Raw genomic sequence first — 144,179 nt, forward strand, 5'->3', positions numbered from 1 at the left:
ATTTTAATTGCAGCCATTAACTGTGACTGTCCTGTGTTGTCCCTCATAAGCAGCATTTGGGGCTTTGCTGGGCTGTGTGTTCCAGCCTGTGGTGCCGTGCGTGGTGGCTTCTGCAGTAGCTGTCCTGCTGCACAGGGATCTTCACACTTGCTGCTTTTATTGTAGTTGAAGGCTGCTTTGTACATCCGTCAACTTCAACCAGGTCTGTGTTTGATCTGTCGATCAATGCCTGATGTGAGGTCTGCCTTCACAAAATAAAAAAAAAGGCAGAGAGGAGAATCTGGAGAAAGACCAGATGGTCAGACTCAACCCAGTGCCTGGGAAAATTATGAAACAAGTCCTGAGGGACTCTATGTCTACCTCAGGAAGGACAGGAGAGTGATTAGGAATAGCCAGCATGGGTTCTCCAAGGGTAAAGTGTGCCTGACCAGCCTGCCTGGGCTCCTGGTGGAATATGTGACCTGCTCTGCAGGGGGGAGGAGGGCAGTGGATGTCACTTTCCTTGGTTTTAGTAAGGCTTTCACCAGGGTATCCCACAGCATCCTTGTAGCCGCACTAAGGTGATATGAGCTGCATGGATGGATTGGAAAGTAGGTGAAAAACTGTGTGGATGCTTAGGCTCTGGAAGGAGTGGTCACAGATTCAGAATCCTTCAGGCAGCCCATGGTGGGTAGTGAATTTTGGGGTCAATACTGAGGCCAGAATTGGTTTACACCAATATCACCCACAACCTGGACAATGGGAGATAATTCCTCAGCAAGTTCAGAGACAACGTCTGAGCAGGAGGAGGACAACGTCCTAGAGAGCAGGGCTGCTCTTCAGAGGGACTCGGACAAACTAGAGAAATGGGGCAACAGGGACCTCATGAAGTTCAGCATGGACAAATGTGAAGTCCCATACCTCATCTGGAAAAACTCCCTGCATCAGTGGGGACCCATTGCCTGGGCAGCATCTCTGCCAAAAAGGACCTGAGGGTCCCTGTGAGCAACAGGCTGAACATGAGCCAGCAGCATGAAGGCTAATTCCAGACTGGGTTGTATCAGCAAGTACAGAACCAGCAGGTGAAAGGCAGTGATCCTTTTCTTGTTTTCAGCAGCAGTGAGACTGCACTTGTGCTACTGTGTCCAGATTGGGCTTCCAGGTGCAAGAAAGACATGAATATAATGAAGCGAGTGCAGCAGAGGGGCACTGGGATGGTTAGAGGGCTGGAGCACAGTGTGTGAAGAAAAGCTAAGAGAACTGGGTTTATTTAGCCTGAGAAGACTGAAAGGACAAGAGCCGCAGCCATGGGTTGCAGCAAGAAAAATCCTACCTGGATGCAAGGAGAAACCTTTGTTGTGACAGGTGGGTCACACAAGGGAGCAGGGGCCCCCAGAATCTGAGGAACCTCCATCCCTGAAGATTTTCAAAACCACCCTAGTAGCATCTTCTGTGCCTGCTACCAAAGCAACAGCCACTCTCATATGAACTACAAGAAATAAACAGTTTTACCTGGCTCATTCTTACATGCCTAGCAGGAGCCAGAGCAACAAGAAGTACCATTTACTGAGCGAAGATTTGAACACCTCTTAGGAACAGAGACACTGTGACTGGTTCATGGGCAGCATAAGGGCAGGAAGGTGAGTGCCTGGGGCTGTGGCAACACTTGGTCTCATCACCTTGGTATGGGACTCCATGAAATGATTGAGAAAGCTGCTGTGGCCACAGTTTAGTTGGAATTTGGCCTGGAGTGAAGTCAACAAGGGAGAAAAAAATCCTCTAACATCAAAGCTTTCCTTTCAGGGTCAATTTACACCTTCAAATTGTCTGTTGTCTGAGTCAATCTAACAGGTCACTGCTGAACAGAGAGGGTTTGCTTACCTCCAAGGACCCTGACCCTCTCCTGCTCATCCAGCTCCCTGGTCCCATCACCTCCTCTATTTGAGCACTCATCAGCCCCTGCTGTCAGCTGGTTGGAGTGTCCACAGATGAGCAGCAAAGAGCAGGAGCTGGAGGGAAAGAGCGGGACTTGCCCCTTTCTGAAGTGTTGAGCTGTTGGATTGGCTCAGCTGCCTCCTGTCACCTCCAGCCAAAGGGCTGTGTGGGAGGGAGAAGGAGCTGATGGAGCTCCCTTGTCTCAAAAGAAAATGCTACTGTTGGAAATGCACAAACCCAAATTTCCCTAACCTAGTGCTGGTAAGGTCACTCGGACAGGCTCAGCGTGGAACCTGGTGTGTTGTGGCAGCAGATAGAGCACTGGTCCTCCTAAAATGCCCACCCTCCCACGCCACTGACAATGCCAGGACAGGCTCTGGATGCTCTGTTTGGTCTCTGCACGGGGGGGTTGCAGGGTGCATTTACCACCCACAGAGGGGAGGGCAATCACAATTGACCCCTCAATTGCCCACAAGGCCAAGATCACAGGTGGATGTTTTTCCTTCATCTACCAAAGGCAAAGAAGCTGGATATGCAGCGATCTAATGTTGCCTGACATAGGGACTGGTGAGGGGAAATTACTGACTAACCACTTAGTTTTACATAAAAGAAGCTAGCAACATGCGTGGGCCAGATTGTCTTCCTGCTTCATGCATCACAACCTAGAGGACTGCTCCCCTACCACTGCCAAAAATCAATCCTTCAAAAGTTTCCTGGCTTGGTCTCCAAATCACTTGTCTTTGACTATTTCTAGTTCCATCATGTCTTGAGGCCACGGGACAAAAGCCAGGAGTCCTACAGTGCAACTGCTCACTTAATTCCTTGGGTGTCTTCCCTGCTGATACATAGCAGAGATTGGCAACTAATCTATATATAGTACAGCACTGCAGCCGAGACACAATGGCTGCATTCAGCGTGCATACATGATGATGTCAGCAATGGCTGTTTAATTGCATCATGGGAAGCGAAGGGAGAAAAGAATTGGAAGCAAAAAAAAAAAAAAAAAAAAAGGGGGGGCCCCTGGCCCCTCCACTTTACATAATTTCCTTCACTGCCAGATGGGAACGCATGGGAATGCCGGCCCTGCATCTCAAGAGCTCCCTCCCCAAAGCCTGGCATCGCCACATCTGTTTCCCCGGTTTCCTATGCTTCTGATCTTCTTCACCTGCCCTGCACCCCACCACCTTGGGTGAGCTTCCTGAGATGCTGTTACCGCCATTTGATTTGGCTTCCTGAGGCTCGCTCCCTCCTTCCTATTTTTACTTCTCTAGGTTGCAGTAGCATCCAAAAGCCTGTAGTTGTGAAACACCCTGGAAGGGTTGAGTCTGCATGTGGAGACCACACAAGCCTTTTGGCTGCTTTTATTCAAATAAATGAGCATCTGTACTGCTAGGCAGTGGTTCACGAAAGGGGCTGTCAGGCTCAATGAAACTCCACTGCTCTGCAGCAAGCAAACAGAAGCTACACAAACTTCTCTTCCCAGCAGCCATCTACCATCGTAAATGTACACAGGTTTTATTTGAAAGGAGAGACAACACCCTCCTTGCTTTAGTGAAGCAAAAAAGGGAAGAGATCCTCAGAATGACAGTGTTCCCTGCTCCAAGACCCACAGCATCAGCTTTAAAACTTCCCTGAACACTTGTCTAACGTTTAGAGTTCTCATTCCTGCAAACAGGATGACCTGTGGTATCCTCCATTTTAAGAAAGTTTCCCTTTGTCTTATCCCCTAGCCTATTTATAGCTCCTGTGGCAGAGGTATACTGGGAAGGCTTTACACCGGCAGGCGCAGTGCCCGTCTGCGCACAGGGAAGAGGTACGTCGCAAAGGGACATTTAATAGCCTCCAAGAAAGATGTGGCTCCTTGGGGCTCATTTTCTGTAAGAAAACCCAAAGGGTTTCAGCTGCCTGTATTCCCAGTCACATGCAACAGGGGCTTTGGGCTGTGATGTGAGTCATAGGCTGTTCTTGTAGGTCCACTTTTATGAAGGACTGTAGGGATGCCATTGGGGTCTCATGTAGGAGAGGAGGCAGCTGCTTGCTCCTACTGCCAGGGAGAGCTGCCCAGGCAAGGGCTTCTCCCTTTTTGGCTCCCTGGTGAAGCAGCAAGGAGGTGAAAGGCTGCTTCACTTGTCTGTCACTCCTCGTTCCCAGAGACTTTGCAGAGAAGCCAAGACAGGAGACTCCAACCTCTTGCACACCCTGTGAGTACACAACAGCCTCTACCTGTAACCTGAGCCTGGAGGAACGGCATCCTACAAGGCAGCAAAAGCTTTCTCTGAGCCCTCTTACAGCTTTCCCTACAGGAAACACAATTATAATCACAATAAATTCTCACATGAGCCAGAAACTTTGATTATCACCCTGTATGGCTGCTTTCATGTTCATTCGCTCTCATAAGGGAGTATGGTACTTTTGTATGTACTGTCCCTGACCAGTGTTGGTTTCACCCTAAACATTTCAGGTCCAGATTAGCTCCAAGCATATTTCCTGCTAAGGACAATGCAGAAATAGCTCCACTTTTCTCTCTCAGCATTCAGTTTATACCTCTGAAATTGATCTGTCTTGATCAGAACAGCTGTGGGAGAGAGCAGCACCTGAAGGTGGGTCAGGATTAGCGCTGCATGTAACACAAAATCACCTGGGAAAATGTGCCACTTGTCAAGGGTTACAGTTTTGCTAGTGCTCAGGGAATTACACTGCATGGCCCTGTGGGAGAAATGATCAGTCCAGGCTCCCCAGGGAATGATGAGGAGGAGGCAGAAGGAGACAGGTGGCACTTGGATGCAGACAACCTTAAGATGTAGAAGATGTAGATGATCTTTGCAACCATCCTAAGAGACAGGAGATACTAGTGTCTCTCTGAATGCACTGCACAAGCACTTCACCCTTCCCAGCACAAGGTCAGCCATGGTGGTAGTGCAGCCTGTTAGGGGACACTCACATGTCCCGGTTTGGGGGCTGCACTGGGGGCTGGTAATGAATAGCTGAGGGTGCCAGGCTTCCCAGCTCCTGCCGCCAGATCTGGAGGGGAACAGCTGCCCGTGCCCAGAGTTTACACAGCTGTGGGGACGCATTAGCAGCTGACAAGCCATTCTCCCTCTTGCTGTTAAAAGCACTCCCCCAGCTGAGTAAAAGGATCTTGCGGATGTGAGCAAGAAGGAAGGTAAGGCGAACTTTTGAGTTTGAGCCGAGTTAACTGTGCGGAGAGGATAAATGCAGAGTGAGGTACCAGAGCAGCAGCAGTGTCAGGAAACAGGAGGATAATAACAAAACATTTGCAATTATTAGCCCATAATGTTGGCACCTGCTTTCTACTTCCAGCTGCCCAGAAGAGCTTGTATTTCTTGACCTGCGGAGCATGTTTACAAGACATGTCGATTCTGCCAAGGTTTTCCTGAAAGAGAAAAGTGATCTGATGGGACATTTCATTGAAGGTGAGTTTGAGAGCCTTTAATATGACTCCAGCATCAGTTTTCACATAAGTTCAACACCCAGTCAGTGAAGTCACTTCTTGTGATTTAGACCTGGATTTAGACCACTCTTAATGGTAGGCATTGCATTTGAAAGCTGTTTAGAGTGAAATCAGGGTGAGAAGAACAGACATTGGCATCTTCTGGCCTTGAGCCCATCCTTGGGGGGCAATAGTTGAGCTGTCATCATCAAAGATTAAAGCCAACACAGGTACTTAGTCTAACAAGAAATCTGATTGAACAGATGGTGAATAGAGAGAGATTTGAGAAGTCTGGAAAAGGAAACTGGTTTTAGAGATGCAGCCATTGGGAGATAAAGTTGCTAAAAGTCCTTGTGATGCTAAATCCCGCTATGTGGTTAGAAATGGATGATTATCATCCAGAATTTCTGAGAAGAAGGAATGAATCAGAATGCACAGGGGGAAAAAAATAGGAAAAGAAAGGTCATTTGGTTTCCTCTCAGATGCATACCAAGCAGTAGGAGAGCCTGAGTAAGGCTTAAGCATAAAGGTGCTCTGGGAGACTCTATCAGTAGAAGTGGGAAAAAAACCAACTTCCTTTAACACATCAAAAAATTACATCTTTGCATCAGTTGCCTGTAGAGCTCAGTGCTGTAAGGCAAGACAGTAGGGGTTTTCTTCTTTCTGGGAATAGAGGATTGATGCCCAAACTTGGTAATGTCTCTGGTGTTAAAAGTAATGTCAGCTGCTTGAGTGCAAGGTCCTTGCTTACCAAAGCCAGACCTTGAAGACTGTAGAGACAAAAAGATGCACCAACAAAATCCATAGATTTCACTTGCACATGTGTATAGAGGAGGCTCTCTCTGTTCCTCTCTGGATCCCATCACATCCCAACAAGCACATCTTTAAACTCAAGGTGACCCTGCTGTAGGGGAGATGGATGGGTGGAGGAGGGGGTGTCAAAAGCTTGAATTAATATGCTGAGCAAGCCAGTTCCCAATGATTTATACCATGGGGACAACACATACTGCTTCTTTGCTCCCCAACCCTCCACCCTGCTCAAGATCCAGCATACCATACAGGAAGCTCAGCAACACATGCAGAAAGTTGAGCTTACTACTGTACTTACTAATGGATCCAATGACAGATATATGGTTGAGCGAGAGTCAGTGTGCAAGAGCAGGCATGGCAAATTTGGAATCTGAGGCAAATTTAGAAGTTTGTGCTCGCAAGAGTAAAAATGAGAATAGGAGAAAAAACCAGCACAAATCAGGGCTAAAGTGGCTGAACTTAAGTGGCACAGTTGTCCATGGAGTACAGTTGCAGTGAAAGCCAAAAAAAAAACGATGGATATTCCTCTGAGTGTAATGAATAAGTTCCTAACAGCAAGCTAAGAACCATCAGCAAAACCTTTCTCTTTCATTTATCTGGCACTATTTGACTGATGCAAAATCTCCAAAGGCTACACCAAGGTCTTGCTGAAGCCTTTCCTTGTGAGTAGACCTGTTGGAAGTGCTCCTTTCATACACTGATTTACTAGTTGAATTCTTAAGCATGGGAAGTAAAGATCCAAGCAGGTTGCAGTGCTGTGTGTCTTGTCTCTTTTTTTAACAGATAAGGAAGGGGATTCAGAGAGAGTTTTAGTCTTGGTAATCCCTAGAAAAGACTGTGCAGAACTTGAAGTGATGAACTACTCTCTTGGCTTTTTATGTCTGCAGTATTGCAATACTGGAGTTGGAAATGTTTTCTGGGTCCTCAGGTGTAAAACAGCAGCAATGAAAACAGAAGTTCAGACCTCTATTTTTATTATCACCTGCGCACATTCAGGACTGGCACCAGCTCCTCAGCAACTCCTGTTCAGAAGCCCTGCTGAGCTCTGAGCTTGCACAGTGTCTTTGTGCTCAACACATAGCAGGGGAAACCACATCAGGATGCTGGACCACTTCACGCAGGTGGTATGGGGGAGAGCTCTTTAAGTGAATATTTGCCTCTAAAATTACAGTAAAATATCCCCGAACGCACAATTATTGTACCTGGTTCTATTTAACAAAGCTTTTAACCTACAGACCCCTGGCTTTTCCAGCTGTATTGCTTTTGGCAGGAACACTGTTCTGTTTGTCCCATAGTACTGCTGGTGGAAATCAGATGCTTTCCTTCAAGAAGGAAATCTTCTAAAGTATGGTCAGTGGAAAGCACATCCCAACATTGGAAGCAGATACTAGAGAATGACTCAGGTGTAGTCTTCTGCCCTAATGTCCTATTTTCCACTGAAATATAAGGGGGAAATAAAAAAAAACAAAAGCAGTTTTAATGCATCCTTTAGCTGCAGTGGCTGGGCAGTTAGTCAAGGACAGATAAATGTTGCCAAATAGAGATTTTTCAACTAGGTAAAAGCTGGCCCGTATCTTCAGAGCTATTTCAATTCTTGTTAGGTGTCTCTGAAGGTTTGGCCAGTCATGCCCAGATTTTAGCATTGTTAGAATGTTTTAATGGTTAATGTTTTAACACAGTTCTGATGTGATCATGCCACAGTTATGATTTCAACACAGTTTATAAGATGGGCTTGCCTTTAGTACAACCACACTGTTTTAGATTCAGACTAGCAACAGCATATGAATGGAGGACAAAAGAAAGATGACAGAAATGGGTGTGAAAAAGACTGGAGAGAAGGGAATAAATGAGAGAAACCTCAGCAGAGCGACACAAAGGAGAATGAGCAGAATGCAGAGAAATGCCTCAGACGCTCACGTAAGCACGGGAGATTTCATTTATTTGGCACAGAGGGACAATAGCCCTGCTAACCAGGATAGCTATTGTTCTTTTGTTTTTAAGAAACAAAAAGGGTAAATGCGAAGCACTAGCTTCCCAGGGAAAAATCATAAAAATAAGTTCTCATCCTGCTGTCTAATGAGGAACCAGAAGCCTCCCGCACTTCACCTATCGCCCTCACGCTGTTATTCACCCACGTGTTTGTCGGCTTAGAAAACAAATGAAATAAATTGAGGCCTCGCTCCGAGGAGAGCTCAGGGGTTTTTTTATAGCAGAACAAGTTAATTGAATCAAAAATCATCGAGTCAATGTACTAAGCAGAAAAATGCACAGTGCTATCTGCTGTGTACTTGAGCACACAAGTGCTCCAGCAGCTAGTGTTTCAAAACAGAGTGTAATACTGGTGTATTCCCTTTAGCTTTATTTCAGTGTTTTTCATTGTGAAGACAGAAAGCCTTCCATAATTGGAGGAAACCTCAAAACGTAGCGTTCCTTCGGCAGTGGTGGAGGGAGAAGAAAAGGCGGACTTTGATTTGGCAAGACAGAGGTGCTCCAATATGAGGGTGACAGCTGGAGAATAAGGACCCACTGTTCAGGGACAGTGAATTGCTTATAGCCTTTTACAAGCTCAGGGAGGGTGTAAGCTGTAAACGAGCTTTGGGAGCTTTGGCACAAATACAGTGGATCCTGTCAGCAAAAAGACCTTCTGCGGCACATAGGTAGCATCGTGAGCGCGTTAGGAACCATTTGAACCACTGACGCGCAGAATTGCCCTCTTCAGCCGCTTTGCTGGAAAGCAAACAGCTGTCACCGAGGAAGGCAGGGGTGTCAGATATGCCTGGAGACACGCATCTGGGAATTTCTGCCCAATTAAAATATTTCTGAACACAAAAGATGATGGTTTCTACCGAGGGAGCTGGTGCAGAGCACTAACTGGGAAACCCAAACGGATCTACCTTACGTTTGTTTTTTGGGGAGTTACCGTTCTTCACAACTGACTTTGCCTGGAAAAGGACAAGCTCTGCAGCATCACAACTCTCTGCAGCAACCACTAGACAAATAAACAGAGCTGAGGCAAGGCTCAATGATTTTTTAACCTATGATAGTCAAGGCTGTGGTAGATTTCACCTGCATGCTCAAATGGGAATATATGGATTTGTAATATAGACAGCACAGCCCCCGAGCCAAATCCTTTGGTGATGCATAAGGCAGGTTCTCAGCAGAATATACTACTGAGGGGCATAATAAATATTCATTCTTGTTTACAACTTAATGCATGTTGGTTGCCCCATGGACTTCATCAGCAATTCCCATTTTGTGGTCTTGCTTATGGACGTCTTTATGCACGTTAGTGCTCCTGAGTTTCTCAGTTCTCTAAAAGGCTTTTGGTGAGAGATCCTCACAGGCATGGCTTGAGTTTTGTTTAGTACCTGTCAGCAGAAGACAAAAGACATTTTAAAGTATACAAGTTAGTGTTATTTGTGTGTCTAAGGCCTAAATAGCATTAGTTATTTGTCCATCTAAGGGCTAAACAAAGGAGGAACATAACTGAATATATTTTAACAAACAGTTTTCCTGTTCTGTGGTAGTTTTGAAAATTTATTATCATTAGTGAACACTAATTTGTTTTGTGTTTTATTTGTGTATTTATAGATGCTTTCATTCACTAATCTGTATATTTTCCAATTTTTATTCTTTTTCCTGGTGTTTTGTGGGTTTTTGTTTTTTGGGTTTTTTTTGGCTTTCCAATCCCTAAGCCAGTTCCACATTTTAAAAATTCTCAATGTTTCCACTTTCCTTGTTAAGGGTGCAATGCCATGCGTCCTCTCTCACTACCACAAGCCATACTAAACAAGAGGGTGGCCACTCGGTCGTGCTGCAGCCGTAACTTTCCTCCATGCCGTTGCTGGTGGTGGGACGTTTCATTGAAAGCAAAATAATTGCTGCGGGTTTTTTGCTTAGTTTACGTCTCGCAGCAGCGCAAATGGCATCGCCGCTAATTTCTGCCTAACTCCATCGCGTCAGTTTGAAGGAGAGGAAGCGCCTGCCCCTGGCCAGCAGCAAACCCCCCTCGGGCTCCCCAAACCCTCCCGGGCACGCCGGACCCGGCGGCAACCGCAACACCGCGGAGAGGAGCCAGTCGCCCCTAGATTGGGCGTCAGAAAACAATTAATCGAGAGACTTAATGTTTAAAGCTGAATTAACGCCCCGTTTCTTTCAAAGAAGGGCCCCGAAGCCCCGCTCCTTCCCCGCTCGCATCCCAACGCCAAAAAGGGCGCGAGGGTCTGGCGACCGCCCGAGCCCCGGCGCGTCAGACCCACGGTGGGAGGGGGGGGTCCTCGGCGCCGAAAGCGGCGGTATTAAAAAACGGGGGGTGGGCGGCGGGGCTGCATGCGGGCGGATGGGGGCAGGTCGGGCCGGAGGAGGGCGAATGTTTCCTGCCCGCCGCCGCCGCCCCCCGGCCGCCCCCCGCAGCCGGGCGGAAGTCAGCCCGCGCCGTCGGAGCTTAAAAGGCTCCCGCACGCCGCGCCGCCCCAGTGCCGGCGGCCGCAGCGGGGCCGGAGCCAGCGCCGCCGCCAGCCCCGCGCCCCCCGCCCCCCCGGGGCCGCCCTCCGCACCCCGCCAGGCGGGGAAGGCGCCCGGCGCGATGGCTCTCCCCGGATCCCACGCCGCCCGGGACGGTGCTGCCGCATCAGTGAGTAATTCCTGCTAATTCACCCCCCGGGGCCGGTGGGCTCCGGCTCGGCAGATCGCGGGGGAGGCGGGCGTTTTGGTTTTCGCAGCTTTTTGCCACCCCCCCCGCCCCTCCTTTCTCCTCCTCTTCGGGTTTTATATTATTTTTGTTTTCTCAATAAAACACCACGCGAAGAGGCGAGATGACAAAGGAAATGTGATCCTAGGCGCTGCAGGGGCTCAGAGCGAGCGAGAACCGGAGAGGAGGAGGAGGGGGCGATCGTAGCGCTCTCGGATAGCATTGCACAGCGGCTCCAATTTGTGCGAGCGAATATAATACACCCCCCATGAATAATTCAGGGCGGCCGGCGGGGACCTGCCGCTGCTCCTCTGCCCGGCTGCGGCCGCCGCAGCCTGTGCGAGCCGCGCCGAGCCCGCGGCACTGACCGGCCGGGAGAGCCGCCCGAGCCGCCGGGCACCGCGTGTGGCGGGGGGGCTGCGGGCTCGGCGCTGCCCTCCGAGGAGAGCCCCGCGTAAAGGAAGGCGTCCGGCGAGAGCCGAGACTCAAAGAGGCGAGTGAGGGGACTGCTCTTCTTGGCCGCCCTCGGAGCCCTTTTCTTCCCATCTCCTCCTTCTCCTCCACGTCCCGCCAGCGTGAGTCTCTGCCGGTGGGGTGGGCATCAACGCCGCCCTCCATCCCCACCCCCCAGTCATGCGGTGGTGGAGCAGGCGTCGGCGGGGGAGGACTGGAGCCGGAGAAGTCTGCCTGGCCACTGTGTTTCAGTGCCTCTCTCTCTCCTAGAGCTGCTCTGGATTGCAAAAGTGGAGGGGGGAACTGAAACGAAATTTCCCCTTCCCCCCCGACAAGCACAGGTTTAAAGGAAAAGAGGAAAAAACCCAACGCCCCAAGAAGAAAGAGCGAAACTTGAGTTAAGCCCTTGCTGCCCCCCCATCCGCCTCCTCCCCGCCCGGCCGAGAGGGACTTGCACTGCCACCCCGACCCGGTTCTGCGGCCGTGGGAACCGGAGCCGAGCCCCGGCGGACAGAGGTCTGGTCCCCGCTGGATGCGGCGGGGATCGGGCGATCGGCGCCCATGCACTTTCCGTTTAGGAAGAAGACAAGTAACCAAACCACGTTGTCAAACTGCTGACCCGAGGGGGAGATGAGAAGACTGTGTGAGGTATTGACCGATCCGGGAATCGATACAATTTGTCTAATGCAACGGGGGATCGGGGGTTAAGTACATGTGAGGGAAGACAGGATCCATTTTTCTGAGGGAGAACGGGACAGCTACTACACCTTGATACCAAAAATACCCCCGCCCCCCCACCCCCCCGCAGCAGCCAGCCCGGCAGCAGCGAGCTACGAGGCGAGGACCCAGCTCCCTGCAGACCGCCGAATCGATGACACAGTATTTGCAAAACCGGCCAATCGATCCCACTTGGCAAAACGACTGATCGATGCCAGCTTGCTCGTAAGCTGCTTGCAGAACTACCTTCTCCCCGCGCCTCTGTTATTTTCCGCCCACGCTGCCTTTTTTTTTTTTTTTTTTTTTTTTTGAGTAAGGAGAGACACGTTTTTGCCCCCCATCGGGGAGTCAGGCCTGCCGCAAATGGCTTCGTTTCCCGAGTCCGACTTCCAGATCTGCCCGCTGTGCAAGGAGATGTGCGGGTCGCCGGCTCCCCTCTCCTCCAACTCCTCCACCTCCTCGTCCTCCTCGCAGACGTCCAGCTCCTCCGGGGGCGGCGGCGGCTCCTCCTGCGGAGGCCCGCCGAGGCGGCTCCACGTCCTGCCCTGCCTGCACGCCTTCTGCCGCCAGTGCCTGGAGGCGCAGCGGCACCCCGGCGCGGGGGACGCGCTCAAGCTGCGCTGCCCCATTTGCGACCAGAAGGTGGTGATCTCGGAGCCCTCGGGCATGGACGCGCTGCCCTCCTCCAACTTCCTTCTCAGCAACCTGCTGGACGTCGTCGTCGTGGCCGCGGCCGCCGACGAGCAGAAGAACGGCCGCGCCGCCGGGGCCGGCCCGACCGGGGGCTCTGGCGCTGGAGGGGGCGGCGGCGGCGGCAACAACCGGCACCACGGCCGCCCGCCGCCGGGGCCACCCCGCGCCGCCGGCTCCTCTCCCGCCGCCGCCGCCTCGGCCGCGCCCTCCTCGACGTCTTCGTCCTCCTCCTCCTCGGGCGGCGGCGGCGGCTCGGCGGCGCTCCTGCTGCGGCGGCCCCACAGCCGGCAGGGCGAGCCCCGCTGCAGCTCCTGCGATGAGGGCAACGCCGCCAGTTCCCGCTGCCTCGACTGCCAGGAGCACCTGTGCGACAACTGCGTGCGGGCGCACCAGCGCGTCCGCCTCACCAAGGACCACTTCATCGAGCGCTTCGCCGCCGGCCCTGCCGCCGCCGGCCCCGCCGCGCCGCTCGCTCTCAGCCCGCCCTACCCTGCCTCGCCATACAACATCCTCTCCGTCTTCCCCGACCGGGCCAGCTACTGCCAGCACCACGACGACGAGGTGAGCCGGTGCGCGGCGCGGGAGGGAGGGAGGAAAGAAGAGAGGGGGTGGCCGCGCTCCTGCCCCTGGCCGGCGCCAGAGGGCCCCCGCCCGCATCGCTGCCTCCCGGGGGGCAGGCGGCGGTGGGAACCGGCCGCGGCGCTCCCGCAGCCCGCGGAGGCGCTGGGCTCCTACCGCGGGGCTCGGGGGCCGGGGATGGGCTTGGGTTTGGGAGCACCGGTGCGGGGGACGGGAGCCCCTGAGACACCGGGGGAGGGCGTGCGGCGTCCCGGCCGCGCCCTGCTCCCACCGGGCGTCGCTCCGCACCGCCGCCCGGGAGGAGAAGGAGGTGGTAAAGGTGAGCCGGGGGGGCTCTCTGCGAGATGCGGGAGACGCTGTCTCCAGAGGCGGTCACCGGAGCCCCGGGCTGCCTGTGCGCGGTTTGCGGAGGGGGCATCGGGCTGCTGCGGTCGCTGCCCCTCAGAGGGAGCTCGTCGGGCGCGTACCGAGGGGTGGTGGGGCCGTGGAGATGCAAGAGAGAAGTTTAGAACCCCCCTCCACCCCCCCACCCGAGCCCCTAATGCTTCTAATGCTAAGTGGAGTCTGCTTTGTTCCACTGCGTTTGGCGTGTGACCCATCGGAAAGAGAAAAAACGAATAAATAGGGAAGGAAGATAACTTTATCAAGGAAAGGACTCCTTTTTGCTTATTTATTTATAAATAAATAAAAAGTAGTCAAAAACTTAGCAGAGGTACTCACCGTTGTGAATACCAGCTGCATCTAGTGATGCAAAAACGGGAACTTGCTTTACGTGGTCGTAACTTCCAAAACCAAAGCGGTTTAAATTTTGTTTCTGGTGACCCTGAGTATTGTTTCATAGACCTTAAAAGAGACAGCGGCTTCTTCAAAATGTACTGAAAGTGTCTTAAGTTTCATTGGGACAGTTTCTTGCTGTGACAGTTTTAAACTTGATTTTTCATTTGAAGCTGGAAAATGGCGATCTGCTGTCTTGCCCCTTCTGCTCTGGGCGTCAACGAGGGGGATTTTGCTGGAACTTTCCGGTAAATTCAGTATTGGATGTAGTTTTCTCCCAGTATGAAATCAGACAGCACAAGGGGCTACAGGAGAAAATCTGCCTGAGGACCGCTAGTACAAGAGTTTGCTGTGGGATGCTTGCTTAACTGATAGATGAAGGTGTTTAGCCTAGGGAGATGTGGCGATGCCTTTGTCTTCGGTTTGCAGGAGCACTTTTTTTTAATCTTCTCTAATATTGCTGTGCTTCAGAAATAATTTTTCTAGGAAGGTCTGGAAGAGCATTTTTTTTGTTTCTTAAAGTTGCTAGTGTAAGAGGACAAAGTATGGATTTTGTGGAAAAAGAAAAACCTTAATGACATTTGGAGAATGTGGAGCGTACTTGATGGACAGTGAAGTTTAAAAAAAAAATGCAACCCAGCAATGTTATTGCAGTTGGGCTGCCTACAGTTTTTTTGTGGTATCTAAGTATCTTCCTGCTAGTGGGCTTCCTAGAACACACGTAATATTGAAAAGCAGAATGAGATGAGGCATGATGTTCTTAAGATAGTAAAAAAGCTACCTTTTTGCATTCATTTTGGAGTATAACTCTGGATTAGTGGTATAGGCTGAAAAGCTTCTAGTTTTTATGTTCTCAGTAGTATGAAAGTTCTTGTCGAAGTGTGTAAAATGAAATAATGGAAGGGCTTTTGGCCATAGCATAAAATATCCATCTTCTAAAGGGATGTGTTCTCCATTACTTAGTGAAGAATATTTGGGACAGGAACTCCAAGGTATTTTGTAAACTTAAACTCTTAAATTGCAAAGGGAACAAGGATACTCTAGCCTTGCTTAAACCCTACAGCTTTTCTAGAAGCTGTAACTTCTAAAGAAGTTTAATTTATTTTACCTAGCTAATTTTATTTTCAACTGTGTGCTTTGAAAAGAGTCCATGTCTCACAGAATTGGTTTTGGGTGTTCTTGTGTCCTGTAGATCTAGAAACTGTGTTAAAATAAGTAAGCATTTTCAAGCCTTCAGCTCCTGTTGAGAAAGGCTTTTATTCTGCAAATTAATGATCTACTACTGTTCTTGATTAGGGGGTTTTGGTGGTTCCTTAATGCGGGTGTGCCTGATGAGTATTTGCAAGTCTTTATTATTCACTCAAGGGGAATTGTTTGGGAGAGACTGACTGTTGGGTACCGTTTATACTGAAAAACTTTCTCACTTCGGCTAAAAATATGGGCGATGTGAACAACTTTTTTTTGAGAAAGGGTGGCTGCAAAGCTGCGAGGGTTATTGCTTGTTTAATTCTAAGAATGCTATTTATAGCCTCATAAAAGCAACGATAATAGAAAGGCAGCCTTTCAGAAGAGTACTTAGTGCATCACTTAAGTACTTTGTTTGGCTAATAGTGTAAAAACAAACCTAAAATGCAAGACAGGAATGGTAGCCTGAAGGCTTAGTAGTGGTTAGATACTCTGGTTCTGCTCAGTAAGTAAGTGAGAAAAGCTGGTGAGCAGGCTATTCCCTCAGACCAATGTCATGCAGGTAAGGTTTGAGCACAGGCAGATCTCATATGTGAGCTGCTGAAAGAGTAGTTTTCTTGGATGCGGTTTCTCCTTCCCCTGTTTGAATCAGTTATAAGGAGTTTGACCCTGTCCCTGAGGGTTTTTTATCAACAAAAATTGCTGGCTCCCTAATTCTTTTTGGCTAGAACATGATACTCCTGTCTGAACATCGCTACTCATTTGTTACCTTTGGTTCTGTTTCTCTCTGGTCTTTCCACCTCTCCACCTGGGAGTCACTGTCCATTCCTCATTATTTTTCCTCATTCAACTCCTGTTTTGAGACTCCCTCAAGTGAGAAGGGAAATAACACTGTGGGTGGTTACTTACTGGGTGTTCCAAGTCTCAAAACAAGACTGCACATACGCATTTGCCAGACTAGATCAGCATAGCTGGTCATCCTTTAAATGCTGAGAAATGCAGACTTCAGCTCTTAACTGGGATAGTCTGGAGTTCTCTTTTTAGTCGAGTTGGTTCTGGTCTCAGTTGAGCTGTTGACTCGTGTATTATGAGTACATACAGTCTCTAAAACAGAGTATATTGACTGTTGCAGTAGTGGCAAACATTAAAGAAAGTGGAACCCTGAACACTGCTTTCAGGGTGGCAGTGGTTGCAAACACTACAGTGATGCATGAAAGTAAGTGAATAAACTATTCCTGTGGGGGGGGGGGGAAGGAAGCAAAAAGGCAATTTTTTGTCGTAGACCTGCTGGTTGCTTACCACTTGAAACCTCACTGTCTGAGGTAAAATCCTACCACGGCAGCAGGGGAAATGCTTCAGCTCTGTTTCAGAGCATTCTACGAAAGTAACAATGTTGCAACTCTGAAAATTTTCCTTTGTCTGGTCATGTTTGTTGTATGGACATAACTATCAATGCTATAGTAGTAGCTAGATGTTACTGTAATAAACCCAAGTAGAATAGGACTTGAAACTAGAAAAAGATTTGTGTGTAGTCTTACTCATATTTAAATAGAATATGCTGATATGTCAAAATGCAAAACGTACTTGATTGTTTCGTCGGGCAGACTGAAAGAGCACCTCTGTTTTTCTTTTCTTAGAAATACCAATAGCCTACAAACTAAATCATAATCTCAGAAAATATTGGAACAACTGTAGGACACTTGTCTTGTGTAGATAAACTACCTGGATTCAAGTGAGTTTGCAGACAGTGGAAAATGCCACAAGTTGCAGGTTAAGTAATGCCTGCATTATGGCAAGGCTCAGCTGATGTGTGCTGTAGTATCATTTGGTGATAACAGTGGTGGATGGTCAAAACACTTCAATAGCAGACTTCTAACACTTTGTAGGGAAAGCGTGGAGTTGCCAAATTCAGTCAGCTTAATGGTGTGTGACCCTCTACTTCTCATATTGCTCTACAGAGGCATAACCCTGTAGCACCATGGCTCCCTCCACTGCAAGAAAGGATTTTAAAGGTCTTTCTCTGCTTGCCCTGAGCCACTCTGTTCCTTCCTTTTGCTTGCATCAGTTCTGTCTTTGGTTAGGTTCTGAACTGATCAGATTAATTCACAAACTCCTAAGTTTCTTGCCAGATCCGCATGTGTCAGTGGTTCATAGGGCTATCAGTGCATGTAGACGAGACTTGCTAAAATTAGGATTGCTTGATTGAATTCTGGATTTGCATATATTCTTGTATTTCTTGTCATTTTAAGTCACAAATAAAGTGCATTCCTTCTTAATTGTCCTATTCAGCTGTAAAAGATGCAGCTTTCAGGGGAATGCGCATAAATAGGGGAAGGTGTTCAAATGAATAACTGTCAGCTGAACTGAAAGCTGCTTATCTGGTACTTTGCATAAAGTTGCTGATTAAATTTATGTCTAAGATGCTTCAATGTGGGGTGAAGTTCTGGTTTCACACTAGGAGGGAGCAAGCTCTCTTAACATCTCATGGCTACTCAGAGGATAGGGGATCTCACTTCGTCCTCTCACAGGCTTGGCTGTGTGCACTCAGGAGATGCTTCTCTGAGCCAGTTTAACTCGTTAACGTGACAGAAACCAGAAAACTTTTCTCCCTTCTTCTAGTATTGGTATAAGTTTATTTTAATTGCGGAGGAATCTGGCCCAAGCTAAACTGGTACGAGAGGAAAAGAAGGAATAGTGTGGTTAGGCAGGAATGGTAGGTTAAATGGGGTTGTTTTTGTGTAATGTCTTGCAGTCACTGCCAAATGCTGAGCTTTACTCCATGATGCTCTTAATGCCAGTCACCCACGTCTCGTCTCACCAAAACAATTGGCTAATGCAATGGGAATATGCCTGTGTTCCCAGTTATGTGTGTCTTGCTCGAGGGCTATTTATATGAAGCTGCAGCATGTGATACAAATGTGATGCAGGCTCTTGCTATTCCTTTTTCTAACGATTTTAGGGTTTGCCTCCTAACTCCTAAAATATTTAATCATTTTAGGAGTGTATCTTGGTCTTAAAATGCAATACTTTACTGTGTTGCTGGTGCTGTGACTGCTAGAGCTTCAGTCTTAAAGGAGAATGTGCATGAACTAGAGGAATTCATACTTCTAGTATATGTGAGAAATCCTGTATTCTTCTTTGTACTGATGCACCTGTCATTTATCATACTTGTTGTGTCTTTACTTCTGATATCAAATGCACACACAGGTACCCATCTGAAGACAATGCTTCAGATTAAGTTACTGAGACTTGTATTTTCCTTTTAATTTTTTTTCCTGGTGAAGAAAGCAGGGCAGTAAGTTATTTTATTCATATGTGATCTACATAAGGTGAATTTAACACCTTCAGAATGATAAGGGGCTTTAATAATCTCTAATTTCACACTATTAACTTAAAAATAATGTTCAGGTATTTGGTGCTAAACAGTTACCTCTTGGATTACTCTGCCTTACCTTCCTTTTAGCTGAGTCACCTCTTCAGCTCCTGGCTCTTCCCTGCATGCAGAAGTCTTTTTTTATTTAACTGATTCTCTTTAGTAAGAGAATGAAAACTTTTGGCTTTAGTCAAAGCAGAGCAGGTGAGGTTTTGATTCTGTCCAGTGTGGTATTAATGTTGAAATACACTCAAAATTTTAGGGTAAACACAGTAAAGTTGTCAGGTTTTGCTGCTGGTGATAATCTGATATGTTACACTACTGGCTTAATTAAACATGACTTCAGACAGTTTCCAGTGAATAAAAACTGGAAGAAGCAGAAATGTCATGGCTGTTCAGGCAACTGTTGTAGACTGGTTTTACTTAGAGCATGTCTCTGGAAAACCAAGAATATTACTGCATGGAAGGGTGTTGCAGGCTGCAGCATAGACCTCTGAGGTTACAGTAACTTTCTGGAGAAAGTATGACTGGAGATGTGCGTACAATAAATAGGCATGAAACTATTCAACTATACCCATAATTTAGGGTTTTTTAACTATAGTTCTGTTAAAACCAAAGTCTTGAAGTGTATCTCATGGCTGGGAGAGAAGATCTGGCTGAATTTTGGCCTCAATTTAGTGAAGTCTTGCATCATGTGTAGCAGTTTCTCCTTTCAGCTAAATCTTCAGAGCATGTAAACATGCTTGCTAGACCATGCTTCCTTAGAGGAAAACTACCTAGTTCCTCTGTTTTCAAGTTAAGGAGGTATCATTCCTCTTTCAATACTGTCTTGACCCCATCTCTTCCTAGTTTTCCTCCCATACTCCCTTCCTTCCTGCAAAGTTGTTGATGTCTTTCCATCAGACAAAGAATCACGATGTGTTGAGAGCGCAGATCTTAGGCTGCATGAACAATGCACTGAATGCAAGACTAATGTTACCAAAGAAAAGATTTCACAGAAGGGGTTTATTGTCTTCAGCTGTAATCCAATTTCAATAGAGCAGTTACATACATAATCTTGGATCCTAATTATGTAGTACATAATTTTTACTAATGCTTTTACCCTATAATTCTAAGTCTTAATTAAAGTGTAGAAATACTGGATGGGAATGGGACTACTGCTTGGCAATGCAAGTATTGGTTAATGTAATGAATGGATGTCCCTGTTCCTAAAATATGTTAAGCATATGTCCTTGTTTTAGCTGTTCTCATGGGCTCAGCTGCAGCTCCTTCCATGGGTTTTCTACTTTCCCTGACTGTGCTTGAAGAAGGGCTGTGTGGGTGAGATGGGTTTGGTCCTCCTAACAAATTCGGCTTGTGCATCCAAATCAATTTTGAAAGTCACGGGAATGGATCTAAAATGTGCTAAGGAATTGGAACTATACTATCTGCGAACTGTTTTCTAATTTGAGTTCAAAAACTTTTTTACTATGCAGTGTCACCTTGGACAACTTTTTCTTTCTCTTTCACCTTTGCCTTCCCATCTGGAAGAAAAGAAAGTGTATGTAGCTAAGACAGGAGTAGTACTTCTTTCCTTAAGTTCTTTTGGTGCTAAGCCACTTCTTTTTTCCTCTCTTTCTGTCAATCCTCAACATTATTATAGCTAATAATCTTATTTAGCAACTAAAGATGTTGGCCAGCTTTGAATGCTCCAGCTTTATAGTATAATATGAAAAAAGGAATAAGACTTGGTACCCATGTGTGCAATACTGACATTTATTAACAAGAATAAATTAATACTTTTATGTTCAGCTCTAAGAAACAAGAACTCCATTACTGTTATTTCATTTGTGTGCATAACATGCGTTTTTAAAACCTCAGATGGTGAATTTGTTGGATAGGATGATACCTAGTCAGCAGTTTTCCTATGTATGTAGTTGAAATATTTTTGAAGTGACTAAGACTTGAACTGGGAACTTCAAATACTTACTGGTTTATAGTTCTGCATGCTTTGTGCTGTATGCCTCTGCACCGGTGCTGAGTTTGAGAAAACGGGTTACCTCCCAGCACTAGGGAAACAACTTGAGGCAATTTCTAAACTTATTGAACTAACAAGGGATGCAGGTCACTTTTCAGGGTTGAATACTTTAAATTTTGGGGACTGTGAAGCAAGTCTTGAACGCTGTAGTGGAAATGAACTCTACTGAACAAAAAAACGTGGAATGTCTTAAACTCACTTCTGAAATAGAGAGATTAATCCAACCAGAGGGTGCTGTTGTCACCTCCTATGTTTTACTCCTGTTTGTTACTATACTGTAATCACTGCTAAGATCACACAAGCAAACCTAGGCTGCTCTCATACCACTGCTTTCCAGAGTTGTCAGAATAGCAACTGCTTGTGTTTGAATCTCAGTGCTGGGAGGGGAGAAGGGTCCTTTAGTGAGCTAAAGGTAATAGCTGAACTCATGTGGCATCATTTTCCCTTTAATGTTGGTTGGTCTCCATGCGTTACCAAAATATTTAAAGGTGTTTTGTCAAGTTTGCTAAATCTTTTCTTTGTTTGCTTGTATTACGTGCCCATCCCATGTATTTTTGTGCATAGCCCAATGTTGTTATAAACTACCATCTATCTTTTTGTTATAAGCTACTTTTCCCTAATTAAGGTATTGTAAATGTACAGAACTACCAAATGCTGTGTTTGGCTGGATTAAAAGGCTGGCAGGGACCTGAAATTCAGGAATCAAACCTCAATGGGATTCTCAATGGTAATGTTGGAGCTTCTTGCTGTATCTTCACCGTGTCCCACGTTGTCTTGGGTTTTGTGGGTTCAGTCTGAATGTCTATATACTTGCTGTCCAGAGGGGCAGGCATATGCTACAAGACTAATTTTATACAACCTTTTGTTCAGCTGCTCTTGGTTAACAAAAGGCAAACTATTATTTATGGGGAAATGTCAGCTATCAAACTTCAAATCCTCCCCTTTTCACTCCCCCTTCACTTCAGTGGTTCTCATGACTCCACCATTCACACTGTCACTTAATACAAAATAAAAAGACCTAACCTTAAATATTGAGTGCAAGCAAAGCTTGAAAGCTGTGCCCGTTAAGTTTAGTAATCCAACTTAGTGCTGCATCAGGAACTAGAGAAATGCTGCTGTCCCGTGTGAGGGTTGGTAGCGTGGTTTGTGAATCACCAGTGAGCGAGCCTGACAAGGTTACTATTCCTGATCCTCTGTAACCTTGAATAATGCCATGTCAGGTGGTGGAGGGTGTTAGAGATAGTGATCAGGCAGCTCCTGGGGTCTTGCTGCTGCTGTGTCTTTCTGTGGTTTGGAGGTCAACTATATAGTTCTAAAATACCTTAGCAAGTGCATGTATATGTAAGGCAGAGTGGGTCTGTTACTCTGAGGAAAAACTTTGTTACAGAACGAGAAGAAGGAGCACCATGCCTCCAAGCCGCCTTTTTTTTTCCCTTTAAAAGCAATGCTGTTAAAGGGTTAAATTCCACTCCCCCTGCAGCACACCCCGCCCCCACCGCTATATATGGTGTGCCCAAAGGCACTGGAGATTTAATACATTGAAGTTGGAGCGTGAAGGGGGTCTGCAGGCTGCTAGACAAAGTCACTCAAATTTCAAGAATACTTGATCCATACAAGGATGTTACTTGAGAAAGGCATAGCTTCTCTGTAAGAAACCGGTTGCCAAATGAACCGGCTGAGTGTCCCAAACACAGCTTTTGTGGCTAGATGAGTGAATTGGAAACCAGATTTTCTTAAGCTGATGACTGACTGATAAGCAAGCCATTTAAAGCTGTGAGAACTGTGTCCTTTCAGATGAGCGGTTATTTGTAGGGAAAAATAAAAATTGTGATTCTCGCATTGAAGTGCATGTGTGTTGTGGAGGACTGTCGTGCAGATAATGATACAACAGACAATTTAGTTGAATAGACTGAACACTAGTCTGAAAAAATGGCAAATAACTTCCCCCGTCTAGTTACTGTAGAAGCAACTACGGTGCTGCAATGGTGCCCCAAAACAATGTATTTGGTGTCAACTCCTGTTAAAGGCTTTTAAATGGATGGCCAGATATTTTGGGAAGAAAGGAGGGACAGTTTGTAGAAAAAGAATTTACAAAAAAATTAGTATAATAAAGACGTTGGCAGTAGAAAGCTTAAACAGTGGTCTGGAGAGGATTCTGGAACACTGAGGTCCCAGTGCTTCTAATTCTGCTTTTGTGTATAGTAAAATGATAATGGGGAAGATTTAATAATCTCCTTGCTTCTTTCCCTCTTGTACTTGATACAATTTTAAATGAGGGTGTGGATGTAACAATCCCCCCTCCCCCAATACCATGAAAGCATTGATAAGGTTGGAATTAGGAATTGGATTAGAGTTATAAATGGTGGCTGTTGACATTGTCCAAAAAGTTAACAACATGCCCTTTCTTGGCTGCTATGTGCCCTCTCCATTCTAGACAACATATATTTAAATTGACAATATTATTTTATGGTAGTTCTTCCTCTCTTCTAGCATTACTAATTTTTTTTTTTTTTCCAAGGGCTCTGAGCCTCTTACTAGATAACTAACATATGACCCTTGAGCTTCCTGTTCTGAAGCACAGCTCCCTTACTGGAATTACCCTGCAGGGTTGTTGGTGGGATGGTTCATAGGGGGGTTAATGGGCAGTCTAAGCAGACTTGCTGCTAGTGGAAGCAAGGTTTAGAGGATCTTGAGATGACTTTCATTGCATAGCTGGCATGCAGCTGGAGAGCTGTCCACTCCAAACCTCCAGCCGCTCCTGAGAGGTGCTTTTCCCGTTTGTATGCATTTTCGCAGTGTATGCAAACGTGTACATATCTGATAAACTTCACAAGTTTTAGATGACTGTGATTTGTCAAAACAGAAGACTTAATCTGCGTGTTATTGCCTTTCTGGCAAAGACGATGTTTATCCCATCTTTGCATCTTGTCAAAAAGTACTTCAGTAAGAACCTCTGAATCTGAACTGTTATGCTAAACAGTAGCAGCTGTGTCATGCCAGTCTAATTTCTTTGTCTCTGTACAGAGACAAGTGGAAAACCTCTTAGGGCAATGTTCACCTGAACCTGAAGGAGTACATGTGGGCCTTTCATCCCAAGTGGCTTATCCTTGAAATAATATTTTCAGGGAGCAATTGTGTGCTTTGATTGCATATGTTGTTACATATCGCTGCACTGAAGTTACGTACATTTCCATTGTTTTTAGAATTAAAAATTCTTTATGCTGTAGGAAGGTAGGTCGTTTAGAGAACTACTAGAGAGATACTGCTAGAAGTTCTGAAGCATGAGAGTTAAAATTATTATAATGTGTACACTTCATTTCCCCTTGTAGGAGACTTCAGCGTTGACTTGGATATAGGTTAGGTCAGCATGTCTCTGGAAAGACTGGAGTAGTTGGGTTCTGTGGCTGGCCACTTAAACTTGTAGTGGCATACTATACACTCGGGCTTGGCTTAGATCCAAAGGCTCTTCTTTCACTGGAACACTTCCTTGTCAGTCCTTTCATTACTTTTCCTATGCCTCGGAGTCAGTGAAGTGAGTTCAAGTAGTACATGATTACTGACAGTTTTTACTGGTGCTCCTATCTCGGTCTTTTGGCAAAAATGCAAAAAAACTTTTATACGCTGAGAGAACAAACAGGAGAACTTAATTTAAAAGTGCAGGTTTTAATATGAAACTTACTTGGACAAACTGCAACACGAATCACCTTGAGCCATTTTTTGAGTTAAGTTTCATTTTCATATCTCAGTCTTTAGATGCTGCAAGCAATTGAATTGTACTTATCTTCAGAGAGTATACCATAATTTTTGTGGTTATAGAAGTAATTTAGGGTGTTAAACTAGTTACAGCTTTTTTAATTGGTTTCCAATTTGCTTGCCTAGCTAAAAAACTTAGTGTGGAAGACTTAGTCAGCTGCCTCATTTGGCAACAAGTTTCTTACAGTGAAGTCATGCCTCTTAATTAATATCCTTGTAAATTCAATTCAAGGTTAGCATTTTTATTCTGTATATGATATCACTTCTGAAACTTGTTCCTAATGCTAGGTTATGCCATCCAGCAAAGAACAGGGCTGCTAAGGAGCTTAAGTTGATGAAACCCCTAAGTGGTGTGTGGACTCTCCCAAGTGGGGTACAGGAACAGAAAACTATTTATTATAGTCGAAGAGAAGTGATGGTGTTTGTTATGCAGGCAAAGCAAGGTGGTTGCACAAAACCCAGCTAGTTGCTTCACTAGCTTTGGCACAGGTATCAGTTATTATCTAAAATTTCTTTTTGACTTCAGCCTTCTTCAGGGAGTGTGTTCTGTATCTGATTCTTCTGTGCACTGATCAAAAAATAGCAGGGTGAACTGGCTCAAGTCTAAGAGAAAAGAAGCCAGTGCCAGGCTCACTGAAGTCATGGGACAATGGAGGTGGCAAAATCCTGCAGCTGAAGATGCTGTGGGGAAGGAGAAAATACGGAAGTTCCCTTTCTCTCTTACAAACCTGTTCATCTCTTTTCCTTCCCCAGCTCTGCCTTGCACTGAACAACCAAAACTTTGAAAGGGAAATTAAACAACGTGTATTTCGAATTAATTTTTGGTTAAAGCAATAGTTGTGCTTTTCATTAGAAAGCATTCTTATGACTAAACATCTAGTGCAAGTCACTGTGTAAACATGGAAAGTGTTCATGCCTCTCAGCTGTTCAGTAATGTGCTTTTTTGTCCGTTGCTATTCATTTGTCTTCGTTATATATTGTCAGTATATGTATGTAAACATCACTTTTATATAGTATTTATGAGGGTTTGGCTAGCATAGTAAGACTGACTTATTTTTTTCCTAAATGAAAGATAAATCTTGACAGTTAATCAATCTAGGAATAATGTATTGAATCAGTTTCCTGTCAGAACTGCTGTTTTGTCTTTGCCAATGTTCAATACAGCTGTTTCATTAAAAAACAAACAAACAACTTTTTAGTATATATTTCTAAAGTAACTGGTCCCCAGGGTATCTTTCCATTTTAATTTTAAAATTATCATGAGAAAGCCTTGAAGATGTCCTATCTTATGCTATTTTAATATTAGCTTACTAATATTAGTAACAGAAAAAAATCATGGTCTCAACTTAAAGTACCATATAATGCATTCCATTTAATATCATCTTGTCCAGAGGAGAAAACAGTATTTTCATCAATATCTTTATTGTTTGAATTTTAAATTCATTTTAATGTCATCCAGGGAGGAAACATGAAACACTTTTTGTTAGTTAGGGCATGGATTGGAAAGAGGAAGTGTTACACGTTAAAACAAAGACCAAAAAAAAGGATTGATACTTCCCAGATGAAATTACTGTGTGCTATCCTGGTGTGCTGTCAGCAGATGAGACTCACTGAAATGGAATGCTGTCTTGGAAGTCTTGTTTGTTTTTTTCCAGGTGTATGAGAACACTGTATTAACCTTCCTGCAGAATTCAGGTGCATTTGTGTATGGCTTACTTAGGGATGGAAATCAGACAAAGTACTCAGGATGAGTATATCCTCACTTTAACTGTATTTTAGTTGTCAGTTCTTGAGGAACTGACCAGAATTCAGTTTATTCCTCCCTTTGAGAATAATTATTCTATGTTGTGGCTTACAATTTTACTCCGAAGCTTCCTCATATGAGTTTTCCTAAGCTGTGTGTAAAGAAATATGTAGCACCTGTATTTAGGGATTCTCATCTTGGATATAGATGGGCAGTTTTTTCCATTTGGCTTCTGTGGCAGAGATACTTTGACAGACACCTCTGAGGTCCCTTGCTTAAGGAGGGAGGAGGTGAAGGGAAATAATCCAAGATGACTTCCACAGCTCTAAATCTAGTAAGTTGTTTTAGATGCACATATGAAATAGCAAAAGCTTTTGAGCAGCATGATGGGAAATGATAAATACTAATTATCTGAGAAAGGAAACTCGTCTTCAGAAACCCCTGTCTGACCCAAGCAAACTGCTGCTCACTAGGAGCAAATGACTGTCCTGTGAAGATACTTTCCTAGATCAGTGACAGTCAGAATATCATGGTGTGTGGGTTGTTTTTCCCTATTTCATGTATCTGTTTTTCTCCAAGCAGGGGAGACGTTCCTGCCAAACATGTATGCCATGGCTCATATTCTGCTACAGTTAGGTGGAAATGCTTTCAGAATGAAAGATCTTAGTAATTTGAAGTTTAAACAAACAAAAAGAAACAAAACCAGCCAAAACAAATTCTCAGAACACCCAGCTCTCATGTGGTTAGAGAAGCCACTTCTTGGAGTAAGCTGACTTTGTTTCATGTTTGATCCCATATGGAGTTATGGAGGGAAACCATTCCTCGAGTGCTTTTGTTAAATAAAGCTGTTGCCATGAATTAAGCAATACTGCCCTGGAATGTTTCTGATCATGGTCTTGCAGAGCTTGTGACCTTTGCACTGAACATGTGAACTGAAACTTCATCTTCCAGTGTTCAATAGCCATGTTAAAAATTCAGAGGTGAGGCAGTCTTGGGATTTCCTTAGGCTAGCTTAAATGCCAAGTGAAATTTAAGTAGTGATTTATGCAGTTACTCTTCTTTTTTTTTTTTTTTTTTTTTTTGGTAAGTCTAAGCTACAGTTTATGTTGTAAATCTGAAAATTCTTTATCAATTAAAAAGTCCTCAACAACTGCTTAGACAGACTCATATAATGCTTTCATTTTATGAAAGCCTAGTAAGGTACTGAAATATTGCCACCTTCTTGTCTAGAAGCATCAGCAACTCCTCATTTGAATATTTGTAGTAATGTACTATTGCTACTTTTTAAGGCAATTGCTTTAACCAGGAGCTGGGTGTAGTGCCTGAAGAGGCTGTTGAGTTTAACTGGGCTGCAGCTGAAAGCGGGAGAAAAGCAGTTTAAAAACTGTGCCTCTTGCAGTATAGCACTGTTTGATGTCTCTGGACTTCCTCCTCTAATAGAATGCTATAAACAATTAGTCCTTTTCTTGTTAACCAGATAGAAACACTGCCATCTCTTGGCTACTCACTGTCCTGACCTTTCTAAACAATTTTGTAATTTCTTGATGTTTTCTGATACTGTGTTTTTGAATAATACAGGTGGTTGTGTAGTGAAAGTCTTAATATAACATATGTTAGACTTAAGAATTTGTATGGAGATCCTAATTATTTACTGATTCTAGCCTGGAACAAAAGGAAGATGGAGTACTGCTTGATTGAGTGACTCTCAACTCTGACCCATTTGAGTATACCTTCCTTAAAAATATACTGAGCTGGGCTTCTGCCCTTATTAGATTAGCTGACCAGACAATTTGGCAACACTATTGGCATCTGAAAGTAATGTCTGGCACAAAGGGATTCAGCTTTTATGTTCTTACAAAAGATTGACCAAGTATTTTCTACTGATCTTTGTTTATTTGGTTTTGGTCAAAATTAGGTTGATCAAATGCTGAGTTCTGCGGAGCTGGGGAAAGAAGGCTGGGATCTGACTGTGTTACTGATAACAGTTTTAGTGAAGTTGGTTTGAAGAGTAGTTAAAAATATTGCAGCTTAAGGATTGCCTTTATTGTATGGGGTTATAGTAATTAACCCTTAATTCCAGAACACTTCCCAGTTAAGAGGGAAGTTATGCTTCCACTCAAAAGCCTTTTCTTGCTGTAAGCAGCTTTGTCTCTTTCTATAACTATGCAGTGGCTTGCTGGTCACATGTTTCTAGTTGTGCAGTGAACTTTATTCTTGATAATATGTACAGAAGGGTGACTTCTTCAGCTCAGTTAACCTGCCAGATATGAGGTGAGCCTTGAAGAAGGCCCGTGATGTTGGCTTTTACTCTAACAAGCCAATCCAATGAGTGCTGGGAAGAATTTCTACTTAAACTTGCCCAAGTGAGAGAGAAGTCTGATGTGCCACTTCTCAGAGGACTTTTCCCATAGAACAGTTCTGGTGCAAAGCATTGACACTCATATCCCAGGGGGCTGTATAGAAACTAGGGTAATCCCCACCTCAAGCAGCAAGTTTTAGTGGAAAGTAGAAACTTGGCAAAGGTGGGTACAGAACATGAGAGGACTTCAGTGGTTGAGTGGGATTGTCAGGATGCTAACAACATCCTGACTTCTGTATTAGCAACTGGAATTAATTTCTTGATGTGTAACTTGAGCTCTGTAATGGGGATAGAGGATCTGGATTTCCAGCATCTGTTTAGAAGTTGCAGCTCAAAACCCTTTCCCAAAGGTAGTCCTTTTCTTACACCCCCTAACCCAGCCCCTTCAGGTGTGGGGGTGGGAGGTCATGGTGGAGCTTTGCACTTTTGTTCTCCTGTTGTATGCATGCCTCAAAACTGAGGCAGGTGTAAATCCAATTTCCTGTGAATGAACTTTTAAATCGAATTTCTGAGGTAGTGGTTTGAAGTCATTTGTGGGAGCTGTTCAACATTTTATAGAACAAAACCTGAATGACTGGCCCAAGAGAGAGAGAGCAAGGCTTTGTAGGAGAGGAGGGAGGTTTGGGGTGCCACTCTGTGTTCCAGTGACTCTTATTTCATATAAATAAATTCCTTATCATGAGTTTAAAAAAAAAAAAAGTCCTAGACTCTTGTACTACTGTAATATAACCTAGAAAATAAGCTGCAGTTGTTTTAAGAGCTTCTGTAGCCATAGCAAACAAGGCTTCACTGTGCAAGGTATATGCTTCCTTTTTGCAGATTTTAGAGTGAGGAAATAGAAGAAGGTGAAAGTTACTGTACAGGCTTTAAGCCTCTTCTCACTTCTTGGCATGTAGTAAACACCATTAGTTGTTTAGTTTTGTGAATCAAGGTTTAGAACAGCTGAAACTTCATTCTTGGATTTCAATGGCAAGTAATAGTCCAGAAGTTACTAAAATATTTTTGTTCAGCAGAAAAAAATACCCTGTGTTGTGTTTAATTTTGATGGCACACAGAATAAAGGTGTATTGTGCTGGTGCTGTGGCATTAATAGGCACTATTTAGTGTCTATTTTTCAGCATCCTTATTATTGCAGAGTCAGTCATCCTGTATAAGCAGTAGTAATTTTTAAAATGGGGGCTTGCTGGAGGGTGGAAGGATTGCCAACTACGGTGTATCTAAAAATTACTGGAAAACAGTAATTTTCTGAAGTGTTTCTGTAGTGGCAGATTCATTAGGATAAAATGTTAATAGTTTTGGCTCACTTGTGATAAAAGTGAACAGATAATGGAAATTTCAGAATTGCTTGCAGCTATTATAATGGCTAAGTATTTTGAATGGAAGAACAAAAACCTCTACCTTAAGGATTTTTTTTCAGTCTTTTTGACAAAGCTTAAGAGTTTTTAACATCTCAAAACATGTTTGACCTCCCCACCCTTAAGCCATTTTGACACTCTTTACCATTGCATTTCAACAGGAAAGAAAGATCCTTTTTATAGCCAAATGGCTTCCTCCTTCTCTTCTCCCTCTTTTCCCTTCCATCCCCCACCCCAGAGTGCCTTTCTAGTGCTCAGGCTTCAGCTGCTGCCTGGATACTGGCTACATCTGTCTTGTTTAGATGGTCCTAAGGAAAAACAGCACTGAATGTGACCGGAGGGCCAACAACAAGATATGTTTCTTTTCAAATTTGAAAGGAAGCCCTGCACTTGCTTCTGCCCGTTTCTCTAAACTGTTTTTAAATCAATCATGGCTAGTGCTGGTAAATGCCTTCTCTTCCCTCCCTCCCTGAAATAGTCAAAATCCAAAACATTTGAAAAGTCTAACGAGTTAAATATGGTGGTGTTCACTGACTGTTTCCCCTCGTACAACTTCCAGTTTGATGAAATAAACTCTTTGTGGTCTTTTGCTTTGAGACAGCTATTGGGAAAAGTTTCAAAGAGGATACTGCGACTCTGGGTGGAATTTGGAGGTTTGCAACTCCATAAAATGCTCACAACTGACAACAGACTGGGCTTTTGTGCTTGCATTAAAAGCGACAACATTAAAAACTGATTTTGGGCCTGAGCACTGCCTGATGTTTTGTGGGGATTGGGTGAAAAAGATGGTGACTGTCAAGGAAAGAGTAATTATGTGGGGCAGATGGAGGGCAGAGTAGTTCTTTTTTTGGGGGGGAATTTTCTAATACTTTTGAAGTGCACGATTAAGGCTGGAACAATGCCACTCAAGAACTGTGTTATAAACTTGTGGGGTGGTGGTTCTGTTTTTTGAAGGTTCATCAGCTGGGTGGGGGGAAGGCATGCAACTTGATCCTGTTCATAAAATTCAGCCACAGTTGAAATAGATTTGCCCTTGTGACAATATCTTGTTACACACAAAATAGGAGGAGAATGTCTTAATGCATGAGAACAAGCTGATGTTTTTGCATCACAACCTCTGTGTCTAAGGTGGAGATGCTAACTTTTAGTAGTCCCTTTACCACCACCCACCCGTGAAAATGCTTCTTATAATGAACTGCAGAGAAGGGAGGAGAAACAAATAGCAGCAGAAGAAATTGTTCTTTTATGAGTTCACTTTAGCCCTTGATTAAGTAATGGTTACTTCTACTTTAATTGTTTCAAGAACTTATTGACCATTTCATTTTTAATAGGCCTATATGGCAGTAAATAGTTATGCATGTATGACCTCTATTTTACTGTTTGCTGTGATGATTTTAAAGAGTCATGGAATAAGGAAAAAATAAGTATGTAGGAGATGCAGCCTGGATAGTTGTCATGTTACTGGTGTGACTTGGGTGTCCAAGAACTCTGCCCTTTTAAATTTTGTGTAAATGCTGCTAGAATGAGACCCACTGGGTTTCATTTCAGTGTTTCCTCTGTAGTTACAGCGCTTGAACTTTGGAATCCACTTTCCCGGCTTTTGTGTGGGGAGGCAGAGCAAAATGGATGTTTGCGCTGAACTCAGCACGTGCACTGAGCTTCAGATAACAATTATTTGGCTTTTTAACATCCTTGTATTTGGCATGTTGAACCAGCCACCTGGGGGTTGTCCTATGTATTTCTGCACAAGGTGCAGGAAGTAACACAGTCAGCTTGCTGGAACTTTAATTTCCATTAACCTTGTGTTGCTGCAAACTGACTTATGATTCTGTGCAGAGATGTATAACCATACCCAGCCCTGAAATGGCTTTAACCTATGTTGGGGAACAAAGATTCTGAAGTGTGAGTCTAGGATGCATTGCAGGGACAGTCTGTAAGTACTTCAGGGCAGCCTGTCTTAATACTGCTGCAGGATTTGTTGTAGGAGGGGTAGCTTAGACCTAAAACTAAAGGAGTGCTTTTAAAACGTGTTTCCCTGTGAAAAGGTGGATTAAATAGGGAAGCTGATTTGCAAAAAGTGAATTTAATAACTCTGACTCAATCTCCTCTGGACTTGAGTAAATTTCAATTTAATTCACTGATTTAATAAAAAATAGTGGTCTAACATTTGTTGGTTCACAGCAGACTTGGGAGAGGTTACAAACTGAAGTGGCCCTACCTGCTTAACTGTGTGCCTCTACTGGTGGGGTTAACAGTGCTGGCACAAGCTGACATGTACACTATCAAGATTTTGTCTTAACCAAGAGAGCTGATTCCTAACACTCTTGTGAATAAGCTGTAGGTTGGTGCTTAGACTGCTCCTGAGAGGTGTGGGTTTTCCTGTCTGAAACGACTGCTAATGCCAAAGGCCTCCCTGTTTTGAAACCTGTGTCCTGTTTGACAGCCTGTGTCCTTCCCCTTCAAAAAAATGGGGTGCTGGAGGGTAGTGATGGAGATGAATATATTAATGATTTGCCCTTGCTTCAATTTTCATTCGGTGAAAGCTAATGGATTTTGAGGTTGTCTTATCATGCTTATGAGAATTGGTCTCACTGCCAAAACCCTGTACCTGAGTTCTGTGTGCAGACAGACCTGTTCCTCCGGCCTGGGGTGGGAGGATAAATATTCACTACACGCAGGAGTAGTGTACAGCTGGGGGGAACACTGGGCATTAACCATACCTTGTGCCAGAAAGCGCTCAGACAAACCTGCCATTTTTATTCCTCCTCGTTGGCAGCTGAAGTTTGGCCTCTCCAGCCTGCCCTGAACGCCTCCAGCTCCTCAAAATGGAGGCTGTTTGCTGATACAAAGGCAATCAGCGATGCTGCTGCTGCCGGAGGGCGTTCCCTCCCCACCACTTGGCTCCTCCAGGCGGTGTTTCTGCGGTGGCCCCGGCGAGCGAAGGGCGATGCTGCTGCTGCTGCTGTGCCGGGGGAGGAGGGGCGCGTCGGGTCGGCCCTCGTCCTCTCGTCCTGGCTCTTCCCAATGCTTATGCATCAGCACCAACTTTTACACCTTTAGTGGTACTCCTGTCACTTCGCCAGCATCGGTACAATAAACTGTATTAGGGAACTGAGCTGACTTCATTCTATGTAGTCTTCAGATGAGTTCTCTGGTGGCTGTTGAAGACAAGATGCTGATGCTTCCATGAGGGAGTTGTCTGAACTGGGGGGCTGCTGATAGGGTGGTGGTTCTGGAAGAGGTGGGTTTGCTTGGGCCAGCCGAGCAAACAGCTTCAAGCAGTTGTGAAACCTCCACTGTGTATCTGCGAACGCAAATCTGCAAAGTTGTACAGGGGACTGCATCATGGATTAGATAAATACTTTGGAAGCAGTGCTGGCTTCCCCTTACTGCATCCACAGTGCAGTCCTGAGATTTTAATACTGACTGAACTAGAGGGGAGAAATGGTGTAGCATTGGGATAATTACCTGAAACTTAGAATCTCGCATGATTGCATATCTTCTGTTTGATACCATGTAACCACAGCACTAACAGCTATCTCTTGCATTAAGCCTTGAACCACATGCGCCTTCAAGTCCAAAGTATTGCCTGCAATCAAGTTGCTCTTTTTTTTTTTTCCCAACACATTAAGCTATGCCACTAACAGAAGAGCAGTCTTCATCAAGTAGAGGCACTGGCCTCCTACATGAGCTGAGCACAAAGTCAGTGTAAAGTCTTGCCTTGTCCCTCAGTTTACAAAAGCCTTCTGCAAATACCGTTTCAGAATGGGACTCTTAACACTTTTGGAGTTGTTAAGTTGTAATCCTTTATCTGTCAGATTTGCTGCTTGTGTCCGGCGCCACAACTTTTCACCTGTCTTCTAATTCAATACTTGGGTTTTTTTGAATCTGGCGTTAATGAAGAAATGTAACTTAGTGTTAAGGGAAGAATATTAATGTACAGTGTAACTGGGGCTTCTGTTCACTGTAAGGGTCTTTTGACCTGCTTATTAGTGGGGGCATTGTTCTGGTAAGCCATTCCAGGACCCATCCTGCCAGTCTTCTGCACAGGATTAATCATTTCCTCTTGACCTCCTGCTCTCTTTTCCTAACATGTTGCATTGATCAGAATCCTTAACTCACAAGTTTGCTCCTGTTTTTTAAAAGTGGGAGGAAAAGGAGGGGGGAAGGAATGCAAAGAAATTAGATATAATGTCTGCTGTTAACATTCTTAGTAAGCTTTATTCCTTTTTTCCTGCTTGGCTCCTCCCCTCTCCCAAGAAAAGAAATCCCTTCCTGGTATGTATTAGCTCCAGATCTCAAGCATCTTGAGTGCCTGTTTCAATGGAATTACATTTTTAGGGGCATGCGACTTCCTGCAAGATCAGCTTTGCTTATAAAGGTCATATTTAAAGCTCTACCTAGCTGAGGTTTTCAGCTACTGATCTACCGGATTAGAGCACTATATTAGTCTTAAACTGCAGTATTTAAATCGTAAGTAAAGCAGTGTCAAAAATACTGCATGTGACTCTTAATTTCCCTCTAGTCTTTTTAATGCTAGCAGAGGAAGGTATTTATGGGATCATATGGAGTACCTCCTAGTAGAGAAAGCTCTGTGTTTGTCTTTACTGACAACATCTCTGAGGGAGTTGTTGACTTTAAGGTACAAGGGTCTGCTGCTAGCCAGTCCCAGATTATATCAGTAGCAGAAAGAAATACTTGTTCTGTTCAAATCACCCATGGGTCCCTGTATTCCTCAACTACCTGTTGCTGGCAGCTGAACCAAAATTCCCAGGAGCAGACCTCTCTAGACTTCAAATTTCACTTCTGCCCAACCTAGTTTGTTCTGACCCCAGTGCGTGCAAGTGTGATCTGCCTTTTTAGAAGCCTGCTGTGGCCTGTGCTTCCTTTTTTAAGGTGTTAACAGCAGCTCTAAGGGAGAGAGTTAGGCTGAAGAAAGCCAATGGGATAAGAGCAGAGATCTGTTTCCTGTTCTCGTAGAACCTCTTTCTGTGAGGCTGCATGTCTTCTACACTTGGCCATGTCTAAGACTTAACATCACTTAACCTGCCTTGTATCTCTGCACAGTGATGCTGGCTGATAAACTGTTATAGGTGCATGGCCTTGCTCAGATCAGAGGAATGCTAAATGGCTGTACCCATTCCCAGGAGTACTTTTGTGCTGTTCTGGGCTACCTAGGGATTCATCTTTGTACCCCAGTTGAGACTCAGAATGGCTCCAAAGGGCACTGAACCATGTGACTGACAATGAACAGACCTGAGCGCAGATTACTGAATAGCAGAAATGACAAAGCGAGAAGTAGACCATGAGCTGGAAAGTAAAACTGGATATGATTGTCCTATCAAAAGCAAACAGATCGGAAACTCTGTTTATCTAGTGATAAATTCATAGTCCTGTGGGGTGAGACCTCTGATTTAGAAACACCGTCCACTAAGCCCATGGAGTCTGAGCAGAAGACATAATAGCCCTTTGTTCCTGAAGTTGTGGGAATTATTAGCTTTTGTTAACTGCTGGTTTTGGAGGAATCTCCAAATTCCATTGTTTCCTGTCCTGAAGTAGTGTTGTGGGATTGTCCTCCCAGCAATAAAAACTGTGATGGCTGGTAATGTCTCCTCACTTCCCAGAACTGCATGTTAGGACCTAGCAAAAAAACCCACATCACAAAACACCATTTTGTTGTGTTGTGTGCATCACAAAGAATATGGAGGCAAGAATTCTGAGATAATGCAGGATACCTCCTAGTAGATACAGCTCCCAACAATATAATTTTTATGGTGTTGAGGCAAGATCTTTCACGAGAACACCTCTATGGAGATGGAAGTGTGCCTGTTGTCTGCTTGGTAATGGTCAAAGTAAAACAAACCACCTGCACTGAAGGAGGGTTCAGGCTGGCAATTCTGGCACTGTGCGTGGGAAGTCTGGGGCTAGGTGCAGGGAGCACACATCTTTCCTGCTTCTCCTCTCTGTGGGGTGGGGGTGCTTTCAGCCATCCCCGAGACTTTGCATTAAGTAGTTGGTTTTAGCTGCTGCCGGCCACCACACCCGAACGTCTAGGCTGTTGTCCCTGGCGGCTGCTGCTGGCTGTTGTGCTCTCCACGGTCTCCCCTAGCATCTGGCTCCAGTGATAAGGGACACAGTAGCGAAGATGAGGAGGACTGTGCAGTCACAGAAGGGGGCCTCTTATTTGCCCGTGGTCCAGCCCCCAAAGGTCTGTCTTCCTCTTCTCATAGCTTCCCTGGAGAAGGCTACAGGGTCGCTTACTGTCATTGGTTGATATCAAATGGGCCCCTTCAGTTGGGGTGTGGAAAGGGGCAGTTGCATAATACTCCATACCCTTTTTGTGTGTTATCTTGATGGACCGTGTTGGCAGTTACTAGCCTGCTCAATCTAAAAAAAAAAAAAAGTCTATTGACTTGTTCAAGCTTTAGCTGTGTGGGCATACGTAAATTTGTTTTCATCCTTGAGACTAGATGCTTGCAAAAAAACCCATTACATTGGTAATTCTCCAAGAGTTTCTTGTGAATGGTTTCGAGATTTAGCATGTCTTTCCACTGTGAACTTTAAGTTCTGGCTCTAGTCCATTTACAGAGATGAGTATTGAGATCTAATGGAAAATATTTTTTTCTAGTATAAGCAGAGAAGATTTTTCAGTTTCACACGGCAGTCAGAATGCTGCCATGCCTCAGAAGGCTGAGGCAAGATCAGGGCCAGTCAGTCAGTTGTGTGATTCACATCTTGTTCCATTCCCGTGCCATCACGGGGCATCACTCTTGAAGAGCACGTGACTACCTGCAGTGCCAGCCCAGCACTTGGCTAGTACAGAGAGTACACATGAACCCCCAAAGAACTCTAGAGCATAGTCCTGTCTTATTTCTAGCTCAAACAATAAGCGGAATTCTCTTTTCAGGAAAGAAGGTATCCAGGTAGCTTGATTTTATAAAATGTTTCTGTGGCAGGAGCTGTGTCAGTGCAGTGTGCAATTCCAGAAATAGCCTTATTATGAAGTCCGAAACAAATGTAACTTGATGTCTGGCATGTTTTTATGAGAACTATTTTTTAAAACTAGAAATGTGAGGAAAAGCTATTTTTAGAGAGGCCTCTTTTTAGCTTTGTGCATCTTTACTCAGAGGGTGGTGAGGCAGCGGGGCAAGTTTCCCAGAGAAGTTGTGGATGCCCTATTCCTGGAAGCTGTTCAAGGCCGGGTTGGCTGGGGCTCTAAGCAACCTGATCTAGTGGAAGGTGTCCCTGCTCATGGCAGGGGGGCTGGAACTAGATGATTTTTAAGGTCCCTTCCAACCCAAACCATTTTATGATTCTGTGATGTCTTATACCCCTCTTGGGGTATAAGACAGTAGTGCAGCACCAACCACAAGAGTTAAATTGTAGCTTGCAGACCTGATGCAAGCTTTAATCTTTCTCTGTTGGAGGGAAATGTGCAGTGGTAGAACCTATCCTCTCTCTAGGAAAGAAATAGTGAGCATGTGCAGGCTGCATGAAATGAGTGTGTAATACTTCCGCAGTGTCTCAGTAATGAATTTTAGCTTGGCTTAATGTGAGTAAACCAGAAGTCTAACCTAGAAAAAAAAAATCAGTTATTTTTCTTGGAATGGTCTTGATGAGAAAGTCATTGTAATAGAAGGTTTCTTGTTACTTGTTTTGCTCCTATCTGAATTGGGTACCTGCAGAAAGGATTGAGATTGGTGCCATCTGTATTTCTTTGATTAGCCAAATATGTAAAGTTTGAAGTTGCTTCTTCCAAGCAATTACCAGTGGAGTCTTTGTGTTCTGATGGCAGTATATTTGTTATTAAAGCAGAATATTCTTTCACTGGTTAGAGCATTATAACGTTAGGTTCTTTGAAAGTCTTATTTCTTGTGGTTAGCTCTGTGACCTGTATACAGCAGTCTATGTGTTCAGAATGTGTTATGTTTGTGTTGGCTCTGTGATCATGAACCTTTCCTAGAAAGAAAGGGTCTGGGAAAAGAGGTTCTTCTGCTCATCCTTATTCACTAAGGTGTGTGTTAAGAGTAGTGTGCTTTTTCTCACCCTGCCAGTGAAAATAGTGATTGTATATAAAAAATCCTCTGGTCCACACATCTGTGTGGCTAGAAGCACAGGGATGTATTTTACTGAAGTCGTTAATGCCTAATTGCAGTTCTCTGAAAATATTTCTCCTCTTCCCCTCTCCCTATCAGAGGTGTTGGATATATGACTTAGTCCATGCTGCAGGTTGGTTTATCACATGAAGATCTGGTATGACTAATCCTGGCACGCTGGCATAGGATGGGGAGGGGAGCTCTTTGTGTTCTGTTTGGACAACTTGTGCTGTTGTCACAAAGGAAAACAGTAGCTTATAATTTTATCACCCTGGCATTAAAGCCTGGCTGGTGTGTGACCCTTTCAGACTAAAGAAATTACTTGAAGTTGCTTTAAAAATATGCACAGAAATGTCTTAAATCCACGCAAAAATATCTTAACAGCTGATTGCATGCAAACTGGTTTTCAGTGGGTGTGCATGTGCTCAGCTGCTAATGCAGGATCAAACGTGCTCTTCAGATGTACCTTGGCTGTGTCGGAAACCCCTTTGATACCTGCGCTGCTCTTTGCCAAGCAGTAAAACCAAACCCTTTCTAGGAACTTGGAAGCAGTCAGAGCAGAACTCTGCACGCACAATGCAAACATTCAGCAGAACAGTTTATATGGACCAGTTGGGAACTATACCAGAGGGCAGTAGCAGATGAAATTTTAGATCATGGAGGCAAAATAAAGCAAGCAAAGGCCAATTTATTATTTTGTCTGCCTTTGCTACCTCAGCTATGTAAAAAAGTCATCATTAATGGGGATACAGGTAGACTAAGCAGTGTTCTGGTCTTTCATCTGAAGAAGCATGAGCTCTGTCTCAGATATATTGTTTTAAAAATAGAACTGAGTGAGCTGCTTTCAAGTGTAATTTCTGAAAACGTAACTCATTCCAGGAAAGAAATACAATATTGTAGTATTCTTTAAAGTGACTTCATTATGTTTTTAAATTCTTCTTTCTCTCCCTGCTGGATGAGTGAAAGATACTTGAATGATCCAAATGCTGGAGTATCTTTTCTCTAAAGCTTGATAATTCAGTATTAATTATTTGCACTTACAAATTCACAGTGTAAATTTGGTTTAGAAAGATTAAAGTTAGTTTAATCTTTGTCTGCAGGACCATAAACTCTTTCCTTCCCACCCACCCCTTTCAAGGATAATATTCCACTGTGCCAGATTGCCCATATTGCCACCAGAAAATTGCTTGGACCACTTCTTACAAAATCAAAGGTCAACTCCATGCCTTGGTGGCAGCTGGGAAACTAATGATTTAATGCTGCTTTGACCTTTGGCTTCCTAGTCCGTTTGAGTCTGACCCAATGTTTTAATTTTCCAATACTGCTGGGCAGTTGGCTTTTGTCTGTTTCCAGATGTAACTTGCATATTGAGGCCTGTTACTCACGTGAGAACAAAACAACAAAACATCTCAGCCTACAAGGGGAAGGAAAAATAACAGCACCTACTTTTTATTCAACAAAATACAGCTGTCCAATGATACTGACTCTTCTACAGCTAGCAAGGTCAGGTTTAGAATAACAAAATGTGAATGTTGGGACAAATATTCACGTCTAAACTTAAAGTATGTTAACACAAGTCTCGCTGAAATGCTGCTTTTTTATGGGTCTGTAAAAAGTAACAGAGTTAAAACAGTAGCTCTTTCCCCCTCTTCTGCCCTCAATCTCTCAAAATAAGCATTTTTTTTCCCCCTGGATGAAAAGTCAGTGTTTGCTCTGATTCTGGGAAATATCAGAAAAATAACCAGTTGATTCTTTAAAATGCATGTGCTTATCATGGGTAGGGTAATTGGAAGAAGTGTAAAGTGAGGTGGAAAGCAGCGGTGACTTACCCTTTAGTGAGATTAGGAAGTTCCTTTTTTTTTTAAAGTACTGCTCCAGAGTACTTTGTCATGGATTTGTTGTGTATACACCAGGTGAATATTGCATTAGGTTTTTGCAATACCGGTAATTTTGCAGGCACTGTCAATACAGCTTGCATTTGCTGTTAATGGTGTGATAATGGTGGGGAAAGAACCCTGAGGTGGCTCTCCTTTTCATAATGAAAAGACTGCTGATTGTTCGGGAAGCTCCCCCTTGGGTACTGATGCATATGAAAACTCTTCTTTGCCTGAAAGTGCAAATCTCTTGTTTTGCCTGGTCTGTGCACCCATCACAAGTACCGATTGGACTTGATTCCTGCCTTAACTACACTGCTGCTCTCAAAGGTCAGCTCGTTCCCGGGCTTGTGTGTGAGATTAGTTTTGCAGAGCAGATGGGCTCCTAAAACTTTTATGGTTTCCAGTCAAATCACCTCAAGCTGTAATCTCATTAAATCTTAAGTGAATCAGTGGGTCTGGTTATTACTTGAAAGCAGTGTTACAGGAAGTGATGTTCCTGATGCAGTAGGTCTGCCCTTGCAGAAAGCTACCAGAGGTACTTGTCTGTGTGTGGCTCTTAAAGCTGCTCCCTTACTTTGATAGCAAAGGGGGTATAGGGGTGCAACAAGTTAACCTTTTGGTAGAGAAGAAAGGTAACAATGCAGAATTTCCTGAACTCCTCGGTGTGTTAACTTAAGAGTGTTAAAATTCTCCCTTGTACTTTTGATCACACGTGCCCTTGGTACTGTCCCAGTACTCACTTCTGTCCTAAAGTAAATTGACCTCATAATTTATGTAGGAAACCAGCTTGGCGCTGTGCACATCGTTGCTGAAAGAATTGCGTGACAACACTGTCCAAGAGCCTGGCCTTCCTCTTTTTTAAGTCAGCATAACTGTCTTTGGGAGAAAACAGTACAATAAAAGAATCTTCTAGAGGCAGGCAGGCAGTTTTGTTGAAAGTTGTTTGACCAAGCAGACTTGACTCAATAGGTTGATTGTCTTGTTCTTGGAAATCTGGTTAAGCATGTGTTGTTCTTCTGCTTGGATTGAAGAAAGTAGGTTTTTTCCTCTTTAGAGAGAATATATCTAATCTATAACCTCCTCAGACTTTCTTCTTAGCAGACAAGAGACACGTAGGACTTGTTTGGCAATACATAAAAAATTAATGATCATAGCATAACATGCAAGACTTGTGTACACAAGAGTATTCACGAAAACAACCTGCTGATTGTGCAGAGATAATAAAATTTCTTCTGCCTTGCCTACCTGCTTCCTCTCTCAGGATGTGTGTGTGGTGTGTGAGACTGTACCTTGTGTAAATCTGGCCTTTTGGCTACTTTGCGTACCTACATTGCAGTCAAACTCCTGCTGATCCTTGTCAGAAAGGACGTGTTTCTAATTTAGATAGTCATGGTGAAGGCCATTTAGGAATGGTCTCATCTTTAACAAGACAGTGTAGATGGGGGGGTGGGCTGCTTGTTTTGTAGTAAGACTAATGGGTATTTTTCTCAAGAACTAGGCAAGAATTTAACCTTCTTAGCCATCTCTGGTTTTTTCTTCCTTTGATAAAGTGAGTCACATTCAAATCTTCCCCTCTAATTTAGCCTGGATAGCTTTTCTTCCCTTCGCTGATGATGGAGCAAGCCTTCTGTATTTACATTTATCCTGATTTAAAGCTTAAACTAGGCTACAGTTAAAGTTTCAGGTAATGCTGACTTGCCTGCACGATGCAAAAGCAATCTAAAGCGAGTGTAATGTAGAATGGTGGATGCTGCTATCTGGAAGAGGCTGATGCTTTCACTGAAGGATTCAAATCATTTAAGCATTCTAAAAATTCAGAATGCCTTTAAATTCTTAAAAGGTCCTTGAAATATATTGCTGAGCCGTGACTGGGTGGCATCAAACCACTATAGTTTGGTTAGACCAAAACCATAATGCTCTACAACAGGATCTTTTTGGTGGCTGAATGAATGTGAATGCTATGTACTTGACCTGTGGGAGCAACCTACAATGGATTAAAAATAGTGTGTATCAATCATAACTTAAAACCTTGACTGGGATAGAAGATTATCCTCATTCTACCAAAACTGAACCTACTACTCAATAACAGCATCTATGGCACAGTGACAAAGTGTAGTTATTAGTGTTTCTTATTATCTGTAAGCATTTCAAATCTATCCTGCAGTTTGAAGGAGTAGTTAATTGTACTGTCAGTTTCCACTTAATTGAATATTCATCCTGGAATGCTTATCTCTCCCACTTCTCCCAAATTCAGAAAGCAATCTTAAGTCGTCTCTGTGAAGAACAGGGTTTATTAGGGTAGGACACTGTGCAGCTCTTAAATCTACAACGGAAAGGCAGAAAAAATGTTTTGAGAGGTTAAAATAAAAAAAAAAAAAAAAAAAAAAACACAAACAGCACAGACCACTCTGTGGGAAGGTGGGGGTGGGGAGGAACCATAGGCTTTTAAACTTGCTTGTACCTGTATTTTACCCATTTGTAAATAAGTATGAGGCAGATAGGTGATTAATTTAGAGTTCTGAAATGTACGGAGAGGAAAACAGAGATAAATGAAGGCACACTTAAATTGTCCACCAGCACTTGTCTTAAATATTCACATGTAAATAAAAATGTCTCCTTTTTTGTTAATGACTTGTAAACAGAAAGTGTCTTTTCTTCCTTTTTTTTTATGGTAATGGAGAACAAAATTATTCTGAGTAAACATTTTTGACTTCCTGGAACAGCTCTTCTTGTTCTTAGATGTCTATCCATTATGATTTACAGTATCTTTCTGGCAGTAACTACAGAGCTGTGTAATTATATGATAGATGGTCAAGAATTTACTCATTCACTCATAAGGGATTAAAGAGTAACTTGCAGTAGTGTTTGTTATATGATTATTGAAATGCCCTGTGGCTGTTAAGACAGCTAGGTCTTCCAAAACAAACATTAAGTACTAGAGTTCAGTTGGAAGTAATAGTGCTCTAGCACCCATAGGATAACACTTTAATGAGGAATCTTTCATAAAATGTGATTGTATAGTCCTCCTTAAAATTAAGAGGAATTGTAACAAGCATACTAATCTGACAAATGCGGTCTGACATTCTACTATAAGCAGCAAAGCTTCCCTCCTCGAGGACAACATTGTTTCTCTGAATAAGATACTCCAGTGTATGTGCCAAGTCCTGTGCTGGGAGCAGATAATGATTATTTTTGATGTGGGTAGTACAATTTGATCGTGTTAGCTGAGGAAGCCTGATACAGTATGCATATAATACACTTCTAGAAACCACTGCCTGGGTCTGGAGCAAACCAATTTTGTTTTTTCTTTCAATGCCACCCAAATTTGGTTTTGCTTAATTAGGATTCCTCATTTATGGGGGATCCCAAATGAAACCTCAACCTGTTGTAACTTTTCTGCCTGCTCTGAAACATGTGCAGTTAAGCTAGTAAAAATTTTACACTTGCATATTTTTGGTGTGTGAGCGTCTAAGAGGATGATGGTAAAGGGGTAGAGCTTGAATGCTTCTTGAAAAGATACCTTCCAAATGTTCATTTTAGACATTTTTGGGGTTCAGTGAAGAAAAATTCCCTCAAAGGCTTTATTCTGTAAGGACTTCATGTGTGAGTATATAGTAAATATAAAAATTGTGTTTGGGACAGGGTCAGGCAAGAGGAGGGAAGGCAAAGAACAGAGTGGGTCAGTTCAGTGCTGCTGCCTTTGTGCTTTTCCACAAAAGCTGTTCCACATAAGCAGTAACTAAAAAAAATTGCAGTATAAAACACTTGCAGTTGGTTTATATGTCAGTTCTCCCAGACAGCAGACTTGCCTGTATTTCCTAATAAAAGACTATAGTTGGTCATGCTTGCTTTGACCTGAGTTTGATGTGCATATGGTACTGGTAGTAACTGGACTTGTTTAATAGGAGTGGATTGTTTCACAATTAAAGAAGGAAAAATTAACAGTTCCTGCTGTGGGGGGCTCAGTGCCATGGCTGTTCCTGTTACAGCTTTTCTCTGAAGACAGAGATTCAAGGCAGAAGTGGGAGGAACAGCAGAACTGTGCTGCTCCCATTACATATTTGGGCTGCAGCAGTATCCAATGCCTAATGCTGGGGTGGTGTGGGGAGAAGAAGAGAAGAGGATGGCACTTCTGCCCTCTCCTGAGTCTGCCTCACACACTTTTCTAACTGGGAAGTTTCCCACTGAGAAAATGTAAGTTGGGGAGGAGGAATTCTGTCCTGAAGTGTCCCAGGTCATCAGCTTATGCCTGTTATTTGCTTTTACTCCACATAAAAACTGCTGCAGGATTACTATAGTTTTAAGTTTAGAGCTGATAGAGGTATTTAATGTTTTGTATATGTAAAAGTCCAAGTCTCATTGCAAGCAGCCCAATCCCTCTTGAGAAATTGCTGTGCTATCTCTGTAGTGATATTAACTTGCATAATACTAGGTAACTCTCATAAGAGCTGATACTGGAAAGAGGGGGAGGGACAGTGTCTTGTACAAGTTATGTGGACTGATTTTTGCTTACCAGGTAGTTACTCAAACTGGAATTACCAGAGTCTGGTAGTGGTGGTGTTAGATATCTGCATTGCTTCGTTTTGCTAAATGTGTGCTAATTACCTCTTTGGTAAAAGGGCTTTGAGATTTTGTTATCTAAAAGTTGATATTTTTTCTTTCATCCTAACAGAAATATTCCTTTAACATGTATAAAGAGATGATTTTTTAATTATGTAGAGATTATGTACTGTTATTAAAATTATTTTAAACAAATAGTCAGCACAGAGACAACCCTCCCCAAATAACATATCCATTGAAGACAGAAATTAAGCATGTTGATCTGCCTTTTGCTGCTGTTTTTATGTCCATGCTACTTCCATGTAAAAATAAAAATATCTTTATCTGAAAGTCATTACTTTTTGAGCTCTATTCTATGCTAGTTGTTTTGACTCTGGATTCTTGTGCTTTCCCCCTGTTATTTACCACGTAAGTAAGTGGGAACAACTAGACAACCGAGCTGCAAAGTGGACTCAGAATTCATGCTTGCTTAGTTTTCTAGTACTGAGTTTTTCAGTGTTCTCTAGCTATTGCAGTTTTGAGTTACAGGTTAATCATGTAGTGGTTCAATTGTGGGAGTTTTCAAATACAGAGAAGCATTCTGACAATATTAGTGGGAATCTGTTGCACCAAAGTGAATTTTCATAGCTGGTGGTAGTTTGACTGTAGACTAGTTGTATAAGAAAATGAATCCTACAAAAGACCTGTTTGTGTTGGGATCAGGGAACCTCTCTGGCAGACTGCACACCTCCCATCTGCTTAAGATGTTTCACAATTGGCTTGTCTTTGGCTGAGCTGCCCTTGTGTGAAAACTGGGAACTTTTTAGGATTGTTTCTCTTCCTTTTCCCCATCAAATCAAAGAAGAGTAAGGTCTGTTCTCCAGTGTATTCAGAGATAAAAATGTTTTCTAGCTATTTGCTTCCAAGGTATATAATGGCATCCTTGCCATCAGATTTCCATGCAAAATTCAACAATTGCCAAGGACCTGAATGGATGTAGTGTTCTCACTGCAGTGATGAAGGAATAGCATGGAGTTGAGGAATACAGATTTTGAGAAGTGAGACCTGTAGTCACAGAGAGCATGTAAGAGCCTTGAGTGTACCCTGACTCCTAAACTTAACCCTTCCTGTGCATGGAAAGAAAAATTTCAACAGCTCTTACGCTGAGCTGTGCAGGAAAAGGGAGAACATGCAACACAAGGAGTTTGTAGACATGTTAAAGTTTGATTCTCTGTAAAATACAAAACACCTTGTGCAATAGCAAAGAAAATATCAACCCTTTTCGATTTACAGCATCACTGAAATCTCTTTGGCTGAGAACTTTAAAACACTCTGACTTTCAGAGAGCTGAAGAGTTAGGAAAGCTCAGGGAAGGATTTGCAGGGACTTACAGCAGTGGCTCGGACAGATGGGCTTGAAAGTAGAACTGGGTCCTGACACACTCTGTCTGCTTCCACAGCAGGCTATTAGCTTGCATGCTTGAACTGTTGAATATTTAGATCCACCCACTGTCCCCTGTGCCAAGACCACCCTGCTGCTACTCGTGTCATGCAGATTTGGCACAGAAACTGCATTTAAACAGCTAATGAGTTGCATGTTGAAGCACAGGCTGGTCTCCCCTATTGAAATCCCATAAAAGAGCTGTGACTTATCTTGGGCTGAGTAATCTACTAGCTACTGATACCATTGCATCTCTCTGTAGACTAGCTACTTTACCTGCTTCAGTGATGGAAAAGATGCGGTGAGTTTTTAAAAATAAAATATAGAGTTTCTTACCCCAAGCAACCTATTTAAAAGAAAATTGCTAAATGTAGACTTACTGTTATGTAGTAATTTAGTGATAGCCCATGGTGGGATAATTATGCCTGCATCACTTCAGTATTGACATTAGAAGAAAATTAAGCCTTGCTTATCCCTGTTTAGCAAGAATTGGACCAGTGAGTTAAATTGTATTTGAGATGTCCTTTCCAGTCCATCAGTAACTGGAATATCTGAGGTAGTGCAGTAAATCAGCTGACCAAGTTACCTTGTACCCAAGAGCGTTTAGAAAGTTAGCTGATGGGATGGGCAAAGTCCATGCTGTGGTGGTCCCTCCCCGTATTCAGAGTGGATGAACAAGGTGCCTTGCACGGGGTCGCGCAGCTGGCAGAGGTGCTGCTGAGAGAAATACTTGAGATGCTGCAATTCCAGGTGCTACAGTCATCACATGAAGTTTCATTTATAAGATTTTTAACTTAAGACACAGAGGATGCAGTTCTCCAGTGGGCTGAAGCCAGCAGATCCTTAAAACAGCTTTGTCAGTGGTGTGACTTCCTGTCTCCTAGCCCCAGTTAGCAGCCTGTTATCACACCATTCCAGTGATGTTTTGGCTTTCAGAGTGAAGTGGATCTTGATTGTCACTTCTAACTCAAAATCCATTTGAATTTGGAAATGCTATTTGCATTGGCAAAGATAACTTAAACCGTCTTTGCTCCGTGCCCAGCTGACTGTTAATACCTATTGAGTCTTCTAAACTTGATTAATAGGACTATGTGTCTTTCAAAAACTTTGCTCTTAACCTGGACTGACCCAATCTTGTCACCACTCTAAAATAAGAAGCTGTTTTTACTGGATTCATGATCTCACAGCAGGATAAAAGAAGGTAAAAATAAAGAATTTTAAGAACATAGTAGTCTGTTTGATTTAACAGCCTGTTTAACTCAGCTCCAGTTAAATACTGTTCTTCCAGTTAGAACTTGAGACCAATGCTATCAGTGAAAGATTTACACTGATTTCCAGCTGTGAGGTTGGCCAAGTACCAGGTAGTTGTCATCAAATGTCTCTGTGGCCTTAATTATGGGTTCTTCCTCCTTCCTTGTGCTGGTCCTACTGATCTTCTAATCCCAGACTCGGCTGATTAAAAATAGTTTATTCAAAAATTAATTTTCTGGTGTTTATAGAAATACCCAAGTCTATTCACTGAGACTGGAGGAGCAGTAAAGGGGAGGTGAGGAGCAAGGCAGGGAAACTATAGGGCTTCCTTGTAGAGCAGCTGTCAGTTTAACTGTGAAGTGAAAGGACAGCCTCAGCTGAGCTGTGTGTGGTTTCACATTTGGGGTTTTATTTGTGAGCTTCCTTCCCCTTCATGTGCTGGGTCAAGAAATACCTGAGTGGCTGAGAAACAAGGAACAGAACCCACTGGAGCATGTGGGGAAGAAAGGGTTGTGATGAGGAAAAAAAGCATGTGAAATTAGAGCTGTATTTCCTACCGAGTTATCTGTTACCTGGGCTCTTATTGTTTTATTGGGTGGGGTAAGGAAAGCAAGGTGAATTTAACAGAAGGGCTGAATGATCCTCTTGCACTTGAACTTCTCAATGGACCAAAACCCATCTCTGTTCATCCAAGTAGCAAAGGAAGGTAATAGTAAATTAGTTTCACTATTCCCATGTGGTGCAACTTGCCGTGCATGCTGCATGCCCTGTGTAGTGTAGGGCTGTCATGCTTCGAGGTGCTCATATTTTTGTAGAAATTTTTTTAGAATGTTGAGCTGAATTTGAGGAGTAACTCTCTCGTCTGCTGTGGAGACCTTCTGGAGATGGTATAGCATTTCCCATTACCACTGGATGCAGTGAGGAAGATTTGTGTTAAGCCAGTCTCTTCCACACCAGAACATCATGATAAAATACAAGTTCTAAGAGCAATTTGATCATTAACTGGTACACAGAAACATGAGGGTTTTAGGTATCTCTGGATCCCACATGTTTCAGGTATAGTGGGAAACAGCCTGTAGCTGTGATGTGTATCACATTACTTGTTCATATCTTTAGTCTTTATATTTAGCATTCAAGTTTCAAGAGTTATATTAGTGCAGAAGTTCAGGTTCCTAAAATACTACTCTCATTGTGGTGTGAAGCGAGTTAATTGTCACAAATTGCCATTTAAAGTGAAAACTAAGGACCAGCTTCCTACAGAGTAAAAATATTACCTATTTTCACTTAAACCTGCAACAATTATCTGTACCAAACTCTACACTACCCAGGATGACTGGTTCATTTATATGCTGTTAAGAAAACAAAAAAAAAAAAAAGCTGCACGTGGGGAAAATTTTTCCAGGGAGAGAAACAAAAAACCACCCAATAGTGCTGAGGAAGTAGGACCAAAATTCATTGGGAAACTACTTTATACTAAACTCAGTCATCTAAGCCTTACATGCTACCTAACAAAGCCACTGGTGTTTGAGTTACTGTCAAGGGAACTTGATAATAAAACACCTTTAGTAATGGAAAACTTTAAACTAACTATGGTAAGTATGACTTCTTTTGGGAGGGGGGCGTACTGAAACTTTTCCAAAAGTAGAAACCAAGAGGCCGCTGTTTTGTCTGTAGGCTTTTTTTTAATTGTTGATTAAGATTACAGGGTAGCTTTTTAGAGCATCAGACTTGCGTTTTAAAAGTAATACGACCTTTTATGTGTTGTTGCCTTACACACATTCTTTAACACTGTAGGCTTAAATAAAATCCTTGCAAGGCACTGAAAAGTCATGACAGAAACAAATGTTTTTAAACGTGACTAGATTCCCCATGCTTTGCTGTCAATTGCTTGCATGCGTGCTCTGAAAATGAGAGAAATTAAGTGTTTTCAAGCTGGGAAGAGAAGGGCACTGTGAGTATTGCTGAAAGAACACTTATTTAAACACAGGTTAAGGATAAGCCTCCTCAGATGCTGTTTCTACTGAATTCTCCTCTGTCATGGTGCCTACTACATTCCATTGCTTTTGTCTGGGCTTGGTATTTGGGAAATTTTGGTGAGGGCTGGAAGGTGGGGGGGCATGCTGGAAGCTGGTCAGCAGTGAGGAGAGAAGGGCTGGTGTGGGAATTGTGGAGTGGGGTCAGGGTTTAACTTTAGTGGCCATTCATCAGATGATGATTGATTGCTGTGCAGTCCCGGGGGACGTTTAACAACATCTCCGCCCATCCCCCTGCCCCCTTTGAAAGCAGATGGACCAAAAAATGGGGAGAGCGACACCCAGGAATTCCTGCTGTTGTAAAATGTTTTTACGGTGCACTGTACAGCCTTTCCTGAAGCAATCACATTTATGGCCTTGCTGTTGTATTTCTTGGGCTGCTGTGGCTGTAAAAGATGAATAGCCCTGTAACATGGTTCACTGATTCTGTTTAAATTGAAGTAGGCTCCCTTTATTGTTTTGTGTCTAAAATTGTATGCCACCAATTCAGGAAATATTTCCTGTTTGGGAAGTAATCAACTTATAGCTGATTTATTTTAAAATAAATCACTTTTAACTATCTCTAAAACTAGTCCCCTCTTCCTTCTGACTTCTGTCTTCATTTAATTCTGTTGGAAATTCTAAAATACTAATTAATGTAGTGGAGCAGTTTAAAAAAAAGCTATGAAGCTTGCTTATTAATCTTCTTCCCCTTACTGGATAATTAACAAAATGGGTGTTGGAAGGGCAGCAATTTTTATCTTAATTGTATTTTTACTTAATTACTTAATAATACTACAGAAAGAAAGAATTCATGAAATGCAGTTTACACTGTTCATTTCTTTGAAAGGAGAAATCTGTCTCTGCTTTCTCCTTTCTTTCTTTGCTGCCCATCAGAACATTTGTGTGGTTTGGAAAAACAAGCATGTTTGAAGGTGTTTGCTTATAAACCAGTTTTCCATTCGTTTGGGTAAATAGTGAAACTACCAGGACAATAGTAAATTTACAGCTTGATGGATCTTCTTGGTTTGTATCGTCTTTACCTCTTCAGATGTGGAGGAGGGACCTTACAGGACTTTCCTCTGAAGTACTGTTATGTGGGGTTTGTTTGTTTGTCTTTTCTGAATATTTTTTTGGGGTGTTGTGTTTTTTGTTTGTTTGTTGGTTTTGTTGGTTTTTGGGTTTTTTTTAGGGTGTTGAAGGATTTTTTTTTTCCTATTTAAAGCTGAGTATTATAAGTTGATGTCTGCTAAGGAAGGCTTAAAATTACTTTTTCATTTCTTCCTACTATTCCTGCCTATCCACACTTAAATATGATTCCTGTTGTTTGCCTTACAATGAGCATAGGAAGAGCAGTATGATGCTATAGAAACAGTGCAAATGAAATGTGGGGTGGCCTTCTCACATTGCTGAAATTGGAAGAAGGGGAAACTCTGCCAACATTTTAGGTACGCTGTACGTGCATCAGATCTGAGCTGAGAACACATTTGTGGATTGCCCTACATATATTGTTGGTATGATTTTTTTACAGGGAGTTGCTTGTTTGGTGGGTGGGGGCAAAGGGGGAGATCTGGCTTCCTCTCTTCCCTCTTCCCTTCCCCCCCCCTCATTTAGAAACAGGCACAGAAACTTAATCTAGCAGTATGTGACCTTTGTGGCCATGACCTAGGGACTGGGATGTGAGCAGGCTTGAGCTTAACAATAAATGCCTGGTTGTGGTTGGAAGTGCAGGCAAGCTGGATGCTGTGCCCAAGCCCCTTAGCCCAACTGGCACAAATCCCCCTCCCTGTTGTGTCCTGCACATCTGGGGACTTACCAGTTTTATTCTTTGGGTGTGTCCTCCCTTTGCTGACTCGAGCTGATGTACAGTCTTGTTGGATGCTCCTGAAAAGTACGTGGTACTGACCACAGGAGGAGAGTTGCCCCTTGTACCTCTTGCCAAGTTTGGGGACTCTGTTGTAGTCTTTGTGTGAACAAAGGAGTTTCTGGGGAGTTGCTAGTTCCTCTTGAAGCTGGCTGACTCTTGCAGTTCTCTTCTGGTGGCTAGCTCCCTACCCCACTGAGAGCAGTAGGGGTAATGCATTTGTGCTTTCTCCTGTGTGTGTTTAAGGTAACAGTGTAATCATGGAGGTCTGTCCATCACCGAATGCTTCTTTTTGCCCAAGCCTGTTAACTCTTTTGCTCTTAGATTAAATCTAGGTTGTTTTTGCTGTTTTTGTTTTACCAAGAAACAAATATGAGGCTTTATCAACGGCTCTGTAGTATTTGCCCAAGACCTTCCGCTGTCATGTCCTATGTAATCTACATATTTCTGAAATGAGATTATGGCTCTTGTCACTCTTCATTCTAAATTTAAGAGTGATGTTTCCCACCACATTTTAGTAGGTGGCAAGAGGCAAATGAACAGCTTAAACTTGATTTTTCTTTGTCCCTGTGGATGCTGTTAGCTTTCAGCAGGAGTGCCTGAGTAGCAGGAGTGACCAAGCTTTTGCTTCTGGTATTGACTGTTGTGGAGGACTAATAATAAATTTGACTTGCTTCTGGTCTTCTATTCATATGGTCACCATTTTCCTTTCAGCTGCTCTGCTTGACTGAGGCCCCAAATCCCTGCTGTATGTTTTTAAAGTATATCAGATTCATATGACTAAACTTGATACCCTGTCTTGGTTTTCATTCTCCTTCAAATTCTCAGTTGTCTAAGTGGTGTTATTCAGGAATATGTAATAAACATTCCCTGTAATTTCAACAGAAACATTACGGAACTGCATGTGCAAGTGAACATCGTATACAGATTTAGACAACTGCAGCATAAAGACAAGGAGGCCTCTAGCTGAGGAAGATGATGCATTTGAACAATGTATTTTGGAGCCAAGGCAGCTTTTTACTTGGTAAAATCAGAGATTCTGAGATACTTACTGCTTGAGGATTTAGTATGTGAACAGAAGCAAAACATAAGTCTGTTCAGTTTCCCTACAGTGAAACTTCACTTTAGGAAAAACAAGGGGTTTTAGTAAAATCTGACATGTGCACAAATGCACACATAACTCTTTGAGTAATTAATCCACATACCACTTCAGCTGTTGCACTTACAGGAGCGTAAAATGTCACTGTATGCAGCACAGGCAGTCCAAGGGAATCACCTGTCCTGTCCTTCCCCTTCCTTTTGAGGGAGCAGGGAAAGGGGGATGTTATGCACCGTATCACAAGCTGCTAGCTGGAATTGGGAGTGGCTGGGTGACAGCTGGGAGAAGACAGGCATGTAAAACACATGTCCAATCTTTGTTCTGCCCTTGCTCCTTTCTGTGAGGTAGACTTGAAATATCTGGTGATGGAAAAGTTGTTCATAGAACAAAACCTTGTACCATTGTACCCTTCCAGGTAATATAAATTTTTTAACGTTAAACTGTTAAGAAAAGTAGTGTACGTAGTTAAGGGCAAGACCTCAATGCAGAACTTTCTTGTGTTGAAGTGTTGTACTCCTTTATTTGCATCTTTGAAAACAAAAAACAATACAGCTGGTTTCTGCTCCCCTGTAAGAAAATACACGTCCATGGAAGATGCTAATTCTGTGTGCTACTTCCCTCTACTGGATGGAATGGAAACAGTTACAGCTGATTAATGAATCCAGCTTTCTAGGCTAACATCTTGGTGTAAGACTTTCATTGGGATTTGACTGTAGGGTTTGTAAGTGCTTTGTGGAGAGAATATGGTGTTAGTGGTTGCCCACAGTTCACTGTAGCATTCAAATGATGGACATGCCAGTATCTTCCAGCTGGAGCTTGTTGAAGCATCAGTAGCATAGAAACACCATCATAACAAAGGTTTTTTGCTTTGCTATTGGGGGGGGGGGGCAGTTTTGCCTAAGACTGTCACTGCCCTGACCGTAAGGGATTTACATATTTTGAAAACATAAAGGGTGTTTCTCCACATGCATGGTTTTGTTTTCTCTTTCTTGTGGAGTGGGAGTGCTGGTGCTGTGGTTCTCCAGTGTATTGATTATTGAATGACCCACTGAAGAGAATGTGGTGTTTGTTTATGCAGGAAAAGTCTTCACCTGAAACTTGCCTTAGATGGCATCTCCAATCTGCAAGTGTTGGCAGATGGCTTCCGCTCTTAAGAGGAGCTGTTGTGGACACTCTTCCTACTATTGTATTGCAAAGAAAACAAGGATACTTCCATCTAACTGTTAGGGTATGATTTGGAATTTACTGGGAAGGATAGCTCTTCCTCTATGGAGAAACTATTGTGAGGTCTTTGCCTATTGCTACTGCCTCTAACCATCTCCTTTATAGTTGACTTTTTTGGATTTTTTTTTTACATTCTGACTCTGTTTTCATATTAATTCTTCATTAAATAATGATACAGATTTCTTTTTTTCTCCTTACAGGTACTGCATTTCTACTGTGATACCTGTTCTGTCCCCATATGTCGTGAATGTACCATGGGACGACATGTGGGTCACAGCTTTATCTACCTCCAAGATGCCCTACAGGATTCCAGGACTCTCACCATTCAGCTCCTGGCAGATGCTCAGCAAGGACGACAGGCTATTCAAGTAAGATACTCTCAACTTGAGTACTTCATTTCCCCCTCCTCCTTCTCTCTCCAACCCCCCCAGCATGTCTGTTACAGGGCAAGGTGTCAAGGCAAAAAGCTCTCTGCTTCTGCTGTCAGTCTTCTCACCCCTTCTGTTTTCTCAGATCTCTGACAGAAGTGGTGGTGGAGCTGAAAATAAAGTGCTGTTATGAGTTTTGCATTCTTGCAGCATAATCCTGTCATGTAAATCACAATATATATGAAACTCTGTACAAATGCTCTTGGGCGTGAAGCATTTTGAAGAAAAGCTCTGATCTTGTATAGCGGTGCCAAACCTGGTTTTGTTTTTATCACTAAGACTTCAGCATCTTTCCTGCCTGTACAGCATCTAGCACTCTACCTGCCTTTGACTCTGGTTATTTCTTCAGTGTTGCCACCAAATACAAAATAATAATCAGCTGTTGAATTAGTGTGAAATTTCTAACTTGCCTGTGCAGAGAGCATCTAGAGCTGTCTCCGTTCAAAGATTACCCTGCATACTATGCCTATTATTCTGTTCGACCTCAGCTATGTTTAATAATGCAAATATAAATATCTGGAATGAAGGTAGTACAGTGCTTCAAATTAGAAAAGAAATTACACAGGGAATTAAAGTGCAGTGGCATGTAGATACTTACTCTCGCTGGGTAATGCCTGGCAGTAAATACTATGATATTAGCAGTAATTTTGTTTGTATAGATAGACTTTGGATCTGGAAAGCGTAGCGGGAAACTTCATACCTACTGCCTTGTAGTTTTGTGAACCTCCTGTTCTAAACTTGAGCTGGGTATGACAAAACTCAACAGTTCTATGTGCTTTAACTAATAAGATTTTTTTTTGAGTAAACATTTGCAGAATGTTATTGATAGGAAGTAGACTAACTTTCTGAATTAGGTGTGCTTTCCTGGCACATGCAGGGTATAAACAATTAAAATAGGCCAAAGCTCACTCTACCCGTTGCTGCTTTCTAGTAGATGAGGGAAGTAGACTTGTTCCATGGGACAGGAGCAGCTAACCCTTTGCTCATTAACCTTCACCTCTGTGGAATGAAATAATACTTGATGGTATAGATAGTAAACAGTTGCTAGTGTCTCCCTTTAGCTTTCAATGTAAACTTGTTACAATAGAACAGTAAACACCAAGTTTTTGCAGGTGGGTGGTTAATTTAAAACTACCTTGAGGCAGAGTCCTGCAAAACTTAGTTTCTTCCAAGATTTGTCTTAATCTGAATCACAAGGCTCGCCAGCAGTATCCATACTGAACCATTTCACATGTCCCCAAAATGAGCAAGAAGGAAGGGATTATCCTAGTCTAGGGACCATCAGTGTTCAGTGCAGTGGTGCAGTGTTCTGAATTTCTCCAGGCTGTCCTAGACAAGGGATTGTCTGTTAGTAATTAAATTATTGCTTTTGACCTCCAGGGCTCTTAATTATCTATCGGGTGTGGCTAAATCATTGAAGAAGGGACTGCACCTTGGAGTAAAAACCAGCAGGGATAGCATTGAGTACCACTCTGCTAGTGTTGCATGAATGTTCTTGTGCCTGATTTCCTTCCTGCTGAGTTTACTTTGCTCAGTCCTTCCCCGTTTTCTTCTGGCTTTTATGGTGGAGGCTCCTGCTATTGTGGTGAGCTGATTATTGTATGATGGAGCAGATAAAAGGTGGGTGGTGCTGGTTATGTTCATGCAACTCAAACAAGCGGTTCTACTGAACTTTAGTTTGTACAGTTTTGCCCCAATCTCACTACAGCCTATCCAGGTAACGAGGCTATCTTGGAAGTGTTAAAGTGGTCAGCTTGTGTAAAGATCTGTAAAATGAACCATGTTTTCTAGAGGTGAGTTGTTTTATTAGTTTAGTGGGCTTTTTAATCTGGATCATTAGGGTGGTCAGCAAACAGATCACTATAAATTTGAGGGGTTGGTAATCCGTGTGTACATATGCACAAATGGTAAGATTGTTCAGTTCTAAGACAGCTACTGCTGAAGCAACATTAGCAGCAACTAGAAGAGTGTGTGACTTAAAATCAGAGGTGCCCATTTCAAAGGGTTGATGCAATGAAATTGCATCAAGTTTACATAAAGCAGAGCTTTCCTTGTTGGGACAATAGGGTTGTGAAGCTCTAAGTTTATCCTAGGGAGGAAGACAGCATGTCAACATGAATTTAAAACAAACTCGAAAGTTAACTAGACTCTAAATTAAAAGAAATTGGCTTGTGTGGTTTTCTTTAAGTATGGAAATAGTCAACAGAGAATTAAATGCCAGTACAGGCTGTAATATGAGGAACATAGACTGGAGCTCTAAGAGGCTTGAAAAGTAATAGGTTGTAGTAACACTTCTTAGTTTGACTGATTCATAATGCTGTACTAGAAATGCTTAATAGGCTCTGAAAGTGATAGCTCCCCTGACATGAGATGCTGAGGATGGATGAGGAGGGGTAGTTGAGAGTAAAGGGGAAAAGGTGGAATTTGAAGGGCGTTACAGGAGAGAGGAAATCAAGCCATGAGTCAACTGGCTGGAGAGTATCTGGTTAACCAAAGTTGAAGGCTTTTAGGAAGAAATGTTTATTTAAACTCTTCCTGTGGCTTTGGAGGAAAGATTGTTTTTCAGACTTAAAAAATTGCTGTGAGTTGGGATATGTTTCAGCCTCTTGATCCACTGAAGCCTGATGTAGTCTGTCACTCCAGAAAAGTCCAAACCTCACTTTTCAAAGGAGTTGAAGTCCTCTGTAAGAAATGGTAAGGCTTGACAGCAAGAGGCTTGCTTTTTTTTTTTTTCCTCAGTGAAATTCTGTAGCAACGGAAAGCCTTTCCTGCTTCCCTGTGCCACGATGGTCAGAATCGTGCATTTCTGAGCCTGTCCCTAACACAAGAACTTGTGGTTGTGTGCCTGTGTGGTGAGCTGATCCAGCTGAATGGGTAACCTTTCTGTGGGATTAATTTTTGGCTGGGTCAGCCTCCTGGCTGGTTCACTGCAGTGCTGCCAGGACTGTTGATGGTGCCAGGGAATGAAGCAGAAACACCCAACTCAGTTGCCTGTAGGACCTCTTCTTATCTCAGTGGAAAGCTATCCTCCTTGCTGGGATACTTTTCCAGCCTTTTCAGAGACTCAGATGGATTCATAGGATGATATGAAAGCCAAAGCTGACACTGGATTAATGAGGTGGGAGGAATCAGGACTGCTTGCTGCCTTTCTATATGGGGAGCATGTCCCGCTGCCTTGTTTTACCTCACGAAAGTGCACACTTAGCTGTCTTCTTTCAGATTTTTTTCCGAGGACTAGGTCACAAACTGAACGTAAATCTGTTATGATGAAAGATAGATGGCTTCTTCAAAATGTCACGTTCTTAAAATACATCTATACGTGTGTAACTGTATATATGTATGTATGTATGCGTGTAATCTAATGCACTTGCGTAACAGTAAAGCACTGAGTGCTCGCTCCCGTTTAGGGTTAATTTTCCAGGTGAACATGATAAAATACGATTTGATTCATTCGTCTCGGTTGTCTTAAAAGTGGTTTTGTTGGAAAACAAACGAATTCCTTTATAGCTGAGCCCGTAATTGGTTTTGCTGGGATGTTTGACAGTGCAAGCTTCTGACTGACCACTGAGACTGGTCATGTGCAGAACGTAGTGGGAGCTACTCTCTTATCTACCGTCATGAAAAACTCAGGAGCGGGTGGTAAGGCAGGTCAGACATTAAGGCAATGCCTCTTCCCTCCCAAACTGTGGAGGAGGGAGGTGGTATGAAATAGATTAACGCCTTTATGGGGGGCGAGGGGACACTGTAAGAAAACTTAGCCAGCCAGAGGAGGAAGCTGATCTGTTGCCTTGAGCCTCTGCCCTTCAGTGGAAGCTTCCCTGTGGGTTGCCATATGGATTTGTGCTGCTGGGAGGTCGATACCTGAGAAGGATGGCACCGCTGTGCTGCAAGGGATCGTTTTTGGGTTGTCACTTTGAGTTAGCTCAGGCCCCCTTGTGTGTGGCTTTGAAGTGAGGCTTGCGGGTTTGAGAATCTGAAATGAAGCTTTGTAAACAAAATGGAGTCAATTGTGCTCTTCTAAATCTGGGATTTTTGTCAATAGGGGCTGAAATTCTTCGTACTTCTAGTTATTGTTTTGTGTTGTGTTTCAATGAGTTCCTTTAGTGCAGCATATGAGCAGATGGTTATTGGGGAAGGTGGATTTGACGTGTTACACTGTCCAAACTACTGTTCTGCCTAAAACTGTGTAGGCAAAAAGTCTGTTCTTGCAGTACAAACCAAAATGATTATTTAGTGGTACCTGATGTAAATTAGCCTGGCCTCTAGCCCTCCCTCCATCAAAGCTTCTTTTAAAATTGTGGGGAACTTTAAGAATGTTTTAGTGCTTTGTACTTAGTAGACTGAAACATCTAAATTGGTCCAGCTACTGTGATTTGTGCTATATCTGCACCAATATTACTGCAAATTCCCTGCTAAGCTTGTTAATACTAGTGTCTTTACTGTAACTATACTCTACAGGGTCTTCCACTTTAATTTTTCTAGTATAAGAGCATTAGGAAATTTATATCCAGTTCTTGATGCTGGGGAAAGACTGCTGTTATGTCCTGGTTGTTTTATCCTGCTCTGAAGTTGATAAGTAAGGGGAAACTTAGTGAAACAAGCTCACTGTATCTTTTTGTTACCTTAAGGAACTGAAAACAAACCATTTATGACTGGAACACCTTCCATTTGGTGGAAGAGGGGTTACTTGAGACATACCAAAGGTTTCCTTGAGTCATTTGGTTTTCTGTTTTGTTTTCTGGTTTTTTTTTGTTTTTATATTTACTATTATTTAATGTATTTTTAAAAGCCAGAGAGGAGTTTGTTTGTTAATTAATAGGCATCTCAGCTTTTTTCCCCCCCTTAAGCAGGGATAACTTAGTATTAAATTCTTTAGTGTTTAAAGTGTAAATCCTCCCTACTGATGTAGGGAAGTGTATAGTTAAGATTCTTTAGCCAATACCTGTGGTCCATTCACCCCTGAAATACTGAAGAATTCCTCAGAAGAAAACAAAATTTGCTTTTAAGTTTGAATTTTCTCTCCAGGGATTTGCACCTTCATTGGAAAACTTAAAATTGGGAACCTTAAATATAGGAATTAATGCCTGAGAAATTATGCATCCTTCTCATCTCCAGATGGATGGAATAAAAAAGTCCTAGGGACCTCTTCAACAATGTTCATGCGAGCCAGCCTTGCGATGGTTGCCATAAGCAGCCTTTACGTGTCTCATGGTGCTGGCACAGTGGAACGCTGTGCTGCAGTTTGTTCAACTGGATAATTTTCAGAACTGAATTGATGTAATCCATCATCATGGCTCAGCATCTGGATTAACGGGCTCTGCTGCTTCAGAGACCTGAGTTAGCCTCTTCAAATAATTGTGTGCTGTGTGGACATAACTGTGGACGTACTGATTTAATTTGAGTATTGGACAGTGGAAGCTGTCCAGTGAGAGCATCAGCACCCTTACAGTCACTCTGTGGTTCTTGTTTGTAGTCTGTCACAACACAAGCTTTGTAATAGCTTTTCTTTCTCCTGAAGTGTTGTATGTTTCTGGTCATAATTTTTAATTTAAAGAAGAATTAGTGAAAACTTGGAACAGTGATATTTCTAGAACACTAAATATTCCACAGGAACGTTCAAGTTAACATGAAATTATAGGAAGTTTTTTGTGACTTGAGGGTCCATTTCCTAATGTCCAACAGCAGACAGGAAGTGTGAAACTGACTGAAAACTGCCATTCTGCAAGATGGCAAGTCCTGATTTGGGCCCCTCTGTGGTGGCCAGCCCAGACAGGTATCCAGAAGTGCAGGCAAGTTTTACATTGCTACTTCGCTTCTTCTGAGTCTTGCAGTTGGTTTCTTCATAGGTTTGTGTTGTAGCATCAGTAACTGTGCCAGAGTCACTGTAGTAAGGTCACTACTGCTTTTTGCCTCAGGCAGTAAAATGTAAATGAAGGGGATCTCACAGAGGTGCCCATCTAAAGGGAGCTTGCAGAGGACACCTGGGTTCCAACAGAACTTTGCCCTTCACCTTTTACTCAAAACTGAAATGTGCTGGTAGCAGTAGCTGGTGATGGATATCTGCACTGCTTTCCTTCATGAGAACATTTCTGTCTGCTCCACTGGAAGCTCTGTGTGCCAAGTTCCCTTGTGTTGTGGCCCTCTGGAACGTATCACCTGCATAAACACTATTGCTACTTAAATTTTACTCTGAGGAATTAGAAGTACCATTTTCAACCCTAAAGTTAACAAGATACATAGCAAAGTCTTTTACTTGTTTTTAACAAACACGAGGCACTGGTGACATCTCTAATAAAATAAGGAATGGTATTGGCTGTCTTTGGAACCCTGAGAAGCCACAAGTGAATAGGCAGAGCTGCAAATAGGCCATTTACTGTATTGACCAACAGCAGTAAACAAAGCAGTTGTTCTCCATCTCAAATTCAATAACCCAGCACAACTCTTGGCTAAACACAGGCCTTGTCTTCTGTCTCCCAAGCATGTGAACTGGTTGACCGTCTTATTCACTAGCGCTGGAAAAATCATGACATACCATGAGGAGAGTGCATCATAAAAGCTGTGTTTTTCTTTACAAGAAGGTATTAAAAAGATTCTGTGGTATCTGACCAGAACAAGAAACGCTGCTGCTTAACATGTTTCCTAAAAAGCTGACCTCTCTCAGACAAGTTCCGCACAGGAAATGCCTGCAGAACAGCAGGAGTGAGTTTTCATGGCAGAACTCTGGCACCTTACAGAAATCAAAGCAAACAAGGGATTTCCATGTAAGGAAGGCTCCCAAAAGTTATACTTAATGCTCTTGGCTTTTGCTTCAAATATAGATAACTTGTCTATTGCTGTTCCCTCCCACCATACCTCTGCAGATTTGGTGCTGGTCAGCCTTCATAGGCTGTTTTAGCCTATTTGGGCAGAGTCCAGCATCATCTGAATTTTACCAAAGCTTTACTAATATGCTGGACAGTATTAGAGTCTTAGTGTTTTGGGCATCTCTCACTGATCTGAGCTGTTCATCCTTGGGCAAATAAAAATAAATTCAGATGATGACATGAATTGTTTCTGGACAGCCTTGTGCTATTGAGTTTAGCTACTTGTCCTACCCATAACTGGTTCATAGAGTTGAAAGATTGCAACATCCACAGAGAATTGCTACCTCTCCTGCTACGATGGAGTTCTTGAAAGGTGGACTCTGGTTTTAGTGGAGAATCACGAGGGAAGCTGGGATTGCTCCTAATCTGTGAGGTATGAGGGAAGCATATACACAGATCATGGTCCTAATGGGTACTGCTGTACACAAAGCACAAATAAGTAACCCAGACTTCCATGCTTTCACAGACATCCTTGTTAGAATTGGAATATGAGTGGATAACATAGTTTCCCTGACTCTTCTCAGGGAGATACATCTTTCTCTTTGTAAGGGAATTAGGGGATTTTGCTCTACTTGGTGGTAGTCCAGGTCTGTTTTGGAAGAAATGCATACCTTTTCCCTGCAGGAGAAGCAGGTTCTGTATTTGAATGGCAAAGTAGAGATGATAAAGGCACAGTATTCTTACATGTGGACTCTTCCAGCTAGGTCTGAGACTTACTGGCCCTTATGAAGCCTGAATCTGTGGCCATTTGTGACTTCATTTGCCAAATGTGTAATGAGATTTTTATTTTTTGTCAACTTTAAGTCAAGTTTGCCTGCCAGAAACAGTCAGAAGGCAGGTTCAGGTCTGCCTCTAGTGGGACTGGGATATATAGGCTGTCCATGAGTCTGAAGACCTTCTCTGATAAAACTCTAGGGAAAGTGACTCAGAATTGCATGGAGGAGGAAGAGCTGAAAGACCCTGCAGCCCAGGGCTCAGTAAGAGAAGGTAGCTGTCAAGTAGCACTCCTGTTTTCCTCTGCCAGTTAACAAGAGAATTATTTGGAGTAAAGATCAGAAGCGTTGTCTTGTCTGATTTTCTCAGGGTTGCCTTCAACTTGTTTCCAGTGACCAGTCACCTGGCCAAGTTAGTATTTTTCTTTCAGAACAGGATCTTCTACGTGACTTGTAAGAATACATCTGATTTAAACTAGTTGTCTGAAAATAAATACCCAGAATAAAACTGTCCAAGTTGCATTACACTTACAGTTTTTATGGTTTAGCTTTCCCAAGTTTTAGTTTGTTGGCATAAACTTGATGCTGTTGAACTCAGACTTCAAAAATACTAACGATTCTGTGAAAGGTAACAAAGGTACTGTCTGATGCTGGATCACATTGGGTGGTTCATAGCTTGTTGCATAAGATGATTCTTAGATTGGTACATTCTCGTATGTAGAATTAAAATGAGGATATTTTCCATAAGGCCCTGAAGGTACAATAAAGTCTTTAAGTTAAATTTTTTAACTCATTTTACTAAACCTGCATTTCTGAAAATTGTTTTTGCTAGAGCATTACCTGGCTACCTAGTCTGAAACAAGCTCAAGTTCTGAAATGGACTAGTTCCTCAAATAAATGAGAAAAAGATGATGTGAAGATTTGCCTGCTATTTGATTTTATGCCAGTTTCTGTAATGTTTTATGAAACAGGAGTAGTTTGGGAATGATTTTTCAAGGAAAACCGTTCTTAATTTGAGAGGAGAAGAGAGACATGTTCCTTTCAGGTGCATTATGTGTATTTGCAAAATTCTCCTACAGAATGTTTTTAAAATACTAGTATTGCAAGGTTATAATAGAATTTGGTCTCTATCTGAGTTGTAAATAACTATGTATTTAAAAAATCATGTCAGTCTTTATGTTCCAATGTATGAAATGGGTGAAGGCCTGATAAGAAACTAAGAGTTGTCACTTTATGCCTTCACTTGAAGGTGTAGTGAAATGTAAGCAGCAGTCTTCTGATGCATTTTTAATTAGTTTGGTTGAGCCTTAAGTGTGTTTGTCTTTTTTTGTCCACAGCTGAGTATCGAACAGGCCCAGGCTGTGGCAGAGCAGGTTGAGATGAAAGCGAAGGTGGTACAGTCTGAAGTCAAAGTTGTGACTACTAGGCATAAGAAGGCTTTGGAAGAGCGGGAGTGTGAGCTGCTCTGGAAGGTATGCACCCTTACATTTGTGGTTTGTACTGCTGACAAGTGCCTTTTCAAACTGAGTAAGTACTTAAACTAGTACATGGTGAAAATCTGAAATCCAAGGAGAACTGAACTGAAACACTACAGTTGACTATGAATAATTTTTTTCTGTAGGTAGCAGGGTTCTGGCCCTGGTTGATACAGTGCTGGAGGTTTTTGTAGGGGCTGCTGTATCCTCCGAGCAGCACAGCCCCACACATGAGGTGGGCACTCCCCCTGCTGGCTCAGCAGCTGGCCAGGGAGGAGATCCCCTTTAAGCACCTTGTTTAAAGAAACTCTTCAAAACATCTTTAATATGTTGCTGTAGAATTAGGTACATAGTGTTTGGGTTTTCCAGTCCACTTCTCATAAAGGACAGGAGCAAAGCTGTGTATGCTGTCCTTTTTTTAAAAAAAGACTAGTAGAAATTCTATGAGACTAACTTGCATTGTCCCCACACCTAAAAACCTTTACTCCTAATCAAGCTAATGTCTTCCCTCTGATTATTTTTTTTTAAAGTAGTATACCAAAAGAATACTTTCCAACAGGAGTATGTATTTACACAATCCCCAACTCACGGCCTCACTTCAGCCATGATGCATGTGTGGTATTGTGAGAGGAAGAAAAAGAAGTAACAACCAAGTTTCTTATTCCAGAAAGGCAGCTTAGTGGTGATGGCTCTTCTCTGCTTGTTTAGCACAGATTAGCTTGGATAGGCCCTCTGGGTCCCACTTGTAGAACTGAACAGAAACACGCTCTGCTGTAGGATTAGGACCCTTAAATAAAAGTGAGCCCAGATGACTTGTCCTGTGACCACATGATTGCTGTAAGAGTATTAAAGGGGAGCAAAAAATCTGTAGTCAAGATGGGAGAGGTTTATGAGTAAACTGAGAATGCTCCTATAATAATCAGTCATCAGATAGTGTGGCTGGAAACCAGGTGCTGTGTGGCTGCTGCCTGTACTAGCAGGGCCAGGCAGGATGGCTTGTGCTTGTTGATGAGGCCCATGCTACCCAGAAGCAGTGCCATCCTGCTAAAGCATTTCTCCCCTCTTCTCCATCAACATTACCTGAAACAGTAATTTTCTGGTTTAATATCTGTTGTCAGCAAAATGGTTAATCTGGTAAGAATTTATTGTATGGAACTACTCTAGCTACAGAGAGACTAATCCCCTCCAAGAGAAGTTTTTGTTTTTCTGCAGTTCTTTTTATAAGCATCAGTGGGAAGATTAAAAATACATTTTATAGAGTTACTGTACTTCTAATGCTTCTTTTTCTGAGGCTTTGTATTGAGGGAGATGAGTTCACTTTCCACTGTTAACCTTCCTCAAGAAGCTTGGCAGCTTTCTTCTTTGAGGCATTCCTAGCACAGGAGGAACAAGAGCTGCCCCTAAGCTATTTTTATCCCAAGAGGTTGTATAAATGCACTTCATTGTAATATCTGCACTGACAGCAAGTTCTCTTCAGGTTATAAAACTTTATTTTGAGATGGAAAATTGGTGGTGGTGGTAAATGATTCTAGCAAAACAAGATGGGTGTATCAAACCCTTGTATCAGGTGTGTTAATGAATGGTTTCTGATACCAAAGCTGAGTCTAAGGATTAAGCTGAGACCTAAGATGAGGAATTTGTCTTGGAAATCTACTGGAGGAAGCATCTCTAACTTTTTTTTAATAGTTTGAAATAGTATATTTATACATATGTTATCTAGACAGTGCATAATAGCCAAGAAGTCTTCAGACACAGAGTCTTCCTTCATTAAAATACATTGCGCGGGTATTGTTCTGCAGCCAAGCAGGTATTCAGACATCAGGAAATGTATTTTTGCAACAAAAAAAGCAAATACATTTCATTAGTTTCACAAAGCAGGTGTCTTTGCCAGATGGTCCAAAGTGGTTTTTCACAAGTAAAGATAAACAGAGGCTTATATAAATGAGTTACAAGCCAATCGTTTTTGCACAAACTTCAGTCCCCCAAGCAGGGACTGGCAGCAACCTTCTGTGTCATTTGAAGTGACATTTACAAAGCACCCCGTGGTAGAGCATGAGCTCAGCACGACTGCTAGTATTTACAAGAAAATATTAAAATAATAGGACCCCGAAAATCCCTGAAGATACATGCCTGGTATTGCTAGTCAGATGAAAACGTTGCTAGCAGGCAGGGCAGTGACAGGAGCCCACATGCGTTAGCTGATGCTGACTCCCAGCCTCAGCTCTGTGTGATAACAGCCCACCTTCTGAGATTGGTCTCAATTCTGGTTAGTGAAGCCTCAGCCCCTACTCCTTCGCAAGAGCCTGCAGTAACCTCTGTTCTCCCTGGGGGCTAAATGAGATGTGCTTTCAGTTGATCTGTCAAGTACCTTACAACTAGAAAACAGAATAGCATTTGAGGAAGCAAATATTTATTAGTGAGCAAGTGACTGTCCCTTTCTAATGGCACTCTGCAGCAGGATCGGCAGGATAAGAATGTATAGGTTTGCGTGGAGGGTAGGAAATACTAATAATCCTGAATTTGGATAATTAATTACTTTTCCTCATTTCTTCTTGTCTACATTGTGGCTTTTGGAGGTTTGTTCTGTAGCTGTGTGTTAACATGCTTTAACAACTGGTCAGCTGTTTTTTATGTGGAAAGGTGACACTAGGTAATGCCTGTGGTGTGGGCTGTCTTTCCTGATGTAAGTGTGCTTTTCTCTCCCCTCTGTCCCCTGCAAGGTGGAAAAGATTCGCCAAGTCAAGGCTAAGTCACTCTACTTGCAAGTTGAAAAGTTGCGTCAGAACCTAAACAAGCTGGATAACACCATTAGTGCTGTTCAGCAGGTCCTGGAGGAGGGTCGTACCATGGATATTCTTCTGGCTCGGGACCGCATGCTGGCTCAGGTGCAGGAGCTGAAGAACGTGAGAGGCCTTCTCCAGCCACAGGAAGACGACAGGATCATGTTCACTCCCCCTGACCAGGCGTTGTATATGGCCATTAAATCAATGGGCTTTGTCAGCAGTGGGGCTTTTGCTCCTCTGACCAAAGCCACCGGGGAAGGTCTCAAGCGTGCGCTGCAGGGCAAAGTGGCCTCTTTCACCGTGATCGGCTACGACCACGATGGCGAGCCTCGCCTGTCAGGAGGCGACATGATCTCTGCAGTGGTGATGGGCCCAGATGGAAACCTTTTCGGGGCAGATGTCAGTGATCAGCAAAACGGGACCTACCTGGTCAGCTACCGTCCACAGCTCGAGGGAGAGCACCTGGTGTCCGTGATGATGTGCAACCAACACATTGAGAACAGCCCCTTCAAAGTGGTGGTGAAGTCTGGGCGCAGCTACATTGGCATCGGGCTGCCGGGGCTCTCCTTCGGCAGCGAGGGAGACAGCGACGGCAAGCTTTGCCGCCCCTGGGGGGTCAGCGTTGACAAAGAGGGCTACATCATCGTTGCCGACCGCAGTAATAACCGCATCCAGGTGTTCAAGCCATGCGGGACCTTCCATCACAAGTTTGGCACGCTGGGCTGCCGACCGGGACAGTTCGATCGCCCCGCCGGCGTGGCCTGTGACATTTCGCGTAGGATCGTCGTGGCTGACAAGGACAATCATCGCATCCAGATCTTCACGTTTGAGGGGCAGTTCATTCTGAAGTTTGGGGAGAAAGGAACGAAGAACGGGCAATTCAATTACCCGTGGGATGTGGCCGTCAACGCAGAGGGCAAGATTCTGGTCTCTGACACGAGGAACCATCGCGTTCAGCTGTTCGGGCCCGACGGCGTGTTCCTTAACAAGTATGGCTTCGAAGGGGCACTCTGGAAGCACTTTGATTCCCCCAGAGGTGTGACTTTCAATCACGAGGGCCACTTGGTAGTGACAGACTTCAACAACCATCGCCTTCTGGTCATCCATCCAGATTGCCAGTCAGCACGCTTTCTGGGCTCGGAGGGCACCGGGAACGGCCAGTTCCTGCGCCCGCAGGGAGTGGCGGTGGATCAGGAAGGGCGCATCATCGTGGCTGACTCCAGAAACCACCGGGTGCAGATATTCGAGTCAAATGGTAGCTTTTTATGCAAGTTTGGCACTCAGGGAAGCGGCTTTGGTCAGATGGACCGTCCTTCAGGTATAGCTGTCACCCCTGATGGCATGATTGTTGTGGTCGACTTCGGAAACAATCGAATTCTCGTCTTCTAATCTGTGTTTGAATTAGGAAGAAACTGTCTCAGGGAAATTCTTCTAAGAGAAAATGAAAAAATACAACGTTAATTCAAACCTACCTCATCTTTAATTTTTTTACAGATGAATGTACTTATCTTTTCTGCAGGGAGTGAGCCTGTAAAAATAAATTCTATCTACCTCATTGTCCTCCTTTCCCTCCCCAGTTTCTCGCCCTCTCCCCATCCCCACACACTCATAGTTCAGAACATTTTACCTCTTTGCCCCGCAGTGGGGTTTCATGCACAAACAAGTGTTGCTGTGCACATTAGGTGGTTTGTGTGGTGAGTTCTGTTAGACTAAGCCAAAAAAAGGCGCTATGTAACTTTTTAAGTGGAGAAAATGGTAGTAGGTGTTTATAGAGAATTTGTTTTTTCTTGACCATACTGCAGTTCTGTGGGTGGGGATATGGGAGGGCGGGACTTTGGTTTTGTTGGGATTTTTTTTTTTTTTGAATTGCTGCTGCAGCAGAGAACTTTTTCCTGTTCTCCTTTTTATACCTCAGTGTGTTTGATTTACTGGTGAGCACAGCATCTTGTTCCCAGATGACTTTGAACGTTTTGTGAAAGTGAGTGCGATTCACTCGCCAGGAAGAGCAAGTTTTGCATCTTTTTGGCATTTCTGTATATTTTTTTTTTTCTGAAAGACAGTAATCTAACAGCACAAAGTGAAGCTGATGAAAATGCACAAATATTCTTTAAGTTTAAACCAAATTGTTCATTTTAGTGACTTAGTGCTGTTCTTGTAAAGTTTAGATAAAAAGCAAGGCTTCCTTTAATGTATTCTGTCATTGAGTATTTCTTTTTATCCCTTTTCACCTGAAAGCTAAATTAGTTTTTAAAAAGTTAGTGTTTCTTATCAGTACACCTAATCTGAATAACAGAGGAGGTTACAAGGAGCATTGAAACAGGGAAAATCAAACCCCTTTTGATTTACTTTCTTTGAAATTACTAGCTTTTTTTGCCCCTCCCCGTAGAGAGACTTTAAGGGAAATAACGTTTGAATTTGTTAGAACAGAAGTGGTACCTTTTTCCAAAAGTAAGAAATAAGCACAGCTTTGGAGATTCAGGGTGTGTTTTGGAGAAGTCAACTGATTGAGATTTTTTGTTGTTGTTGTTTAAAGAGGATTGCAATAACTCTATCAGTGACAAAAATATATTTTTTTTTTCATTTTCTGGCTTCCCCAAAGAGCTGGACTGAAGAAGTTGGGAATGTCTACTGTAGCTTTTAGGGTGGGCCTTGTAGCTCCCAGCCACAGGATCTTTTGCTACAGATCCAAGTGAAGAGTTACCAGTACCAGCGTAAGGCAAACTGCATCAAGGTGAAACTTTGCTGCTTTTTTTCCAGAGCAGTACCAAAGAATTCCATGTAAAATACATGTATATGATCCTTAAAAGCTTGGAGGCAGGGGGAAGTTTGCCCTTTTGGGGATATAAAAACATGTTTTGTGAAAAGCAGAAACCCTTGGGGAAAACAGAGATCTCTTCAGCAAAATGTGACTTTGAATCCCTGGAAGGATTTGGGTTTATTCTTCAATTTCTTGCATTCCAGTCTGGCTGTTAATGCAGACACGATCTCTGCAGATGCGTAGCTTCACCTTCTGTTGTTGGCAAACAAGAATGGTTAAAGTAGGGAACAGAGGGCTCTTCTTTCTCTCTGCAGTGGAAAAACTCTTGTATCAGTACTCTTAAGCCTTGGAAATGCCATGGGATTTACCTTACTGTTTGCGAGAGATCTCTGAAACCTAAACATGGTCATTTTGAAAAAGTCTGAAGAGCCTTAACCATCCTCCAAGGAAAGGGTTCATCTCTCTGCCAGCCACCATGCACAAAAGTGACCTGAGATTGAAAGGCTCTTTACAAGTTTGTGAGAAATCACAAGGTGCACTTTCCTTCTTGCTGCTTTTCCCTCCAAGGAGCATTAACTTTCTGGGTTTTGTAGAAATACTGATGATGTGTGCAGACAGATAGCTGCCGCTTTAGAGGAGGTTTAAACTAAAGGACCAGAAGGAGACAAAGATTAATGAGATGGCAAAACCTCTTTCAAAAGAAAGGTGAGGAAAAACACCTAAATTAAATGAGATAAAACTGTGCTGCCTTTCAGCCAAAGCCTCAGGGAAGCAAACTCTTCAAAGCAGTGTGTTTCAGTTAGGCTTTATCTTAGGACAGCATGGTTTTAAAAACAGTCTTTAAAGGATGATGTTTTATACGGATGTCTGTCAATAAATTTCTGTGGCCACTCAAAGTATGCATATGAGAGAGAGCTAGTTTACCATCAACTTTTGCAAGTTCTGCTTGTGAACGTGCCTCCCTTCTTGGGGATGGCCTACAGCTGTGACAGATGTCCATGTTTGTCTTGTATTATTCAGCCCAAGAATTCAGCAACATGGGCAGTGAAAACTAATATATAGCCCGCAAGATCCAGATACCAAAGAAAACTGGTTTAGAAAGCTTTAATGTATAGTTTGCAGTGTCCTCACATTTATCCTATCATGTCTTAATGAAAATGCCAGGTCTCTTAATACTTTGACCAGAGTGGCTGACAGTGTTGGAGTGTCCTAGAAATGTTCTCTTGTGCTTTAATGCTTGTCAGGTTCACCCTTTTCTGGGGCTAGAAGGGAGTTGTTTTCCCAGACATTAAAAAAAGAAGTGTGCAGTCGTGATTGTGTTGGACTGGAGGAACCCTTTGCCCCTCTCCAGCCTGCACAGCGTAGAAGGTGGCAGACACTGACGTTGCCCTTTGCTGTTTTGTATGGAGCCATCGCACAAACCCCCAGTCCAGCTCAGTCAGGAAGAGAAATGACTTGAACTCTTTATAAGTTGCTGTCTATTTAACTCAGTGGGATTTGCTTGCAAACTGAACCTCAAGTGTTTGACCTCGTGTATTTTGGAGCTTTTTTTGTTTTAAAAACACTACTATTTAGCTACCCAAAAAGAATTTCTTATCTTTGTCATAGATAGTGCTAAGCACACTTGGTCTCATTGAAAAGTGGTAGTGTAGCTTATAAAATGGAGTGGTTTATATGCAATGAAAAGAAGTAGTGCTAATATACAATGCCAACATCAGATGCCCCATAGGGGCCTTTAAAAAGTAATAGACTTAAATGAGATTCAAATCTTGCTGTGCTTTTTCCATGCATGTTCTCAGGTTAATGCCCAAGTATCATAACATACATGCAGAAAGGAAAAGCAAGGCTTGGAAGCTGGATTGCAAACCGAACGAGCATTCAGAGTAACCTTCTTAGCTAGGGGAAATAGCCTGGAGAAAGGTTGAAGTGAGCGTGTGCCTCTCCACTGGGGAACAGCAAATGCAGGTGACAGAGCTGTCTACTGGAACTCCCAAAGGATTTTCACTATGCCAGGTTGAACCAGTGGCTCTAGGTAAACCTTTTGTTTGACAAAATGTTATCGGCAGTCAGTATGGCTGGTTTGGGTGTTCAGCCTATGAGCAATCTTGTCCTTTCTCAGAATTATGTAAGCAGGAACTTCAGTAGCAAACTGAAGCCGATTCAATACTTGATAATGCAGGTCCTTCAGATAACTCACTCCTTTTCCTTTAATACCTTTTAAATATAACTTATTTAAGGAAGCCCATGAACCTTAAACTTTAAAGAAAGCAAGGGAAGGAAGACAACACCTGAAAACTAATGCATGTTGGGGCCAGACAATAATCAAGCTGGGAGAAAGAATGAGGCACTTGGATGTGGCATTCCCTTGGAATTGCAGGAAAGCGGGCCCAGTTTGTTGTGTTACAGTTAAACCAAAATTAATTTCTGAAGAGAGAAGGTTTATTGGCTTATCTTGCCATAACTTTGATCGTAAGATTTCTTTGTTCAGTTCTAGGTTAAAAAAATACTGTGCCAAAGTTTTGTTTATTTTTTAAAGGAGTGTAAGCCAAATGGTGCCAAAAGGTAATAGGGTATTTAAAAGTAGAGATATTTAACAAACAGTTTGGAACTGTATAAAAAAGGAACACTGGTACTTGAGTTAGACAAATATTGTACCTTTGGTCTTTGAGTCCTTGGGAGTTTGAAACCCAGTTTGCTGTGGTACAAAATGCACAACTAGAGATGCCACTATCTTTTGTTTGAAGTTCTACCTCACTTAGCGGAAGTAAATCATCTACCTCAATTTAGCATCTGACAGGTTTGAGTTGATAATCTGCCTGGGGGAAGGATTCATCCTGCCTATTGGAAAAGCATTTCAATTAAAACGGAGATGCTAAGTGTGTACTATGTGGTGACTGCTTGCTTTTGTTTGCTTTTGTTTTTGCTGCCTGCCTATGGAGATATTAAGCTGCCCTTGCTAGAAAATCTGTAAATAAAACCAAACGTTCAGGCAAACTGGACTGAGACTCGAAACACTTCCAAGTTGGTTCTGGTTTCACTATGAGGCATGGAAGTGTAAACTTTTGTTCAGTATTATGACACTACTAACTGACGTGACATACTTCATGTTCATTTGCAGTGTTCCTATGCCCGTAAGACCTTTAGGTCTTCTCTCTACAAGAGAAAAACTCATGCATGCCTACCGATGTGTCCTGTTTGGAAAGACTGGTGTTATGATTGCTATAAACACAATGCTATACCAAATGCTTGAAGGGAATAAGATCCTGATTTTTTTTATTTTTAAATTGACTTTGGTGATTGTATTAGTAGCTTTCTTGACTCAATGGGATTTTTTCCACCATGACAAAGCAACCAAGTTCCTATTCCTGGAGGGCAGTTTAGGTTCAAACATACTCAGGAGAGGCAGTTTAAAACCGCTGTCTTGGGGGTTTATGCAACTTTAGTAGTGACGTGCAGCATAGCCCACGTTTTACCTGTGGAGCTGAGTTGCAGAAGCACATTTTCAGACTACTCAACTGAGGGGGGGAAAAAAAAATGATCCTTTTACCTCCCCAGTTCATATTAAGGGGTGGCAAAGTGGGTACAGGAGACCCCTAATAACAATAGGCTGTGCTGGGTTTGGTAAATGTTGTGGTGGAAAATATACATTGATGTCTCTAAGTGATCTTACGGGTTAACAAGCCAGACTGGCATCTTTTTCCATCATTGTTCAACCAGTAATGGTTCTAAAAATGCTTTGTGTACCTGCATGGTCTTAGACCTTCTATTAATGATTGTATCAACTTACAAACTCAGGTAGATAATTTGTTAAGCTCTTTTTGTAGAGCCTTACTGACTGAATGTTAAGTGTCTGTGTACTGATGTAGTTAAGTAACTTCCTTTTGAACTACCAGACTAGTTAAAAAAAAAGTCCTTTTATAGGTTTGTAGAATACTTTTCAGACAATGTAGTAGTTTTTCCTTCAGAGGGAGAGATGTCTGTTTTCTGGGTTTCCTTTTTAGGTTTTCTTTCTAAAATGACTAAGAAGTTTTTAACTAGTTTGTAAGGTTTGCGTAGTCACCTGAGTTGGTGGGGGTTTCTTATGTATGTGACTCTTGTTTGTACTGTGCATTACCTGTCATGCACTCCTTTGTTCCTGCACAGTTTGTTGCAGTAGTTGAGAGCGTTGAACACATGCCTGTGATTTAACTCAAATAGAAATTGGAAGCCTTGAACAAAATAAAGCTCGTCCACATGAAAACAACGCCAAACATGCAATTTTCTCCCCTTATTTAATTGACTGTAGATGTGTGGCCCCATCTTACAAAATTTTCACTACTCATTTATAAGAAGCGTTGCCTTGGTGCAGGATTGCATTGGAATCCAGGATGATTTTGTCAGTCCTTGGATGTTGAATGTCTTGATTAGGTTTTGTAGTTTCCTTCATTGTTGCAGTTGTTTTTTTTCTGCTTTGGTAGATTAATGATGCTGCTCTCCTAATAATAATCAAATATCTCAGGAGGACAGGCAGTGCTCTGCTTTTATAATGACCTTCTCAGAGCTTTTTGTATCTAATTGAAAATGAGACGGGCTGTGACAAGAACTGCCATGCTCCAAACAGGGCATCACGTTTCCACTTGGGGGCAAAAAGTGACATAATTTTTAGTTGACAGATGTTGAGTACTGCAGAAAAGAAAGCATGACAGGTTATGTGCAAACTTCTACGTAGAATAAGTGAGCAAAATGTTAGAACCCTTGTGTTAATGGAGGTTTCTGAATGTATCTTTGTGGTCCATAGGGAAGGCTGAAGGATGTAGCAAGGAGACGATGTATCAGCTACTGGCAGCCTTAAAACAAAGTCAGTGTCTCTCTGGACTTTAAAATGTTCCTATGCAGTTTATTTTATTTTTGTTTAATCAAATAAATGTGAGGTTTTTTTCCATGGCAAATCGGTGTATGTGTGTTTCTGTATTACCCAGACAAAGCCTTCTCTTTCTGTCAGAATGCAAAAAAGAAAAGCCCCTCCCTGAATTTGAACCTGGCTGTCTCCAGATAGGGACTGCTGAAAACTTTAACTACCTGTAACTTCATGCATTTTTCTTTTTTTTTTTTTTTTTGGCCAGAAGGTTCCTGGTTTAACTTTCTGAGGTCCATTTCTAGGCTTCCATTTCTTCACCTTTGCAACCAGGAAGGAATGCTGAGTGGCAGTGTAAGTAAAGCAAAGCCCCCCCCCCGAACATTCAGTAGGTGTCTCTAGCACTTTGCAGGGCAGACTGCCATCACAAATTGGGTAAGGGGAAAGGTGCCCTTTTCCTTTACTGCTTTGGAAAACATTTAAAAAGAAATGGTGAGCATGAGAAGATGCTGTTTGTTCAAGTAAGGTGAGAATTAAGGCCAATGCCTGAATTCCCAGCATAGGCAGCACTGGAGGTGTATTCCAGGCTCTCATAGTGCTGACTGCTTTAGCTTTTCAAAGCCGAGGTGCTTTTTGGCCCTGAGCAACTGTAGGACCCTCAGCACTGTGCATTGTTGAGTTTACTGACTGAACTCACAGCTGAGCCTGTGCTGCTATCACAGGCCAGCTTGCAGTTTTACTTGACCTTCACTTCTTTACTACCAGAGCCTCAAAGAAACAGAGGGAAGAGAAAGTGGACTGTGACTCTATGGCCAAGTCCTTGACTGCTCCCTCCCGAGCTGTGTTTTTTACACTTTTTTTTTTCCTCTCTGTTAAAACTATGAAAGCTGAAAGCCATCATCTCCAATCATCCATCGCTGTCTTCGAGTCGCAGCGGGAGGGGGAAAAGTTCGAAGCTGCTGTGGTGACTGCAACTGCCCTAGGGCAGAGGAGCAGGCGGTGGAGGGGAGAGCTGGGGCTGAAAGCTGCGGCTGACATGTAAATACGGCTGCGATAAGATGCACCTTATCTGGGGAACAACTGCATCCTTCACCGAGCCTGGGGGGAGCGCTGGGTGCCTCCGGGCAGAGCTGGCCCCTGCTGGAAGCAAGGCTTGAGCATCTTTTGCATGTGAATGCCCCGCATTCCTGGGGGGGCGGGGAAGGGCAGCAAAGAATATTCTCTATTCAGGGCCCGGGACCACACAGGGAGCATCCTTAACCTTTTTTTTTGTATTTCATCAGTCAATCTGCTGTGACTTGAGGGATGTATCAGGTCCCTTTCTTCCTTCTTTCGGAGAAGTGATCTCTACCTCTTTTTTACTGATTTTTTTAAAATTTATTTTTTAAATTCCTACTATTTCTAAACGGCTTGGCCCTACCCGAGGACAGGGTCTGTGCCACCTCCTGCAGTGATACCAAGTTACTTAACGAGGCAGCTACTTGGTTGTTGCTCTGAAAGGCACGACAAACAGGGATGCCAGTTACCCAACAGGAGGGCTGGTAGCAGGTCTCAAGCTTGCTGCTGTGCTGCTTCCTGCTGGAGACACACCTCCTTGTGCGCATTCCACAACTTGCACATTGTTCAGTACTCGCTGTTCTGCTTCTGTCACTTGTGGCTTTTTTCTTCAAGGTCGAGGATACAAACCCAAGACTATCCTGCTGCCTTCCTCTGCTGCACACATCTGCACTGCCCCACGCTCGAGACTGAGCGCAGAACTTGCAGGCCTCACATCCCAGGTGCTGCTTGGAAAAGTGATTTTCTTGGCGGTGGCTGGAGGCAAAGTACAATGCCAGCAGCACCGGGAGATAAGGTGTTAGCTCAGCTCTATCTTGGAGATTATCAGGGCAAGGGCTCAAATAGCTGAAATGGCACAAAACAGCCCAGGAGGGAATGTGAGGAGAGGAGCTGGGCTCCATGCTGGCCGCCAATTATCTCATGCCTGCATTAAGTCCCAAGGCAGGACGGCTCCCTGCTTTGCCTGTGCTTGCAATGACTAACCAGAGAGTCCTTGATTATGCTGCCATCTTACATGCAACCTCTCGGTTTGAGTAAAAGGCAGATATTTATTTTTTTTTCTTGAGAGGTATTCCTCTACAATGGAGACTGCATTTGAAGAAAAAACCACATAACAAACCCAACCAGAAAACAGAACAACTTTTCTTACAGCCAGGCATTTTTCCACTGTACCTGCACAAATACATCTTTCTTTTGGGCAAAGAAAACCAGGGAGAAGAAAACCAACCAACCACAACAATCCAACGCAAACAGGCCCCCAGCCAGCTAAAGCGCTGCTGTTGCGCAGCACTGGTTCTGCCCTTGCAGGTTCTGCCCTTGCTGATCCATCATTTCAGCAAAGAGCCTTTAGCTCTTACCCCCTGTGTTGCTGCAGAGACAGGAGGAGCAGTCTGAGTCTGTCCCGTGTGAGGGAAGCACTGCTGAAGGGGCATTCACCTACCAGCACAGTCCCACCCAAAACACCCCCCCATCACGCAGGTACTCTCTCTCTCTCAGGCATCATCCACCCCCACCGCTGAAGAGGCAACTTCATCGTCAGCAAGGCCCCAACTCCCAGCTGCTGCAGGGCAGAGAACTGTAGCTACATCAACAAGTCGGGCAAAGGCCTCTTCTTCGAGGAATATCATGGCTCATAGGTGTTGCAACACAGCAGCTCAACTGCTCTTTCAAGAATTAAGTAAATGATTTTCTCCTTCCAGTTACTTCCCTCCCCCTGTTCTCTTCAAAAAGAACTGAATTACACACTGGGTTAACCAATTCTTCTTGGTAAGTAAAGTGCCACTCCCATTCAAAATGGATACCCCTCTCTCATTGTTCATGAAATAACCTTTACACACAAGTGTTTTTGTTTATACGTTTTATTAAAAATTTACATAAACACACTCCAGCAATTGGGGTATTCTGGTGTCCTAGGTTAAAAAAATATACAAAATCCCAAGCCCTCATGGGCACAGCAGCAGCAGGTTGAAGAACAACCTCACTTCCTTTGAACAGTGGTGAAAGCTGGCATCTGAATGGGCTGGATTGAGTGGACTGGCTGGAAAACAGGCTTTTTCCGCATGTCAGAGAGTGTTTTCACGGAAGGGAGCAGCTGGTTCCTCTTGATGATCTGCAGTGCCAGCTGCGTGTTACCTACAAGACAAATTCAATTAAAAAAAAAAAACCAAACCACATTTTATGACGTATGAATCGCTGTTCTAGGCACAGAGCACACAGGCACCAGCAGTCTTCCTAGTCAGTGAAATGCTGATGTGGTCACGAAAAGCATTAGACAACAGTTAACTTGAAAAAGATACTTCTGCTTGAGTCGACCTATTCTGAGCTGAAGACATCAAGCTTTTACCTCAGAGCTGGAAGATGCCAGAGCACCTTCTATATTCCTGAAGGGTACCTCTTCCCTCTCCCAGCTGTGTTGTTAGACTCTAGATCTCACACAAAATGCCCTCACATTGTGACATTGCAGACAGTGATGCAAATGTTGAGGGTGTATATATAAAACAATTTTTAAAATTTAAATATTTAAAAGAAGAAGTCTGATTTTCAACTGTATTGCATGGCCCAATCAAATAAACACCAACATATATGGAAAACCTATTCTTTGTTAAAAATTAAACCTGCACAATCTAGGAGAAAAGATGCTGAGTTCTGAAGGAATATTTCTCCCTCTCACAAATACTTTTCTTTCACTGAAGTTTTAGTTTCAGAAGAGATGCACCATTTTGTTGTCATTTACAGAACAAAAAATGTCTTTGGCCTTTTTTTGCTATATACTTAAAAGGGAGTGGGAGATGTAAATTCCACTTTCTACTCTCTTCTGCTCTGTACATCTTTTTGCAGAAAGAAAGGCTTCCAAAATTCCAGATTAGAAATATCTTTGTAAGAAAAGCTTTGCAGAAGTCTCAGTTCCGAATGCAAATACTTGAATCCTCTGCCTGCCTGCAATGCAAGACAACTGAAGGGGAACAGAACATTTTGCAGCACTTGGATATTAAGCCCCAAGGAGCACAGATCTGCAACCAGCTTCGATCAGCAGCTGCACCAGTCTGCTCACACTGCAAGATTCAGATGCAGCCTTTCCAGTTTCCCATTATATAGAGTTTTTCCCCCATACAAACACAGTGAACCTTCAAAAGGAAGCATTTTGGAAGAGTGAGTTGTCAATATGACAAGCTTTGCTGCCATACTTGCTACATAGGCCTTGACATGGCTTCTTTGGGAAACTGGATTATGGTTGTCTTTTAATGGAAGGCCTTTCAAACCCTCTTTATAGTATAAACTTCAGCAAGGGTTTTACTAGCCTATCCAAAACTGCACAAAGTATAGAAGACTTCAGTTCAGGCAGTGAATGTTTAGGAAATCTGGAGTAGGTAAGAATGAGATAGCAATAAACTATGGAAATGAAGGTGTGGATACATGGATCCATAGCTGTCTAAAATGGAGGCAGGGCCTAAAGAGTATCATTCAAAATACTGGCACATTTCTCCATGATGACTACTGCCCTCTCCCCTTTGCATCCAAAATTTAGGTTGACAGAACATATCCAAACTTACCATTCTGTAATTCCAGATATACAGCCAGCAGGATAGCTTCTGGAGGGATCTCTTTGGGGTGGATCAGTGAAGCAGCCTTATTGAAAAAGAAGAGGGTGGGGAGAAAAAGTGTTTTAAGAGAAAAGTCCAGCACAAAGAAAGTGTCCCTTGACAAGATTGCCACCACCATCTTAGGTAACAAAACCAAGGAAAACAATTCATTAACCAAGATCAGATTTTTTCAAACTAATGCACACTATCAGGTTTAAGCATGCAAGGAGAGACCACAAGACGATCCGCACGGCAAGATTGTTTCACACTAATTAGCAGGACCATCTGCTGTGTGCTTATGTTCCTGTGAATCTGTAATTCTTGCGCCGGCCTACTGTGGTTTCTTGGTGAGACGACAGGTGAAAGAGGTAACCTCCACTGCTCCAAAGCTCAGAATACAATAACGAGGATCATTTGGTAGCTTTCCAGACACAACTGTTTTTCAGCTGTGAAGTCAATGAATTTTTTGTAGATGCAGAGACCTATATTTTACATCCATGGACGGCCTTGCGCTCCTTTGGGCTTTACACAGGTGCCACAGAGCCCGAGCACAGATACTTGCCCCATCAAAAGAAGCCTCAGGAGGAAAAAGGGCTGCACAACTGCCTTAAGTAATTGAGAGCCTCTCAGAATTTCAATCTGTTCACCTACACAACTCATGTGAAGTAATTTGGAAGACTGCTGTTGCAGCTGGTGGCTCAACAATGCACCCAAATAGTCTTCCTGACAGACAGGAATGGCTGCAGAAAGGGAAAAACATCATCAACTGAGAGAGATGAGTCCCAGCCATGAGAAAGACCAAGTGACATGACACAGGCTAAAAGTGAAGACGGCATTTCAAAAGCAGTACTTGAAAATTCTTGGGACAAGGAACATACTTCTAGTATAATTGCAGTTTATTCTCACAGCCCTAAAGATAATGGCTCTGAAGGTGAGTTAACTAATTAGGGAGAAAACTGCCTCTGAAATATAACAATTACTATTGGACCATTAAAAAATCCACAAAAAAATCCAAACAAGCAAACTTAAAAAAAGTGAAAAGGCTTCCTAGTCATATTCCACTGGTTTGATATGACCTAAGGAAAAAAAAAAAGCTTCCTATGATGGTGCTGAACTTTTTGCACAAGTAAGAAATTTGGAATCCTTCATTGTATGTAACTAATAGAGACTGGTTCATAAAGACAGAAGAGAGCTACCACCTCAGCAAAGTCCACAAATAAACCTGGGCTACAAAATCACCAGAATTTGCTGGGATCTAAATGGCACTTTGAAGGAAGTACATTTGTCCCATTTAATGCTGCCTTGAGATTTGTTTGTCCTACCTGATGAAGACACTTTCGAGCTTTGTCATATTCACTCCTCAAACAGTAAGCACTTCCAAGGTTAAATAACATCATTGTTCGTGCAGACGTGACCGAACTGGGGTAGCACTGTGGGGTCTGCTTGCCAGCTGCAATAAAGAAGATTTTTTTTTCTTACACTTTTATTCCAAACTGGCCAAGTAAATTCTTGTACTCTGCTGAATGCAGTGGCTGGTACTTACAAGATTCCATTGCCTCATTCTCTCCTTTGTCAGACCCTGCAAAGGAAAAGAAAAAAAACCAAACCACAAAAACCATCATGTTTCTGCGAGCTTTTTTAAAGCTTATTACAAAGATAGTACAAAGATACAAATTTGCTTCTCTCTTCACAGTCTGACATTAAAGAGAGAAAACATATCAATTTAGTCAAGAGTTTATGTCTCCTAAGTCTTCCTATCTTCAATGTTTCAGTTTTAGATTTGCAGATGAGTAAAGTGAAGTTTAAACAGCAGACATGTCAGTGAAATCAGAGCTGCTGCAGACTTCGTTATACAGATGGACTCTGAAGTATTTTTCTCTTACAGAATACACACTCCCATCAAGAAAATTAAGGTACAGATTAAACTAAATTCTCCCCACTTCTATCTCTCAGTCAAGTAGACTTCACTGGTACTCCAAAGCCTGGTTTAGAGACTAAAAAGCTGGAAGGGACAGTATGAAGCCCAAACTTAACCATAACTGCACGTTTCTCAAAAGCAGCTTTTTGAAGTTCCCTTCAAACAAGCCACAATGCTACAATATACAGTTCTATTTACATTACAGAATTAACAACCTCATAAGAGCAGGGAAAAGACACACCAAACATGAAGTAGAAACTAAAGCCAGGAAACTGAAAACTCAACAACAGAAACACAAACAAGCCCCCCAACATGAACAACCTACGGTCTTAAAGTGTCCTAATCATTATGATATTTGTGTCTAGAAAGTTAAAACAGTAAGGCAGCTGAAAGCATAACCAGTTGTAATGAAGTGTGGGTGCATTAACCTTGATCCTGCTCATTTGAAGAGATCCCGAGGGAAACATCAGTGACATTCTCGGGGTTCAAGTGAGTGATGGCATCAGATATTCTGTCTAGAGAGATGAGAGCTTCTGCTGCATACAAATGCCCGAGAAACCTAGAACAGCAAAGGGTCAGGTACAAATATCAGCACAGCAATCCCCACAGTTTTTCATGGAAGACGAACTGAACACAGTTTTAACATGAACACACGGGAACTATTACTTGAAACACTTGTGTGGAAGTTAACTTGCTCATGAAGTATTGTCATAATACCCAGCTCTACCATTTACTGCTTCTAGGCACTAAAGCTGTAAAAAAAAATAAATAAATCTGCACCTCAGTAAAGACAATTAATCCATGCACAGGAATTGCCATTCCACAAAGGAATTACCTTGGTATGGCTTTATCTCAGAGAATTAAAAAAAGTAATTCCAGAATATAGACATATGTATAATTTAAAGTGTTAAATTCCTTCAGATTCAATAAAAAAAGCCTATTTTCCTGGGACCAAGACATATGGTTCTTTGTCTTTGCGAAAAAGCTGTCATTTAGCATTTTTTGCATTACATAATGGTAACATAAAATTATGTGTTACCTTGCAAACTCCTCAAAAATCTTGCTTGTACGATGACTGTGCAAAAAGATGAGCTCCTGCAGTAGTCTGAAGTACAGGAGCTCAAGAATTTAACTGGACCATTATAAAAGTATGCTGCCAGCATATAAAAATAAGCAAAAGTTACTTTGCCTTCTACAAGTACGTAACCAGTTTTGAAAAACATTGACTACCTTAAAACCCCTGCTATATTTTTCTCTGTGTATGACAGAGGTATTAAATGGACAAACGAGGTCAGAAGGATGGGGTCAAAGCTGCCTATTTTGAATTTGTAGAGCTGTATGAGAACTGGTGGGTAGAAACAGAATGAGCTTTGAACATCCTTCAAAAAATACAGTGCCAAATGAGAGCTGAAGAGGAGAAACAGAAGAATGGAACCTATATAAGCAATGGTAGCAGGTAAAGTGACAGTCCTGCACACACAAGATCTGGTACCCAAGAGACTGAGCAAATCTTGCCCTCCAAGGCTGTAGTTTCAGTTATCTTTCAGCAGCACACTGGTTTGGGCTGGTTTGGGCTGGTTTGCCTACTCCCAGCTGCACGTTCCTGCCCCTTGTGCTGTGCCAACGCAAGCACGTGCAATCCCACAGTGAATCAAGACAGAGACCTGATGGTCCTGCTGTGGCATGGGACCCAGAGCTGGAAAAACAGCAACAAAAGCACCAATAGATTCCAAATTACGTGGAATTCATACACAAAGAAGGGGATTCATGTTCCTGTGTGTCAATGGACATTTAGTCAGGGCTTCAACAAGCAGGCCAAGCAATTATTTGCATCAGATACAGAACTGACAAGCAACTACAGACATTGGAAGCTTCAACTCAGGACTCTCCAGCAAAAAGAAGGGCTGAGAAAGAAGAAATTACCCCATCAGACTTACTTAAGAGACCCTGACAGCTTTGGTTGCTGAAGAAGTTTATCTGCGTGATTCAATGCCATCAGGTTATCCCCCAAAGCCAGCGCCACGTAAGCACTACACGCAAGTATTGAGCACCTGGAGGGAAACAGACAAAAAAAAAAAAAAAAGAAAAAAAAAGAAAGGGGAGAAAGCCAATATTTAAATTAAGAATTCTGTGATTCCAAAGCAACTGTTAAATTTTCTTTCTTGTTAAGTGGTGAAGAAATAAATTATAAACTTTCAGTAATCACTTAAAGATTAGTGCTCATTATCTAGGGGCTCAACTGTTCTACAGTATAAACCAAGGATCACCATGGTGTGCTAAGTAAGATTTTGCACTTTTGATCATAAAGATCAGATTAAAAAAAGATGGGACTTCATCATGGGTCACTTTTCTCATGGACAGTTTCCCTTTCTTACACTCTTATTATTGTTTTGCCTTTGACTCTCATTTGTACTTCCCTGCCCTCACCTTCTGCTGCAGCAAAGGGTAGCAGGTTTTCAGATGTCTGAAAGGTACAACCTACAGACACAGTAGCAATCAGTTATGCTGCAACATATTTCGCTCTTCTGTTGTACAATGTCTTCACAGAGGGAGACAATAAACACTGGAGAATTTGGTGTTTCCAGTTTTGTGTTCAACTGAGACCCGTAACCTGGTGCCAAGATTCTGACTGATCCATGGCATTTGTTTTTGTCACAGACTTTCTTGTCTTTCCAAACGCACAAAATCGCTGGCAGTTCCTGTAACAAAATCTGAGCTACTCACATTTTCCACCTTCAAACAATAACCCAACGTCAGGATGCAATCATTAGGCCAAGCTTCTCACTTGGTAATAACTCCCCCCCTCCCCAAACACAGCACTTGGGGATATTTTCCACTTGGGAAAACATCATTCAGTGCAGGCTGCCTTGTCCTCAGGGCACAAGCCTCTGTCCACAACACCCTGCTGTGAGCAGGACTCTGTTCTTCTCAAGGGAGAACAAGTGGATCCTCTGAGTGGGGTCTCACGTTGGGAGCGGTGGGAGGAGAGCCTTCGCCTCTCCCGCTGGTAGGCGGGCTATTATTATGCCAACCTTCTGGCAACTGTCAAGCCCACTTTCGGTCCAGCAGTAAGTCATGTAATTCGTGGCAGGACCTGGGGTGTCTTTATTCCCCTTTCCCAGGAGGCATGCTCCTTAATTATGCACAAGCAGGATAAGAAACTTCTCCAGTGTTTCTCCCTACCCCCCACTTCCTCTCCGCTGTGCCCAGATGTCACATCAAATCTGAACACATACAAAAGCTTGAGAGAGGGAGAGGAAAGCTTCCCCCGCTCGAGTCCCAAACCTAAAATATTTCTGAAAGGTTGTGACTGGGGAGGGGGATGGAACTGGGAAACAAAATCTCTGTAATAACAGCCTGCTTCTAACTAGCCTCTTTTTGTCTCTGCCTCAAGGAAGCACAGTGCAAATCAGCAGAGATGCTGAGTGTCACTAGCAAAATGCTCTTAGACAAGTCAGGCCCCACAGAGTTGGTTGCTACTGCCCTTTACATCAATGTGTTTCATATTTCCCACGACTTTTTTAAAGCCTATTTTTATTTCTGAAAGTGTAAATTCAATCACAAGACATGCTCCCATCACACAACAGGCAAGTCCAGCAAAACTGAAACCTCCTCCTCTGCTCTAAGGACTCGTCGTCGTTAAAGCTACGTCAGAGTTGGCAAGACTCTTCAGCAACAGCCATCGGAAGGGGGAAATATCCAGGTTTTCCTCCCTGCAGTAAAGTTCCTGCACACTTGGATCCATTGTTGAGTTGGCTGAACCAAATGCTCAGGAGAGCTGACAGCTAACCGGAGCAGAAGAATTGCACCACAAGGGAAAAGACAAACTAGTTTTTCACCCCGGTCAGGATTCTGACAAAACTCCACAGGTCGCCTTTGAGCACGGCAGACTTCCAGCATCACCGAGCCTCCGCATGCCCTAAATAAAACTGCCTTTGCAGTAGGAAAAAGAAAAATGTTTTTTTAAACTGCCAGATTATGTCAAACAGCCTCTTGTGTAGGTCTAGGCAACAAGATTTGTCAGCCCACACAGACTGCAAGTTTATGGAACCTGAACTCCACATCTGACTTGCCTTATTTCTCAGGGAGAGGGTGAGCCAGAGCCAATCTAGTTCTTCAAAACTTACCAAAAATGACAATTCTAAACCATTTGAGAACATCACTAATCTGAAATAATTTCAAATAGCTAACTAAGCACAAGAGTGGATACAAACTATCTATGTTTCAACACAAGCAAACAATACAAAATATTAAGAAATACAGAATGCACGCTGTGCTTACTCAACGGGGAAATTCAGCACCAGCAAAGGGGAGATGGGGAAGAACTACAGTGTCTGAGTGAGGAAGAAGAGTGTGAAACAGCTACAGGTGATGATCACTGTAGGCTTCCAGTATTGTGACAGGGCCAAACAGACCACTGCAACCTTTAAATGGAGAAATGAGGTGAAACTGGGTAGGTGTGGAGAAGAGGTAATGCACTGGTGGGCAGTGGTAGTTCTTACAAACTTGGGTGTAAATTTATTAGCAATGTCAGTGATGTCCCTGGAATACCATATACAATACTATGTATATGCTTGAAAAATACAAGTAAACAAATAAAATAAATAAAATATAATGATGGACTTGAAATGGCCAATGGAAGAGTCAAAGAAAGGGAAAAAAAAGGTGTAAAATTGGATCGCATGCCTTATAGCAAGGGCTTACAGATCAAATCTATTCAGGACAAAGTGGGTGATCAGATCATCCCTTTATTTCTAGTTGCTTTGAAGGGTAAATTTAATGTTCTCACACAAAGACCTTCAATTTAGGGAGGTATGAAACAATCTTTACACCTGAAGCACCCTAACAGTGTTGGGTTGTTCTGGTGTGCTGAGAGCAGAACAGGGAATTGGGTTCTCGGAGGATGAGAGGCAGCAAGGAGAAGATTTGTTTAGAAGAAACTCAGAAGAAAAATCTGGAGTTTCTACTTTGAACACATAAATTCTCAGCAATGTTTGGTGTACTTAGACATCTGCTTGTTGCTTTTAAAACCCTGCCATTGAATTGCTGCTTATTATGAGAACAGTCTGTTCAATGAATTTGTGCATAAGCACCAAACAATGCAAACAAAACCTTTTCTAGATGATACTTTTATATTTTAAGAACTGTTCAGGAGTAAAGTGAAGTCAGTCGTTTTGAACTCTTACCAGGATGTGCAATTGCACAAAATCATGAAAAAAAGGCACTTAAGTTGCCTGTTTCAGTTCTAGAAGCAATAGAGGTTTCTCAGTCCAGTGACTTAAGAGGGAAAAATTGAATTCAAAGACACTTATTCCTTAGGATAATCCTTGACAATATCCAGAATTTTTTTCCCTAAATTTCCCTGGCTCGACAAGAATTTAAATTTTCTCATTTAGCTCCTTAGTGAGCAAGACTACAGGAACACTCTAACTATATACATTATATACATATAAGACTACTATTTGAGTGTAACATACTTTGCTTTTCAAAACTGTCTTCAGAAATTTAGAAATAGTTTCAGCAGAATCACTTCCAAGGGATGTCGAGTCCTCAAAATTAAACCAAAGCAAGTAGTGCAAAAAAATAAATCAATGCTTTTCCTTTCCTTATATGATGTTCTTGCATCAAGCAGGGTATTTCTTGCTAAACTGATAGGCTTTTTCTGACGTTGTCAGATTTCATCAGGAGATAACAAAAGCTGATTGTGAAAGAAAAAACTATGTATTTTAAAAAAAAAAAAATCACAAAGTGACACCACGTAATTTTGACACATGGCAGCCACATTTTCAACAGTCAGGAGGAGAAAAAAAAACACCAGACAACCCACAAAACCACAACCAACCCACATCACTGTTTTTCTAATCCAGCGCTTTCTATTTCGGGTAGCCCACTCTTACACCACTTCAGAATAAATAATCAAGGTCCCAGTAGCATCTCCTCACAGATTCCTTCTGAAGTGCTTCTAAGTGAATACGAGCAGATTTGCTACACACAGGGAGCAAAGTAAAGGTTAAGCTGGTCATTATGAAACAGGTTACCTGGAGCTAGGCTGGAACAGAGTGTTTACTCAAGAGTTCAAGTGGGAAATTACTGTATGAAAAACAGTATACAGAAACTTAAAACAGATTTCTTTTTTCTTAACAGGTGCAAGCTTTATAGTAAGAGAGATTTTCAGTGGGCTGGCAGCCACCTGGAATAACTAACATTGCCAGCATATTATAATCTTGTTGTGGAAAAGTAAAGAGGCTCCAGATAATGTGATACTTATTTCGACACATGCAAGGAACTCTCTTTGGAGAACACTCTAACTGCTGAAAAAGTAGTTTAAGGATCTTTGGGAACACAAAAAAAAAATCTGCAGTCAAATTTTACCAATGTTGTTCCATGGTAATGAAGTCAAATGCTGGGACAGAGACATTTTTGCTTTCTATTTTATGCAAACTGGTGAAAGGAACACCTTTCTCATTGATAAAAGTAGCTGTGCTGCTTTCCACTTTAATTTTTTTCCCCATCCAACAAGCATATAATGGGGGGAATGAATTCCAAACTAGCTTTATCATGCTTCAAAGGGACAAGGAACCACACGGTAATTCCCATCCCCTTCCATCAGTGATGACAGCCATTGTCAGGGTTTTTAGCTTTGTTGTTTATGGAACTTATACTAGTCTTGCCCAATATTTAGTGCCAAACTTCCAACAGTGGTATCAAACAGACTTATTTGCCTCCTAAATTGAAACTCTGGATGGCTTCTACTTGTTTAGACTCAAAGCCCAGAAGAAAGGAAGACACACATTTGAAAAGCGATTATGCTTAAACAGCTACAATTCAAGGTGTCGAGTGCCTACAAGAAAAGCTGGGAATCACAGTTTAGGAAGAGGCTCATTTAGTGGTGAATATTTTATATTATTTACTTGCCTTAAATTCTCTAATTCTTGTTTCTTCAAAGGCGAAGAAGGAGGAGCTGCAATGAATTTATCCCCTTCATGACTTTTATTGCTAGAATAAAAACAGTGTATTAATTATAATGAATGACTTATTATAGTAGTTAATTAAAAAATTCTCAGTGTAAAAAGCATTGGTATTTATTCACTCCATTTAAAAGGACATAAATTCTGCAGCCTAAAACACAGGGAATTGAGGCTATGCAGAGATTGAGGTTTGTGCTCTTATTCTAACCGTTCTATTTGAGAAGGAATAAGTGGGACATTTGCTGGAAAGGATTTGACTGACAGACCAAACAACCCACACCATTCTCCACAGTTTTGAGCTATTTTTGAAGTTTAGTGTAGGATAAGCATTTTTAACTGGAGGGACACAGAATTTGCTGCATTTGTAGCCTCTTTTCTTTCAGCCTGGAAGAAAAGCAGTAAACTAGTTCTTTCTCTAGACATCTCAAAAACTAGTTACATAAATATTCTAGAAAGATAACCCACAAACTACTACAGCTTTTTTTTTAGACTTCTAGTTCCCTTTATTATTATTTCAAAATGTCTTTTCTAAGAAATAAAATTCAACTGTCTTAAAATTATGCTTGTTTTCTTAGGGGAGCACATTATCATTCTATTTTAAGAGTATGAAACTTCACTCTCCAATAAGCTGAAAGAACCTCCTGGAATGAGAATTGAAGAGATGGATAATAGCTGTACCTTGGCAGAGACACACAGTTTGGAAACTGATTAAAAAAATCAGAATTGAAATCTGTCCACTTAACAAGAACTTTTTAATTGATGAGTTTTGTATCTGTCTATTGCAAACAGGTAAGATAACATCAACTTAGGCATTCAAACCAGACAGTAAAAAAACCCCAAGGAAATCTGTACTCAATACTGCTGTAGAGTATACACTTCATGCCTTTGCAAAAAAATAGATTAAAAAAATTCCCTTAACCACTAAAAGTATTCACTGTTTTCTTGTGAATAAGAGAAGAATTTGCCTTAAGAGTCGGCCTGCTCAATTAGTGGGATTTGCTTCAAAACCATCCTGTTCAATTAGTGTGATTTTCTTCACATGCCTTATATGTTTTACTGTTCTCTCACAGAGGTTCCCTTGTCAGAAGAAACAAATCCTTAGAGAACCTTTCAGAATGTGACACACAAATTCAAGAACAGCCTCCTTTGTTGGGGATATTTTGCAATTGGCAGTGACCACTGGGAGATATGAGGGAGTCCTTTCTTTAACTTTTTTTCAGTTGAAGAAGCATCTGGTTTCGAAAACAGAAGGTAGTAAAGGATCTTCCCATACAAGGCATGTTTTCCTTTCTTCACTCCTACAAAAATAAACAAAACCCACCCCAACAAAAAAACAAAAAAAGGAGGTTTTGTCTGAATAAGGCCCATCATTTTGTTTTCATCACTGCTTCTTAGTGAGCCCAATAAGCTTAAAATTGAAGTCACATTTAAACAAGAGAAGCTTCGTCTCAATAGGCTGCATACATACTTGCCAGGGGAAGTTAGTTCACAACCTCCAACCTCAGCAAAGAAGAAAAAGCAAAAACCACCACAAACATACAAACCCAACTAACCAACCAACAACAACAAAAAAACCAAAACACACACACAACCCCCCCCTCAAAAAAAAAAAAAATCCCTCCTCCCTGAAAAACCAAAACCAACCAACAAAAAAAAAAAAAAAGCCTCAAAAAACCAAACCAAATGAAAACCAAAACAACAACAACAAACCACAATCCCCACCCCAACTTTCGTAAATCATTAGTCACTTTACAATATAAACTGTAACTGGGAAAATAAAGGGTTACAGAGAACAGCTTTCAAATACTGTTGTAGCAGTACCAGCCACTGACCCCCAGCCATAGTCTATGGTCAGGCAACTTCTGAATATATAAGGATGCACTTTGTGCCTATGCCATATAGCATGTGTGCAGTAAATCCTGCCATGTGACAAATGGATTTAAACTTCTTAAAATTTATCTGTACTTGGGTCTGACAAAAACATTTTGTTTTTTTTTCATTACTCTCTAAGTAGTTCAAGTTCTAACACACTTTCCAGATTAATTATTGTAACACTTTCCCTTTCAAAATGGTCTTTAATGAAAGTGCAGACTGTGCTCAAAGTTACTCTTCAAAAGGAAGTCCGGAATGTATCAGGACTGATGAAAAAAAATTAAGACACTTTCCTTTGACATACACTGTCTACAAGTTCTATTTTCTGAAACTGAGGACAAAAAAAGGTTTTTCTTAAACTCTTTTTCTGTAAAATATGATTTCTTAAGCAACAGCTCCATGCTGCTTTCCTTCTTACCTTCTAAATCTTGTTTCCCATTTCTAGTCTAAAACACAACAAAGCATTCTAGGGCTGATGAATGTCAAATCTGATCATGGGGAAATGTTTACAACTGAGCTGCTAGACATTTATATATATATTGAATCAAGTACATGGTGCACGTGCACACACACACTGAATCACTGTAACATGTGAAACTTCACTTACAATTAGAGAAATACCAATATGCACAGCGGGAGGGTGTGGGAAAACATAACATTTGCAGCACAGAAAAAAAGATGGTCAGTGAAAAAAATAATTTCACTGTCTAATTTAATAAAGTTGTCAGGAATAGCAGGAATCAACTCAGTGTTTTATTCTTAAAGTAGCATACCAGCAATCGAACAATGAGCAGCTAAACTATTTCCTTGGAGAGGCCAACACTGCTAAGACAATTTACAAATATGTTAATTTTTTCTGCTAGCCAAACAGGATAACTAGCAGACACAGACTGTCAGCCCAGGGTTACTTTGGACAAGAAAAAAGGTTTATATTCAATTCTATTTACCTGCATGCTTCACTGCTTTCACTGTTTTCTGCATTTCCCCCCAGCTGACTCGTAGTTTTAGATCCATTTTCCTGCTTTGGCTCCTGCTGATCTTCTGGCAGAAGCAGCAAGGCATTTCTTAGACAAATTGCTGCAAACTCCATACTGGCTACAGGTATTGCTGAGGACTGCCCATCACTTAAAGAGACACAGAAGTTTTAACTAGTAAGTAACAATCCTACTAAATTAAAAAATAAAAGCAAACCTCTGGAAATATCTGAATGCAGGGAAAAATTTATCCTAAAAATGTCAATTAATGTTTTAATATAACAAATTTAACTTATGAGGATGTATGTATCTTGGTATTTTTACATATTGAAAGCACATCATGACGCCCAAATAGATTCAACCACATAATTATAAGAAGTTATCTTGTTTTCCTTGATTTCACTCCCTGAAGTTTTATGGCAGAATAACTAGATTCTTCCTGCACTTCTGTAAAGCGGGTTACTGAAAATAAAGACTTCAGTGAGAAAAAGAGGCCAGATTTAGTAAGCTGGAAATGTAAATTTCAGATAAATAAATTTCAAGCTTTAATGCTCTTCTTAGTTACAAGGAACACACAGTTAAGCCCTCTGCTGGCCATCACAGAGGAGGCACAAAATGATGTTTAAGTAGGACTCACAATGCATTTCAGCACGCCTCTCCACTACATGAATGAACAGTTATTCCACAACAGTTTTAAAACCTCTGATAAACAGATACATATCCAAGCTATAACAACAAAATAAATAACCCATGGAAAACATACTTACTTATAAACAACATTCTGTATGGACTGGGACGCTAGGACTATCTTACGGTGGTAGCCTTGACCCACTATAGATTGCACAATACCCTTTTTGCTGGGAAGACCTTTAGTCTCTTGCTCTGATGTCTGAAAGGAAAAAGGAAAATGAACTAAAATATCAAGGCTGTTCAATGAGAGATTCACACATAAGTGAAAGCTAGAAGACCTTGAACCCTGCTAAAATGTAAGAATTAATAATGGGTACAGTTTTAAATCTTAAGTACAATGAAGGATCAAGCACCTTCTATTGTCTTTGTGCTGCAGAGGGGTTTTACTGCACACAGTGTAAGCACAGATTAGTTCTGACAGCTTGTCTGATAGCCTACTGACCTAGTTTCTCCTCTGTTTTGAAAGCAAAAAAACAATGAACCAAGTCGTATTAAAAGAACTGACAGGATATCTAAAAAGAAATAATGTGATCTGCCAAATAATATTCAGAATTGGCACTGCAATGCTTGCCATCTTCTCTCCCTGCTTACACAGCATTCAAAATGCTCTCTGAAAAAGTTGCTCTCAAATGGTTCCAGGGGGAGCAAGACAGTGAACAACAACATATGCAAAGATACATTAAATTAACTGGTTTAACAGATTTTTGAGTATGTAGATATTCTGGGGGTCAAATGAACTTAAAGCATCCTAATTATCAGTCCCAAGAATTATCTCTACACAATATTTACTGGGGTTTGTTTGGTTGCTTTAGGATGAGCCATCTTAACTTCACTGGTAAGCAGAACCACTGATGAAAAGTCACAGTTTTAAGGAAAAACCTATGTTAAGTCTGCAATTTAAATAGCTATCACTTTTCAGAAAATTTATCAGAATCTATTGTGAAAAAGAATATTGGAACAATGGTATTTGATGTCAAATAAAAAATATGTACAATGAGTTTGGATACAAAGCATGTATTTCAAAAAAGGTGTTTAAAATGCAGGCATTTAAGAGGGAATATTCTTCCATCTATATTTTAGAAATTAAAATACTAAAGTGGGTGAAAACTAGCTTCAGTGAAATTACTTTTCTGCATGGTATTCAGAGCATAAATATGAATCCACATACATATAAAGGAATATTATTGCAAGAAATATTATTGCAAATTGAGTTACAAGGTCAATTTAAGCACACTATTGACTTTAGAGATTCACTTGTCATGTTACAAATCTAATTTATAATTTAAAGACACTTCCTCATTGCCTATAATATTAACAGCATTCTAAGTTAATTTTTTTCTTCTAAGTTTATGCATTTAGAAAACAATCAGTTGGTTTTGTGACATGAATTCAAGGCTCTCTGGTACACCACACAAGATCATGACTGTAGCAGGAAGAAAGCCTCAGGAGCCTGGCATAATCAATGTTTTGGCTACTCTGCAGTAAACAGAGGAGTGCTCCATAAAGATCTGTATTTCCTTTTCCAGACTGCTAAACACCATCCTTGTGAACGGAATCCTAGCATTGTTTTTTTGCCACAAAACCTAAGCTAATCCACTCTTTCATACTCAGCTCTTCACTAGAGATGATCACATGTGTCTTCTTTATCCATGTGTGACCTGTAGCCAGTAGGACAGACCCAGAAAACTGCAAAACGTGCATGAAGAAAGCTGTTCTTCCTGCATTTGCTGTACTTTATAAAACTCGAGCAATCTGACTACAGCTAGCACATGTACAATCAAAGTTAGCCCATTTTTGACCCAACGCTCTTGAAACTTCAGTGCTGGGCCTGTGAAGTGGGGGTATAAGCAAATCTCTACTATCAAGCTATAAAGTTGTATCTTTCCTAAATTTTCTGAAACAGAGATACCAAAATAATGAGTACCTTTGAAATTCCCAAGGGAGGAGTTACGAATTTTGTATCTGGAAGGATTTTGATAGTGTGCAGTAAATAAATGCAAAGAGACCGCCCAGAGAAGGAAAACAGAATTCAGGGGGTGGGAGAAAATAAGAGTGATATTTATTCAATAGGTATTTATTCAATTTTGGTATTTGTTCAATTAATGTCACACATCCTGTGCAGTGAGTGAGATGGGCATATCGTGGAAATAACTTCATAGGATCACGCAATTACAGATTACAACCTCACTCCCCCACACGTAAGGGGTGAATTACAGACATGCTGTTTCAGTGCAGTTTTCTCTTCTTAGAGCAAACAATCCTGTCCCCACTTCTCTGAATTTTAACATATGGGTTTATCCTAAACAGACTTGAAACCAAGATGCCCCAGAGAACACACAGTACGCTGCCATCAGCAGGTTTCTACCAACTTTGCCTGCAGAAGAAGTTTGCAAAGCTACTTACCCCTTTATTGGCAGCAATGCAGCATTCTGCTATTCTCAGCCACAGACGAGGGTTCGAGTGATACACCTGGACTGCCTCAATCAGGCACTCAAAGGCAGCTAAGGGCCTCCCAATATGCAAGAGCTGAATTCCGCAATTGTAGAGCAACTCATACCGTTTGTTAGTCAGCAGTGTACACATGGGTCTCCCTGAAAATTTTTTACCTGCAGAAAAGGATTACATCATATCGGATGTGCAGCTCAGAAGAGCAGAAAATATAACTCTGAGAGGAAGAGGGAAGCAGTGGGAAACACCCCAAAACTACGAAAAACCCCTTTCATTGCAGAAATTCCCTAGGCTCCCTCCGTAAATAAATTCCTTTCACATCAAAACTGGTATCAAAGATAAATTAATTATATTGTTACCGAAAAGTACATTAAATGCTAACCATGAATGTTCCTTTTCACTCAAGCTAAATGTTACAAAATAACACTGAACCCCAGATACGTGAGAATACACATCTCTGTTACCCATAGAAATTCCAGAAGAGGACTTTGCTGTTAACAAGCATGAAACATTTTCTGTCTTCACACTGATACCTAAGGCTGCACTTAGGTTCAGGGGAGGAACAGGAAAAATAATGAAATGCATGATAGTAAGCAGATTTTAAAGAAAACAAGAAATGAAAAAAGTTATAACTGGATCATGAAATGATGAAGACTGAGTGGTGAGGCCCTCTATAGTCAGACAGGAGCAGCCTCACATTCACAGGCCGTGGTTCTGCCACCTGTTGAAGGGACAACACAGCAGGGCATGAACTGGTGGACCATGAAGATGATCAGAGGGCTGGAGCACCTCTCCCATGAGAGAGGCTGGGAGAACTGGGGTTATTCAGCCTGGGGAAAAGAAGGCTGTGGGAAGACCCTCCAGTGCCTAAAAGAGGCTTCAAGAGAGCTTGAGAGGGACTTTTTACAATGGCATGGAATGATAGGACAAGGGGGAATGCCTTTAAACTGACAAGAGGGTGGGTTTAGATTAGATATTAAGAAGAAAATCTTTATTGTGAGAGTGTTGAAACACTGTAACAAGTTGCTCAGAGAAGCTGTGGGTGCCCCATCTTTGGAGGTGCTCACGGCCAGGTTGGACAGAGCTTTGACCAAACTGATCTAGTGGAAGGTATCCCTGCCCACGGCAGGGAGGTTGGAAAAACATGTTCTTTAAGGTACCTTTCAACCCAAACCATTCTATGATTTTATGAAATCGTTTACTTGGAAAAGAAAAACAAACTTAAGTATTATTAATCAAAGCAAGAAAACTTATGTTTATTTTCTTGCTTTTGTATCCTTACAACAAAAGCTGATGGACAAAAGTACCCATAAAACTAAACAATAAACATTTCTCATACAAGTCCAGGTATTATTCAGTAGGAAAGTCTGGGAAAAACATCATCTTCAAAATGCTAATTTGACAGTATTATACTCCACATTTTCTGTATCTTCCCTGTTAAAAAAAACCACACCAAAACACACCAAAACCCCACACATCTTTCATGCCCTGATGATTCTACCCAGTCAGCAGGACTACAAATACGTCACAAAAACTTTATTTTGTAATTCCTCCCTAACTTATTGTCCAAGTCTATAAATGAGAGAGATGTAGTTTGTCCCAGCCCCTCCAAGGTACATCAAGGAAAACAGGGGAAAAAAAAAGAACATATTTTACTATCATCATCATCATATATTTCTGGAAACAGCAACTATATTCTGAAATCATGTTATCATCAAAATTCTCACCCTACTGTCCTCCACAAAGAGAAGGAACACAAATTTTGCTGATAACTACTGAAACCTTTACCCTCTTTTTTCTTGACTCACCCACCCATCTTCCACCACTTACTATAATCTCTTCCTTACCTGGATCTGAGCTGCCCGTTCCCAGCTGTGCACACGCATTATCATTTTCTTGCAAGGCTTTTTTAAAGTAAAAAATTCCTAAATTGTGCTTTCCCATTGCAAAGTGGATGCAGCCAAGATTGTTCCAGAACATACACCTTAGGCATTCACCTGAGAGAACAAGCGAAGACCATTTCCAGAAACTGAAAATTGTTGCTGAGCCCATGAAATGCTCCAACCACTCTCTCATGGGTCAGCATATTATTATTAAACATGTTCTTCAGTGAGACGTTCATGGATTAAGGAATTACATCCCTGTCTCAAATCTGCTTTAATAACATACATTTCTGCACATCATTCTAGTTCTCTTGGACAGCTGACCTATATGTAGGCAGGCACAGCTTTCCAGATCTTGTGCACCATATTCCAGGATAGCCAGACATAAAGCCAATTTGACAGACTGCAAGTTGAAGTGAATTCACCTGGAGGTTTCCATAGGAATTAGCAAGCAAGCACTTCAAGTTTTCTAACAGATGACTCTTGTAAAAGCAAAATTCTCAAGTAATGTTACCTGCCTAAGTTTTATAAAATGAACAAATAAGCCAACCCAACCACACAAATATGCCCTTCCTAAAAATATCACGTTCAGGTAACACTGTAAAAGGTTCCTTCTAAATAATAAAGGACAAAAATTTAAACTTTAAACTTAACTGCTGGTAACTGAGTCTTTAAAGGGTTACCATTGATAATAAATAAATAAAGAAAAAAACTCACCCTAAAAATCCAAATAACCAAGAAACAGATCATTAACAAATTCAAGAGATGTTATTTTAGTCAAAACGTAGGAAGATTATTAAGTGAACATTCTACTGTGCAAATAGGCATTATGGCAAATTTTTTGAATGTTTTCTATGAAACTTATCTGTAAAATACAGAAGTTTAAACAATTTACTGAGAGGGTCAACTCAAACTTCTATCATCTAACAGTAACTTATGCACCAATATCTACTAGGTAAAAAAAAAAGTCTTACAGGACAAGAAATTAAGAGTACTATCACAAAACCAGCATTGAACAAAGTAGAAAAGAAATTCAGTTAGTTTTACAGCAGTAAAACTTTTACTGAAGTTTTAAACTGTCAAATAATTCTCAAATATATTTAAGTATTGTATACGGTGAGCGTATATCTACAAAGGATATACCTATAGTGAACAAATAACTTTTATGTCCAAAAAATCACACGTTTACATGCTGTTCTGTTTCTGAGCATGTCCACACATATATACTTTCTAGAGATAAAAGTAATTTAAAGTCACATACAATAGAAGCCAAACTTTAACACTTCATGAAACAACTACATTTCCCCCACAGTCATCATTACAACTGCTACAGTCTCCTCTCCAAGTACAACCTGAGATCTCAATTCTAGATCTACTAAGTTGCCTTTTGTTTCATTTCTTGCTTTAGAGACTCAGTCATGAACCTTGAAAATATTACACCTTCACAAATCCATTTTCATAGACAATCACAGCATTGTTTACAAGAACATTCAGTGAAGAACACCACAGTGTTGAAAACATATCCAGCATATAAATCCATGACATTCAGGGCCTACTCAATTAAGTAATCATTAATATGCTTGAATTCTATATCAACAAGTAGTCCTATTATACTACACATTTAAGCACTTGTAGGATGAAGGGTTTCTATTTTACCTGTTTTCATGAAGCCTGGATGTTCAGCAATGTTTGCACTGTTTAAAAGTTTGACAGCTTTACGATAATTGCCTCTCAAATATTCAAAATTGCTCTTAAGAAAGAGAGAAGGAGCTGACTGTGAAGGAAAAAAACAACAGTTAGTTCTGTTTTGGTTTATAGTTTCCATTGCTAGTGTTAAATCACTTCACAAACAGCTTGCCTCTGCTGCCGTTTTAAAAATAAATGGGCTTAGGCCCAATTGCTTTCAAGAAGGAGCATTTCTTTGTTGAGCACATGATTAACAGCCACCTCTGAATTCCCAAACTACGTGTATGTACTCTTTATGCCTGTTCTCAAACTCAGTGTTATTCTAGAGAACTCTGTCATGGCAATGGCTAAATGCAGAGGATCTCCAAACTTTCTTCAACCTGTCTTCTAGTACATTCCTCCCCACACTTCCCTCCCTGCAGTTACTCCTGGACTGTAATCCTTCTGGTCTGCCAACAGAGACCTCATGATCCAGAAGGATTTCTGTTAAACTAGCACTTGTTGAAACTGGCAACAAAAGGGAAATGCTTTGCGTATAACCCAGAATTAATCTTTTATGAATCGGTTTAAACCACCAATGACACCAAAGTTTGTAATAACCAAAACACCTACAGTAAACTAAAACCTATTTTGTGCTGTTTCAACTAAAAAGCAAGTTGAACATGTTCATTACACACTGTTTCACTGTTATTTTTGTATCATAAACAATGCAGGGCATTTTTTAGCAACTGAAAACAGCTCAAATAAGAAAATTCTACATTAATTACACCTGCAAAAAGAGATTACAAACCTAACTCACTGCATAAAGCATTGCTTCAGACATCTACCCTAAAAAAGATCTTTTTTTTGGTAAAGAACATTAGCAAATTCAGTTTTAAGATAAAGAACAGATCTAGATTTGAAAAACAATAGTCTTAAGAATACTTACATTCCCAGCTGTATTCATAACAGACTTGATCTCTCTTTTGCATGCTTTTAGTGACTTCATTTGGATATAGGCTCTCACCTTATACTATTAAAAAATTAAATTTGTTAAATAATATACAATAACTTGTGCAGGTTTACAAGATGACCTGTATGTAGGGATTTACTATGGAATGTTTTACATACAACTTTGGGTAGTAAAAAGTTGACCAAAAAGACTTCATAAAAAAGAAATTCTATTCAGATTTTAGACAGCACATTTATAGACCTACTAACAATAAGCAGATGAACATTTTGTTCAATGGTCAACAGCTACTCTGTATTCAAACAGATACTAGCACTTAAAATGACAAACTAATTAAAATAATCTAACCTCTTAATCCCCAGACCTTTACCTACTAAACTGAAAGTACCAGTAAGTGAGTGCTGATAGAGAAGCATTCTGTTTCTTCACGTTTTTCAACAGAACAGTAAAATGAAATAAAACATCAGCTGATTTAGACTGTTGAAGGTCTAACAGGTATAAAGTCAGTGCAGCCAACTGCAGTTTAAAGGAATTTTTATAAACTGCAGGGACTGAAATGGGGGAGGGGGTTGTGCATTAGGTCAGTTTTTCCTGTACATGGATCTTACACAAACAGAGGAATTATATAAATTCATTCCTTTGTTTCACAACAAGGATAGACAGGGTATCCCAATTCATGCTGAACTAGATTTGAAGGAGATGGGACTTGGTTTTAAAAAAAAACTTTGAAATAATGTTCTTGTATAAATAACATGCAGACACTAACCTGATGTATCTTAGATTTAGCAACTTCTATTAAAGCTCCACTTTCAGCTTTCTGATTCGAGGAATCTTTATTTGTATTATTACCTGACTGTCAAAAAAAAAAAAGGAACTGTTACTGTTAATCACCTTTTTCAGTTGACAGATTCAACTCACATGAAGAAAAATATGTATTTAATAGTATTTCAAAGTATTTAACACCAAAATATACACATACCACCAAAAATTATAACTTGAGCTTAAACAATCAAACTCCACAAACAACCACACCAGCCTATGAAGAGCAGAATTCTGTATCAAGATTAGTGTTACATGACGTTGCTTTGCAGCTGAGAAGAACTCTTTTACCCAGAAGGATGATTTGCACATTCTAGAGTACCTCTTTAATTCCTTCAGCAGAATTACTATATACTTAAAATATTTTATCTTAACTGTGGCATTCCATCAACAGGAAAAGACTGAAGTGTCCCCTTCTCGCTTCCAAGCCACTACTGATTCTATTGATTTTTCCAAAAGACACGTAAAGGATTTCACTTGAAAGTATGCCTCATACTTTCAGATACTATGTAAGAGAGATACTTGATTTCCCATCCCATGCTACACAGTTGCAAAGTCTCTCTGACACTGACCCTTCCCTCTCAAATTTAGGCTCTCATATGGTCATAATCCAAGACAAACAAGGAAAGCTATGTATATTTGACCCTGAAGACAACTGTCTTTCCAATGCCAGTCTCTGACTCAAAGACATCTTAGCTCCCTCAGTGCAAAAGGGTGAAAGAGAAGGAACAAACAACTGCTGTACACAATTAACTCAGTTATTAACATGTCTAAGTTGGGGTCTAAAGCTACAGGTGATCTACCAGAGTTTTAAAATCCAGATGTATTTTAGAAGACTAACTTTGGATTGAGTTAAAGCATACTTCTGGTAAAGTTTTAGTGGCATTCATATCATTTTAAGCTTACCTCATTTTTTCCATTCTTGCTGTTATTGTTGCCCTGTGAAATCATTTTTTCCAGAACAGCAAGAAGATGCAAGGCTTTCTCAGCTTGGTAAGTTAACAGGTATAAGTCTACAAGCAAGAAGCACACAGCCTGGGCAAACTTCTCTTCTGTATAAAGCAAAGAAGTAAAAATGATTTTACAGCTCTAATACTAATCCTTCCAAACATGATCAAGAAAAAAAACTTACTATAAAGCGCATTTATGCAACATTATGAGAAAAATCAATATGTTACATAAGAAAAAAAATGTAGCCATCTAGATAAATATATATAGTGAAACACATAGATAGGTATGTAAACTGAAAAGAAAGCTCATTCATTCAAATGGCATCAGCATAGAAGCATAAAGACAGCTTAACAAGTATTTCATGTTCTTAGATGCTGAGAATTGATCTAAGCACATCAGCACCAAAGATGTAGCATCTGAACAGAGAGATTCTGCAAATGCAGGATCCCACAGAACTTGAAAAGATTCTGTACAAATACATCTGACTTCACAGAGTAAGTTCCAATTATGCATATTGGAAACTGTGAGGAACTGAAGGAGAAACACAATAGCATTTACTTAATTTACTGATACACACACACATCCTTCAGCCTTCTTGCTTCTAAAATTCAACAGGGATTGTGAAATTATTTCATACAACTATGGCAATTCTACTACACAAGGTATCATAGCTCATAAAAGCTGCAGACTTTATATATATATTCATAAGAACACATACAATTATGTATGACCTAGTGCAGGTATCTAAAAATGTGAGCCCCCTGAAAAATAGACACCAACCCATGATGACTCAAAATACTAGATTTAAAATAATTTCATTAGTTTGTACATATCGTTTACATAAATACCTTTTCAAGTTGCAAAAAAATCCATTTCAGTTCCCTTATACTTGTCTGCTAAAAGTCTCTGAAGTACCTTCCCCCCAGATTTAGTTGTTGTCCTTGATATAAGTAAAACATTTGTCATTCCAAACCCTATCTACATTTTTAAAACTTTATTAGGCAAATAAAAGAAAAAATCACTTGTCTGACAGTGAGAAAGACTGAATGATCTTTCTGTAGTTATTGCATGAACAAAACTCTTCTGTCTACATACCAAAAGGCTCTATAAACTGGTACAGCTTCTCCCCAACTGATATAGCTTCAGTATACTGACGCAGATGATACAGAATAACAGCCTGATTGTAGTACAGCATACTGTTTTCAACGTCATCCAAACCATCCATTTCTTCAACAACAGAGTGAACCTGAAAAAAAATGCCACTCATTTCACTAAAAATTTTCAGTACCTGTGATTTTAAAGCATCAGATATTTAAAAAAAAAAAGATCCAAAGCAATGAATTTCTCCAAATATATGTAAGAGTTATAATGTAATAAACTTTATTGTTGTTGCACATAAACACAGCAAAAAAATATACAAACAGACAGAAAGCTGTCAACTGAGTAGTAAAATAATATTTTCACTTTTTAATTATTTCACAAACTACTCCAGGCTAAGGAACTTTCTACTGAAAGAACACAGCAGGTCTTTCTATGATTATAATCTCATATCAATTGCAACAACAACTAAAAACATAACTATGAAATATGTTATAAAAGATTAAACTGACTCAGGTGTTTAAAAGTAAAGTTACTTTCTTATTCTTTTATTAAATCCAAGGCACAAGGGAGCATAAGTTTTACTCCTATTTCATGAAAGATTTCACCACCATTAGGGGTACTCAAAATCAAATACCATGTCAATATGCTCACATTACCTGGTTTTTCAGCTGGTTAAGGGTTTGTCTCAAATTGTCTGTCGTAGTCTGGTTACTTTTACAGAATTCTGCAACAGCAGTATTCAAAGTTATTTTGTAGTCATCTTTGTTGATGTCTTGAAGGGTATTTAGGTGTTGTAAGCAAGCATCATAGTTTCCAGCCTGGAAATTGCACACATACCAGAAACATGCATTAGAAGATACAAAGTGTTTCCCTTATCAATAGCAAGTGAAGTCAACTAAATGTCTAAACACACACTTCATTATTTATGCAGATTAACATGCATGAGAACTAAATCTAAACATTGAAGCCATATCCAAACTTCGAAAATAATTTTGCGGAGGAAGGACAAATTATGTAGTTGGTTATTATAAAAAGACGTTTCCATGAAAATTGTTAACTTTCAATACTCAGTTTTCATAAATCTTTCCCCATTATGTGAACACTGAGTAGCTGCAGTTGCTTACACAAGTTCTAGCCCAACATTTTATGTTCATCCTTCACTTCATCTGGATATACAGCGAGTTACAATTTAATCGATGTAAGTCAGCTTAAGACAGGTTGGAAAAAGAGGCTGTCACTTTCCCAGTACAGGTTTAAAAAACATTTTTACAAGCTTTAGCTGCTGGATGAAGCATGGCATGCCTAAACAGAAACTAGGAGCCAAGCATGATGCTCTGCTGATGTGTGATTTAATCGAAAAATCCCTTTCTTTGACCTCAGGAATAAACAAAGACTTCAGAAAGGCTCACCTCTGCCTGCTTTCAGTTTTGGTCTTCTCTGTGTTGGTACAGGAGGAATTTAGTGGCATCAAGGAATGAAAGAGAATTCCTGACTCTTTCAACTACATTAAGCCTAAATGACGCTTCACTCTGAACTGCTCAATTCCTACACAGTAATAATCACATTCAGCTCTTCCATATCAGGGTTACCTCCAGTCTGGCCAGACAGATAAGCAGATTCATTTCCATCTCTGTCAGTGGTTCATAACCAAAAGCTAAGCTCTCAAGTACCATAACCACCCTCCACTTGCTCCTCCTTTTTAACTTCTGTTCCACGGAGGTTCTCCTGGGCTCCTGATTAACTTCCTCTTTTAAGGAAAGAATAACACAGAGAATGGCTCCGGGGTCCTTCTCCTCTTCCCAAGAAAATTGCCATTCTGCAGTTACTCTCAATGGAATCACTGCAGTTCCTTCAGTCTCCCATGAAAGCACAGTCATACAACTTAGAGAGAGCTGCAGCAGAACCTTGGCACGCATTTTCACAGCTCTAAGGACCAGCAGCATGGACTGCCCAATGATCACGTGCACAAACACGGGGACTTGGAACTCAACTGCTGGTGTGTTCTTAAATTGAGACAGTTCATCTCCCAGTGATTCTCTTCCCATGCTCACACTATGAGCTTCTCTTAACCAAGAGTAGCTTTCAGATCACAGCAACAAGGCTTCGAATCATGGCGGACTACAAATCTTGAACCTCTGAATGCTCAGCTTATTTTGTGATTTTTTTAAACAGCTAAGACTCCTTTATGCCCCTCTACTAGACAAGATCTAGACTACAATAACCAATTTTATGAGAATTCTATCAAGACTGAAATCAGAGGTGTAATACGATAAAGCAGCATGCAAGACAGTCCACAATGCTATTTACAGCTACTCAGCAGCAAGAAAATTGGCAAACAAGGCATCAGATTAATTCTGCTCTCATCTGTTGCTGTCTCAGAGCTCCATGAATTTAGGGAGTTCTTAAAGCAAGAAAAACATCATGAGATAGACCAGGTATGCTGGACCAGTAAAGATGAAGTTGTTAGTAGATCAAAAGTATTTTAGGCATGTAGATTTGTGGGCAAGGTGGAAAACAAACTACTCTTTCATGTGCCTTCAGTTCTTAGGATCAAATGGCAGGGATAAAAACATTATTGAAAAAGAATAACTGAGCTAGACAGCATTCAAGAAGACACTGGTGAACAATATCAGCTGCAGTCAGTTTAAGGGCCAACTGCATGCACTTCACATAACAACATTCCAGACAAAATTAAAGTACTGAGTGACACATACGAGCAGGAATCTCAAAAGAGAGCATTTAAATTCTGCCCCAGAGTTTATTTCACACATCCAAAACTGAATAAACACGAGGCATTTTGGAGACAGAGACACAACAATTGAAAGGAAAAGCAATGATACTTTCTGTCACACTAAATAAAATTAGGAGGCAATACAAGGAAAGAAATAAACTGGAAGTCCTGGTACCTGAATTTTAACACACACCAAAAAATCTTCTGAGAAACACAAAACAGGCAGTAAATACTGCCTATTGGTGTTATGCATTGAAGAATATATTTTAATGCCAAGTGACAGAGCAGTATATAATGCTTTTTGTGGAAGAATGATGCTAAAACACAAAAAGGTTTGCTTCCTACCTGTTTTTTAAATACATGTGGTTCCTTTAGACCCTTAAACACAACATTTTTAGCTTGAAATGATTAATGCTTCAGAGAGATCATGTATTTCCAATGCTGACATAGAACAGCAGTCTGCTTCTTCTAACTAAATCATCATATAGTTTTTAAGGTTACTGAGTTTTTAGAATCAAGATTAAACATGCTCTTATTCAAGTATCCCGTTCAGTCTTCTCACATCACATCACACAGAAAACGCATGTGCTGGTTTTACAACACAACTAGTGCTACTTTTGATATAATATTCTCTTGATGCATTTGCAGTTGTATTAAGAAAACAGCAAAAACAATTATTTAAGCCCATTTAGCAGTTATGTGGTAAATTAGAAGTCTCAGAGTTTGGCTTTGTCTCACCTGAAAAGCTTGCAATGCACTGCTCGACAATTCCTTCTCCTGATCAGTAATCCCAGAAGTACCCGCTCCTTCATGTTTCTCAGTACCTTGATCTGTGAAGTGGACAGAAGATTACAAGAAAGTTTGCAAGTCTGATGACAGCTATGCAGCTTAAACATTTTGCTTCTTCCAGTTCTCAAGACCCTCCTGCCAGTACAAGTAATTTTCCAGATAACAGCAGCAGTCTCCCTACTACACTATCTATAGCCCAAGTTACAACCCCTACTACAGTATCCCACATTACTCTATACTAGTGAATTCCTCTCCATAAAATGGAAATTACTGTGCTCAATCAATAACCAAACTCCTGCAAGTTAACTGACAATCCATACATCTTAGATTTCTCTTTAAAGCTGCAACTATACACCAGGATTGTCTTATTTTGCTCAAAAACCAGCAGTGAAGGCCAAGCATCATAAAATAGGTACCCCGCTGGGAGAGATGAAAAACCCATGCATCCTGTATGCTGCTTCCTAAACAGCAAGCAAGGGATGCTCTAGGGATCAACAAAAACCAAATAAACACTGGAACTTCCACACAGCTCCCTGCTTTGGAAAAGTATCTCCCTAAAGAAGAGGCTGCAATAGAACCATCATTGTTAATAGTCATTGACAGACCTGATATATTATTTAAGAAAACTCTGTGTACTTATGTACTCTTCAGTATATTCCATCCAGTGCTGTCTGGCGATCATACTGCAAGGCACAAGCAAATGCTGCCTATTCACTCTGTCATCCTCACTCCAAATCTTACAGAACTTTCTTTGAATCATCTCTCTTTCAAGGTGAGCAGGAGTAGTTTATTCTGCATCTTCCTCACATTTTCTTTTTCTCAGAATCTCTTCCAGTTCTACTATATCCTTTTCCAGATTAAGACAAGAACAACCTGCAGCAGTTATAATGGTGGACCCTTTATGTATTTATATAGCAATGTAATAAGGTTATAACTATCTTCAATTTCTTTTAATAGAATTCCTAATAGTTTGTCTCAGTCACCATTGAGCATATTTTCCAGAAAGAAGTCAACTAAATCCTTTTGTCATCATGTAATTAGGAATTCACTGAAGTTGCATTAAAAAGCACAGTAAGGACATTCCATGTCAAAAAAGCTGAAAAAAACCCCCAAATCACTAAGCCCTTCCTTGTGCTGAACACAAACTACTGGAGGAAAGAAACCCAACCACACAACCACCACATCAGACAGATTATTTCTAAAAGTGTTTACCAATGTGCCAGAACATACAAAAATCATTTAATGTTTTTGAAACAAAGACTTTATAAACCTGCAATGATTTCCACTTTTGCAGAAAATTATTTCTTGAATTTCACAGTGGAAGATTCGCTCCAACCTACCTTCTGCTATCTTATCAGGCTAGGTATGCTTTGCAAACTCAAAGCCTTCTTTCTCTTCCCTAGAATTCAGAGACATAGTGCAAACTCTGCTAATTTTGTTTTGACTTTGAACAAATGAAAACACTTTGTTATAAGCTCCTCTGCAAAATCCATTCCCCATCATCACCAATATATCTGGATCACCTACTAGCGACTAGGAAAATTTACAAATATAGGACAAACAACAGCAGTAAAGGGCAGCCAAAACTCAAAAGATTCCTCAATTAAAATCCATAGTAAGCATAAAACAGACTTACTAACCTATCAAGTTTGTGCCTGTTGCTGGGAAGATGGTGACATCCCTTTCACTGCCCTCTGCAATAACATATTTGAGCGAGAACCGCAAATTGGTTGTGACTTTCATCCTTCATCATGACGTCAACAAAGCTGAGATTTTAAAATCTCAGCTACCTTACAACTGCAAGCATGACCCACTGTGATTTAGACAAAATTCAGGATTCAGCAACTTCAGTACTCTGGAGGGATGGACCCCCAGGGGCCTACACCTCCTATAAAATCTGACTGCATAAGCATTGATCAACATCACTTGCTCTGCCTTCTCCTTGAAAGGGAAAGGCAGAAGAGAAATTTAAAACACAAAAAAGCTCAGAAAATTTCTGATGTGCCAAAGGCTTTCTGCAGAAAAAAAGGAAAGGAACAAGAAGCACCTCTCCTTCGAGCTAAATATAGCATAGATCTAATTCCCGTTCTAAACCTTATGGTTATAGAGATGAACAGAAAGCTTTCTCCCTCCAAGGATGTCTAGAACAGCAGCAAATAAGCAAATGCAACTTCCTCCAAACTTTCACACTAACAGTGGCAATATCTGCTTTACTTGCTCAGCATGACTTTGACATTGTGCTAATAAAGGTAAACACAGTGCAGAGCCTTGGGACTCCAAAACTTTGGAAGCTGATAACACTCAGTCTGACCAATAGGTTCCTCACATACAAGTTTACCTAACAGAGAGCCATCAACTACGAAGTGCATTACTGATTACTGCCACTGTATGCAGGTCCGTAAAACCAGCATCTCAAGTGAAGTCTGAATCCTGAAGTCAAATGTCTTCAGTTAAGTGACAGGTAAACCAAGAGACACTTGTCTAAGGTCTGTAATAAAAGCACCACTTACAGAGCTGTTTTATGTATTTCCTAGGGAAAAATCAGGACAAGTCTTCAGATTTCACTGTGTCTGTTAGCCTGCTGCTACACTAAAAAAACTCCTCCTTTAAGGAAAACCAGAGCTGTCCCTTCTCCTATAAAGTCAGTTGTATGGCTGTAATCCTATCAATCACACCTACTACCACTCAGTAAACAAAGCAGGTTTGTGAAACCTGAACTGGAAGCTTATCAAGAAAATAAAACTAAAGTCCAGCTGACTTAGTTCACAGCATAGTTCTGTCCTTTGGAAAAAAATGCTTTGGATACTCTCTGCCCTTTTTGCATAAACACATTTGAAACCTGTTAAAGACTTAAAAGTCATTGCAGTCTAATGTAATACTGACATTCTTGTTTAGCCTGGGATCTACTGCTTCAGTTCATCTTTATTAGCATGAGATCCTTCCAACAGGAGTCACCTGAAAGCTGGCACAAGATACTGAACAGAATCCACCAATTCCACCTAGGAGGGGGGGTGAGGAAGTACTCCTCTTGGCTGCAAATGGCTACCCCAGTGCTTGCAAACAAAACTATTACTTCCATATTCCTTGAGGCATTTCAAAGTGGAACAGGTAGGAAAATTGTTCCCTGGCAAAACGTACAGCACGCCACTTGCTTGCTCTGATCTAGACACATCTGGTGTCCTCACAGAGGCACCTGGTGTGGGTAACACTCAGCACACCAGGTACCTCTGACACGCTCCCATCCGCACAGCAGCTACAACTATCAGCTGAAATATCCAGAACTGTGCGGAGTCTCCGCTTCACAAATGACAGGACTTGATTTGTCTCTGTAAATTGTATTAACAGACGGGCCTGTTTGTTTAACTTTGCACTTGTCCAACCTTCATGAGCGCAGAACAACTCCAAAACTAAAACCTGTCAGGCTCGTGATGAGGGGCAAAAAAAGGGTAACCTGGAAAAGTATGTAAAAATCAACCACTTGGATTCTGATCTGGAGGAAGCTGCTGAACTGAGCTGGAAGTAAAAGAATCAAGCCAGGGAATTATCTTCCTAGCTATTGATCCTGGGGCTGAGGAGCAGAAACACTATGTCACGGAGGCTGGTTTGCTTTGCACGAGGAGGCAGCTGCTCCTACTGGAGAAGACACATCATGGTGGACAGCAGAACTTCGGGAAAATTGGCTCTATGAGAGGAGAACAAGGAAAAGCATGAGACTGCCACCTGACACGGGAGATTGCTCTCCTCATGGGCTTCCTGCCACAAGATCATAAAAGCAACAAGAAGTCACATCTCCCACATACACATACCTGAAGACACCTGAGAGTGACTGCAATCATTATCCTTCTCATACCTGCTCTCCGTTTCTCCAAGGACTGCTGTTCCTGAGCTCTCTTGTTCCTACGCCCTGTAAATTACATCTTGCATGAACTGTGCTGTTGAACACCAGAGTATCTCTGGAATTATTTTTTACTTCCAAACTCTACAGGCAGGGGGATAATCTCTTTCTTGAAAGGTAAGGAATCTATCACATGACTCTTGCTCCAAAAGCATTTTGAAAGGTATGAAGACCAGCCAGTGTCCAGCCTTTATAAGATAACAGTTTGTTATCAAGATAACAGTTATACAAGACTTCTTGTATGAAGCCCTTCACTACCAGTATAGGTATAATAGGCTTCTTTTGTGCTGTGCAATAAAAAGCAAACACATCTCAGTGGAAAGCTAATTGTAGCTTGCTGTTATGAACAAGTACAGCATGCAGAACATCTTGCCTAGCTCACATCTCTGAAGGAACTGAAAAGTTCCTTCAACACTTCAAAGAACAGCAAGAAAAAATATTGAAAAATTAATGCCAATTTTTTTCTTGTAGTTTAGGAGTCACTTACAGTTCCTAGAAAATACACGATAGTTTAGTAAACATCACTCAGTATACTAATCACTCCCATAATTATTTTCCAGATACTGAGGCGCTTCATATTTAGCATCCAGAGAAAAAAATGCTTAAGGTGATTTTAAATAATGCTCCCATCACATAAAACCAACTGAAAAAAACCCAAAGAATGCAGGTGGCCACTGACAGGACCCAAGGGAACAGCATGAAGCTGCGTAAGGGGAGGTTTAGGCTGGATATCAGGAAAAGATTTTTTTACCCAGAGGGTGTTCGGGCACTAGAACAGGGTCCCCAGGGACATGGTCACAGCACCTGTCAGAGTCCACACAAGCCTGTCAGAGTTCAATAAATGTTTGGACAATGCTCTCAGACACATGGTGTGACTCTTGGGGATGGTCCTGTGTAGGACCAGGAGCTGAACTTCGATGATCCTTGTGGGTCCCTTCCAACAAAGGATATTCTACAGTTCTGTTAAGAAAAATTGTGCAATTCCATAAGTAAGGCTTTCCTCCACATCGCCCTCTCCTCCAATCCGCCCGAGCTGCCATCTGAGGGAAGGACCATTCCTGCAACGAGGACTTCGTGCATGATGGGGAGTCTTATGGGGGAGGGACAAGCAGGAGCTTATCAGTGTTAGGGAGTTACACAGCAACTGCATTTGAAATTTATTTTGCCCGTTTACCAGATGACGACTTATTTTTTAGTGATCTCGGTGATTTCTCTCTACAGGGTCCTTTCAGGCCCGAGTTCAGTGAGAACCCACTCATGCCCTGGAACCAAAGCAGCATCCCTGGGGGAATCTGCCTGAACTCTAGCAGCACCACCAGGAGTTATAATCTCTCTCGCACCTTCCGCCTGCCCCAGTTTAACAAATTAACCCAGAAGCTCGACTTCTGCAGGGGTTATTAAGCCCCGGAAAACATCCCCTCCGCCAGCAAGTCCATAGGACGCTCGCCACCGAGCCCTTCCAGGCCAGGAGAGGACAAGCGCCGAGCGCCGCTTGCCGAGGGCCCGGCGGGTGACCCGGCCGGCGTCACACGGGCCCCTCGCGGCGGCCACCGCGGCCCCGGGCAGCGGGGCACTATTTCCTCGGCGGAAGGGCACAGCACACGGCAGGACCAGCGGCAGTTCCTCGCGCCGCTCACCGCCCCCCGCGCGGGAGCGTATCCCTCCGCGCGGGCGGCCCGGGCCCGGGACGGGCCTGGCGGGGCCGCGCCGCTCCCCCCGCACTCACCCGCAGACTTGTCCGCCGCCATCTCCGCTGCCACTCCGTGCGCCACCGCGCAGCCCGAGAGCGCCGGGAGTTGCCGAGAGTCCCCTCCGCGCTGCGCCACAGGCGCTGACCGACCTCCAACCACCGCCGCCGACAGCCGGCCGCTGCCCTCCCGGGACTACTTTGCCGCCGCCGCCGCCTCCCTGCGCGCGCCGGGCCCGCCCCGCCGATGCGCCGCCCGCACCGATTCGCCGCCGCTTCCGGGTTCCCGGCGCGCTCGCGACGTCCGGTCGTTACCGGGGCAGCGCGGACGTGACGTCAGGACGCCGGGGGGGGGAGCGGGGAGGGCGGGGCCGCCATGTTGGCTCATGGGGTCCGGGAGCGGCCGGAGGAGACACTGGGCAAGACTGCGGCGGCACGGAGCGTCTTGGGCTGCTGTCTCGGACGGGCTTTGTCCTTGCTGCCACGTTCGGGCGTGCCGGATCCTCGTCAATGTATATAAATATCTAAAAGGGGGTGCCAGTAGGGTGGAGCCAGGCTGTTGTCTGTGGTGCCCAGCAATAGGGCAATAGGAACGGGCAGAAACTGATGCAAGAGAACTTCCCCCTGAAAAGGAGCAACTTCTTTACTGTGTGGGTGACTGAGCACTGGAACAGGTTGCCCAGAGAGGTTGTGGAGTCTCCCTCACTGGAAACACTCAAGGGCTGTCTGGGTACAATCCTGTGCAATGTACTCTAGGATGGCCCTGCTCAAGGAGGGGAGTTGGACCAGGTGACCCACTGTGGTCCCATCCAGCGCTGCCCATTCTTTGATTTCGTGATTCCCTTTGGAGCCGCCCGTGCTGGTAATGGTGACCTGAGGGCTTCCATCAGGTGTCACCACGTAGTGATGAGGAAACCTTCAACATATTCACTAGTTTATGTGGATTATCAGTCTGACTAACTAAAGTGTTGTAAAGATACTCACCATAATAAAGTGACAAGGTGGCCCGGTGTCTGCATCTGCATCCTATATTCCTTCCTACGTGGCTTTTTGGGCACCAGAGACCTGAGGAAGGTCTCTCTTCCCTGACAGTCACAATAGGTCAAGAGGACATAGTCATATGCTGTGTCAGGGGAGTTTTAGGCTGGATATTAGGAAGAATTTCTTCCCTGAAAGGGTGGTTAAACACTGGTACAGGCTGCTGCTCCAGGTGGTGGAGTCACCATCCCTGGAGGTGTTCAAGAAATGACTGGACGTGGCACTTGGTGCCTTGGTCTGGTTGATACGGTGGTGTTCAGTCACAGGTTGGACTCTATGATCTCGGAGATCTTTTCCAACCTAACTGATTCTGTGATGACTTGGATATACTGTCTACAGCAGTTAAGTATTTGCCTGTGTCTTGGGTAGGGTCTCTCTGGATGAGTGCAGAGGAGCCAGACAGGGGGTTCTCTTTTCAACTCCCATCTCTATACAATGGGAGGAGGGATGAGGTTAGAAAGGGCCTCGGGGCGTCCGCTGCCAGGCACCAAAAGGCTTCCTGTGCCTCTGTCCCCTGGAGTCAAGCTCCTGAGACACAGGGACAATCACCCTTAATTGGCCACCAGCCTCTGTGTGCTTGCTCTGTGTCACAGTGTGGACACTGCTTCCACAATGTTGTCACCTCTCAATATGGGAACACTTTCTTGTATTATTTCTCCAAATGTGTTTCTCCAAGACTTCCTCTGCCTCTTCTTCATTTATTCCTGTTAAACACTGACTTGTTTTTCTACTTGTGACAAGTGTAGATATACTCAGTTCTGATTTACAGGTTTTACATTACATGATTTTGGCCTTGCTGCCAGCAGATAATGTTTGTCAAGAAAGACCAGACTATCTCAGGCAGACTGCACCTTGAAAGGTTTACTTCAGAGAAGTAAGGGTTGTAGGCAAGGGTAGGTGACGCTTCCTTTAACAGAGGAATACAGCTGGAAAGAAAGAAACACACTTTAAGACACACCAGCTCTGAACACCTTTAGGCCCCAGCTTTTAATGAGCCAGGCCCCGTGAAATGAAAGATTCTGAAAAGGTTATTTCAAGAATTTGAAGAGCAGTATGATTCCGTTTTGTAACTTAAGTTCTGAATATTCCAAATTGCTTTTAATAACTTCTATTATCACCGCTATTATGTTGTCATTTTATTTATAGGTACACATATATGTAAAAACCATGCTGTTTTGGTAAGAAATAGAACCTAAGGAGGCAAAAGCACTGCGTTACAAGTGTAGCTGCATATTCTCTCTCACTTTTATCAAAACAAGAAAGTCACCAAAAATTCACCTTGAGTGACAGAGCCGGAATGCCCCATGTGGACCTGATGTGGATGTACGTGTCCCTCTCCCTTAGGCTTGGTACAGTGTTTACTGCCAGTACCTGGGTGGTAGCCTGCTTGTTCTGGAGCATTCCGCATTGGGATGGGCACCACTGTGAATTTACCATTCCCTACTGTAGCTTTTCTCTAACAATCCTGTCAAAACTCATTTAGCTTCAAGTGTGGCAGCCCTGGTACCCAGCTGTTTCTCTAGTCTACATCATGACATCTAGAGGACAGTTGTAAGAGTTTGCTTTATCCATCTTGCCATGATTTTACCACAGGACTTGTTTACCTGAGGGGTACTTACAGCAAGCTTTGGTAAATCTTCCTGTATCATTTTGCCATGTTTGTGGCTTGTAGTTCCAAAATAATTTCTTTTTTTTCCATTTCTAAGAGACAGACAAAGCATTTGTGTCAGCTGGCCTTTTTTTCTTTTTTTTTCAGTATGTATGATTTTAAAAAGGAACTTAACACAAATAAAATCAGGTATTTCCTCCCTTCTTACTAATAATCAAATCTTAATTGTTTATGTTGTGGAGGGTACTAAAGGAAGGGAAGAGACACCTGCCCTTTATTGCCGTTCAAACATACAGTCATGCAATCAAAAATGTTGACTTTTTTCCTTCAAAAATATTGTGGTAGCATCAGTACCTTCCTCTTAGGACAGGGGAGTGGGTTTCTTGCCTACATGAATGTATAATTTGTATTCTGCTCGGGGTCTCTGGACTCAGGGAGGCAGGCACGCCATCTGCTGTGGAAGGCACAGAATAAAATCAAATACCATTTGAGAGAATAAAAAAGTGTGTGTGGATGGGGGGGGAACCCCACTTCTAAAATATTATCTCTCCCGGAATTTTGTTTTTTCAGGCAAGAAATTACCACAATTCAGGCTTTTAACCCAAAACTCATTTTGAAGAAAACAAATATGGTACAGAGACAGGCAGATTTTTCTAAGTTTCTTTTGCCCATTCCTAGGCTGAATCATAAGAAGCCCAAAGGAGCCAAATGCAATTTGGAATGTGTGGAGGGAGGGGGGAAGTTTCAGGGGGAATAAAACAAAGCTGCTCCCAGACAGAGAGTAGTCCCAGCATCTCATTCCTGCTTTGTACAGTACCTTCCTTCAGCAGACTAGATTAAGTAGAAGTAGGCCAGGGTTTCCTCTCTGTTTTTGGCCTCACACAGCAAACTTTTAAAGGCTCTGCTTTAAGTTCTTGGAGACTCAAAAGCAGCAATACAGCAATCTCCTACCCAGCTTTGCAGCAGTAGATGAGAGGTAGATAACCTCTCCACTGATCATATGAGCAAGACTTGGCTAGTAGAGGAGAAAATCGGGATTTGTGACACCTTCGATCACTGTCAGACTATGGAAGACAGTATGGCCAGCTCCAGAGGGAACTGTGAAAGTTACAATTCTTTTGACAGATTCCACAGTATGGAAATCTCAGCAGCAATTTGTTTGTCCACATTCCAAAAGACAAATGATTTAATGTAAGATATACTTTGTTAATAATAGAGGTCCCTCTCCTTTGCCACTGTAAAGTTTAAAATCATTTACCCCCTAGGTGGCACTATACAATAAAGCAAGACGTGTTTAAATACTATTTCCCCCCTACAGGTGACAGAATCGTAGTCACTAAGGTTGGAAAAGACCTCCAAGTTCATCGAGTCCAACCTTTGACAGAACACCACCATTCCAACTAAACCACAGCACTAGGTGTCACATCCAGTCGTTTCTTGAATACTTCTAGGGATAGTGGCTCCACCACCTGGATCAGCAGTCTGTTCCTATGCTTAACCACCCTTTCAGTGAAAAAATTCTTCCCAGTGTCCCACCTGAACCTCCCCTGGCACAGTTTGAGGCCATTTCCTCTTGTCCTGTCGCTAGTTGCCTGGGGGAAGAGTCTGACCTCCACCTGGCTAGAACCTCCTTTTCAGGTAGTTGGAGAGGGTGATAAAGTCACCCCTGAGCCTCCTTTTCTCCAAGCTAAACAGCCCCAGCTCCCTCAGCTGCTCCTTTAGGATGTGCTCTATAGACCCTTCATCAGTTCCACTGCCCTTCCCTGGACTCACTCCTGCACCTCAGTGTCTTTCTTGTAGTGAGGGGCCCAGATCTGAACACAGCACCCAAGGTGTGGCCTCACCAGTGCCAAGTACGGGGGGACAATCACTTTCTGCTCCTGCTGGCCACACTATTCCTGATAGAGGCCAGGATGCCTCTGGCCTTCTTGGCCACCTGGGCACACTGCTGGCTCATGTTCAACCAGCTGTCAACCAGCACCCCCGGGGGCGATGGAATTCTTATTTACAATGTAAAGTAGTGTAAGTATGATGAACGTAGCTATTAGTCTCAGCTTGGTAATCCTCTTTTTCTGAATCTGTCTCTCAAAGTCAATAAAACAGACCGATGTGAATCTCATTTAAATTCAGTATTTTTGCTTTAAGGGTGCCATATTTTCCTGGAAAATTAGGGTGTGTCGCAAGCTATTAGTTTTTGTTCTGTCTGTGAGCAGTGAATAAACCAGCATAGGCTGTGTTTATTTTAGCAAGTCACTCAGAGCGGCAGGAGTAGACTGATAGCTGTAAACAGCAGGAGATGAGGTTCCTCACATCTCCACCATATCCTCACACAGAAATTATTTTGCATCAGGTGGGCACTGGCCCAGTACCACATATCTCTATCACCCATTTTGAAACCACCTGAAACAAAGCTATCTCACAAAACTTCAACCACAGGACTTCTAAGAAGCATCAAGTTCCCCTTTCACCTGTCTCATGCAGATATGTTTCACACCAGCCTCCACTGTCTACACAAAAGCTTCACAGGCAGAATGAAGCCCTCTAAATTTTTTCACTCCTGCAGTTTCTGAGTGACACTATTTTACTTGTTTCAGATCCTGCTCTTTACTCTGATGCTGGAACATGCATTGCTGGTGGTGCAGGGGAAGAACAAAAGTCTTTGCCTTGCAGCCACAGTGCCAGGAAAATACCTTGAGTAAGGCCTTCTTACCTCTTGCTTTCACATGCGAAGGAAAAAAAAAGATAATATTTTTCTGACAGTGTTTACCACTGTGACAGTTTTGCTCACAGTCAAATAGAGATGCTGAGCTTGAGAGACAAGCTTAGACAGACAGGACCTTGACAATATTGGGATGTAGAAATAGAACAAGCAGGTGCAAAACTCCTGAGAGCAAGGGGGTACCACTGAGAAACACAGAGAACAGTGGAACATAAGGGATTTAGAGGAATGATATCACAATATCCTCAATAAATTTCTATGATTCCCTTTTGAAAAGAGGTGCTCTTCTTTTTCTCACATTATAGTACCTGATAAATAAATTCATGCCATCATCTACCTCCCCCTTCCCTCATTCTAGCTCTGCTCTGATTTTGCTGTCATATGGTATTGTTATGTGTTGTCCCTCCATTTGGTCTCATAATAGCATCATTATATTTTTTCTGCTAGTGGGTTTAAGTCCAGAGAACACCCATATTGTGCCAAGGCTTTCCTAGGATAAGAAACAACATATGGTTTCATATCATCTTTGTCATTTTTTCCCTTCCAGTGTCATCCAGAAGAAATCGGTGCACCCAGTTACAATTGATCTGGAAACCAAAGAGTTTGTGGGAGGAGAACTATCCCCGTATCACCATGCATTTTGGGTTGTTTACTTTCCTGTGGAGAAGGCTAGACCAAAGCTTAGGGGCCTTTGGTTTCCACTTACTCAAACTGACAGAAGTGCCTTTATTTCAACAGGATACTAAGGCCCAATCCATAACTTCCAGAGGGGCAAAATTTCCAGTGTTACACAGTTAGGAGTAAAAAGTCTCTAAAGCATTTTGTGATTACATCAGTGCCTTCTAGTGCAAGCAGGAATTGATTTATTCATAATAGGAGGATGTCTGCATGCCATATGTGTTTATGTCCAGTGTGTCAAGCACTACTTTATGCCCTTCCCCACTGCAGAGCTTTGACCCTTTCTGAGATGCTGAGATAGAAAGAAAATGTACCTGTGTCAAATCAGAGGCTTTGAGGAAACGTTCCTTCTTTCAGCACAGTCTTAAGAATCCTTCCTGTGCAGGCCTCAGCTGCTATGGACACTTTGTAGGAAAGTCTGACACTTGGTATCTTTGGTTTGCAGCTCCTAGGAGGTTGGAGTGTACTGAGAAATTATGTTATGTCTCCAGGCAGGAATAATCTTTAAATTGGAAAAGTAAATTCTTACTAATGACTTGTTTATGGTAGTTATTATTCTCAGCATTTTTTCAGACATGCAGAAAGAGATGACTTCTCTCTTGAGAAGTATAAGGCAATTCTTTTTTTGCTGAAGTGACAAATTATGTTGCCGATAAAACCTATATAAGATATTGCAAAAGCCAAAGAATGTGTTCAGTACAATTCTTCTACCTTCACACGGTGCATTAGAATCTTTGTGTATATTCTCATTACTCTTCCTTACTTTTTTAGAGTTCTCACAGGCATTTAAGTAAATTCAAAGTATTTTTTCCTCCAAAACTTGTAGGAACTTATGAACATAACACTGTCACACAACTTGTTGAAAGATGTTAATACTGTTGTGATAGTTAGTTTTTTTAGGATAGGAGGATTGTTTACCTACTATTTGCCTAAAATTGGAGGCCTCTGTAAAACTTGCATCTAAATGCCTTTGTGCGGCACATCTGCAGATCATATGAAAATATCAAATTTATTTGTTTGTAGCGAAAACCAGCTGTTGACAGCTACCATTGTTCTCTCTGGGAGTCTGTGAGCTTCTGACTCAGATGGTCTCCAGTTCAAGTCAAACTCTCAGGTTTTAATGATACATAATTAAATACAAATGTTTATAGTTTGTGGGGTTTTTTTAATTAAATTTTAACTTGCCATGTTACACACCAGGAATAAAATACTGTATGTGATCCTGGATGAACTCAGGGCAAAAATCCCAATCCATATGTTTTCTTTATTCATAAAGATTAATGTAGACTTCATTTTATTTCAATAGTTGAAGAGTCATGTTGACTCTTAAGACTTCCAAATATATTTGACTGTAGTAGTAATCTCCAAAAGCTAATTTAGCTTCCTTCTATCAGTCCTTTCTGCCTAAACCAAGTCAGTCGTAAATGCGTGTGGCTTCAAAGGAAAGAGAAAAAAGCGTAATGAAAATAGTCAATGTGTTCCAAAATGTTAAAAAGACGAAAAGCTATTTAAAGAACAAAACATGTCTCAGGAGCTCGAGAATCACTGTGGACTGACATATGGTAATCGTATGTCAGCATATGCCTGTGCTGCATCTACTGCATATATCCATTTGCTAAATTCTATTCATGTCCAAAGTTGTAGCAAGAAGATCAAGTTTCAGTGCAGTTAGAAAAATGTAGAAGCATCATAATATGTTTAATTTTTAATTTTCTGTAGAAGCAATCTTGCACATTATTATCTCCTTGCTCCTTTTCCTGACTTCGGAGACCATCCTGGTGCTTAAAAGTAAATTTACCCATCTCACCCCATGTTAATTTCTCAGTGTCGGGAAAGATGGGACCAACACTAAGATTAACTAGAAAAAAACGCAGACTTTTTGCTGCTCCTCTGCGAGATTCAAAAAGTGTAGTGAATACAAGCATATAGAATTAAGAGAGGGGAAAGAGTTTCAGCTTCCTGCTCTAAATCAAATAATTTAATAACCTAACCACTGAGTCATTGTGTGTGTATCTGTCTCTGGTTTCTAGAACAGAGGTCCCATTCTAAACCTGAGAACTCTCCTTTTGGAAAATTTTGCAGAAGTTAATATAATGTTAGTTTCAATTAAACAGAAATATTAGGAAAGTGCTGGGAAATTTCCAGTGCAAGTCAGCTGCAAACTAGCTGTGAGATATGAGCTAACCCAGATTCTCATGTTGTTTCCCAAAGAAACCTTCCTTCCTCCATCTCCAAGCTGAGGATAGCTGTTTGTTTCAGTTTTAGTGCTCATGTTAAAACTGAGAAACTACACATTTGACTGTTCTAGCAACTAGAAAAGTAGCTTATTAGGAGCTGCAAATAATTCTAACACTTTACAGTAGTAACACTGAATATTGTATAATACTTGAGGGGTCTAAAATTTCTTCCATTACTCCAGTGTAAATGGCAAGCAAGCATTTTACTTAGGGATACTGCACGACTGTGAAATAGGGCAGAGCAAGAAAAGAAACCAAACTGTAGAACCTCCAAGCGTAATACAGTGTTGCCTGAGTGACACAGATAAAGGAAACCGAGGATGTATTTCCTTTCTATCTGGAAACAAGCAGGGAAAAACTTCAATTTCCAGTCAGAAGGTCGGGGATCGGATTCCCCTCAAGATAAACGCAAAATAACTTTGCCAAAGGAATGTCACTAGACTGACCCTGCTATACTCAGGGTGAGAAATTCTCTCACATTTTTGAGTCTCAAGCATGAATGAACGCAGCAAAGCAGTCGTTTAATGGTTTGGTTCCATTAAACGGGACATAAGACAACCACGTGTGTTAAGAGCTAGGGAAAGGAGAGCTACTTTTAACACGCCCAGGTCCTGGGATTAGACAACCACCAGAATTTCTGCCTGAGGATTGTTGCACTGAAATCTACGGAAGGTTTATCATAACCCACCACGGCGGTGGTTGAGGAGAGGCCGCGTGATGTTAACGGCAGTTTCTGCTTCACTGCATTACCTTGTAATGACATTAGCAAATATTTTACATTCTGTGAGGGGAATGCTTCCCTCTTCCTCTCTGCCGCTTAGAAACAGTGAAGAGATGAGATCTGACACTTGAAAATGCTATAGTGCTGTGACCTCACCAGGGTATAAGATGGTCTTAGTGGATGCAGAAAATTCAGCTGCCTGAAGTACTTTTGCTCTGTCCAGCTGGTGTCCTACCGTCTGCAAAGCTGCTTCCAGACAGCAGTGCTTTGTTATTCACTTGACTTTACTAGCCCTTGTCAGAGTTAATTGGATTTGTGACATGGTCAGATGTTTATTTCTTGATTCTGTTGTCCCTTGCCTTACAGGACACACATGCCAGCGGAAACTGCAGTACATGTAGCAAATACTAAAATATGAAGAGATACGTGGACATCATTTTTAGGAACTAAAATTTAAGGAAATGTGTGCTTAAAGAATTTTTTTTTACTCTAATATATGCCAATAATACTTAGTTCCTGATTTATCAAGATAATTAAAGCAGTTATAAAACTTGTTGTTTAAAAATATCCACAGCTCTCCAGACAGTCAAATATCACACTCATTCATTCTGTCATGCATAAATGCCCAACTAAACCTTATTGTATCTGAATGCTATTTTGGGGAAGAATGCACATAAAGCTCAGAAATATGAGATTACACTTCAGGTAAAATCTCTTAGTTTTTTAAGTATTAGAAAAACTTACACCTTTATGAAAGCCACTGCATACAGTCATAATTTGATTATACTTTCCTTTGTGTAATAACTTTTGGTTTGTATATGAGATTACAATCTCAGGCTATAAAACAGTTCTTATGCAACTCACTTTCTAAATCTTTGCTACTTATCCTGATGTAGTACTTTGCTGTAAATGTGTTTAAATTCAATTAAAAATGTTTATCAAGTTATTGATACCTATGATTTAAATCAAAAGCCACAAAAGAAGGGGACTTAATTTAGAACTGAGGCAAAAAGCACAAGTTTTAGAGCAGATTCCCAGATAAGGTTTTATTCTGAAATACAATCTACCTGCTTACAGAAGTTTTGGTTAGATGAGAGACCTTTGAAAACAGATACACACACCCCTGCTCACACCCAGAGCCCACATGGGTCACACCACCCTGGAAGTCACAGTGGATACAGTCTTTTCTTCAGGCTTGAAACAAGAGTAAATAAATCAACCATCTGAATACAAAGAGCATACAGGAATACCTGAACATTCATTCATACATCAGCATGAGCTAAATTTCACAGATGTTATTGGATAGTAAGAGCCATGAGACAGGAAGAGAGAGACAGACTGACAAAACATTTAAGCATGGGCTTAACTTTAAGTTTGTATCTAAATCCTTATGAAGTCAACAGCTATGCTGTTGGAGCTACGCCAGCGTGTAGCTGAAGATGTGACTATCATAGTCTACTTAATGTAAGCGTGTTTTTATTAAGTTCATAAGCAGAAATGGAGTTAGGCAACTATTTGTGACCCGTAAGTGTTGTGAAAAGCATATTAGCAAAATTTTTATACTGGCTAGTGCAAAAGAATAATAAAATCAAAGAGAAACTACTTGTCACCACGTCAGTGTGTACGATTTATTTCTATTTCTTTCTAATTTTATTATCAACAGAGCTCCACTGCTTTCAATACACATAAAGTCAGAGGCAAATTAACTGAGCTTGGTTTCATTTTGGATAGCACTGGAAGCATCTGCTAAATGCACAAGACCAACTTTCTCCACCCCAACATATTATAATAGATGAGAAACAGGAGAGGACTTTTTTTTTTTTTAAATTATAGTGCTTCCATCTTTTGTATTGATTTTGACAGGCTATTGGACCCATTAAAGAAGACAATATTTGATCCTTTACTTCTGGCATCGTAGATACAAGCAAAAAGACTATCCACCTTGATTCTGAAACTGTTACTCTACCTCACTAGGAACTTCAGGAATAAACTTACTAACTTCAGTGGGGCAAGGCATGAAGTTAAATCATTAAGTTTCTGAAAAAGTTACCAAGCTGCAGAAATTTTATCAGAATATCATCTTCTACAGTATCAGGTTTCTATTTTACAAATTAATTATAGAAGCATTATCTTATGCTGTAGTGTATTATGTTCATTAAAAATTCTTCATTAAATTTCATTGAGGGCAATAATAAAAAAAGGTATCATCTCCAGACAGTCTATAAAGTATTTGTTGTATCACAGTTGCTTTATTACATTAACATGTGTCTTCCAATATCATTATTTAGCTTCAATAAAGTTGAGATTTATTTACTTATATGGCATCTAGCAGCAATCTATAAGCAATAGCTGGAGCAGAAAAAATGGTTCTTCTCCAACCATGCCTATTATTGTGATTGATTTATTTCTGCAGTAGAGCTCCATTAGGAAAGATAAGTTTTTTAGCAAGCCATTCAAAATGCAGTAAAACATTAAAGAACAATCAGGAAAAGAAAGAAAAATTGCTTTGTGCTTTTATTATTTATTAACCTGTTTGAGTTAGCACTTACTTTTATACAAACAGGGAAGAGTTACACGCCCCAGAATACTCTGTGCTAATAAGCTGTACTGTTCTCAGCCCTAAAAAGATAGGAGAAAAACTATTAAGGTCAACAACCATGTACACACCAACATAAAGCTTATCAGCTTTTATTTATTCTTACAGTTCTTTCACAATACTTTATTAATACCAAGGTTGTATCAACTACCATGAATATCTAACTGATTAAAAACTTGCATGTAAGTCCACAAGATACTGCTGAGGTCCAACTGAATCTAAAATAAGATCAGATATTTGTAGGAGAACCAAGAATGTCATTCAAGAAAAAAGTAAAGCACAAAACCTCAGTGAAATCCAATGCTCTGTCTGAAGCCAAATTCCAACTTAAAAGGCAACATTCCTCTAGCCATGCTGTTGGATTTTGTGTCACTTCTACATGAACCTTGGAAGCAGGACTGCCACAAAATGACACGTTAAAGGCATACATTCCCTCTTTTCAGACACAAGGCCTTCCTTAGTGACAGGAATAGGATGTCCACTTATAAAACGGTTCATTAGAAAACTACCAAAAGCTGGTACAAGAGAAAAACATTTCCAAACCTGAAAGTTCCTTAGCTTTCCACGCTGCCAGGAGACAGGCTGCATACCCAGCACATCACCCCACAACCCCAGGGACCCTTTGGGTGGTACCTGAGATGAAGTCCATCTGGCCACCCGCTCCGGAGCCGGCAGCCCTGGAAGTGCTGCCATCCCTGACGCAGAGGCAGCTGCAGCTCTTGGAAGGCTGGGCCACCTGCCAAGTGGATGGGTAGATAAGTTGGCAGGCAACCAGCGAGTTTCTGGCAAAAATCTGACAAGCTTGGGTTCCACAAGATTTTTTTATTTTTTATTTTTAAAACATAAGAATGCTAGTATCTATTCACACCAAAGTTCTAAGTAGTTTATGTTAGGAAGTGCACCTTGTAAAAGTTCATTCCCCCCTCCAAGATGCATGTTGAGTAAAATTTAACTTGACAGTTTGCCATGAAGGTTAGATAAAAACAAACATTAAGCAATACATATCTAATTAGAAAAATTAGTATTGAAGTAAGTAGAACTGTACAATATACCTGGTAATATACAATATACCTGTCATCTATTGCCTGAGTAGTGCAACACAGTGAACTGTAGAAATTCTGCAAATAGTTCTTTTAATCAGTATTTTAGACATAAAGTAGCACACATGAATGCTAACGGAGTTACACTGAATTTTGTGTCTGAGCTAGAACCTTCAGCTTGGATTGTGCAGTTTGCTTACCTATTTAGAAGAGAAGGAAAATCTACAGACCTCCTATTACTGAACAGAATAATAATTAAGTAGCAACAACTTAGCTCTTGCAGTAGCTAAGCCAAAGAATTTTAGCAGCCTTTAGCAGTGTAAAATATTATTTGGGGATTGAAGGTTGAATCCATACAGACGAAAATACCAGCATCCCTTTTGCAGTTTGGAATTTTTGTTGTACCAGTACAAGACTTCAGAGAGAAAATACCTGGCAAAAGGAAAAGCCTTGACTCAAAGCTTCCATTTTATATATTACACAACTTAACTCCTCTGACCAAGGAAGGTGGTGAATTCCCTGAGAGCCAGCAGGAATAGCAGAGCATAGAGGTAGACAATACACATTTTAATGTACTGCTGTCTCATGCACTCTGGACCATCAAAACAAAAACTGTGTAACCTGTAAGGCTTCCAGTCTAGTGGATCTCATCTGTTTGGCTCTCTTCCTAATAATACCAACCAGCACCCAGCAAACATGCTCATACTGTATTAGATTATAACAATTTTGAAAATGTGGAAAGGAGACACATTTTTTGAAGTCAATGACTGCAGCTCTCAAAAGCCACCTCATCCAGAAAGGACTGCACTGCAGACCACTTGTGCAAGTCAAGGCCTTTTCTTCAAAGAAGAATACCTTTATTTCATGAACTGATATTAAGCTGAATTTCTTTTTCCACCTTGCATGTCCTCAGTCATCGGCATTTTTCATGTGACAAAGCAAAAGCTGATTCTCTATGGGCTGCAGGGCAAAACAGCTGCTAGTTATAATGGGGGTTTTGAGAGCACTTGGTCAACCAAACTCCGTAGGTTTAAGTACCTCCAGACTGTATTACATCTGTCAAAGCAGCAGCAAATACAACATAAAATGTAGAGTAGGTCCCATTTTTAGTGTGTCAGTAGAATCAGCCTGCAGTTATTTTTAACTGCCTTGGAAAGCTTAGCAGGCAGATACAGTTAATCCTTTAAAGGATTTGCAGGTATTCATAGCTTAATAAGTAAGCATAGTGGATTAAACCAATAGAAGATTGTAGACAGTCAAAGACAACCTTTACATGCTAACATTCAAAAAACAAAAAGAACAGTTTCTTTTGTATAATTTTTTTTCCCTGACAATCACTTTCAATTGTCACTATGTGCCAGAATCCCATACAGTGATGAAATAAAAACATTAGAGTCATTAAAGTCAACATGTGTGATATTTAAGTCATCAGAAAGCAGTGAATTTCTGTTGTCTTCTTTTCCCATTATCCTATAAATGTTTTGAAAAGCAGAACTGCATCATGAAAATTAATTAAAAATACATCTACATATGTAATAAATAAATAATAAAACTCAAAGAGTAAGATTCATTTTAGGAAGAAGAAAAAAAGCTGAGTGGTTTTTATAGGTCAGATTTAATATTGGTTGTATTCCTCCTCAGGATTCACTGACATAGGCTCGACTGGGAGATGCTGTCCCTTCAATATATTCATAAACAATGTGTAAAAGTACACCCATAATAAAACAAAACAAACAAATAAAAAAAAGATGACACAAAACTATTAGGCTGAAAAAAATCTAGGGCTGGCTATGAATAGCTTTAGAGTTTGGTTCAATACTGAATGGGCGATAAAATGCCAGAGGCTATTTGGTGCCATTAAGTGCAATGCACATCAAGAGAGGAAAAGAAAGTACACATATATGTATACACATAAAGTGCTAATATCACCAGGGAAAATATCTGAAAACATCTGGTGCTAAAGAAGCAAACAAACTTAGGAATTATTTAAAAATTAATAGAGAAAAACATGAAAAATCTGCCCTCTAAACACTCAGGCCACTGGTACATTATGAATATTATATGGAGTTTTAGTCATTCCATTATCAAAAATATTAATATCATGGAATTAGAAAAACATGTAAAGAAAAATATGATGACAATGTATTAATTCATGGATTTTAGTAAAAAGGTAAGCTGGGAATTGTTATTCACTGGTTTTCATAATATAAATATTGGAAGGCATGTATTTTTTTGGCAGTAATAAATTAAACTCATTTTCATTAGATATTGTGAGGCACAAACTGTACATGGATCAAAAAAAATCGTGAGTTCATTGATTCAGCAGTTCTATTCAGTAGGTCAGCAGTAACTATTAAACAAAAGAGTCTCCTAGTCACTGAAGGCTAGAAGAGCATGATGGAACAATCACTGCAAGCATGACTGCTTCCGGGCATGTTTTTCCATAAGTATCTAGTTACTAGGTTAGGGAGACTTGTCATCTGGCTGAATTCAGCAGTTCTCAAAACCTAATGACTAAAATGACTGAAATCAGGATGTGTATTGTGTGGCGTATTTTTACAAGAAGTTTGACCAGGACCTCCCTGCTTCTATCATCGTTATTTAAAAAGAACCAAGATGACACAAAATTGTTTCATTAAATGTACAACTGAAGAAGCCTAATTCCCTACACATTTTTAAGGTTATATACTCTGGCTACCAGATGAATCACTCCTTTCACACCTCAACTGTGCTAACTGAAATATATACATATATATATATATATATATACATGTACAATAGTTGAAAATACTTGAAAGATATGCAGATAATAAATATATGAAAGTTAAAAGAAGAATACTACTCCACAAGGGTATAATTAGGACCCTGCTCTTCCCAGATGATTCAGTAGTGGAATATATTGTCGACTGTGCCATTCGAACAGAATTGTGAGACATCAGAACGTAGGACTAGAAGGGAACTCCTGAATCACTGCAAATAATCAACTCTTACACTTGCAGTCATATCACTCAATCCCTTTCAGAAACTGACCAAAGCCCCTTTCATAACTTGATCAGATGGCAGTCTCAAAGTGTCTCTGCCCTGGCAGAAATTCATCTCGATTTTTAGACTCAATGTATTCTTAGTCAGTCAACGACTTACGCTCTTTCCTAACACAGTCCACTAATTTAAACAGAGCTTTACCTCTCTGGTGGCACATTCAGAGAAAGAAATCTGTTAATACTCACTTTGCTTGGCTCATCAAGCCAAGCTCTGTTACAGCACAGCTCTCTTACAGTGTGGTATGCAATGTGAAGAGGTCCAAGCTGACTGGGACACCACGCCAGTCAGTGCAGACCCTGTGGACATTCTATACCCACATGACCCTTGTTCTAGGAGCAGTACAGATATGTTAACACATTCCTTTCGAACCAATGTGCCCTGTCACCAAGACAGCCAGTCTTCTTCAACATGAATTCAAATCCAAACTAACGTGGCTGTACTAATTCACTTCTGGAAATAGTTTAGGGGTGGTTAGATCAATTATTTCTATACCATACTTCACTGTGTAGTGTAATTACGCTCCCAGACTCACAATGTACACTTCTAATCCCATGGATCACCATGCTCTTTCTCCTCACCAATTCTGAACTGATTTGCCTTTCTGGAATGCAGAATTTCCATGGAACAGACTCAATTTTTTTCATACATCTCAAAGTCTTTGGCATGCAAACTGAAAAGATTTTCAGAGTCTGCACTGATGGCTTTGCTGGAATGCTGAGCCCTACGAGTCACTACAATGATTCTGAAGCTTAGTGCCAACTCTATTATGAGAATGACATCACTGCTTATCATTTTGGAAGAAACCTCTCCTTAACATAGTAGTGGCAGATAACTGGTATCACCACCACTGAGTTCCTAACAGATGCCTGAGAAAGGAAGAAATGACGTTAAAACAGCAGGAAATTAAGACTGACAGAACCCTCGACCATGGTTCTGCACTTTTTAAGAGCAGTTCTATCTTAATTTCTCACACATTCCAATCTTTCCCCTGTACAAGCCAATTTGCTTAGTTAACCTGGACATCTTTCATTCCTCATGGTTTCTCTGGCTCTGTTCCACACTGCAGATTTGTTGCTGCAAGTCACTCCTACTAACAGACACTGCACAGAGAACACAGTTTCAGGAAGTCTACCACTTATCTGACGGAATGCTTCACTGTCATATCAGCACTTTTTATGGATTCAGGAAGGGCAGGGACTAGGAATGGGAATGAGAGCAACTGCTTAGGCAATGAATCCTATCCTGACACAAGCACAAAGGGAAGAGCAGCACAAAGAGCAGCAAAAGTCTTAAAAAGGGATTTGAAGGTATGAAAGGGCTCCAAAACACAAGAATACTGAAAAAAAAATGTTTTATCACAAAGCAAATGAAACATAGTATCATATAATCATTTAGGCTGGAAAAGACCTCTAAGATCACTGAGCCCTTACACTGAAAGGTCCCCCACTAAACCATGTCCCTAAGCACCACAACAAGTGAAGCTCCAGGACCCTGATGGCCTAGAGCCACTTGGTGGTATGAGGGACATTCATGTTTTATAGATTAATTAGAAACGGGCTGTGAAAAACAAAGTGGCTTAAGAGCAAGGACATACTGAAAAACATTCAAAATGCAGATTTTTTTTTTTAATGTGGCCTTCTGCACAAATTTAAATTTAGTTATTGAATATCACCACATAACAATAACATCTGTGTACACATATTTAATCTTATGAAAGCAAGTAAAATATTACTGAAGACCATATGTATTTACCCCAGTATGAAACCACAAAGTGTTTGATGTAATTTATACCTTAACATATATTTTGGAAATATGTAACACATATCTGAAATCAGACTGTATTTGCTTAGCAGAGGAAGCAGGACGGTGGTACTTCCTCATTCCTGTTCTGCCATCGTAATGTCCCATTGCCACCGTACGTGGCTTCTCACAGGTTGAAGAAATGAATGAGTAAGAAAGAGGAAAGCCTGCAGGAAGTCCCTGTGCTGTGCTATCCTTTCACGCTCGTTTTGTGTTGCAACAACACCTCTGGTTTAATAGAGGTTTCACTTGATTTAGTTCAAGTCAAGAGAAGAATCAGCCTCACCACCACTGAGCCCGTATAGCTGTGCCAGCGTGGCCCTAACGTTCCTGACTGGCATTCTGAACGCCTGTCCAAAGGCAAAGCAAAGCCATCAGAGATTCCAGACGCAATCTGAGTGTAATGTGATGTGAGCCAGACAAATCCTTCAACTGAAGCGCCACCGTTAATCTCTTTCCAAAACATGGAACGTTGCATTAATAAATATCAATACTCATTTCAAAACCTTCAGAGTACGTGGCTAGAATACTCTCACTTTAGCCCTACAATAGAGGGTCAGCAAATTTTCACCATAAATCATCATCTTAAAGACAGATGTTGCATTGGCAGTTTGCAAACAATTTGGAGGAAAAAAATTAACAGAATCTAGCAACCTGTAAAGCAAAACTGAATGTTGGACAACTATATATTTGTTTTTGACAGGAAAAAATTCTAATTTTCTTATAAAGTGTGTCACATTGAATAAACCTAGAATTTTTCTTTCCTTTTTTTTCTTTGGTACTTTTTCTCACTTAGGTATTCTTGCTGTGAATCAGTTTCGTAGGACAGTACTTCCCTGAATTAAGATTTGATCCTTTTTCTTTATTCTGTCAAGATTCTTACCAAAGTAATGAGAAATTGTTTTTATTATCCACAAGATGCAAGATTTATTCCTTTATTATGAGTAAATAAATATATAAAATAATCAGTTAATCCTCAGCTACATCCATAGACCTGCTCCCATCACACAGGGATTAAGAACTAAAAAGAGGCCTTTCCCTTGACTGCAGCATCACTGAGCCAAGGGCAGGGATAAGAACCTGGGAGGGTGCCATGAAAGGGACAAGAACAGAGCATCTGTTCCTGTGTGGATTTTTCTCTCCTCCCACACACTGAAGGGAGAGATGCATATGAAATGTGTGCAGTGTTTATTTTTAACCAGTCAGGCAAAGGGCCATGATGGCCCTGTCCCATTACTCTGTTTATCTCAAGGACAGCTACAAATGCCTCATGCCAAGATCTCATGTACTCCACTCTTGACATGATATCCCCATCCCTACTTTTTAACTGCTGCCTTATATGTTAAAAATGTGTATCAGCAATACATATTCTTGGCACCCTGGGTGCAGTTCTGCTAATTGTTTTTGTGCATCACATCTCTTAATACAACACATGGAGAGGTTTTACCAGGACTTAAATAAATGCCCCAAACCCCCAAACAGTCAGGCCTCCTTCCACTCTGAAGAACCTTTTTAATTCTGTTCACTGAATATATAATTTCTTTTAGTTTGGCTTTCAAGTGAGAACTCTTACTGCCAGTGTTTCCCCTCTCATCCCATTAATAACTTTTGGGTTTTTCTGTTAATCATTCTAAAACACTGTGAGGCTATTCTAGGGCAATTCTGCATATTGCCAATTTTTGTTTATATTTTGTTTGGGCTACATTATTCCTATCAATTCACAGAGAGTAGAGTTTGGTCTTGCACACATAACTTGATCATACTAACCAAAGTCATCCATTTATGGAGTTGTTGTGAGGATCAAGATGATTTTAGCACGTAATTTTAGGAAGTATATATATATATATATATATATATATATATATATATATATATATATGTACTCTGTAGGCCTTCAATGACTAGACTTTGAAAGTGAAAAATGGAGAGACTCACATTGGTTTGTGTAACTAAATAAAACACTTTCCAAAGTCTTTGCTTTTTAACGGATAGCAAACTGAAGAGAGAGAACAAAATCTGTAACATAAAAAGTAAACTCTCCTGTGCAGAGGCAGGATAAAACAGGAATATGTCTCGAGATCATTAAGCCACTGAGATGATGAAAACCTAAACCAAACATATTTAATACTCACACAACCACAATATTTCTTTCCAAGCGAAGTACTCTAGAAATCTTACTTAGGTGGCAGCTAAAAATGCTCAGTGTCTTTAAAGGACTCCAGATTTTGTAACATTAGCCCCTTTTACAGTTTTTATTCATAGTTTTGGAAATACCATCCAAGGACTGGCCCAGAGGGAAATGAACAATTAGAAACCAAGTCCGGTAGATGAGATTCTCGGACCACACAACAGAGCAGTTGGGTGACTGTTTGGCAGCCCCTGCTTAGAACAGCATGTTTACATAAATCACTGCAAGGTAGCCTGAGTACAGGTTTACACTTCTTTAGCTACTCTGCAGTAATTGCCTCTGTGTACACTCTTGTTTTGCAGTAAATATCTTACTTTATTCCCACTGAAGACAGAGCAAACACAAATTTTCACAGATACCTTGGGACAATGGTGCGTGAAGCAGCTACCACACCACAAACACACATCCTTCCTTGTTTTATGGTACCCTATCCCAGTAGCCACACCATCTGACAAACAGAAAGCCAGTATAAAGCAAGCCAGCTACTTGAGAAGCAGTCACTCAGCTTCCTGAGGTAAAGAACTGACTAAGGGAGTAGAACTGTAAATAATGCACAAGAAAAGTGCCTGCTGCTGGCTGCCTCTACAGTAATTTGAGAAATATTCATTCATATATATTTTTTTCTGAATAAACAGTATTGTATTAAAAACAAACAAACAAAACCAATGAACATTTCTCTCTTTGAAGAAATGATCCTTCTAAAACCAATGGAACAGATTTACACCACGTGGCCCTGAAAGAACTCCTTGAGAGGGAATATACCTGGTCTTCCAATGGATTTAAATCATCATAACACATAGCAAGTTCGTCTTTTTAATCAACCAGACATGTAGAGCACATTTTAAATCCCATGGATTCCAAGTAAGGGTGTACTTAAACATATGTTTGAGGCACTCTGCTGCATCTGCTGCAGAAGGGTAACCAATTTAGATTAAATAAATAAAACACTGTCTCTGTGAAACAGAACAGTCTCTGTCTCCTTTGTAGCAGGTCGTAGTGCACTGCTTCCTAAAGTTAGTTAGCCATGCACATTCTTAAAAATTTCCAGCGCAGTATGCAGAATGATACATTGCTGCATGGTCTGCAGAGCTTATAGTACCCACCAGCACAAACCATAAGGGGATGATTTATACAAGATTTATACAAGATTTATACAAGATCAAATGAGAAACAGAAATGTGATATCCAAAACTGGTCACAGTCTAATAATATCTTATGGATTCTTCTCATTAAGACTCCTGAGACGTATTTGTTATCATCTATACAGTTTATATTAATAGATTTCAGTATATAGATCGAAATATTAATTCTGTGCTGAAGTTACCCATTTGTAATTTGTTTTATCGCAACTATTCAGCTAAAGCATACGGTATTTTCTCATTTCCTGACAGAGTAACTTGAATGTTGAAAACAAGAAAATAATCAGTAATTCACTCTCAAGATTAAATTTCAGATGACTGTTAATACTACAAAAAAGGCACTTTCAAAAATCATTACCATCTTCATGAATGCTTTCTGAATATTAACTTCACACAAATTCAGACCCACAAATAATGACAAACAACCTTATCTTTCTCTTTTAAAAGTTTAGTTTTACACTGTTGAATACACTACAGCCAAAGGCAACAAATCATCTTGTTGAAAATTTTGTGTATTCTGCTTCTTCATTGCTGCCTTTTCAAAGAGATGCTTTCTGCACAGTGAACTCCAAGTATGTATTGAGCACTGTGACCTTTATAATTTTGATTTCAACAGGGTCAACATTGCTAAGAAGCCGGTTTTGCCTTAAAGGCAAAATCTCTCAAAGAACCCAAACCCAATCTTTTAAATGTAATTGAACTACAACAATTCATTTCCATAGGCTTAAGAAAAAAGAAAGCCTTCTAAATTTGCAACCAATTTTATAGTATTTGGCCACTGACAATAGGCGCAGACAGAGAAGATGGACCATCACTTTTTGGATTTCATACAATGCTAACTCAGACAAAAGTTTTTATGTGAAGACAGGCAACAAGGAGCCCTATGTTAAGAACAAGCAGAGGAGTACAGAATAATCAAAGCAATCAGAAAGTGAAGAGGCACAGAATGTGAGAGAAACCAAGATTCCACTCCTGCGATTGCCAACCAGCTGTGCCGAGGAGGGTCCTTTCCCTTTTGGTGCCTCCCTGGACAGCACAGCACAGCTGGCTCAAAGCTAAATAGCTGACTGACTCCCTCTCAGGGTCTGCACTTTGGCATCACCCCAGCGCAGCAGAGGGATGTAGATCTTGCCTGTATTAGGAAATCACATTATTTCGCCAATGAGATGTTGTCTTACTTTTCCCTTGTGCATGCCTGTAGTTAAGCTGCTGGCAAGGCTTTTTCAAGTTAGAACTGTTTTAACAAACAGCTGAAACAATGCTATTTGTCATCATAGTTGATGGACCTGATTCTTCATTGTCTTTGTCTTGTATCGTCATACCTACCTCTGAAAGCGTAACAGCCACTGGACATAAGATGCTATCAAATCAGAATGGTACTTTTAGGTAAGAGAACACACTTCTAACTTTAAAACTTACAACTTGATAGTTAGGGAAGACCTTATATTTAAGGTGCTTGGATAAACATCTACAGGTTGGGTGAGGTAGAAGAAAATAAGGCTTTTAAGTTTGCTGGGCATCATTAACATCAGCTCCTATTCACAGTTACATTTTGGAAAACACTGCATGGAATGACTGTTCCCATACATTCACAAGATCATTTTGCCAGATGGAAATTTATTTCACAGGGTAGGAGAGGAAAGAATGTCTTACTGATCCCCCCCCACCCTTTTCCATGGTTGCTTCATTACACCTTTTCATTAATTTCTTCTTCCTGTCATGTTGTACAGCTATCTCTGTGAATAATTTGAGATACTGTATCAGCACATTGCAGTCGATGAAGGCTCGATTCTCAACGTTTTTGCTTCCATCCTTATTTTTTTGTAACCTAAGAGTATGATGACCAAGCATTTTCATTTTCACTTTCTCCTCTGCAGCTCCCGAGACAGAAATAAAATGGAGAGGACACAGAATAGGAGGGAGGGATGGCTTCTGCTAAAGGTAGAAAACGCACCACACAACCATCATCAAAACTGTCAGATGTGATAATCTGGTAAGTCAATCCTCAGAGAATTTTAACTGTACACATCTCTTTCACAGGTACACAGCAAAATCCTCCATCACAAGAGGATGAGGCAGTGAAAGCCACCTTAAAAAGACTCCAGACTGACTGGACGTCAGGGGAAGGAGGAGGGGAGAAAAAAAAGAGGTGGTCTCTCTTTCACCGTGAACAATCTTAGGTAGATTTATAACCACAAGGTTTTGGGTTTTTTCCAGCAAGCAACATTAGCTTCTATAAAAGCAGAAGCGCAGGAAAATTCCATCGTCTTTTCTCAACATCAATATGTTCCTTACTAAGCACAAAGCAACACCTCTCATCATCATTTGTCCTTGTAGCCTTTTATTTTCTACTACTTTCACATATTTAAATATTAATTCCGTCATACACACTGTAGTTCCAAAAAAGTCCTAGGGGAATATCATTTACATATCTCAATTGAATACACTTCACACATGAACAATATGATAAGGAAGATAATTCAAAATAACAAGCAACATGAAGTAGTTTAAAACTCTTGTAATTTTCAGTGACTCTGCAAGTGACATGTTAAAAAGTAATTCATTGAATTTTAGTGATTTTCCACTTTTTAGCAATGTTTCATAAAAATCTGAAGACCACACACCACAATAAACAGCAATCAATTTCTCAAATTATGTTAAAACCAGTGTTATCCCTTTTGATTGAAGTAGGTTGCTAAAGTTTGGACTCTTAGAAGTTGCTTCTGTTAGGAAATGTATTCTAGAATCTGTTGGGGTTGTTTGTTTTTTCCTTTTTCTTAGAACCACAACCTGACCCGCAGCTGAGCTGATTTATCTGTTTACTGTCAATGGAAAGGCATTCCCATCCCACTGATTTCCAAATTCAACCCCCTTCACTCCTTAATCTCTGGTCAGTTCTCTTCCTCATCCTTTGTTCTGGCTCTGCCACTTGTCAAACACTTTCCACAAGATGATTCAACTCGCTAAACTGGAAGTGTTATTCAGCCATTTTAGTAATCTGTTTTCTGCTATTTTAGTGATTTAAATCAGTTGACCCAACAGTGCCAAAAAACAGAGATAACAGAGGAAGGCAGTTCATAGCAGGCCATAAGGAGGCCTTGTGGGGTCATGAAGCAAGTGTTTTTTTCCTGGTGGCTTTTCAGCAGCATTCCTCTATTTAGTGGTCACCCTTAACCAGATGATGCACCTCCACTGGAATTTTGCCAGTTTTCCACACTTGTGTTCTATCCACAACAAAATACTTCTGATCAATAACTGTGCATCCGTCATGAAAAGCACCTGTAACTCAGCACATGGCTACTGTCATTTCACCTATTTTACACCTGAAGAAAGAAATACACTTACATGAATGGGGACCTACGAGTTGCAACACCTGATCTCTGCTAAAACAACAAATGCACGAGAGGAATGTTTGTATGTTGGGTTGCAAAGCAAACAGAAAGGCATTGAGAGAAATGCATGCCTAAGAAAAAGGGATAATTTCTTTCCTGTTTCGAAATACTACATAAAAAGCAGTGTCTTCGGGAAAAAATAAAATTAACACAGCAGCAAGAAAAAACTTAAGTACAAACTGCTGGCATACATAAGTCGCTAATATAGCCAATACCTTTCTGTATATCCAGAAGCTCTGGGAATGTGTACGCTTTGTCCGAAAGAGAGGAACACAAGGACACGTCCTCTGCCTTGGGTTTTCCCTGAATGCCCCCGAAGGGACAAAACTCACCCATTAAACTTTTATAGAATTCAAAGCCATTCACATGTTACTCTCACAAATACGCTACCAAAGTGAAGAGAGGGAAAAGGATGACTTGCTTCCTTGCCTCTTCTGGGACTTCCAGCAAGGGTCGAGATGTTAAAATGGTGCTGATGCGACCCATCTTTTTCCAAGTCTCCAGCAATACTCGTGAGGGAAGATGAAGTAACGAGGCCTGTTGAAGAGGATGGCCACTCTGTCCTCCCCAAAAAGCACGTCTCACCCCCAGCCGCACTTACTTCTCTCGGACGCGAGGTGCTTCCTTCAGGGCTGGGGCTGCCGGGGGAGCGAACAGCCCAGCGCAGCTCCCTGCCCAAGGCAACACCTCGCAGCGGGGAGCGGCGCGCTGGACCAGGAGCGACACCGGAGACACTGAGACCCCAAGGCACTCGCTCCCCTCCCCGGCCGGCCGATGGAGCGCCAGTCCCCCCGCCCCGGCCCCGCCCCCGGCCTCCCAACATCCGGGTTCCCGCCGGCGCGGCGCCGCCGCCCGCTCCGCGTCCCGGGGAGGCGGCGGGGCCGGGCAGGGAGGAGGAGGCAGCAGCGAAGATGGCGGCGGCGGTGGGGAGAGCCGGCTCCTTCGGCTCCTCTGCTTCTTCCGGGCTCGCCTCGGTTGCCGGCTTTCCTTCGGCTTCGTCCGCCGCCTCTGCGGCCACGACCAACAACAACAACGCGGAGCTGCGGGCGGGCGCCGATGAGGACGATGGGCAGAACCTCTGGTGAGCGCCCTCCCGCCCCGCCCCGCGGCCGCGGACCCGGGCGCGCTGGGCGCCGCCGCCCTCAGCGGCTCCGTGCCCTGCGGGCGGCGAGGGAAGGGGGGCTGGATAATCCCCCCCTCCCGCTGGCGCTCAGTCCCGCTCGGTCACTGAGCTGGGGGGGGGGCGGGGGGCACCTCCCCTTGGCAGTGGCAACTCCTGCCCTGCCCCCCGCGCCTTATCCCCCCCTCCCTGGGCGATGGCGAGGGTGGGGACCGGGAGGAAGCGGGAGCCCCCTCCTAAGCGGTGTCGTCTCTCCACGCCAGGTCCTGCATCCTCAGCGAGGTGTCCACGCGCTCCCGCTCTAAGCTGCCTTCGGGGAAGAACGTCCTCCTGCTGGGTGAGGAAAGCATCCTGATTCCTCTCCCATCCCCGGCGCACACAGGCTGAGAAAAGCATCCCGATCCCTCTCCTATCCGCGCCGCACACAGGCTCCTGAGCCCTCTCTGGAGCTTCCCTTGTTTAGCGCCCCAAGGGGAGGGGGGGTTTGGTGGGTGGCAAGGTGCTGTCTTAACCCTCTCCCTTCTTCCCTTGCATGACTTGGCTTCATTTTGGATATGCAATATCCAGAGATGCTTTAGATACGCCCCTCATCGTAGGTACCCCGCCATAATACCCTCGCTGTCCATCCCCCACCCTGGTTCCTTAGGTTTAGATGGCTCAGATGGGGAGCTTTTATTGTCTTTTTCCCCCACGAGTGCTGGTTTCGGGGGGCGTGCGGGCCCTGAAACCTCCCCCGCTCGAGCCAGCGGTGCCGCTTTGCCGGTCCTGGCGGTGTGTCATGCGGACACAAAAACTGCTTCCGTGGCCCCGATGGTGTCAGTGACGGTGCTGCCGTGGGCCGGAGGGCGGGGAGGCCGTATGGGCGTGCTGGCTGTGCCGGCTCTGCCCTGCCCACTCGCACCCGGCGTGGCCGCAGCGGCAGCATCGGCGAGCGGCGCGGCGGCATCGCCGGCTGCTGCCCGCTTATCTCCACCCAGTGCCTTAGTCCAACCTGGCCGGGGCGAGGAGTTACGGAAGGGGACTTTGATAAGGCGATAATGAGAGACCCAGCTGCCATTCACTGTTGAGAGAAAGAAGATAAATGATACGTCAAAATTAAAAATTTCGGGGACGGGGAGAGAAGAAATGGGTGCTCCCAGCATCATATTCATGTGTGTATGAATATATTGTTGCTGTTATTATTAGTGGGATGGTTTTTTGGGTTTTGTTGCTTTGTTGTTGGTTTTCTTTCCCGAAAGACTATTAAATAGTATTACCAGTAGACAACATAAGGAATCCAATTTAAAACCAGCTGATTCTTCCACTCCTTTGCCAACCTCCCTGTCCCCTGAAAGAACTCTGTGTTACTATTTGGAAACATGGTTAAAACTGAGTAAGATTTTCATGCAGACTCTATGCACACTATAATTCTGCATAGTCTTGTGGTTTATAGTCTTTTGAGGTTTTTCAAGTTAAGGGTTTTTTCCCCCTCCCTAATCCTAAAGCAATCACTGTGATCCTTTTCTTCCTGTTTTGATAAGCTGAGTGGTGACTTAAAACTGACTTAGAAGACTGTGCAGGGACCACAGGATGGTCTAGTGAAGCTTTTACAAGACTCACTCCCCTTTAATTTGTTACTTTTTATGTTATGTAATTAAGTAAGATACTGAGATTGGAAGTTCTAGTAGTAGTAAAGAAAGGAAAGATTTCATAATGATTCAAAGCTTTTCGTGTGATACTTTGAACCTAAAATGGATGATTGTCCTTGTTGAAGTTGAAAGATTCTTCTTCAAGCTGCGATTCTTGTCAAGAAGGTTACACTCTGTTTTTTCTCTCCTCGTAGTCAGGTAATCCTTAGTACTCAATAACTGGAGACTGCTTCCTTCAGAGCTAGAGAAGGCACCATAGGATGTTTCCAAAAGCTCATTTAATTTGTGATATTCAAAATGTCTTTTTTACCATTTATGTAGAGTTTCTAGAATGACTTAATGTAATACTTTCTTTTTTTCTATTTTCAACATGCATTTTTTTAAAGATATGCAGGTTTGTAGAAGAAATTCTGATTCCTTCTTAGAAATTGTGTTTCATGACTTGCAAGTCATGATGCTGTGTCTGAAGCACACTGGCAGAGAAAAAGGAGAGAACTTACATGTTCTGTATTGGACAGATTCAGTGTGTGAAGTTCTGTCTATTTGGGTTCTTGAGCTGTGTGTTTGCAATTTTTCTGTTATCTCACATTTCCTCTGTGTTCAAGCTTTGTTCCTTTTTGAAAGTTTTTTATGAACTTATTAATACAGATCACTTTTTGCCTGATTATTTTCTTGCCCAGATTATTTTCAGTTTCATTATGCTTTCAACAGTTTTAAGCAGAAGTTGTAAAGCTGACCAAAGTCTTGATGCTTTTCATGCATTTTGTGGCAGACAAATATTTGCTGTATAAGTAGTCATATTGGTCAAAACTTACCAGCTGAAACATGATACATAGTAACAAATTAGTGCTGATTTTCATTACAATCTGCATTTAAAAAGAATTCCCTAAGCTTTCAACATCCCGCTCCCCCACCCCGAAAAGCCAACCGGAAAAACCCACCACGTAGTGTTCTTTTGTTTGCTAGGACAGGTTTTCTAATTTGCCTACAGCATTTATATTTTTCAAACAGTGCATACATTTGTATGCCTAGTTGTTCTGGGAACCTGGCATGCTAATTCTGCTGTTTCAGTATTTGTTTTTAGCTATGTTAACATCTCATTTGTAAGAACCTGGAAAGCAGTTTGACATATCACAGCAATAACTAAAGGAAACTGGAATACTAAATGTTAATCTCTAGATATGGCACACAGTTTCACAAAGTGAAGGTTAACATATAATATTGATAATCCCTTGCTCAATATCAGCTAAATATTAATTAACTCACAGTTTTAGTCCTCAAAAATTGTTTCACTTGCAGACAGTTTTTCAATAACTTTTTCTGTGAAGACTTTACACTCTGATTGGCACCACATGTAGCATGAAAGCATTTTTCTCTTCTTGTATGAACAAATAATGAAAACACAAGCTTTCATAAACTTTATGTAAGTCACTTATGGTCTCATTCCTAGGCAGTTGTGTCATAGTGACCATAGCTACCTCATTTAGCAAACTATACCAGCAGAAAATATAAGATGTCCCTGCCTTGGTAAGGAGGCTGCTTTCATTGACATTTTTAGCTACTTTTTGCTAATAACTGAAAGAGAGTGTTTTTTGTTTGTTTTTTTTTTTTTCTCCTGGACTGTCTCTTCTGCTCCCTTGTGTAATAAAGGTAGTTGGTTGTAGGAGATGCTTTTCGTTGAGTGCGATGAGAAGGCTGATGCTTATAACTGGGAGCAATCTTGTTCATTCCCTTTCTAATATATTTTAACCAGCGAGTGGAGTAGAGGGAGTAGCTGACAAGTCACCATTGCAGATCATGGATGGAATCCATAGTGCTATAAAATGTGTGGAGACTTGGGTTCAGAGACCCAAACTAATCATTTATCCAATAAACTGCAGCATGCATTCGAGCAGTAATGTTCCAAGTCATTCCAGGATGCACCAGAAAACAGGCTCACAGCTGGCAAGTGAATGGAGTAGTTGTTTTCTGTCTGGCTTTGTATTTCATACATTCCTCTTTCTCTGGGGCACAGGATTCTAGCAATTTCAAACCATCCAGTGACACGTGTACACCTGACTCTGCATCTTGTATTGCACACTTATGCTTCTGCTGAATCGCTAGCATTTTGGTTTTCTTTATGCATTTTACTCCACTTGATGCTAAAGGCTTTGAGTTTAGTGGGCACTGAGTGTTCAGCTGTTTTGTGTCCACATTTTCTCTTTACCCCCAGACATCTGACTTCTCAGGACCAGGCCTATTTGGATCTTTGAGCTCGCTCTTTTAGCAGACCCTTGAAATATAGTGAACTTCTGAAGTTCCAATACAGCAAACTGTCATGAGAGTATGTAAAATATTCTTACGTAAATTTGTACTCAATGCTAAAAAAATTAGTTTTCCATTTTATTTTTTCCTATTCAAACACCTGAGATTTTCATTGTGATCAGTTTATCAGTATAACTGATGGGCTTGTTCATAACTGTCCATGTTGTTAATCTCAAACATTTCTTAATTCCATAGTGTTGAGAGAGCTTGTTTTCCTCCTCTTATTGCAACTTCTTCACCTTCTGCTGGCAATGAAAGCCTTCCAAATGTAGTCAAGTTTTGTTTCAGTCAGCAGTTATACTCCTAAAGTGTCAATTGTTTTGATGGGGCACTGACCTAGATAAAATTCTAGTTGCTTGTTTTGTAGCTAGATTTTTTTAGAATTAAGTAGTACTTCTTCATAATGTCCTTCCAGCTTTAATACCCTTCCAAAAAGTCAGAATTACACAAATGCTGTGTAGTAAAACTCACTTAAAACAGCATGGGAAATTCTGAAATCCTTGAATTGCATTTATTTTAGTTTGTCTCATCATTGCCAGAGATGCTGCTGGTTACTGGATCTGTCTCTGAAATAGCTTCAATGGTGAAGAACAGTGAAAGGAATTGTGCTTCTGTTTTTCCAGGCAGTTTAGTGGCAGCAGTACCAATAAAGGTCTCCCTTGGATAGTAAGATGGGATTATTCTATTTTAGCAGTGAACCTGGGTAAAATACACTAGATGACTTCCTGCTATGTTAAAGGAAAAGGCTTGTTTTAGAGGTGGATGCTGTTCATATTCACTATGGAATTCTCTGCAACATTTGGCTTTCTGACTGTGGATCTCTCCAAGCATAAGTAACACTGTTTCTGCTGTGCGTGTTTCCACAGTCAGGCCCTGGGTTCTTCTGGTGCAGGACTTGGCAAAAGGACGTGTTGGAGGAGCTGTCTACAATCTGCTCTATATCATGTTGAAATGCAGAAGTGCAATTAAGGTGCTCCTCAGGGAAGTTATATAATTTTTTGATGCCACAAAGATACCAGAAAAATCATATGTGAGGAGAAAGTGACCTGACAGTGCAAAACAAACTTGGAGGAGGAGAAACTTTTTATCCAATAAGTAAATGATAATTTAGTGGCAAGTTATGTGAAGGCTTGGTATGACTTATTTATTGTGAACTTCCATGTTGCTTTGAGGGATTGACAGAAGGATTTCATCATCTCATAGTTTATTTTGTTCTTTGGTTCTTTGAAAGCAAACTAAATTTGGCTTACCCTAATTATTTTGGTCTTGTTCTGCAAAAGACATTCTTCAATTAGTACAGAATGTATGAACAAGCCTCTTTCACTGATATGCAGCTGTAGAAAAAGCAGTTATTAGCTTGTGAGAAGTACTTTATCTTGAAAATAGCTGTAGTACCCACGTGCTTGGTTCTAGTAGGAAGAAGAGGGTTACGTCTCTACACCACTGTGCCAGGGTTCAGTCATTCCACGTGGTGTAGAGTAGTGATTCCTCTGGTATTCTGGGATGGCATCTTGGACCTGCTCAATAACTCATGTTTAGACTTGATGGTTTTGTTCTATCACATTTAAGCAAGGTGGATGTTTTTCTATTAATAAAAATATTCAATATTTTATGTTACAGGTATGAGATGTTCTAAATCGTTCTGCCCAGAAGGTGTCTTTTACACTGTAAAAAGTGTGAAGCTAATTCACAAAAATATGCTTAGGGGTGTGGGGTGTGCAGAAGGTGTTAATTAGGACCATTTCTAGTTTTGTTTGGCCTTGAACATGTTTTTTGGTTGTTGGTTTTTTTGTTTGTTTGTTTTTTTTTTTTTTTTTAGAGATGAGTTGTATAATTCTCATATAAAGCTGAATTTTAATTGATTGGTTTGAAAGGCAAACAAACCAACTCCCATTGAGGCACCGGTAGGATTATAGATTACAAAAAATTAAGTGCATCCAGGGTTTTTTCCAAGAGCTGTTGAAAAAAAAAATCAAAGCTCTAGATCGAAGAGGGACAGACCATCAATACTGGTGACACAAAAGAAATGTTCACTTTATACTCCTTTGCTGTAACATATTTTAATCTCAGTGGGAAAACAATTGAAATAAAAAGTCAAAACTTATGTCTGTCCTGGAGATAACACACTGATTGCTCTTTCATGTACAGACTTCTGTGAGAAGTAAGAAGTGTCTTGTTTTACAACAAGTGAAAATCTATTTTAATTTTCTAAAAGGAAAAAAGAAATGTGGAAATAGCAGAAGTAGTAATTATTCTGGATATTTTAATATGTGTACTCTAAAGTTTGAAGAAGTTCTGTATTAGAGCCTAAGTTCTCTCTAATGTGATAGTTTATGGCTGAACAGTTTGTGTAGCAGTACGTAGATAAGTGCCTGCTTGCCTGCACTGGCAAAAGGCAGTTCATTCACCTCATTGCCCATCCTTCCTGTCTGGGGGGACCATTCTGCTAAATTCTGTTTTGTAGCAGAACATTTAGTGAGACTTGATTTTCTGCTCAGTAAACATGCGTTTTGCCTGGAGTAGTGAGCAGGGAGGAGGCTGGAAAGGGTTCGTATTACTACAGTTTCCTATATGTTTGAGGGCAGCAACAAGGATGTTGTCAAACTGTTTTGTGGACAGAGTAGCACCTTGGACAGAGGAGCTTCTACAACCCCGAACTCTCAGTGATGTGTGGGCATAAAAATGCAACAGCTTTCATTTAGTTGAGTAGAAGACTTCCCATTTTGTTAACAAGATGGTTAAATACTGTGCATAAGTAGATTGGGTTGGCTTTGTTTCAGCTGCTTCCTATCCTGACTTTTCTGCAAAATTAAATCTGTTGATTCGCTTTTACTTGTGCTCAGCTTTGGTGCATAGCATTGCTTGGTAGAAGCATCACTTCTGTTTCCTCACTGTAATATTAGTGTGTGAGTCCAGTTTGATGTAATGGGACATTTTAGTTCTTTGGTATTTACTCTGCAGAAGGAAGACCTTTTGTGTTGTTTGCAAAATCTGCCTGATTTTTATCCCACCTTGAAATTCCTTATTGAAAATTGTGTCAGAAATGTTTTGCTCAGTAAGTTTGTGTACAGAAGTCAATAATTAATTCAATAATCCCACAGTTAGAAATCAAGAAGCTAGAGGATTTTCCATCTTAGAATCTTGAAAGGAAGTGGAGGATGATGGTAACTCTTTTTGAGGGTACATAAGGCTCTGTTTTATGTATTCCTTCAGTAGCACTTTAAAAAAAAAACCTTCTGCTTCATAATATTAGTATGCGTTGATGTTTAAGCCTAGGGAATATATTTTAGCTTTGTCTGAAACTAAGCAGCATTATTTTTTAGATATTTTAGAGATATCCAGAGACAACAAACAAAGATAAATATGCTTAAATGTGTTAAAGTTTGTAATATCAAATGCCATATAGTATATGTGTATGTATGTGTTCTTATTGGGCTTTTTTTCAAAGCATATATACTTTTATATATGTCCCTGGTAGGATTCAAAGCATTATTATGCTGCACATTATCCATCAAACCTTGAATGGCTAATAGACTTTAATTTCCTTACAAATATTTCCCCCTCCTTAGGGAGGGAACCTTCTGTGCACACTAAAGATATTATAGTAAAATGTTTGCGTTCTGAGAAGTCTTAAGAGTTAGCATTTCATGAACTTAGAATTCATTTGATAATTGGATTTTTGGTAACTACTTAGGAGTTTTAGATAAGCGCTGGTTTAGGATTGATTTGTATTTTAATATTCTTGATGAAGAGTAGCTACAAAGCAAAATCCTACTGCTTCTCTTTACTAGCATAACTTGGTATATTCAAAGTGTGGTGACTGTTCAAGTGTTTTATATTGAAGTCTCAGGTTGGAAAAAGTAACAACGATGCAAATACATTTGGAGTGTCCACAGTTTTAGAAGGTATATTCAACGTATTAAATGTAGAGAAAGTAGAGGCAGATGAAACCTCAAGTCTTAGCACGTTGGGATAGACTAGTGGGGGGGTTGGACTAGATGACTTTAGAGGTCCCTTCCAACCCAAACTATTCAATTATGATTCTCTTGGCCAAGACAGTTATCTTTTCCTCACTTTTTATGATCAATTGTTTGGGCAAAAAGGAGGAAGTCCTTATATCATTTACGATGGTTCTGGTTTTACTTTCTGACAGCTTTTTCAGTAATACTGAAAAGGTTTGGGCTCTAATTTGGCTTAAATATGTCAAGAGCTCTGGATCTCCTATGGAATTGAGCACATTTGGCTAGGCAGCTGTCTTGCACCCTTGCAAGTGGGTCATCCTGTTTGTAAACTTGTTAGTTTATGCACTGCTAACTTGTTTTGCACCACTTGTCAGTGTTGCTTCTAACCTTTTTCTCCACAGATCTTCTGGTTTCTCTTACATCCTCTGCAAACTGTACTATTCTCTTCCTTTACCTGAGTAAATAATGAAAGTAGTACCAATCCCTTCAAACTTCACTAGTGCATTATTCTGGCTTTCTAGTGAGAGACAAGCACTGCTCTCTGCATGCAGTGACTCGTACAAATACCGTTATGTGTGTCAGTGATCCACCTACCTGACCTTGGGGTTCTGAAATGGGTGGATATTTGTTAATGAGAAGGGAGCAGACAGTCCTCTTCATGGAACAGATTAAATTTAGGTAATTCTGTGATGGAAGACTGGAATGACTCTACTGTGTGTGCATACATGTCCAGAGGTACTAACTTTACATCGACTCATCTTACACTGTACTGATAAAATTTCTTCCAGTCTAGGGGAGGAAGTAATTTTAACAATATTGAACTCCAGTTTACTTTAGGCATTTGAAAGTACGAGGGTGGAGAGAAAATGACCTAACACAGAGCTGTGATAAGTAAGAGGCTTGGGGGATGTATATTTTGAGTTTCCCTATATTGTTTAGCGTGAGCACTTTCAAACAATAGTTGCATAGCTATTAGCATCTGTATAAGCATGTTTTAGACTGCTTAAGTGTGTCTTTTGTCAGGTGTAGAACTTTAAAAAAACACCTGCAGTTATGCAGACTTGTTGCAGCTGCTTTTGCCAAGAACTGGCAGATATGCTTTGCAGAAGGCATTAAACTTTCCCAGTGCAAGCAAGCTGAAATCTTTATTGCCATCTGTGTGAAACAAACCGGTATACAAGAACACTTAGCTGGGAGTCAGAACTTAGCTGTTCTGAGAAACTAAGAACACTGTTAAGTGCAACCCCTCATTAAAAGGAATAATTTTGGTTTGTCTTACCTGTTCAGCCTTCTGCTGGCGCAGATTAATTGAAGCTGCCTGTTCAAAAAGGTAAAATAGCACAATGAATCATACAGACGTTGTTGGCAGAAGTTAAAGTAGCTTCATAACACGTCAGAGTAGCAGCTAATAAACTCTTTCCAGTTGTTTTTAGATGACAATTTTAAGAAGCTTGGATAAGTACTTGGGTGAAAGCAGAGGAGGAATTGTAATTCATCTCTGCTGATGAAGGTTGAACTCTTCACTTCTTTGTCAGAATTTTCATTTTATTGAATCTTCTTACAAGAGGAAAAGCTTGATGTATGAACAGAAAATAGCGGTGCTTTTCAATAGTTATTTAAAACTATTTAATTATAGCTGTGATTGTATGTCATGATATATATAATATGGTTAAGAAACTCACAAATGAACCCTCAATTATGAAAAAGTTTAATTGATACAACCTAATTGTCCACCTAACTTGTCTAAGCTAGACTTTAAACTTCAGTTCTGGTCTTATTTCTCTCTTTTTTCTATTTTAAAAAATATATTTTATTTTAAATAGCTTTTTCATTCAATTGAGTAAA

The 144,179-nt window shown here is 41.5% G+C and overlaps 3 protein-coding genes and 1 long non-coding RNA gene across 6 annotated transcripts in view; 2 read left to right on the forward strand and 2 right to left on the reverse strand.

The window, feature by feature from the left end:
* Nucleotides 1-12,394: 12,394 nt before the first annotated feature.
* TRIM71 (tripartite motif containing 71) lies at nt 12,395-67,334 on the forward strand. The gene is made up of 4 exons (XM_027897885.1): nt 12,395-13,289; nt 53,470-53,637; nt 62,611-62,745; nt 65,469-67,334. Exons 1-4 carry the CDS (start codon nt 12,399-12,401, stop codon nt 66,918-66,920), a joined length of 2,646 nt encoding a protein of 881 aa, XP_027753686.1. The 5' UTR covers nt 12,395-12,398; the 3' UTR covers nt 66,921-67,334.
* Nucleotides 67,335-76,023: 8,689 nt separating this feature from the next.
* On the reverse strand, nt 76,024-109,470 carry CNOT10 (CCR4-NOT transcription complex subunit 10). Of its 3 annotated transcripts, none has more exons than XM_027897618.1 (20): nt 109,161-109,470; nt 107,390-107,443; nt 103,489-103,580; nt 100,676-100,837; nt 100,014-100,164; nt 98,874-99,019; nt 97,915-98,001; nt 97,128-97,211; nt 96,170-96,287; nt 94,478-94,627; nt 92,586-92,788; nt 90,260-90,381; nt 89,466-89,642; nt 86,594-86,674; nt 81,616-81,729; nt 80,107-80,237; nt 79,304-79,339; nt 79,083-79,210; nt 77,731-77,806; nt 76,024-76,312 (listed from the first exon to the last, which is right to left on the reverse strand). In XM_027897618.1, exons 1-20 carry the CDS (start codon nt 109,180-109,182, stop codon nt 76,158-76,160), a joined length of 2,289 nt encoding a protein of 762 aa, XP_027753419.1. In that variant the 5' UTR covers nt 109,183-109,470; the 3' UTR covers nt 76,024-76,157. The 3 variants fall into 3 exon arrangements, with proteins under 3 accessions (XP_027753419.1, XP_027753410.1, XP_027753427.1); XM_027897609.1 differs by lacking the exon at nt 109,161-109,470 and adding an exon at nt 108,609-108,845; XM_027897626.1 differs by lacking the exon at nt 107,390-107,443.
* A 22,788-nt stretch (nt 109,471-132,258) lies between these two features.
* Nucleotides 132,259-134,068, reverse strand: LOC114064660. The gene is made up of 2 exons (XR_003572792.1): nt 133,653-134,068; nt 132,259-133,152 (listed from the first exon to the last, which is right to left on the reverse strand). It is a non-coding gene; the product is annotated as an uncharacterized LOC114064660 (long non-coding RNA).
* A 107-nt stretch (nt 134,069-134,175) lies between these two features.
* DYNC1LI1 (dynein cytoplasmic 1 light intermediate chain 1) overlaps nt 134,176-144,179 on the forward strand; it is a 26,194-nt gene continuing 16,190 nt past the window's right edge. The window contains exons 1-2 of the mRNA XM_027897641.1: nt 134,176-134,401; nt 134,704-134,777. Coding sequence (XP_027753442.1) covers nt 134,232-134,401; nt 134,704-134,777 — 244 coding nt within the window. The 5' untranslated portion in view covers nt 134,176-134,231. The remainder of the gene's footprint in view (nt 134,402-134,703; nt 134,778-144,179) is intronic.

The sequence above is a fragment of the Empidonax traillii genome, unplaced genomic scaffold, assembly GCF_003031625.1.
Source record: "Empidonax traillii isolate 1590-97213 ecotype Southwest subspecies unplaced genomic scaffold, ASM303162v1 scaffold19:size3308961, whole genome shotgun sequence".
NCBI classification, from domain to species: Eukaryota; Metazoa; Chordata; class Aves; order Passeriformes; family Tyrannidae; genus Empidonax; species Empidonax traillii.

Excerpts from the sequence above, each read along its gene's own strand:
- TRIM71 (XM_027897885.1), top strand. The coding sequence starts at position 12,399 with ATGGCTTCGTTTCCCGAGTCCGACTTCCAGATCTGCCCGCTGTGCAAG. Across the intron at positions 13,290-53,469 it reads GCCAGCACCACGACGACGAG|GTACTGCATTTCTACTGTGA; the intron begins GTGAGCCGGTGC and ends TTCTCCTTACAG. Across the intron at positions 62,746-65,468 it reads AGTGTGAGCTGCTCTGGAAG|GTGGAAAAGATTCGCCAAGT; the intron begins GTATGCACCCTT and ends GTCCCCTGCAAG.
- CNOT10 (XM_027897609.1), bottom strand. The coding sequence starts at position 108,714 with ATGCTGCTTTGGTTCCAGGGCATGAGTGGGTTCTCACTGAACTCGGGC. Across the intron at positions 80,238-81,615 it reads AAGCTGTCAGGGTCTCTTAA|GTTTCTCGGGCATTTGTATG; the intron begins GTAAGTCTGATG and ends TTGCTGTTCTAG. Across the intron at positions 77,807-79,082 it reads CTCGAAAGTGTCTTCATCAG|GCTGCTTCACTGATCCACCC; the intron begins GTAGGACAAACA and ends TTTTTCAATAAG.